Genomic DNA, 144,179 nt, shown 5'->3' on the forward strand with positions numbered 1-144,179 from the left:
ATGGAAATGCACATTTTCATCATAATGCAACGTGCATGTCCTATCATGTATGTCTTAGGTAAAATATGTGTTCCATAATTACCATTTCACTGACTTTTTATATGACATTTGAAATAAATGACAGAGAAAATGCTATATATCAATTACATACTAATTGAGTAATATATAAAATGCAATGTTCACAACAATTTGTTTCTAATTCAGGTAATTAAAGTGAGAAAGCGAGGTAACCAGTGATAGGAATCAATGATGGTTTCCAAGAGAATTGAGTTGATTTTTTTAAAGAATATTTTGTCAAATTAACAGTAAATATGAAACAAATCTTTCTTATAGAAGAATTCCAAATAATAGATGTAGAAATAACCCCCACACCAGGAGGGGGAATTTAATTCTCACTTCCCTTCTTCCCACGTCTGAGGGTGGGCTAGACTTAGTGACTAACTCCCAAAGAATACAATAGAAAAGGACACATTGTAACAACAGGAAAAATATCTGGTCAACACTACCTTAGCCAGGTGATGAAACTTAGCATCACCAGGGCTGTCATGTGGATGCCATGATATAAAGTGTCATATAGATGTCATGATATGATGTAGTACTATCACCTATGTGGTATTCTGTCCAAAAACTTATAATGCCAGTCTAATCATGAAAAACAATTAAACAAACCCAGACTGTGGACATTCTATAGAATACCTGGCCAGGGTACCTCAAGGTCATCACATAAAAAAATAAAGCACTGAGACATTGTGACAGACCAGAGGACACTGGAACACATGCCGACTAAACACGTGTTAACATGTGTTAGCAGGGGTTAAATTCTAGAACAAAAAATAAGACATCAATGGAAAGTTGTTAAAATCCAAATAAACCCAGGAATACTTAGTAATAGTGTAGCAAAATCAGTTTCTTAGTTTTGTTAACTGCCATAGTAATTGTAAGTTAATAATAGAGGAAAATACGTGAGGGGTATACATGAAGTCTGTACTATCTTTGCAAAGTGTTCTATAAATCTCGATATATTCCAAAATAAAAAAGTTAATTTATAAACAAAATGAAACAAAAATAGTATTTTGGGACATTAGATTGTATAACTCATACATTCAGTGGAAGTTCTTTTAACCACAACATACTCATTGAGTCCTATATGTAAATACACATAATTACTACATCATTTCTGAGCTTAAATTGTTCTGCAAACTGAGTGAATATTTTGTAAAGACACAAGCAATGTAAACTGCCTAAATTTTGCTCTCATATTAATATAACACTGTAACTTTATCCACTGGAGACAATTTTTTTTTAAAATTTAAGTATATCAACCCATATTACTTCACAGTTTCTTTAAGTTCCTGTTACCCTTTAAAGAAAACGAAAAGTATAGAGGTCATATATCAGTTGAGATGCAGCAAATGTAATCTCTAAGTAGAGAATTTGAATTTCGTCTAAGTAAGGTCAAATTTTGTGTTTGCCACTTTCTAGCTATGTAATCATAAAGTAGTTACTAACCTTTTCTATGCCTCAGTATCCTCACCAATTAAATTATGGAAGCTGGAGTTCTTGTGAAAATTAAATCTGTTAATATATGCACACTTAGTAATACATAAAAAGGATGTCCATTGATTTACTCTAGAAAGGCAAAGTTAATTTAGCACTCAATAGTCAACGTACACATTGAATTAAGTCAAAATAGAGAAAAAATATATGACTGTCCCAATAGATGCAGAATAAGTATTTGATAAAATTCAATGTCGTTTCTGACTTTAGAAAAAGTCTTTGTAATCTATAGTATTCACAAAACATGGAGTATTTGACCTATCAAACATTATAACTGAAAGAAAGAAAGAAAGAAGAAAGAAAGAAAGAAAGAAACAAAGAAAGAAAGAAAGAAAGAAAGAAAGAAAGAAAGAAAGAAAGAAAGAAAGAAAGAAAGAAAGAAAGAAAGGAAGAAAGAAAGAAAGAAAGAAAAGAAAAGAAAGAAGGAAAGAAAGAAAGAAAGAAAGAAAGAAAGAAAGAAAGAAAGAAAGAAAGAAAGAAAGAAAGAAAGAAAGAAAGAAAGAGATAAAACAAATATATTCTCCTGAGATTGGGAATGACATAAAGGTGCTTGCTATTATTACTTCCGTTCAAAATTATACTGGGGATCTTTACTTGATTTGGAATAAAGCTATAAATAAATTTCAAAAACAAGCAAATAAAATAAAGCAAACATGTAATAATAAACAAAACTGTCGTTGTGCAGACTAAATAACTGCAAATATAGACAATCTAAACACTACAAGCAAATCTATAAATGAACTTATAAATGAATTTAGAAAGAACACTGGATACAAGGTAAATACACACAAAAATCAATTGTGTTCCTTTATACTAGCCACAAACAAATATATAATAACATTTTAAGCTGTTTAACATATCACAAAATATCTAGACTTCTATCTTTAGAGAAACATGTGCAAGACCTCTACCACCACATAATTTTAAAGAAAAATTAAAAAGACAACTAAATGGAGAAATACACAATGGTTATGGTTTGAAGAATTCAACATTGTAAAGACACCAGATTAAACATAATAATGATCAAAATCTCAGTGGGACAAAATCAGTTAAGCTTATTTTGAAGAGAAAAGGATTTGCACCATCAGACACTAAGACAGTGTCGGTTTAAGGACAGTCAAGTGACGAGTGACTTAGAGAAACAGATGCACATACTTGTAGTCAGCTGACTTATAAGAAAGATGACACTACACTGCAGTCGGGAAAAGATGGAACGTTAAAGATATGTTATTGGCTCTGGTGTGTGCTATTGTACGTTCACATGAAAAAGAATGTTTTATCTGCATCCCTATTTTACTCCTTGGCATGCGTGCGCACGTGTACACACACACACACACACACACACACACACACACACACACATTTTAGGTGGATTGCTGATCTAAATATGAAAACAATAAGTAAAACCATGGGAGAATATGTTTGTGAAATTAGAGTGGACAAGCTTTCTTAAATGGACCTAAAATATACTAATGAGAAAAGAAAAAATGATAATTTGTACTATATTAAACTATATTAAGATAAAAATGTCTATAACTATTAACAGAATGAAAAGACATCCAACAGAGTGAGAGAAGATATTTTGTTTCCAACAAAAGACTTACTTTAAAAAAAGACAACCCAATAAAAATGGAAAGAATTTCAACTCCATTGATGAGGGTATGCAAAAATATCAATAAATATGTAAAAGATCCTAAAATTAATTAATTTAAAAGAAATGCAAATCCACAATGCAATACAACTTCTCATCCACCAGAATGGTTGAAATGAAAAACATAAAAAATACCAAATTTTGATTCTGTGGAAAGACTAGAGCTCTCATGCACTGTTTTTGGGGGTGTAAACTGTTGCAAATACTTTGAAAAATTATTTGGCAGTATCTAACCACAGCAAGCAAATCCATTGTCCCAGCAATTCCACTCTTAGGATTTCACCAACAGAACTGTATGCATATAATCACCTATAGATATATGCTATGCTACAAAAATAAAGTTATTTTCAAAGGTACATACTATAATGTTTAAAGCAGCACAATTTGTAATGTCCTCTAACTAGAAATCACCCAAATGTCCATCAGTTGAAGAATTATAAATATATGGACCTATATTCACATAAAGGAATACTATACAGCAATTGATATGTAATTACACAACATGGTATCAATGAATTTTGTGATTCAATGTTGAGTAAAAATTAAACCCAAGGAGCACATTATGTGATTATTAATATCAAGCACAAAAAAAGGCAAAAATAATTGATGAACTAGGAAGTTAGGATAGTGTTTACTTTTGGGGTGGCAGTAACTGGAAGGTAACAAAAGGGAGCTTTTATGTGTTCCTACATTGATATTCCTTGATCCAATTACTGATTACATGAATGCATTCCAGTTCTGAAAATTCACTGAGCAGTACGCAAGGCAATATGTGATATTATTGATGTATTTGACACTTCTGTAAACATTTACTTATAAGGAAATAAAATAAATTACAGGGATTTAACCTACCAGTGGTGCAGGAGCCTTTCACCTTCGTTGCATGCTTTACAAAGGGAAGACTGCCAGGTCTGTGAGAACACCCTACCATGGAATATGGGGTAAAAATGAGCGGGTGGGAATTTTTGAAGCCACTTCTTTATTCACAATACGCTTGCAAATATAACTTTTGTTCTATCATTGTTTGTGGTACAGTCTTCAAGAATTCAAATAAGCAGTCTGACCATTAAGTCATCCTAGAAAATATATTGCAGCGAGTAGTCATAGGACAAATATGGTACCTATTGAGAGGGGAGAAAAGAATCTTGGGCATCCTAATCCTGATGAAACCTGTAAGAGTAGTCAGAAGATGACCTGGAGAGGGCTTTTCCCCTCCCTCTCAAGAAGAGTTCTATCAAGGAAAAGAAGAACAACTAAATCTTATTATAATCATATAAGCTCCTATTTTATAGATGTCCAAATGGATTGCTGCTATGATGAGCATCAGAAAAAAGAAATAATGGTGAACATTCTTTGATTTGATGTTCTTGTTTATATGTCCTCCTTTGTTTCCATATTACCATGCATCAAATATCTTAGAACTCTTTAGATATATTCTAAGTAACCCAACTTCAGCTCCAACACACCAAAACACACACACACACACACACACACACACACACACACATTTTTTATTATAGTTTTCATTTTCTCTGTTATTAATTTGTTTTATTATCTTTTTATTATCATCATCTAAAAGGCATGTTTTATACATTTAAAGGTGAAACATGTGAGATGATGAATGGCGACAGATGGAAAGAAAGGAAACCAGAGGAACTAGTCAGTGTGACTAAAAATAGGGTCATTTGAATAACGATAAGGCAGAAAGAAAACCTAAGTAGTACTTCATGCCTGGCCAGGTAGTTCTGGCTTTCTAGATTAGGGAGTAGAGTGTGAACAAGGAAGGCAATTAATTACCTCTGGGTATCGGAGTTTAGACAATTACTTATTACTCATTATAAGTTTGCACAAATAGATACAACTCTCAGGGACTAGGACATCTGTCCAATAATATACCCAGCAGTTGCTCAGTCAACTAGGGAGTCCATTAGTAATGTTTTTCAATTAATACATTCTTAAATATATTCTTAAAGCTAAGGCAGGACCTTTTAAAAAATTACTTGACTTTTTAAAGTTCTCATTTAATATATTTGAGAAATAATTATGTCAGATTGTTGTGATCTGGAAACTCTAGTATTTTTGCACAGAATTCTAATATCATTTCATTCATTGCAAAAAAAAAAAAGAAAAAGAATTAAAATTTAGAGATATCTGCTTAAAAAAAAAAAAAAAGTGACAAACATTTCCAGTGAATCAAACATGATTTTTTTAGTAATAGATTTCCTCTATGCTTCATTTAAATATCTGATAATTATGATATTATATTAAAAATATATCCTCAAATAGTTTCCTGAATATTTTATTTACAATTTATTAGTTGTAATAACCTATTTTTCAGGATGTATGTATATGACCCTTAAGATTATTCTGTTAAGAGAAGCTAATTAATTAATTGTTCGTTAAATATTGTATGTAGGCAGCAGAAAGCTGAGTCAAGAATATCAAATCACTTTTTTTCTTTTTCTTTTTTAATTTTAATTTTATTAAATTTATTGGGGTGACAATTGTTAGTAAAATTACATAGATTTCAGGTGTACAATTCTGTATTACATCATCTATAAATCCCATTGTGTGTTCATCACCCAGAGTCAGTTCTCCTTCCAACACCATATATTCGATCCCCCTTACCCTCATCTCCCACCCCCCACCCCCCGGAGCCATATACATGATAGACTAAATAATTTTCTTTTAAAAATATACATAAAGGTTATGAATTGAATATAAACATATACTAAAATATATAGGTGTGCATATGTGTACATACACATGTATGCAATCATATATGTATATGTATGTGTGTAGGTTTGTTTCATTTCTGGCTCTTCTTGCATTTTCAAAGATCTCCTGATACTTTCTTATATATTCACGCTTGTCAAATTCTTTCTCCCTACCTGTTACTGACATGGATCAGAGTCCTTATTTCTGAATTTAGGATTCTCTCAATACCTGTATGTCATACTTAAAATTTGCTTTGAAGCAAGAAGTTTCTTACCCATAGTATTCTTAAAGAAATTTATGTCATGCTTTATAAATGACAACTGCTAATTATCTATCACTTTTGGAACAGCAGCTCTCTCTAGTTTCTTTAAACTCTAAATCTCTAGCACTTTCTGTCTTTGCGAATGGAAGATTTATCAAGAAAGAGATGTAGTGTTGTGTACTCAAAAAATAACATTTGCTGAAGGCTTTCAATGTGCCAAGTACTATTCTTTATTTTCCTTTAAATGTTTTTTTTTTTTTTTTTTTTTTTTTAACATTTCAGTTACAGGTGACATTCAATATTATATATTATATTAGTTTCAGCTGTACAAAATAGTAGTTAATACATTTATATAACTTACAAAATGATCACCCAATAAGTCTAGTATCCATCTGGCACCATACTTAGTTATTGCAGTATTATTGACTATATGCTTTATGCTACTTTACATGCCCATGCTATTTTGTAACTGCCAATTTGCACTTCTTAATACTTCAGCTTTTTCACCCACTCTCCCCAACTGCCTCCTAACTATTATAGCAGACATCAGATTGTTGTCTGTATCTGAGTCCATTTTGGTTTTGTTTGTTTATTTTGTTCTATTTATCTTTCTCAGTCTGACTTATTTCATTTACCATAATACCCTCTAGGTCCATCCGTGTTGTTACAAATGGTAAGATCTTATTCTTTTTTATGGCAGAGAAATACTCCATTGTATAAATGTGCCACCCCTTCTCTATCCAATAGTCTATTGATGGACATCTCGGTTGTTTCCATATCTTGGCTTTTGTGAATAGCTTTGCAGCAAACCTAAGGGTGCATATGTCTTTCTGAATTGGTGTTTTGGATTTCTTTGGATAAATACCCAGAAAAGGAGTTGCTGGGTTTAAGGGAGTCATATGTTTAATTTTTTGAGAAACCTCCATACTGTTTTCTATAGTGACTGCACCAATTTGCAATCCTGCCAACCATGCATGAGGGTTCCCTTTTCTCTGCATCCTCACCAACACTTGTTTGTTGATTTATTGATGATAGCCATTCTGACAGGTGAGAGGTGCTATCTCATTAAGGTTTTAATTTGTATTCCTCTGATTATTAGTGATTTTGAGCATCTTTTTATAGGTATGTCTATTGGCCATCTTTGTCCTCTTTGGAAATGTTTATTCAGGTTTTCTGCCATTTTTAAATCAGAATTTGTTTGTTTTTGGTGTTATGTTGTATGAGTTCTTTATATAGCTTGAATATAACCCCTTATCAGATGTATCATTGGCAAATATCTTCTCCCATTTAGGAGGATGCATTTTCGTTGTGTTAATGGTTTCCTATTGTGTGTAAAACTTTTTAGTTTGATATAGTCCCATCTGTTTACTTTTTTGTTGTTGTTTCCTTTGACCAAGGACATATATAAAATATATATTCGTTATATGTATGTATGTAATATATAATATGTATGTAATATACATATATGTATGTATGTAATTATATATGATATATATATGTGTATATATATATATATATATATATATATATATATATATATATATATATATGTATATATAAAATACATGAGAGCAATGTCAAAGAGATTACCACCTATGTTTTTTTCTAGGAGTATTATGGTTTGAGGTCTTACATTTAAATCTTTAATCCATTTTTAGTTTATTCTTGTCTATGGCTTAAGAAAGTGGTCTAGTTTCATTTCTTCACATGTATTTGTCCAGTTTTCCCAACACCATTGAACAAACTGTCTTTATCCTGTTGTATATTCTTACAACACTTGTCTTAGATTAATTGATCAAATAGGCACGGATTAATTTCTGAACTCTATTCTGTTCCATTGGGCTGTGTCTATTTTCATGCCAGTACCATTCTGTTTTGATTATTATAGCTTTGTAGTATAGTTTGATATCAGGTAGCGCGACAACTCTAACTTGTTTCTTCTTTCTCAAGATTGTTGTGGCTTTTTTTTGTGTGTGGTTCCATATAAATTTTAGGATGATTTCTTCAAGTTCTGTGAAAAATGCCATTGGTATTTTGATAAGGACTACATTGAATCTATAGATTTCTTTGGGAAGTATTTTAATAATCTTAATTCTTTCTATCCATGAGCACGGTATAGGCTTCCATTTATTCCTCTTCAATTTCTCTCTTCAGTGTAATATCATTTTTTCAGTATAATCTTGCACCACTTTGGTTAAATTTATTCCTAGGCATTTTTTATGCAATTATTAATGATCATTTTCTTAATTTCTCTTTCTGATAGTTTGTTATTGGTGTTAAAACGCAACTGATTTCTGAATATTAATTTTGTTTCTTGCTACTTTACTGAATTCATTTATCAGTTCTAATTATTTTTTTGGTGGAATCTTTAGGGGTCTCCATGTATATTATCATGTCATTTGCAAATAATGTTTTATTTTTTCATTTCCAATTTGGATGCCTTTTATTTCTTTTCTTCTCTGATTGCTGTGGATAGGACTGCCAGTACTATCTTGAATGAAAGTGTTGAAAGTGGTCATTCTTGTCTTGTTCCTGATGTTAGCAGTGTGACTGTCATATATGGCCTTTATTACGTTGAGGTATGCTCCTTGTATTCCCACTTTGTTGAGAGTTTTTATCATAAATGGATGATAGATTTTGTTGAATGTTTTGTTCTGCATCTATTGATAGATCCTATGATTTTTATCCTTAATTTTGTTAATGTGGTGTATCATGTTAATTTACAAGCAGATATTGAACCAACTTTGCATCCCAGGAATAAATCCACTTGATCATGGTGTATGATCTTTTTAAAGTACTGCTGAATTTGGATTATTAATATTTTGTTGAGGATTTTTGCAACTATGTTCATCAGGGACACTGGCTTAATATGTCATTTTTTGTAATGCCTTTGTCTTGTTTTGGAATCAGGGTAATGTTGACCTTGTAAAATGACCTTTATATCTTTCCATCCCTGATCAATTTTTCAGAATACTTTGAGCAGGATAGGTGTTAATTCTTCTTTAAATATTTAGTAAAATACATCTGTGATGCCATCTGGCCCATGACTTTTGTTCGTTGGGAATTTTTGATTAATTATTCAATTTTGTTAGTTGTTATCGGTCTGTTCAGAACTTCTTTTCCTCTTTTTTACTTTGTCTTGATGGTTGTATCCTTCTAGGAATGTATCTATTTCTTCTAGGTTGTTGGATGGAATCCCTGCTGATTTTCAAAGCCAGATATTGTGGGGATTCCTCTTCTTGCTACTGATGCTCTGGGCTGGGGAGCCCCGTATGGAACTAGGATGCCTCACTCCTTAAGGGGAACTTCCACAGCCAAGATATCCCTCCCAATTCTCAACTACCACACATGGGTGTGGGACCAGCCATTTCGCATCTCTACCCCGCCTACCAGTCTCGACATAGTTTCTTCTTTATATACTTATTTATAGGAGTTCCATTCAGCTGGACTTCAGATGGTTCTCTGGAGAGATTGTTCTATAATTTAGATGTAATTGTGATGTGGTTGTGGGAGGAAGTAAGCACAGTATTTACCTACTCCATTGTACTGTTCTAAGTGCTTAATAAATATTTTCTTATTAAATCTTCAAGACAACCAAATGATTAGTTATCATCATTATTTCAATTTTACCATTAAGAAATTGAGGTAAAACAATATGTCTGAGGCTGGCTGAGAATGCAGCAGCCTACCTCAGGAGTCTAGGCTCTAGTGCTAGAAGTGCTATGCAGCTTTAGATTGCTCCCTAATTGGGATTCCTAACCAATTACCTAGACCCACTCATTATGAAGTATCTTCATTTTCCCCCCTCCTGGAATTTTTCCACTGAAAAACTCCTTGTGAATTTTGGGCATAAAATCAAACAAAAGCCCTGTCTCTACTGCATGTTCCACCACCTCATAAGAGGTTTATGAGTTTACTGTATGGTCTTGTATCATTATTTATGCTTCCCATTTACTCTACAAACTTTAAATCAGACTCTTGAATACTCAGTCCATGCCACACTATTTTTTTTTTTAATGCACGTTTTCATATTACCCTTAGGATAAATCCAAACTTTTCAGAAAGAATAATTATCAGGTCCTCCCAACACAAGAATAGTGGAAAAAACTAAATTTAGGTAAATTGCTTTTTTTGATAACACTTCTTCACCTAAAGATATCTTAAGTAAAAATAAAATTTGTCTACAGCCTTACTGTTTGTTTTCTTATAAAATAAAGTTATAAAACTCAATGAGCCTTTGTAAATATTTGGATAGCATCCACTCTGGTTCAGTTCCATTTTGCTTCTTGGTAAAAAATGCATCATTTATTATAAAACACAAAAGAAAGGGACAAAAAAAGTAATAAACAGTTTATTCACTCACATATTTCTCTATTTGTTGGGGGGGATCTGAATAATTCTGTGTCAGTGAAAGCTTTTTAAATGTCTGTGCTCCAAGTGATTATGTAATGATGAAGAATTCTAAACTAAATAATTTCTTGATTAAATTTCTTTCTAAAAGCTACTGCATTTTCTACACTGTTAAAAATAAATAATTTGAGAACTCTTATTAATAATCATGTTCACTTTTATGTTTAACTTTTACTATGTTGCATAGCTTGTATTCCTGGTAAAAGAGACACATAGTGCTCGTACTGACTTGAAGTTTCATTTTCGTTTGAAATATTCTTGAATAAAACTATGAAAATAAATATATTTGGCTCATGTTGTGTTACAGAGGCTACATCCGGTATGGATGTTTTAACAGAAGGAAGGATTTGCTATTTTGCACATATATGGGTATATATTTCAAGTGAAACAAACCTACCATTGTTCAATTGACTCCCACCAACAATAATTTCTTTATAAAGCACATATGATGTAAAATTACAACAAAAATATATCTTAATACATGACTATAAAGGTTTATGAAGTGGCCTACATATTAGACTCTCAAAGATAGTGCTTCATAAGTTTCCCTCTGAGAGCCTAATACATTGCCCACTTCATGAATGTTTATAGCCATGAATTTTTCTCACTCTAGTGCCACTATAATATCTTTTACTTCCCCATATATAAGAGTTAAAACACATATATACACAGATACATAAATATATAGATCTCTCATGTACTTATAACAAGTGCAAGTTATATATTTTTTTATCTCTTGTTCATGGTAAAATGGCAGAAGCTGTATGATTTATCATATTTTATTTCTTCACAGCTAGTAATAGTATATTGGTATTTTCTACTTATAGAAAAGAATATATTTTTATATTGATGATATATTTTTATATTGTATATCATGTTATATGATATATTTTATTACACAAGTTATTTCTTTATCATGCAAATTATTTGCTTTGGTTTATAAAAAATAATATATAATTTTTAAAAGTTTATATATTATTTTTATTAGTGAACTTAAATCTGGCTGAAAACAAAACCAAAATACCACCATAAGTGAAATAGACAAGCTCCAGATGATTAAATCATCAATGGAGATTTTAAGATGAACAAGCAAAAACTCAAGACATATGGGTAAAAAACTCATAATTACAACCCTTCTCAAGGATCTATATGAAGTTAGTTACATAACTCCTACGCTTAATCTAGGAAAGGGAACTTGTTCATCTAAAAATAGTGTAATAAGTATTCCTAACCAAATCTTTTCCACCAGCAGAAAAGTAATAAAAAGAAACAAACTTAATTATGGAACTAATACCATGTTTCCCCAAAAATAAGATCTGGCCGGACAATGAGCTCTAATGCATCTTTTGGAGCAAAAATTAATATAAGACCTGGTATTATATTATATTTTATATTATGTTATGTATTATATTATATGTTATTATATTATTATTATATAAGACTGGGCTTTATATTATAGTAAAATAAGACTGGGTCTTATATTAATTTTTGCTCCAAAAGACGCATTAGAGCTGATTGTCTGGCTAGGTTTTATTTTCAGGGAGACACAGTAACAAAGACCAACCGTTAAATTATTATAGTTTTTTTTTTTTTTTTTTTTTTTAATATTGGGGTTTGTGTGCACAGGTGTGTAATAGTTGTGTTACTACATTATCAAAATAAATTCTCACAGAAACTCTATAAGTTAGATGTCATTATTATTATTATTATCATTATTATTTTACAAATGAGGAAATAGAAGCTCTTCACACTAGGTGATTTCCCAAAGACAGAAACAATAAGACCCATGTTCTTTCAACCATACCATGATGCTTTAACTTCTACCATTTAATTCTAGTCTTCCTTATATTTCTCTTGTGACTCACACACATTAGAAATGGTGAGCATAGCTTAAGAGAGTCCCAGATCACTTAATATAGCAACATTAATTAATACAGTCCATGATAATTGTTAAGGGGAGTCTGTACATGTAAATAGTACATCCTCCCTAGTAGTTTAAATTCTATCAATAAAGTTCAAATCAGTTAATAAGTTGTGTGAATTTAGTTCATACCACTCTTCCTCAAAATGGGTCAAAAGTGAGTACAAGTACTGGGTCTAAGATCACAACTTTCCTAGGTCTTCCAAATCTATCATACGGGGTAAAGAGAATAGGGTTTATATTCCCCAGGCCCTTCTGCTCTATCATCAGGGGTTAAATAGAATCCCTCAAACTCATCACTCCTTATCCTGCATAAATATCTCCCCCCCACCATAATCTGACTGGCAATAATAAAAATATTCTTGTACCCTTCATTGTCATTATAATAATTGTAATCCTTCTTCCATAATCTCAATTTTACATATTCCACTCTCTTTATCACCATCTTTCCATATAAGTCCTTCTGCTGTATTACCTCTTTTCCAATAATTACCCAACCCAGTGGTACCAACAATACACTTCACTCCTTCCAAACTATAATTTCATGGTCAACTCTTACAATTACCCACCTAAACATAAGTTTAACTCATTTATTCCTTCTAGCATCACAATTTCATTTAGCCAAATCACAACCACGGTGGGAAAAGAAAACAAACACACACACACACACACACACACACACACACACACACACACACACAAAACAGAAAGCAAGAACCTTCTCTGCTTCTCCCTTCCTTCTCAGTACAATTAAATCAGACTGAAGAAAAATTTAGCACCCCTTGGATACAGTTTACATTTATAACCATGAAACTTGAGAGGAAGTTTAGTGTGGTTGATCAATTATATTCTTCTATTTTGACTATTCCAGTCTTCTAGAAAATACCTCGTTCTTCAAACACTCCCTCTACCACATTAATACTCAACAATACTTAACTCCTACCCCCTGAGAGAACTGAGCAGTCAAAGAGGATTCTCTAATGTCCACCTCACACCTACCAACTTAGCCCTTGTAGTCTACCTTCGTCTTTGCTTTAATAAATAAAATAGTCATGATCTTATCCATAGTCAAGAGAATCCTTCTGGAAACTCTTTCTCCTCTCCATCAGTATTTTCACTCCCTACTGCTCATATCTGTCAATCAAGCAAGCTATCATTTTTCACATCTTAAATTTAAAAAGAAAAACAATCACTAATGCCATTTCTGGCAATGAATGTTCAATTTCTTTGTCCCCTCCCCACCCCATTCCATTTTCAGCAAAATTCCTCAAAAAAGTTTTCTAAATTCAGTGGCTATAATTCTTCTCCTTTCTTAATCTGCCCGCCAATCAGGATCTTTATCACTCACCATACTAATTTTTTATTAGATCACCAGTGAACTCCAGATTATATAACGTGGTAAGCTGAGTAAAGGTCCAAAGATGTCCATTTATTGATCCTTGAACTAAAAATATTTTACCTAACGTGGTAAAAGGGCCTTTGCAGATGTGATCATGTCTTCAGATAGGGAAATTGTCCTGAAATATCCTTGTGGGTCCAATGTAATCACAAACGTCCTTATATAAGGACAGAAAGCAGGAGTATCTGAGTCAGAAAGAGGAAATATAAGGGTGTAAGCAGTGCCCAGACAGGAGAGAAGACGCTACATTGTAGGTTTTGAAGACAGAAGAAGATAAGCCAAGGAATAAAAGTGGTCTCCGGAAAAGGCAAAGGAAGAGATTTCTCCCTGGTCTCCAGAAGTGGTCTGCAGACACTGTGAGTTTAGTCTTGTGAAATTGCTTTCAGACTGTTGACCTCAGAACTGTAAAGGAAAAAGTTAATGTTGTGTGTTTTTTTAATTAATTTTTTAAATTTATTGGGGTGACAATTGTTAGTAAAATTACACAGATTTCAGGTGTACAATTCTGTATTACATCATCTATAAATCCCATTGTGTGTTCACCACCCAGTGTCAGTTCTCCTTCCATCCCATATATTTGATCCCCCTTACCCTCATCTCCCACCCCCGCCCCCCCTTACCTTCTGGTAACCACTAAACTATTGTCTGTGTCTATGAGTTTCTGTTTCTCATTTGTTTGTCTTGTTCTTTTGTTGTTTTGGGTTTATATACCACATATCAGTGAAATCACATTTGTGACAACATGGATGGATCTTGAGAGTGTAATGCTGAGCAAAATAAGTCAGACAGAAAAAGCAAAGTTAATGTTGTTTTAAGCCAGTAAGTTTGTGGTAATTTGTTACAACCACAATAAGAAATATATAAATATAGGTGATCAGTGCTCACCTGTCAAATGATAGGATAGATGATGATAGTGATAGGAAGATAGATAATCAGCAACACTTAACACTCTGAAAATGCCTTCATCTATCCTATAGTTTCTTTGCTTGCTTTCTGGGGTAACACAGCCCCTATGTCTTTAATCACTGTACTTTGTTTTCAACTAACAGTTCTTTCTCTGGCTTATTCAATTGGCATAAATTTTAAAAAGAAATATGAGGCAGAATTACAAGTAAAATATCCAAGAGAAAAAACAACTTAGAGACAAATATATCCTAGCCGGATCGTAACCTAATATTTCACAAATAATAACTTTTAAAATGGAATGGAAAATTAAATAAAAATGCATTATTGGGTCACAGCTAGTAAGTGAAATATTAATCTTATTATTTAATTCAAATATTAATATGATAATTGAGAAGTAAGTAACAAAAAATAATGACTTTTTACTTAAATGTATAAATTTTATTTTTCCCTAAATCAATTCCACATGTTTGAAATGTAAAGGATTTAGCCAATCATCCAACATCATATATCAAATTAATTACATTTGTTTGAGATGGCTTTGTTGGTAGATAATACTTTCTTTTCAATTGTTATTATATACAAAGTTAATCAGTTGTTTTGTTGTTGATGGTGTTTAGACACAAATTAAATATGATTACACTGTTCAGAGGCTTTTTCTGAAGAAAATTTGAAAGATTCAGACAACCAAGCTATGAGATTGCTAATGGTAAGTTTAAAGTGAAAAACAAATTTGCTTCTTTCTTTTTAAATTAATACAATTCATGAATTAATAACAGGATTTCAACTGAGATACTTTAGCCTCTGTCTCCAGAGACCTTTGCAATGCAAAATCCATTTTTATAAGAGAATCTGATGAACTCAAATTGGTGAGCTTTTTAAAATCTCATTATTAATCTTTACTAATGAAATTAATAAAGTTAAAATGTACCGTTTGATTCTATTTAAAAGCAAAGATTTTTGAATTAATATTGTAGAGTGAGTAAAATCAATTTTAAAATACTACCGCATTATTTTATAAAACCAAAGTAATAAGTTCATGGTACTGGTGCAGGTCAAAAAGACATGTCTACTAGAATACAGAACACAGAGATAACCTGTCTATTAAGACCTGAATGCAAGGAGTAGAACAACAAAGTTAATGGAGAAAAAAAATAAGAGAAAATCTTCATAATGTAGAGACAGAAAGGACCTCAAAACTTCAACAGTATATATTACAAAGTAAATAAAATGGATTTGATCACTTCAAATTAAATTTTACTTGATGAAGGATACAGAAAAATTAAATGAGATAACATATTTGCAGTACCTAAATTAGTTTCTAGAATATTTTAGGATGTCCAACAAAACTATAAGAAAAAGTACCATGGACGGTCATAGGACATGGTGACGCAAGTTAAAGAAATGGAAACTCAAAAGCATAACAACCACAGGGAGAGAAGTTAAAAATCATTAGCAATCAGAGAAATTAAAATCAAAATGATTCTTTTTTTTACATCTATCAAACAGAATTATTAAGCAGTTGCTTACTATTAAGCATGTATAAAATATGAGGATATAGGAATCTTTGTGCATTGCTACAGAAGTTTCTATTTGTGCAAACCTTCTGAAGAGCAACCTAGCCTTACAAAGTAAAAATGAAATTCATAATCTTATTCCTTATGGATCAGAAATTCTATTTTCAGGTACATTGCAAAGAAACTAATTTCCCCGGGGGTGCGGGGTGGAGACAACCTGAGTTTTTAGCATCTACTGGATAGCTAAATGTCACTGATGCAAACTACCATAGAGAGCTACACAGAATTTAAAAGCAAAGGCTAAGCATTAGATATAGTAACATGGATATGAGCTGAAAACAATGCTGTTCCAAAAATACGAAATAAGCATATAAAGGGGGTTCCAGCACCATATATTCTATGTAAAGATAAACTGTACATACACAAAATAAGAGTACAGAAATTTCAAGAACACATACAAATAAAGAGATAAATGCATTAAAATAGTTACCCATGGGGTAGAGGGAAATAGGACATGGGTTGAGGAATACAAAGAGAATGAATGACTTAATGAACAAATGAATGAATCAATTTAAAACATTCTTAGCAAAACTGGTAATGCATCACACACACACACTACAAATATAAAATAAGACATTAGACACTTGTCACTACAATACATGAATTTCTAAGACTAGGACCTTATAATTCCGGGAACTCTAATCACTATAATATTCTATATGCATCAGCGGTTCAGTGTAAAATGCCTTTTACCTTCATTTTACCGTTTTATTAAATTCTCCCAATTTAGTCAGTCACAAGAGAAATACCTTGTTAAACGGAAAACATAAAAAGGACTGAGAATACTGATGGAGAATTTGCATTTTTCAAAGATTTGCTGTTACAGGTTTGTTGCTGTTGTTGTTTTTATCCTTTTCCCCTGTAGGACTCAACATGATTTTACTGCATTTTTTAATATTATCTTCCAAAATGGTTTCCACGCACAGTTACTCAGCACACAAAGGAATACTCTGCAGGCACTCTCCTTTCTGTGAGCTAACAATTAATTTTGCTGAAACTCGGTCTAAATATGCAACAGCCATCTAGGTAACATTTAGCAACCAGTTGTAAATTCTCCAAGTGGAAATTAATCCTTGGGAGTCTGGTAAACGCTGGCACACTTGGCAAGGACACCAAGCCCCAAATTATCATTTCCCCAAAAATAGTTCAGTGTTCCGTTTATAAATAAAAAGACAAACATGCTTTTATGGTTTAATATATATTGGTATCCTACAGCAACTCCAAGACACTGAGAGACAAAACCTGCATCGAAATTATGACTCTTTTCTGTTCACGTTAAACAATATAATGAAAGAAAAGTAATTCAGCTTTTGGTCCCTTACCTCATCTACTACCCCTCTGCTTGAAAATAGAGGCTTCACAGCTATCAAACTCTGGCCTCAAGAAATGATCAGCGTCAGTCATTTCTGTTCCAGCTTGAGCATGTCACTGTGTTTAATCTCCCAAGAATACTGTCATTTTAAATCTTATTTTCATTTATTAAATGATTTTCCCTAATCAAAATTGTACAAAATATTAAGTTAATATAAAAAAGCACTATAGAGATTTTTTTTGGTATTTTAATTGTTTATTTACCAGCAGACATTAAGGAAACTATAAAATTATTAGAAGAGTATCCTCATTTCTAGCTTAAAACAGTCAGATTCAAATAGATTTCAGTTCATGTATCTTATTAAAGTAAATATCCTTTTTCTAAAATTTATTAATTTTTTATAGCATACATTAAATTACATTGATCACTATTTACTGTCTAAACATCTTGATTGTTGAAGTATAATGTATTTGCCGAGGAATAAGAAAGTTGTTTTTACATTTTTAGTACTAAAAATGATACTAGTTCACAGTAGAATATTGATAAATAATGACTTGAGTATCTTTTGATATGCTCCAACAGTTAAATAACTTCCCTTCTATGATATCCTAAAAATAATTGAATTCTATGCTAAAAAAATATAAAGACATTTAACAAGACACACTATAGTTTGATGACTGTATACTTTCAACACATAACTGTGAAATTGCCCTTTAGCTATGTCTGCAAAAAGACTACATTTTTGGAAAAAAATAAATAAAAAACTCTGAATACTATCGGTCTGAAAACCAAGAAAAAAATATTCCTCTGGCATTTGCAAATATCACATTAATAAAAAGTTTAATCAAGACTATAGAAAGGAAAGCAGCCCAGTAACACTGTGTTAGCAAGCCATTCTAGTCTCTATACTACCTGGAGAGGAAGGATTGAAGGAGACTATTCTGGGTCACTTATAAAAGTAATCAGTTTGTTCATCTAGGTCCAGAACTTTGAAACACCATCAAATTTACACAATTGGATATACTGTGAATATACATATACAGACAGGTACACACACACACTCACATATACCCATACTTGTATATGGTCTGTGAATATTCATATGTATCTATGATTAGAAATACATACAGATATATGAACATAGAATGTATATATATACAGTCTTTGAATATACTCGTACATATATGCATGTGCACATGAGTGTGTGTATGAGAGAGTGTGTGTATCCAACCAGACAATTTAAAATGTAGATAAGGGAAACTACTGTTGCCCTAGTGTGTGGGGAGGTGAAAGAAAATGAGGAAGTCGGGGCATTGCTCTATTCTTTCTCCTTTGATAAATATACGACCTCCCAGGTGGGGAGTTAGCACTTGATCATGTCAGGTCTGGTTTTGTGCTCTGCTGAGGAGGCCTATTTGGGATTTGTGCTCAGTCCTAATGGATAGCACGTACTTTAGGAGAGAGGTTGGCATATCCAGTTCACAGACCAAATTCAGTCTATGGCCTGTTTTTGTTTGTATGTTTTGTTACATTTTTAGAATATTTTTTAAATACCCATGTGTCATTAATATATGGTCTGGTAGCTTCCTTTACACTAAAATGGAAAATTTGAGTAGTTACTATAAAGAACACATGGCCATGAAATACTAAAATACAGAGGGCACCCCCAAAAAAATGTATACACATTTTAAGAAAGGAAAAAAAAAACTGTATTAAAATTGTAACACTCAATATATACCGGTAACAAAAGATGAATACAAGTCATGTGTATACATTTTTTTTGGCACTCCTGGTATTTACTAACTAGCCCTTTGCACAGAAACTTTGTCAACCCTCCATTAGGGCAGTCTTTACTCCTAAAGCATAGACTTTCTGTTTTCTCAAATGAGTGCTGAATCTCTCAGAGATCTCTACTCTGAATGGGTTGGAAGTCCAGAGTATCCAGCACTGTGCAATCTTAAGTATATTTACTTAGAACTGAGCCCTCAATTCTATTTTCAGCCTCACATTATCTCACTCTGTTTATACACAGTTCAGCTTTCAGCCAAAAATTAAAGAGTACCATTACACAAACGTTAGGTACCTCTCTTGTTTCCAGTATAACCACCCACAAATGCTAACAAATTCAGCACTTTCCAATTCAATTCTATCTGGTCAGCTCAGCAAGACAGAAATTCTCCACGTGGCCTCCACCCCTGCTCTGCCGTCAGGAAACACTACAGGAGGAAAAGCCAGGTTCATGTGTTTCCCTTCTCAAGAATCTCAGGCCTGTGCTACTTACTCTCCAATGCCCGAAAAATGTCATGGTCTATATATGTCCAGTTTTACAGTTGTTTACAATGAGCGTATGCTGAACACTGTTGCCACGCAGCAGCCTACCCGTCTGTCCCCTCGTACCTACCCCTAAAGAAAGGAGAGTCTGTGAGACGGATCCTTTCAGGGACTTTGCTTCACCTTTGTGCTTACACCTTATGTCTCCCTGTTTGGACCCAAAGGATGGCTGATTAGTCAATGAGGGGTAAGATTCCTTAAGGAAGGAACAACCTAAGACAGCACAGTCGCATAGGGGCCATCAGGAGAACTCACAGGGTTGATAGAGGTGGGCATAGACCCCCACCTCACCCCAGCTAAGGAGAGCTGCCTCTCTGGCTATATTCCTTCCCACAACCTGCTTGGGAAGAGATTAACGATGCGATAACATCAGTTCTCCATCTACTCATATGCACAAAGGTTTTGTCCCTTGGGGAGGTACATACAACAATTACTCAGACATCCTGGGACCTTCAGTTTTAGCTGCCTGCAGGCAAGGGTAATTGGTTTGAATCAGTTTCCTAGTATAATGTATGAAATTCACAGATCTTGAGATTAATAAGCTTTACTTCCTCATTTGTTAATCTATAAATCTATGCGTTGGCCCGATTGGGGCTCAGTCCTTGAGGCTGGAGTCCCTTGGCCCTGCTTGCACTCTATTCTTGGCTACTGTATTTCTTAACCCTGCTCCGCCCTTCTCACTTCCCACAGCTCTTGTTGTGCAGGACTTGACACAACACAATTGCTCCATTGTGTCTAGAAGTGTAATCAGTAATAGCAATTAGAGATTGATTTATAAAGTGAAAATGAAATAAACTTCTCTTAAATTAGTGAGGTTGTGGGTATACTGTAGAAAAAGTGTGTGGCTAGCTACCATTTTTGAAGTTGCTAGACAATCTGTCAATGAAGAGAGAATCAAATGTCTAGTATGGTCTATAACACAGTGGAATTCATAAGCAAAAGTCACTGAAGAGATAACACAAGTATATAAATAAATGCAAAAACTCATTTTGGTTTAATTATATCCAAATATTTTAAACTAAATACACAAAGTAGCATAATAGTTCAGCCATATCTCTTCTAAAGCCTGTTTCGATTACTTAATGTAGAAAGTATGCAGGCATGATTCGTACATTAATTCAAGATGTTAAATTTGACATCTCTAATAAGACATGTTTATATTAATAACTGCTTTCAATATAATGAATGTCAATGCTAACCACTAATAATTGCATATAAAAAAGAAGCATTGTTAATTTGCTGAAGAATTGATAACATGGAAAATTACAGCTAATGGAAGCAGTTGTGCAAATTAATTCCAGATTAAAATGACAGAACAGTTTGTGTTTTTCTTAGGAAGCCCACATTTTCAACAACTGAATAGGATTACTCTTCATTTTGAGATTACAATACTTAGCCACCATTAGCCATGCATCTCAATTACACACATTATATCTATAATTATCTTATTGAATTAGCCTTGATGCTAAGCATTATTATCAACATGTCAAAGTAATAACATCTATATTTTAAGAACTGTTCAGAGTCCTTTAAGTTCCCAGAATTATTAAGTAATAGGTTCCAGACCATACAAGCACCAATTTAAATGTTTGGAAAATTTGCACATTTTTTCCTGAAGAAAAATTTTACCAAATTCACAAAGCCTATTGTAGATAATTAGTGAACTTTGCTTAACCAACTCTGGTAGGAGTTGAACGAAGTTTTCTGTTTGTTTGATTTTTTTTTCCCTGATGTGTTTCTTTGGCTTAGGAAGAGAGAAACTAAACTCTAGATCAGAAGCCAATTATTAATTATGTTGGTAAAGAAGCATAATTATTAATTATGTTGGTAAAGGTAGCATATCTAGAACTGCCTGCTTAGCATAATACAGCCTGCATTTTAGTGTTTACATTTGAGAGTTTTACTTTAATATTTACTTTCTTCTCTCTGATGTCTTCCAACATATCTGGAAGTCATACAAATCTTAACTGTATTTTGTACAGACACACCAAGCGGATCTTCCTATTTGGGTCTAAGAGGTAATTCTAAATTACGTCTGACTAAATTGGTACTGAGGACAAACATGTCAAGGTAAGATAAGTCTAACAGATAAGCACCAGTAGCTTGCAAAAAATCCTGGTCAAATTGAAGAGTACTGTAAAAGAAGAGTACTGTGAAAAAAAGGCACATATATAAAATTTAAATATTTTAAATAAATGCATAAATGAAATTTTATCAGGGAAAATGATTTTTAAATGTGGAGGACAGTTAAAGTGAAAAGACTTTGCCAAAAACCCTTTCAAATTTAAATACATGTACTAGAATATATTTCAAAAAATTTAAAAAGGTCAATTTTCCACAAGGTGCCAGAGCCTCAAAAACTGTCAGGCATCTAGTGGGGAGAAGTTGGAGTTGGGGGCTGGTCAATGTTGAATTCCCCGGCACTACTGGCTCTACGTGTTCCTAAAAACGATGACTTAATCAATCATGTGCCACCAGCACGAGGAGCAGCCTCTTCTTGACTTCTGACAATCTGATCCCATCACTGGGTTCTGGAGAAAGCTGCAGAGGTGGGAGTGCTAGAGCTGTAGACACAGTCATGCATTTCTCATGTGCCAGCCAAGATTTCAGCACTGAGCCCACCATTTAGCAAGACTCATATACCATGGATTTAAAAATAACCACGATCAAAATGGCAGTGTGAGGTGAGTCTCTGTAAAGCTCCCCTGGAATTTACAACTAATCGAACAACAATAACTCCACAAACGACTCCCTGCACAGCAGACAGGCAAGGCGAAGAGGACCACTACTGAATTCACCTAAAGGTGGGCAAATTGCAAGCAGGGGAGGAGGGAAGGGAGAAGTACGGAGACGGAGCCGCGCGGGTGCAGGACACAGACCTACCTCAGTGCTCTGAGCTTGCTGCATCCCGGAACTACCACAGCTGTGGGAAAGGGAGGAACTTGGACTGTTAGGGCTCCGTTTATGGCCCACAGAGCTGGGGGGGGGGCAGCATATAACACGGCTGAACCCAACACTCACAACAGAGACCTCGGAGAAAAGACTGAGGGAAGAAGGCTGAAAACGGTGGTTTAAGCCCTCACTGCTGAGCAGAGAACAGAAGCCTTAGGCACTGAGACTAGCCGCCCCCTCCCTCCCCTCCCAGAGCTCGCCCCGCCCCCACCTGCCCGGTGCTAGAAGCTGAACAGTAACAGTGTCAGATCAAAAGAACAGAATATTTGCTGTTCTGAGAACTGTGGATGGCAGACACAGATTCGCAGCCCAACTAGTTCTGGCAAAGGGGAGGGAGCTGTGGAAGCAGGGCCGGCTGTGGTGGTGGTCCCCGTCATTGCTCTAGGGCCACCTCTCACAATTCACCCTGCCACTGGCCCCACCTATCTGGGCGAATCCCTGCAGGAGTAAACAGAACTACTGAAACATACAGGCTCTGAATCTGGTGCAGGAAGAGTTTTGGAACTTCAAAAACTCTCCGCATACCCACCGGGACACTGCGCCCAGTGACCTAGATGAAGTATTAACAGAGGAGAAGCCCATCTCCCAGGGAATCCCCCCATTGTGTGAGAAGCTGGAATAGTGCAGAGAAAACATAGCACTACCGTGTGGGAGAAGAAAAATAAGCTGCAGTTGGAGAAAAAATAAAACATTCTACCAACAAGTACTGGAAAACAAAAGAAAGACCTCTTCCTATCAACCTGTTACAGAAGCCACTCCTGTAGATGTCTAGGAAGAGAAATAGTAAACCAGTAATCGCCATGAATAACCAAGGCAACAAGATAGCTCAGAAAGAAAGTGAAAAGTCTCCAGAAAAGGAATGTAAAGATATGGATATATGTGACTTAAATGACAGAGAATTCAAAATTGCAGTTCTGAAAAAACTCAAGGAAATGCAAGAAAACACAGAAAGGCAGTTTAATGAACTCAGAAACACAGTCAAAGAACAACATGAGCATTTTATGAAAAAAATTGAAATTTTTAAAAAGAACCAAATAGAATTTCTGGAGATTAAGAACTCAATAGAAGAAATTAAGAATGAAATAACCAGTTTAGGTAGTAGAGTTGACCAGATTGAGGAAAGAATCAGTGACATCGAAGATAGAAACCTGGAAATTACACAGATGGAAGTAGAAAGAGACTTGAGACTTAAAAGAAATGAAAGAACTCTACAGGAACTTTCTGATTCCATCAGAAAGAGCAATATAAGAATAATGGGCATACCAGAAGGAGAAGAAAGAGAGAAGGGAACAGAGAATATATTCAAACAAATTGTTGATGAGAACTTCCCAAACATGTGGACACAACGGGATCCTCGAATCCAAGAAGCAAATAGAACACCTAATTACCTAAATCCCAAAAGGCCTTCTACAAGGCACATTGTATTGAAGCTGTCTAAAATCAACTACAAAGAGAGAATCCTCAAGACAGCCAGGGAAAAGAAGATGGTAACCTACAAAGGAAAGCCCATTAGATTCTCATCAGATTTTTCGCAGAAACTCTACAAGCCAGGAGGGAGTGGAACCAAATATTCAAACTATTAAAAGAGAGAAACTATGAGCCAAGAATAATATATCCAGCAAAGATATCCTTTAGATATGAAGGAGGAATAAACACCTTTCCAGATATACAGAAGCTGAGGAAATTTTCTAATACACGACCTGCACTACAAGAAATACTAAAGGAGGCTATTCAAACACCAACAGGGACAATTTGTGGCAACCAAAACATAAAAAGGGGGAGAGTAAGGCCTGAACCGGAATATGGGAATGGAGAAAGTAAGCGTGCTGAAGAAAATGGAATACTCTAAATATCAAACTTTCTTTTACATAAACTTAAGGGTAACCACTCAAAAAAAATACAGAACTGAAATATGTAGTGTAATAAAAGAAGAAACGGAGGGAAACATCATAGAATACCACCACACAGAAATAATAGACAACAACAAAAAGTCAAAGAAACAAGGGAGACACAGCCTTACCAGAAAACTAAAGATAGAATTACAGGAAATCCTCCCATATCAATAATCACCATAAATGTAAATGGACTGAACTCACCAATAAAAAGGCACAGAATAGCAGATTGGATCAAAAAACTAAACCCCACCATATGCTGTCTCCAAGACACATCTCAGCTACAAGGGCAAGCATAGACTGAAAGTGAAAGGATGGAAATTGACACTCCAAGCAAATGGTACCCAGAGAAAATCAGTTGTAGCCATAATGATATCAGATGAAACAGACTTCAAGGTGAAAAAGATAACAAGAGACAAAGACGAACATTTCATAATGGTAAAGGAGACTATACAGCAAGAAGAAATAACAGTCATCAATGTTTATGCCTGCAATCAGGGACCACCGAAATATACCACGCAACTACTAACAGAACTAAAGGGAGAAATTGACCAAAATACAATTATACTAGGGGACCTAAATACATCATTGACAGCTATGGATAGATCATCCAAACAGAAAATAAATAATGAAATAGCAGCCCTAAATGACACATTAGATGAAATGGACATAATTGACATATATAGAGCACTTCATCCTAAAACATCCGACTATACATTCTTTTCTAGTGTACATGGAACATTCTCAAGGATAGACCATATATTGGGACATAAAATCAGCCTCAGCAAATTTAAGAAGATCGAAACCATACCAAGCATATTCTCTGATCACAAGGCTTTGAAATTGGATACCAACTGCAAAAAGAAAGCAGGAAAAAACACAAATACATGGAGATTAAACAACATATTTTTACAGAACAACTGGGTCAGAGAAGAAATTAGAGGAGAGTTCAAAAGATACATAGAAACAAATGACAATGAAAATACATCCTACCAAAATTTTGGGGATGCAGTGAAAGCAGTTTTAAGAGGGAAATTTATATCATAACAGGCCTATCTCAAGAAACAAGAAAACTCCCTAATAAATAACCTCATGTTACACCTTAAAGAACTAGAAAAAGAAGAACAAGTGAAACCCAAGGTTAGCAGAAGAAAGGAAACAACAAAGATCAGAGCAGAACTAAATGAAATAGAGAACAAAAAGACAATAGAAAAAATTAATGTGACAAAGTGCTGGTTCTTTGAAAAGATTAACAAAATTGACAAACCCTTGGCTAGACTCACTAAGATAAAAAGAGAGAAGACACTAATTAACAAAATCAGAAATGAAAAGGGGGAAGTTATCGTGGACACCACAGAAATACAAAGGATCATCCAAGAATACTATGAAGGACTATATGCCACCAAATTCAATAACCTAGAAGAAATGGACGAGTTCTTAGAAACATATAGCCTTCCAAGGCTGAACCATGAAGAGCTGAAAATCTAAATAGACCGATCACCATTAACGAAATTGAATCAGTCATCCAAAACCTTCCCAAAAGCAAAAGTCCGGGACCAGATGGCTTCACTAGTGAATTCTACCAAAACTTCAAAGAAGATAGAGGATCTAATACCAATCCTGCTCAAACTTCCAAAAAATTGAAGAAGAAACAGTACTCCCTAACTCATTTTATGAGGCCAACATTACCCTGATACCAAAACCTGGTAAGGACAGCACAAAAAAAGAAAACTAAAGACCAATATCTCTGATGAATACAGATGCAAAAATCCTAAACAAAATTATAGCAAATCAAATACAACAACGCATTAAAAAGATTATTCATCACGACCAAGTGGGGTTCATCTCCGGGGCACAAGGATGGTTCAACATCCACAAAGCCATCAATGTGATACATTACATACACAAAATAAAGGACAAAAATCATATGATTATATCAATTGATGCAGAAAAAGCATTTGACAAGATACAACATCCATTTATGATTAAAACACTTGATAAAATGGGTATAGAAGGAAGATACCTTAACATGATAAAGGCCATATATGACAAGCCCTCAGCTAATATCATAATTAATTTTGAAAAACTGAAGCCCTTTGCTCTAAATTCAGGAACATGACAGGGCTATACCCTATCACCTCTGCTTTTCAGCATAGTGTTGGAAGTCCTTGCAAGAACAATCAGGCAAGAGAAAGAAATAAAAGGCATCCAAATTGGGAATGAAGCAGTTGAATTATCACTCTTTGCAGATGACATAATGTTATATATGGAGAACCCTAAAGATTCCACCAAAAAGCTATTAGAAACAATCAACGAATACAGTAAAGTTGCTGGCTACAAAATCAACATACAAAAATCCATTGCATTCCTATATAATAACAATGAAATCTCAGAAAAAAAGAAATACAAAAAGCAGTTCCTTTTGCAATTGCAAGAAAAGAATAAAATCCCTAGGAATAAACTTAACCAAGTATGTGAAGGACCTATATGCTTCAAAACATTTTGGAAAGAAATTGAAGAAGACATAAAGAAATGGAAAAACATTCCGTGCTCATGGATTGGAAGAATCAACATAGTTAAAATGGCCATATTACCCAAAGCAATATACAGATTTAATGCAATCCCCATCAAAATCCCAATGACATTTTTTAAAGAAATAGAAAAAAAAAATCATCAGATTTGTTTGGAACCACAAAAGATGCCGAATAGCCAAAGCAATCTTAAGAAAAAAGAACAATACTGGAGGTGTCACACTCCTTGACTTTAGCTTGTACTACAGGGCTACAATAATCAAAACAGCATGGTATTGGCAGAAAAACAGACACACAGACCAATGGAATAGAATTGAGAACCCAGAAATAAAACCACATAAATATGGACAGATAATTTTTGACAAAGAAGCTAAAGACATACATGGAGGAAAGACAGCCTCTTCAATGAATGGTGCTGGGAGAATTGGATAGCCATGTGCAAAAGAATGAAACTGGACTGCTATCTGTCACCATGTACCAAAATTAATTCAAAATGGATCAATGACTTAAGCATAAGACCTGACACAATAAACTGCATAGAAGAAAACATAGGTACTAAACTTATGGACCTTGGATTCAAAGAGCATTTTATGAATTTGACTCCAAAGGCAATGGAAGTAGAAGCTAAAATAAATGAATGGGACTATATGAAACTTAAAAGCTTCTGCACAGCAAAAGAAACCATCGACAAAATAAAGAGGCAACTAACTGAATGGAAGAAGAGTTCAGCAAACAGTGCCTCCGATAAGGGGCTAATATCCAAAATATACAAGGAACTCATGAAACTCAACAACAAAAAATCAAAGAACCCAATTGAAAAATGGGCAGAGGACCTGAAGAGACATTTCTCCAATGAGGACATACAAATGGCAAATAGACATATGAAAAAATGCTCAACATCACTAATCATCAGAGAAATGCAAATCAAAACCACAATGAGATATCACCTCACCCCAGTCAGAATGGCCATCATCAACAAGACAAATAGTAACAAGTGTTGGAGAGGCTGTGGAGAAAAAGGAACCCTCATCCACTGTTGGTGGGAATGCAGACTGGTGCAGCCGTTATGGAAGGCAGTGTGGAGGTTCCTCAAAAAATTACGAATAGAATTACCATATGACCCAGCAATCCCTCTCCTGGGTATCTACCCAAAAAATCTGAAAACATTTATACATAAAGACACGTGTGCTCCAATGTTCATTGCAGCTTTGTTTACGGTGGCCAAGACATGGAAACAAGCAAAATGTCCTTCGATAGATAAATGGATAAAGAAGTTGTGGTATATATACACAATGGAATACTATTCGGCAGTAAGAAAAGATGATACAGGAACATTTGTGACAACATGGACGGATCTTGAGATTATAATGCTCAGCGAAATAAGTCAGACAGAAAAAGCAGAGAACCTTATGATTTCACTGATTTGTGGTATATAAACCAAAAACAACAAAAGAACAAGACAACCAAATGAGAAACAAAAACTCATAGACACAGACAACAGTTTAGTGGTTACCAGAGGGTAAGGGGGGTGGGGGGTGAGAGATGAGGGTAAGGGGGATCATATATATGGTGATGGAAGGGGAACTGACTCTGGGTTGTGAACACACAATGGGATTTATAGATGATGTAATACAGAATTGTACACCTGAAATCTATGTAATTTTACTAACAATTGTCACCCCAATAAATTAAAAAAAAAAAGAAAATAAAAATAACCACAATAACATAAAATAGTCAAGCAAACAAAAATCCTCAACATTTTCAAGAAAGCAACCCCAAATAAAGCCATTTCATACAAAAGTAGAAGTATGTGATATTATTTATTCAACCAATCAAGTGCTTCACAAGTTAAAGTTATGTCTTTTTTTTTCAATTAGAAAAACTACAATTTACTACTCAACAGAAGATGAATGAGTACAGTGCTTAGAAAATCATTTTTTCTATACACTTGCACCTAGTAATTACAGCTGTGATTTGCACACCTTTTTCCCTTTGTTCAGAAAAGGTACGTTTTATATTGCATCCCACCTGCATTCAACACAGAATAAGTCTCTAGAGTAATTATATAGTTGTATTTAAAAGACAAATAAAGCATATAATTATAACTTTATAAAATAATTTACAGTAGCAGTTGAATTTCAGCTTGAATTCAACAATGCATCAAATAGAAATGGAAGACAATACATTTAACTTGTAGAATGCAATTATCTCTGGGAGAGGGAAGGAAGGTTCTCATAAAACAATGCACTGTCATGGACGCAATTAATGGCTGATGCTATTACAACTAAGAAGGAGAGTTTGCAGCAGCCAACTCCATGGCCTTTCTAGCTAGTAAAATCAATAATAAAATTTATATTTTGTTTAGGATTTAACAAAGAAAAAAGTCAAAGACAACTGTAGATACTGTTAGGGACTTAGAAATCACAGAGAGATTTCTCCTGTTTCAACCAATAAGAAAAACTATGTGAAGAAAGGTCAAAGGAATTTACCAAGTTCACACCGCTAATTGTTTACACTGTTTACAGAATAAAGACTAAACCCCAAACTCTTGATTTGCAATTGAAAATACTCTCAAATTAAAAAAAAAAAAAAATCAATCTAAGAAATGTATTTTTAATTGCAGTATAATTGACATGTAACACTATATTAGTTTCAGGTGTATAACATAATGATTCAAATTGTGATTTGTACATCATTGTGAAATGATAACCACAATAAGTCTAGCTAACATCTATCACATACAGTTACAATTTTTTTTATTGTGATGAGGACTTTTATGATCTACTATATTAAGAAATGCACTCTGATTTAAATACTAATTATAAATAGAGAGAGAAACTGCTATGTTCATTGGGATAAAAATTTTGACAGAACCATATGGATTCTTATTATACAGTCTCAATTTCCTTTTGCTTGATCCAAATCAACAGACCGAAATACTAAAGATTTCTCCCCTTCAGAAAGTCTTAAAGAGCCAAGTCTCTGCCCAGAATAAATTATCTAGGAATCACAGAAAGGTAATCCTCAAGGTTAGAGCTCTCACAGAATTATTACATTGTTATGGGTTGCTGAGGTTTGGTTGTAAAGTTGCTTCAATGTCCCAAATATTTTATTCATGTCTTGGTAACATACAGAATTAGATGAGTTTTTAGATTCCTTACAGCACTGACATTTTAAGAAATCTATTAATATTTTAGTTAATGTTACTTATCATTGATGGTATTATTATAGTACTTTTATTATTTTTAGAACTGTAAAAAGAATAACCTTTCTGAAGAAGACTGAAACTCCACTCGACATTTAAAGTACCCACCAATGTCATCTTACCTGGTACGCTTAGAAAGAAGCAATTGCATCCATCAGCATTATCCTGGATGCTGCCTTCACACTTCTCTGGGGCACTCAGCAGTTCATCCTGTATCATGGTTATTTATTTTCATGTCTCTCCCCTACTAGTTTTTAAAATCCTTGAGGGTAGAGTCTGTATTTTATTCATTTATATGTATCCTTAGCACCACCATGGTGTCACACACATAGGAGGTACACCTTGTCAAATTAATGAATGAATTGCCATTAAAAAGTCTGTGCATCAAAACACAAAGAACACAAATATAAATCAACCTGTCATTTATGTAATTCTCGGATAGCATTTAACTTTTTCTATAAAACTTAAGTTATATGTAATGAATCATGATGTAAACCATCCTTCCTTTGGGGAACATTATTTTATGGCTGGTTCATTTATTCATTAAGCCCTGAATTTTTATAAAAATGAAATTAAACACAACTGCTAAAGTAGCCAAAAAGAAAATACAGACATAGTTTAGAGATCTATAAATATATTCTGGATACACTAAATAGAGACTATTCAATATACAATATTTGTAACTTTTCATTCCAATGTAGGAAAAGTAAAGCTTACAAAATTATGGATAACTAACAATTATTTATATTGTGGCACTCCTGAACAATGTTTCTGGGAGAGTCAGTTGGTATTTGAATGACAATTTAGCAAAACCATAAACACATTTTATAATTTGATTATAATTGATTCCTCCATTTTATATCTAGAAATATATAATAAGAAAGAAGTAATATTTAATAAGCATTTACTATAAAAAATGCAGATCTTTGCAGGATTCTTTATTATAGTAATACAATTTAAAACAATTTATGGATCCCGGAATTGAGAAGCTTTTAAAATTATGGTACACCTATAAAATGCCAGCCTAGATAATTATTTAAAATATTTGTGCAGAATACATACAAAGATGTTCAAAATGTAATGTTTATAGAAAGTAAAATTGTAAAACAGCATGTTAAATATGACCATATATAAATGTAACCATGACAGAAAAGAAAATGCTAACAATGGCAGCCTATGTTAGAGAAATTATGTAATTCTTATTTCCTTATCTATGTAATCTAAATGTTGTATAATATTTCATATATTTTTAGTTTTGAAAATGTTATTTCACTTGATCTGGTGAGAATATAACAATTACCTTGCACTTAATGACCTTCACGTCTATTATGATGTTATTTTTAGTCATCAGTTATAGGACATTGTAATAATTCACAAAGTGTAATTATTAAGTAGAGATGATGAATAATAACTTGTTTTATCAAGCTAAGAACATGAAATTAAATACAATATCCCATCTCTCGTCTGTATTTTATAAATTATCCCTTCTTGTTTCAATGTGACCCCGATTTCTATCCACATCTATGACGATGATATAATCAGGAAGGAACTTGCTTTGGGATTAATGTCTTCTCATATGACCAGCACTCTGGGTTCCATTTTGTAGCAGATATTTATTTAGCCAGGATCTACCATTTACTATGAACAGGGGCTAACTGAGGCTGATGATTTTGGAAGCGTAGGGAACACAAGTAAGAGCTGGTGTCAGGATGAAATCTACCAGAATATCAGCTTGAAGAAAATCTACAAAATTAAGTAGTCCGTTCTGTGTGTGCATGCGTGCGCGCGCGTGTGTGTCTGTGTATTTGGGGGTGACATATCCAGGAAAGGGTGTCCCTTGACATATAAAAGATGCTCATTTCCATTCTCACTATTTGCCCACAAGGCTCCAAAGCCTCCTAGAGCATGAGACTAAAGTGTTCATTCATCACATTTAGAACTTCTAAAGCAGGGTGCTCAGAAAATCCTCACAGCATTCAGCACTGTTCCAAGAGAATTACACCCGTCTGATCCTGGAGATTCTCTTTATTCAGGTTTGATTATCTTGAAATAAAAAACACACTGAAAATCAAAAGCAGAGGCCATTCCCACTCCCGAGTCCAAAAAGTTCGAAAGTGCGTGAGGAGGAGATTATCATTTCTGAATTTACAGACACTAGAACCCATATGACTAATATACCTAGAGGGGTAGAGGGGTCACTTGTCCATGTTTCCCCGGGGATTTCCTGGCTGAGAGTCAAAGTTCCATGTCCTGGAATACTCTTCAGTCCCAAAGAAATTGGTGGAGTTGTGTGCCCTAGTTATACCTGGACCTAAGAGGCATCATGATAAACAAAGTTCCTTGTTGATATTCAGAACCAGTATCATCCCCTGCTGAGACTAAGGAAGCTTTGAAATGAGTTTGCTAGTTATAGATATTTTCACTCCAGCCCAATGTTAGTGTGCTAATGTACTGGGGCAGGGGGTGGGGGGGCAGTTATGCTTATTATAACCCCTGACTACTGGCCACTAATGGTGGATTTGTTCTGTGCACTTTAAAAGTCTCTGTACTCCCAAAGCCTCTGCAATTGTGCAACTGAAAATATATAATACAGAATCATTTTTGTAGCAGACTTAATACAGGAAGGACTCTATGCTACTTTTATTGTACAGTTTAATAGTCTTGACCAGTTGATGAAAAAAGCCAATAGTGTTTAATGCTCCACTGTTCATTATTGTGGCCTAAATAAAGATGTAGACTTTATTGCATCCATAATGCCTAGTATTTTAATAGTGACTATACTCTTAGTACATGGTGTGTGTCCTTTGAAAGTGCTACTTCCTTCTTCTCCACATTTCTCTATACGGAAGTCAAATACAAGGCTGTTTTCAGTAGCAGGGAGTGTAATCTACCTGATCCATCCTGATATGGAGGTATTTCTGTTCCATAGTAATATGTTACCAGTGAGTCAGGTAAATCCTAGTAAAATAGGGACTTCTAGTGTGGTCCAAATACTTCTTTATATTAATGATCCTCTGATAGTGGCTCACATCAAGGAAACTGCTTGTCTTATATGAGGTGTTATCCAATCACAGGTAAGAAAAAAATTGGCAAACCATGAACACAGATAAAATCTCAGGCCCTATTCCCCAGGTGATTATCTTGTCTAAAGAAAATTTTGTGGCCTATTAAAGAAAACAGATTGGCCGCAACTCATCCATTTCTATAATGAAGGAAGCCCGACAATCAACTGTCATTTTTGGATATTAGAGACAACACAATTAACATTTGGACTTGGCTAATTTTCTGTGATGTATGCAGGTAAGCGGACAGATTTGAGAAGAATCGTCTGCGACAGGAAGCCTTGAAAGCAATTCAGTAAGTGATAAAAAAAAAAGCTATTCATTTGAGCCACCCATTTCTTTCATATTTTATAGAATTAAAACTTTCAGTGACCAACATCACAGTTGATGATTGTATTTAATAACAACAATTTTCGGTTGTCAGCTTTCATTGGATTTTTGGACAGGAAGATTTCCAAATGCAACTATACTTGAATTTTGGCAGCACCTCTCAGCCACTTCATAGATGCTAAAGGAAAACTTTATCTCATCAAAGGAAAAGCCAAAATTCTTAGGGATGACATTTCCATTCTGCAAAAACCTCTCTTGAACCAAAGTCCTATAGACTTGGACAAGCCTAAGAAAAACCACAGTGTGAAAAGAATTGGTTTATTAATAAAGTGCTGAACATGTTCTCATGACCTAAGGGTTGATAGAGGTGATACTTGTAAGTCTGGCAACCTGAAATAAGAATTAAAATTCACTAAGAAGAACCTATCAATAGGTGAGCTATTCCAATGGAATAATACAACCACCTCTCATATGAGCAAATTACTTGTCAACTTCATTGATCACTGAGCACATTGATCATTGATCACTGGCCACTCCTCAAGCGACTCTCATCGCCAGAGAGCATTCCACTCCTGAAATGACATAATGATCAATTTACATATTCCCATGGGCTGTAGCTAATGAACTTATGTAGCTGGAGCATCAGGAAATCCAAGGCAAAATGCCTGAGCACCTGGTGTCCCAGCGCTAACATAAACAACTTTCCTTTACTAAACATCGGTCCTCCCAACACTGAAATTTGCATATTTATCAACCTGTTCCATCCAAAAAAAAAGAATAAAATAATCCTAGTCCACTGGACACAGGATATAAGAGAAACTCGAAGATCCTAAAAACACAGTACTTTTCATCTAAGAATTCAGTCTTCGATCATTTTAATACTTTAACATTATAGCCGCCAACTAAGTATAACTTCCATAGCCTGTCTCTGAAACCATCCACTGAGCCACCCAAATGTTCTCATTCAAACTTCTCTTTTATTATTAATGGACCCCGACTTTGTATTCATATTGTATACATTATTTTCCAATAACTTTATCTCTCGTGAATTCAAGGAGATAAAAATTTTCTTCTGAATAGTAAGTTTGAAATCTTTGAAGGTTGTTAAAACATGGCTTTAACACACACACACACACACACACACACACACACACACACCGCCACATAAAATACATTTAATTATTGGGTTTCTCTCTCTTGTAATGATGTATTCTTTTCTATGAATACTAAAGTTTGCCCCTCTATTTTGAAAGTCATTTGTCATCTGCACAGCTCTAAGGCTCTACTGCATTGACACTTGGTTTTGTGTCTTTGGGGTAAACAACAGCTAAATAATAATATTTAGTTCTCATCCTTTCTCATTTCACTGACAATGGGACTTAACAAACAAACAAACTTGGATCAGTGATTATAAAACTTCACTGTGAATCAAAATCAGCTTGGGGACTTAATAAAAATATTGACCTGTCTTCTCTCATCCCACATCCCAAAGATTTTAAATGTCACTTGGCAGATTCTAAACATCTGTATTTTATCAAGACTGCCAGCTGATTCTGAAGCACATAAATCCATATAAGTTTCAGAAATAACTGAATATTTTAACAAATCCATGGTGTGTGACATAGGTTTCTGTGGATTTCAACTTATTTTGCAGAGTCTTTATGGAGATTAAAAATCTGCTATATGAATTTGAGTTCTCATAGGTTTTATTAATGATGGCTACACAATTTAATCTTCACCTTTAAAAGTAATAAAGAAGCCATTGAGTTCATGTTTTCACCTAAAAGTTCTCCTTGCAAAAATTCTCTAAGTAGATTTGATAAGCAAATTCTGGATAATTTATTTCAGCCACAGGGTGCCTGCATCTTGGTAACAGAATCTGTTCTCCAAGTAACTATCTATCTATTAATCAACATCTCTGGAAAATATTTTATTTTTTGTGTTTTTTTTTTTTTTTTTTTTCAAAACTAGTAACTCTGCTGCCATTAAATCTATAGTCTCCATTTTATCAACAAAAATACATTGCTGCCTATGCTCTATACCAATCAGCCAGCACTGTTTTAGGATACAGAGACTATCTAGACTAAAATTTTATCCTCAGGGAGATTAGTGTCTCTAGTCGGAGAGAAATAGTGTGTGTGTGCACGCGTGTGTGTGTATCCTCTCTTTACACAATACAAATAAATCCCTAAGGGGTATTTAAAAAAAGTGAAATAGTTTCCAAGTGGGGTAGATTAGGAAGAGACCTCAAAGGAGAGGGTTTTGTATTTAAAATGTAACTTTAAAAACAAAGGAAATGTGGAGAAGTTATGTGTGGGAAAGCGCAACAGGAAAGTCACAGAAACAGAACAATCTAGAGATCTATACGTGCCCTGCCTCACAGTCAAGATATACACACACAGTATTCCATGCACAGCTCACCTTCTGCCATCGTTCTTAACCATTCTTGCAGCTCAAATATCACGAGCTCACATCTCTTTTGAAAAAAGTTCAACTTTATTACAACTATAATTGCATGCATTTGTACAAAGATATCTGAAAACAAGGATATTTCCCCCCCAAAATTATCTTCCTCATTTCCTCCAGACAATGTTACATTACACTTTGTTTTGTTTGCTCTCATACTCCATAACATGCTGTTGAAATTATTTTCTTAGAATTTTTCTCCAACAAACTACAATATCACTGGAACACTTATTGTATTCAATTTTCTGTATCTCTTGTCAAAAATAATCCTGCTAATAGTGAAGAATGCCCTTGAGTTTTGTCTAGATTCTACTGTATTTTTCTAGTTCAATTCACTTTTTTATTTATGCTACGTAAATTCTCTTGAATTTTATTTTCAAGGATGAAGAATTCAATATAGCACAATTTTATAGTTCAGAATATGAAAGTGACTTTTTTCTCTTTATTGTTTTCATTTATGTAAAAACCTTCAACTATTTAAAACAAGGAAAACAAAATTATTGAAATCATTTTGTTTATTGTATATATAAAGCTGGATGATACAAATGGTATCAAGCAACTTATGTATCTTATGTTTCTCTATGCCCTATAATGAACTTTTAATTTCATCCTGCCATAATTTTAATTGTTCCACAAAAGTTTTGTGTTAGAGACTACTATTTCTACCCCCTTATTTTAACACAGTAACAGAAACTTAACAAGTTTGCTGATATTGACAGAGATGCTTTGGTTTTGTTTCAATTCCTTAATCACGCTAATCACATTGTCTACACTGTGAATGGTTTCTGAGAATTATGGTGTTATTTTATGGATCCTTCAAGCTCTATTTCACTTCTTTTATGTCCTGGGCATAAGAGAAGAAGCTTAGGAATCCGACATCTTTTCAAGAGTTAGCGTCTTTTTAGGGTGAATACCAGGAAAAACGTCAAAGGTATCGATGGAGATAGGCAGGATAGCTGTAAAACCAGCAGGTGTTTGTGTGTTAAGTGTACTTGTAGCTATTTGTGCAAGACACCAAACAACTGAGATCATTGTTAGTGAGGCTTAGTCTTCTCAGTTCATAAAAAGTCTGGAGGAGAGATTTTCCTCTCATAGGCTTAAAGGTTAAGAGTTGTCAGAACACTGGGCCATCTGTTTATATTACCTTAATTTGTTGTTGTAGCATTTATTAATACACTTAACTGCCATTTAGCACTTACTGTGTGCTAGGCGTGTGTGTGTGTGTGTGTGTGTGTTTGTGTGTGTGTATGTATTTACATTTAATCCTCACTGAAAAACTACAAGGTAGGTCTTATTATTTCTCTCTCAGATGACTCCACAGGAAATAAAAATCATTATCAAAATTTTCTAGCGAACCACTTTATTTCTCACTGGCCGACAAGCGACACAACGTATTTCTTTTCTAGGGACTGGACTTGTCTTTTATGAAACCAGAGCATCTCTGTCAATATCAGCAAACTTGTTAAGTTTCTGTTACTGGGTTAAAATAAGGGGGTAGAAATAGTAGTCTCTAACACAAAACTTTTGTGGAACAATTAAAATTATGGCAGGATGAAATTAAAAGTTCATTATAGGGCATAGAGAAACATAAGATACATAAGTTGCTTGATACCATTTGTATCATCCAGCTTTATATATACAATAAACAAAATGATTTCAATAATTTTGTTTTCCTTGTTTTAAATAGTTGAAGGTTTTTACATAAATGAAAACAATAAAGAGAAAAAAGTCACTTTCATATTCTGAACTATGAAATTGTGCTATATTGAATTCTTCATCCTTGAAAATAAAATTCAAGAGAATTTATGTAGCATAAATAAAAAAGTGAATTGAACTAGAAAAATACAGTAGAATCTAGACAAAACTCAAGGGCATTCTTCACTATTAGCAGGATTATTTTTGACAAGAGATACAGAAAATTGAATACAATAAGTGTTCCAGTGATATTGTAGATTGTTGGAGAAAAATTCTAAGAAAATAATTTCAACAGCATGCTATGGAGTATGAGAGCAAACAAAACAAAGTATAATGTAACATTGTCTGGAGGAAACGAGGAAGATAATTTGGGGGGGAAATATCCTTGTTTTCAGATATCTTTGCACAAATGCATGCAATTATAGTTGTAATAAAGTTGAACTTTTTTCAAAAGAGATGTGAGCTCGTGATATTTGAGCTGCAAGAATGGTTAAGAACGATGGCAGAAGGTGAGCTGTGCATGGAATACTGTGTGTGTATATCTTGACTGTGAGGCAGGGCACGTATAGATCTCTAGATTGTTCTGTTTCTGTGACTTTCCTTTTGCTTTTTCCCACACATAACTTCTCCACATTTCCTTTGTTTTTAAAGTTACATTTTAAATACAAAACCCTCTCCTTTGAGGTCTCTTCCTAATCTACCCCACTTGGAAATGATTTCTCTTTTTTTTAAATACCCCTTAGGGATTTATATGTATTGTGTAAAGAGAGCACATACACACACACACACAAAAAAAACAAAAACACAAAAACAAAAACAAAAAAAAACTAAAGGATGTTTCTTTGCAGATGACTTATAACTCAAATACAGCTTTGGCAACACTTGATATTTTACGAAGGAAGATAATAGTAAAGAAAATATAGAATTTAAAATAAGATTAATTTAGACAAAACATAGTATATATATATATATATGTATATATATACACACAATGTACATATAAATTAATATATGTGTATATATACATATTTGTGTGTACACACACATAAAAGTATATACCAATATATTTGCATACCTAGATAAAGTGAATACACTTTTCTAGAAAAATATGAATGTCTAAATTGGCCAAGTAGACATAAACAAGCAGGTCTCCCACTCCCACGCCCTCACATACCCCATGTACACTGTTTATGCCTTTATAAGAGTGCTTTACATGAATATCCTACCAAATTATCAAGGAACTCTCTATCTTATACAAGTTTTAATAGAAAAGCAAAACAGGAGAGAAATGTCTTACTTGTTAAGTAAACTTAATTCCAAAATCAGTAAACATGGTACAATAAAAGTGATTTCTCTTATGATAAAAAATGCCACAATTTTAAATGATTACATTATGTAATTGAGTCCATCTTTGTATTTTAAAAATGTGTATATAAGTTTTGTTCCAGGAATTCAAAAGTGATTTTAGTAAGAGAAACTTTTGTCAAAGTGTCTTACTATTAATAAAGACATAATTTGTAAATTAATGTAGACAAATACTTTGAGAATATTCAACGATAATACTCAGAATTTCAGTAAGTAGAAATTCTCCTTACCTAATAAAGGTCATATACCAACATCATATAGGAAATGCCATAGATAAATGTATGTATGATCCCTATTAAAATCAGGAAAACATTACCATGCTTTGTGTTGTTTGATATGAACAAGATTCACTACAATTGTTCATAATTTCAGAGGAAGAAGAGAGAAGTGGTGAGGCATGGTTCTGAGGAAAATAAAACTATATAGAAAAATCAAGAGTATCAACAGCAACATGTAACAAATAAGAGAGCTCAACAAGGTTGCCAGATACAAGCTTAGCTAACAAAAATCAATAGTATTACCATATGTCAGTAACAATCACCTAGAAAATATAACAGGAAGCAAAATCCTATCCACAATAGTAATATACACTTTGAGGTGTTAAGCATAATTCTCTTAAAGGATATAAGGAAGCACTAGGAGAAATGTCAGGTTAATAGATTAGACTACTTACTATTGGAAAGCTGCCAATTTTTCCCAACCTATTTTAAAAATGTAGTGCAAGTTCAATTGCATTTGTAGAAAGACTTTTAAGGAGCTTGTTGTAATTACACATTGGTCGGTTTCCAGAATTTATATGGATTGGAAAATTGAATATATATCCTTTCTCCTCTTAGAAATCATTTGAAAGCTATACGTATAAGGATAAAAAAGTAAAACTTAAACACATTATTTGATAAAACAGTAATATTGATTGGACTGTCAAAAGGAATAATTTTTATTCAGAGTATTCATATAAGGAAGAGGATAGACATCTCAGATAGATTCCAGGTGCTGAATCCAGCTGCAGCAGATCCCAAAATACACATTCTAAGGAGAAAATACCTGCTACAAACAGAAAGCATGAAGATGTAAGAAAACAGAAAATGAGTTGGATGTTGACAGAAACCATTCCAACCCACTTAATTTCAAAGAAAAAGAGTCAGTAGGATTGCACTAAAATTATAGAAACAAGCCATATTTGCAGGAAGTCGTATGTGTTTGTGGTTACTGAGAAAGAGAAGACTTCCATGTAGTGAATATAAGCTTTCCCGAAATGTTGAAATTACCAATCCTTAACAGCCGGAGAGACCTAGTAAACAACTGGACAAGGAAAAATGAACTCATTCAATAAGAAATAAAAAAGGAAAGAAATAGCACAGTATCTGAAAAAATATACTACAGAGAAGAAGATTAAAATGTTAGCAAAATTAACTGACAAAGAAAAACTATCAGAAAAATGTTGCCATAGTGTGCGTGTGTGTGTGTGTGTGTGTGTGTGTGTGTGTAATTACAGACTAAAGAAATCCAACATATTTGTAATGCAGACACTGTGATGAGCCTTCCCGAACTCCCTTTGGGAATGAAGGACTCATCGCCACCAGCTACTGGTATTACTGCCAGAAGATAACCTTAAGCTGTCAGTCCCTTTTCAGATTGTCTCAGTTGAAAACTGATTCTCTCAAAGCCATGCCATTTCCACAGGAAGCCAATACCCAATAAGTGATCGAGGTAAGAATATAAAGGCACAGCCCCTTTGCCTCGACTCAGGATAACCTTGAACGGCCCATCCAGTTCCAGAGCTCATCATTAGATAATAAGCCTGTCCTTGGTACTGCTTAGTAAAAATTCTCCTGTCCAAACCTGCATCTTCCATCTCCCTTCCACAGGTGTCAATGTTGAAAACTCCCTAATAAAAATATTTTAGATTAATCATTATCTACTTCTGGGACATCCACATTTTGGCATCTGTTTTTAGGTGTGGAATGATTCAAGAAAGCAAATGCTAATATTGGATTTTGTACTTGGATCTTCTTCCCTCCAGCTGGCAGTGGTGCTTCCATCACCTGTGGTAGATGGACCACAGATAGCTTCTGGCATAAGACAGTGGAATGATTTTTCAAGCATTTACCAAGTAAGTGGGATTATAAAATCTTGGAAAGAAATGGACTGGCTGGGAAAGAGCAAGCAGAATTATAATGCAGCACTAGATTTCTAGACAAGGCCATGCCATCTGCAGTTGAGAATTACGCACTTTTTGAAAAATGGTAAAGGACAAGTTCCTGGATAAGCACACGGAACACTAGGGGATAATGTGGGAAGGACTACTTATAATGAACTGGGGTTCCTCAGACTCAGAGTCATAAAATTGGGCAGGCTCAACAATACTAAGATGGGGTGTACATCCGGGGTCAAACATGAACAGGGCTGAAGAACACAGGAAGCTCCGAGATCAGGTGGCCCAGACACCTGGGACGCTCACCAACGCTGCACACAGGCCCTCCCTCCCTCAGCTCAGTTATGGCCCCTGAGGACTTCCCTTAGAACCAGGTGAAGGAACACTTCCACTTGGTTCCTGAGTGAGCACCGTAGGAAAGCTACTCTAAAGCCTCACTCAGGAGTGGCCTTAAAGACGGTAGTAAAAAAAATCTTCCCAGGGAGCAGAGATTTGTACAGCGTCCCTGATTGTCTACTTTGAATGAATGAAGTCTCTGACACTTTTATTATATATTTCCTTATGAACATGAGTCAACTCGTGGCCAGCTAATAAAAGGCCTGGAAGGAGGAGAGGGAGGACTGGAATTGAGGCACGTGGTGGATATGTGGGAGTGAAACATGCTGTGGCGAGCTTCACATTGCATGTTAACACCCACCACAGAACACACAAAGCAACCCGGTACACAGAACTCATCAGCCAACTGATCTCAACCACCCTGATGTTGGTACAATAGGTGCATGAATGAGGTGGTCATGATGGCAGGGACGGAGGCGGTACATGGATAGCGTACCACGTTTCCGAACTGCTACTATCAAATGACTAACTTGCCAGCAATGATAATTGGTGCTGATTTTGACTATTGCACCATTCCTTGAAGACCTGTCTGGCCAACTGGTAGAACATTGACTACACTGGAGCCCTTCCGCCCTGGAAAGCAGCGCAAATCACTTTGCCAGGAAAATACACAGATTCTGGATGTGGGTTTTCCTTTCATGCTCACGGGGCCTCGGCCAGCACTGTGATCAGAGGACTTGTAGAGTTTAATCCACAGACACAGGATGCCTCGTGATACCAGTTTAAATCAATTGACTTACTTTCCAATAAAAGAAGAGCAGGAGATTCATCTCCATAAGATTCACCGTAGGGTCTGCATTGGGTGAATGATACATGATTAGAGTGCCTTCCTCCAGCACTTATATTAAAGACACAGACACACACACACACACACACACACACACACACACACACACACACACTGCATGTATCCAGTAAATCCAGTAACAAAGATAGGGAAGCACATGGCTTACCATCATTCTGACAAACACAATTAGGAAGCTAGTGCCCTCTGATGCCACATCTCCAGCTCACATGTGTTAAGAAGCCCTGGTCTCCAAAAGGGATATACTCTCATATAGGGAAATAGCATCAGGCTGGAAGCCATAGCTGCCATCTGAGTGCTTCAGACTTTTCATGCCAAGGGACTAACACACAAGAAGACAATGAATCATTATCTTGGCAGCAAACATTGTCCCTACTTATTAAGAGAAAGCAAGAGTTTTTGTATACAATGGGTATCCAGGAGATACAATTGGGTACAATCTTGTTGGTAAAATGTCCAAATGCAGTAATCTGAGTCTGAGGAAGGTTTTGAAAGTCTGGGGAGTACCACCAAATAAACCACAGAGATTAGATTTGCTAGCGAGGATGAGGGAAAACCAGAATATAAAGTAGAGGAGGGAGACTAAGAATAGCAAGTATGGCCCCAAAACTAACCACAGCACTGAGAGCTATACTTTATCCCACTAACCATTCTCTTCTAAGATTTCCCCAGGAATCCAGAGAATCTTCTTAGTGAACACACACAAAGAAATGAATCCAAACACCTGAAGGAATGGTCCATAGTGGAAGTTGGGAGGTGCCACCCAAATCTCCTGTCAACAGGCTTATTCCCCTCTAACTGTTGGGAGTGCTACTGGCAGGTGCCTTCCACTCTTAGACCTCTTTGGAGATTGCATTGGCTGAAGAAAACTTCTTAACCTTAAGTTTCACCTTATTCCATGTGTCGCCCATAGCCAGTGACTAAGCAGTAAGGAGGCATGAAGAAGCAGCCTTCCCCCCCCCACCCCCACCCCACCCCCCGCCAATTCTAAACAGATAGTAAGGCTCATTTAGCTCCTGTCCTCACTGAATTGGCAAAGTCCAACCTGGGGAATGAATTGTAGTTGAACATGTTCCTCTTGACCGTCATATTTCTGTCCCCTAATTTTCCAGGCATTTATCCCAAGAACCCACTCCAGCAAATGTCTGGCACACTAATCTCCTCAGAATAGCTTTAGCCAGTTTAAGAATGTACCTGTATATATAATTGAAGGTTTCAAAAAATAAATGACAATGATGCTACAGAAGAAAGATATACATGTAATCAAAGACAATTTCCTAAAATAAGCAAAGATTGAATTTATATATTCAATGCTATTGATCAACATTCATTCATCCAGAATCACCTATATTGAGAAATTATCTAGTAAATTGAGGCTTCAAAGGAAAAGAAAAATTCCTTTGCGTGATCAAGAAAAGTTTTAAAACTCCTATCAAAGTAGGAAAAAAAATCAGGATGGCTTAAGACATTTCCATAGTCATATTCAATTATAAAACAGTGGAGCAACAGGTACAAAATACTTGATATATGAAGTGTTAGGTAAGGATTTTATATCTAGCCAAACTTTCCTTTATGCATAAAGACTTTGTACCATGCTTTTGAATGTGAAAGAACTCAGAATATTTTCAGAAAACTTTGTCAACCAGTTTTTCACTGCAGATAATATGACAAAAGAATTAGCAATGATCACTACATATGTCTGGCATTAGAATTGAGACTAAAGCTAATGTGGGAATTTAAAAGACTGATCTGTTCTAACAACATAGAGATTATAGATACCTATAATTACTAGGGGAAGAAGCAAAACATGGAGCAAAGGTAAAAAGCCTGATTTCATTTATAGTAACTGTAAGGGGATCATTCAAAACACATAAATCGGGTAATCCGACTGTATGCATATTCACTTTACAAAGGTAAACTATTAGGGTGGTGCAAAGGTTAAAAATGATTGCAAAAACCATAATTACTTTTGTACCAACCTAATACCATGTTTCCCTGAAAATGAGACCTAGTTGCAAAATCAGCTCTAATGCATATTTTGGAGTAAAAATTAATATAAGACCTGATCTTATTTTACTATAATATAATATCATATAAGACCGGGTCTCATATTAGTTTTTGCTCCAAAAGATGCATTAGAGCTGATTGTCCAGCTAGGTCTTATTTTCGGGGAAACACTGTAGTTACTAATAGAATTATTAATTAAAACAGTGGTAGAAGTGAAAAAGAAGAGGGGAGGAAAAGGAAAATATATTATTTTTCTCGCTGTTCATAATGTGGAATTATTGAGTATTATCTAAAAAATAAAAAGATAAATATATTACTACCGTTATAAAACTTAAGATGTTCAGTAGAAGAATAAATCAAAATAAAATAGAAAGAAAAGCAAAGAAAACAGAACACATGGTAGAGACATAACAATTATAAATACTTAAAACTCATGGAAGTATATAACAAAATTAAAACAAAGTACATACATTTTATAAATAAGGGATTGTTAAAAATATATGACACCATTAAGCAGAGTAGAACATGAAATAATCAGATAGCTTTAAATAACTCTTAAAAGAAGAGTCACATTGCTCTATAAAATGATACACCTAAGACAAAGTGACTCATAAAGTTTGAAAATAAACTGATGTTAATGACAATATCATTGTCAATGATAAGCAGAGAAATGCAAACAATGACAAAATAATAGGGGTAGAAACTTTAATTGTACAACCAGTTTGGAACATTAGCAATATTTATTAAAGTGGGGCCAATGCAAATCCCATGAACACATAATTGTTCTTCTAAGCAAATAAGAAATATTACCCATTAGAAATATACCGAAAGAGGTATACAAAAAATGCTTTAGCGACATTATTTGCAAAAGCCCCAAACTGGTACAACTTAAATCTATCAACAGTAGAATGGATAAATCAGTCTATAGCCAAACAATAAAATACTCTATAGAACCGAGAGAGACTAAACTACTTCTATATATAACACAACTTTAAGTGAAAGAAAACAAGATACAAAATGGAGCAAACTATATGATTCGATTTATGGAAAGTTCAAAAACAGGCAAACGAGTTTTTGGTGACAGAAGTCAGGACAGTGATTACCTTCTGATGAGTAATGAAAAGGAAGAATGAAGAGAGTGGTTTTTGGAAGCTGACAATATTCCGTATCTTGGTAAGTGTGGGAGTAACAGAGGTGTTTCACTTTGCAAAAATTTGTCCAGCTGCACTCGATCTGTTTCCAGATTCAATATTTTATTAAATTGTACCTGTTTTCTTTGTCTGCTTGGTACCATGCTCATTTTATTGCTATAATTTTGTAGAAATCTGTATTTGAGAAAGCAAACTGTTCCCTTTGCACTGTTTTTACTGAATTGACTTAGCTTCCTTGGAACTGTATGTGTGTATATATATTATACATATAATTTTATTTTAAATGTCTAAAAAAATTCACGAGTCAAACAACAAAAAACATCAAAAAGTATATGGTAATGTTTTTCTCAAGTTACGTTCCTCATCAATGCTGTTGTCATGTCATTCCAAAAGGTAACTACTGCTGTTAAAAAGTGCCAAGAATCAGATTTTTATATCCTTTGTAGGAGACATACTAACACACATATAGCATCATCCTATGGGTAAATTTGTGCACCTTTCTTGTTTCACATAAAAGTACTGGAAATCTTATTAATACATAAAGAACTTCATTCTTTTGTGCAAATGTATGGTTTGTCAATATGTGGATATTAAACTAATTTGTTCCTCTCTTTTTAATTAACAAAAAAGACGCCTTTTAAAGGGCAAGTTAAGGATAACTACGTCACTTACAAATGAGAATAGATGTTTGTATCCCTCTGTTCATCTCCATGGAGACCCACTTAACATCTCAAAATGACCTCCCTGTCCAAACTCAAATAGACCTCAGTTTACAAATATCCAAAAGGTTGAATGAAATCAGAGGACATTTCACCAAACACAGAGAACTTCCCACAAATCCAGCAACATAGAAAAAGGATGAAGTCAAAATGAGAATGAAAGCTGAAGACCAAGATACCAAAAGTACAAAGAAAAAAAAATAAAATAAGTGTTGCCACCAGGCATAATTACATCCCAAACAAATTTGGCTGTTCTATGGAAGAATTTCATGGCAGTAATTTATATAACAATAGCTGTAAGTTGATTCTAGTTCTGACAGAGATGATGATAATCTGATTCCTGGAAAAGTTCACCTTTTCAGTGTTTTCATTCTCAGAAAGGCAGAATGGTCAATGGAGTATTATTCAGTTTTAAAAGAGAAGGAAATCCAGCCATTAACGACAACATGGATGAACCTGGCATACATTAAGCTAACTGAAATAAACCTGTCTCAGAATGACAAATAGGGTTTAATTTTCACTTATATGAGATATTTAAAACACAGTCTCCTAGAAGCTGAGAACAGAATGGTGGTTGTCAGGGGCGGGGAGAGAAGAAAATGGGAACTGTTGTTCAATAATATGGAGTTTCAGTTACAAGATAAATAAGTTCTAGAGATCTGCTGTACAACACAGTGCCTACAGGTAACAAGGCATTGTGCATTCACCATTTGTAAAGAGGGTAGATCTCATGTTAAGCATTCTTACCATCAAAAGGGAGGGGGACACAAAGAAATCTTTGGAGGTGATAAATATGTTTATTACCTTGACTGCGATAATAGCATCATGGATGGATGACAATTACATTGACAAACTCATCCTAGAAAAAGTGCTACATATCTCATTGCTGAATATCACTACGGTCACCTTCGAAGACTCCCCTTGGGAAGCTATGCACCGATGCCAGCACCTCGTCTACCCTTCAAAGCAATTTTGGAACTCTTTTTCTGGAATGACCATCAGAGCTGTTATCATATTACCCTTGAGGTCCTGAATGTCATCAAAATATCTTCCATTCAATATTTCCTCAATTTTCCGATAAAGAAAGAAGCCACTGGGGGCCACATCAGGTGAGTAGGGAAGGTGTTCCAATACAGTTATTTGTTTAGTGGCTAAAAACTCCCTCACAGACAATGCCGTGTGAGCTGGTGCATTGCCGTGACGCAAGAGCCATGCATTGTTGGCGAAAAGTTCAGGTTGTCTAACTTTTTCACGCAGTCTTTTCAGCACTTCCAAATAGTAAACTTGGTTAACTATTTGTCCAGTTGGTAGAAATTCATAATGAATAATCCCTCTGATATCAAAAAAAGTTAGCAAAATTTAAACAAAATTTAAGTCATCTTCCTAAATGGTGTAAGATAATCACTTTTAACCAAACCCCTGTGGTACAAAAATCCCTATTGTTATAACCAATCATTATAAAGGTTAAATAACTTCCTTATTTTCACTTTATAAGCCATCCCGACACATTATGCCTCTGAGTGTCGTACCAGTTTCAGGTTTGAAGTATCACTATTTGTGAACAGTTTGTTTCTTACTCAATAAAATAGTTAAGTAAAGCTGTCTGAATTTTCATTTGATACTTTCTACTGTTATGAGCACAAACATGCTATTATAATCCGTAGGTGAAGCAAGATTACGTTCCTCAGTTCCAGATTCAATTTGCCAGTCATCTATGATCTTGAAGAGATTGCAGCACAGCATTAAAAAAAACCAAGAGATAGCAGGAGAAGAAAATTAGATATGTGTGTGGACACACACAACATACACACACAGGTGTGCCTACAATGGAATATTATTCAGCCATAAAAAAGAAAGTTTTGCCATTTGTGACAACATGGATGCACCAGGATGACATTCTGCTAAGTGACATAATCCAGACATAGTAAGACACATACTGTATGATCTCATTTATTTGTGACATCTAAAGAAGCTGTACTCATAGGAGCAGATAGTAGAATGGTGGTTGCCGGGGCAGAGAGGTAGAGAAAATGGGGAGAGGTTGGTTACAGTGTACAAACTTTCCATTATAAAATGAATAGGTTCCAAGGATCTAATATATGCATAAAGGTGATTAGAATTAATAATATTGTGTTGCATACTTGACATTTGCTAAGAAAATAGATCCTAAGTGTTCTCAACTACAACAAAAAGGTAACTATGTGAGGTGATGGATGTGTTAATTAACTCGACTGTGGAAATTATTATACAATGTAGACACATATTAAGTCATCATGTTGCACCCTAAGAAACTTACCTTGTGTAATGTAAATGAATACACTTTTTAATTGTCAATCATATCTAAAAAACTTGGAAAAAAAGAAAGAGTACATGAAAGTCACAATAAAAGATATGTCATTATTTTTTAAAAGGCAGTTTGGTGCAGACTTTAATTTAAAAAGATAGAACTTTTGTAGTTCTGGCATACAATAATATACATGAAAAGGAAACACATTAAGCGGAATGCATGCCTTCGGAATTCACATAGTTAAATGACAGCTGATTGGAGGGAAAAAAAGATCAAGTCCTTGTGAAAAGAACAGTGGGAGGGGTGTCTGTTCAGGTCCTCTGCCCATTTTTTCATTGGATTGTTTGTTTTTTTGTTGTTGTTGAGTTGTATGCATTCCTTATATATTTTGGATATTAACCCCTTATTGGAGGCGTTGTTTGCAAACATCTCATTCAAACAGTTGGTTGCCTCTTTATTTTTCAATGGTTTATTTTGCTGTGCAGAAGCTTTTTATGTTTGATAAAGTTCCATTCATTTATTTTAGCTTTTACTCCCCTTGCCTTGAAGTCAAATTCATAAAATCCTCTTTGAACCCAAGGTCCATAAGTTTAGTACCTATGTTTTCTTCTATGCAGTTTATTGTTTCCGGTTTTATGTGTAGGTCTTTGAGCTGTTTTGAATTAATTTTGGTACATGGTGACAGATAGCAGTCTAATTTAATTCTTTTTCATGTGGCTTTCCAATTCTTCCAGCAATATTTTTTGAAGAGGCTGTCTTATATCCATTGTATGTTTTTGGCTTCTTTGTCGAAAATTATCTGTCCATATTTATGTGGGTTTATTTCTGGGTTCTCGATTCTATTCCATTGGTCTCTGTGTCTGATTTTCTGCCAATATCATAGTGTTTTGATTATTGTTGCCCTGCAGTACAAGCTAAAGTCAAGGAGTGTGATGCCTCTAGCCTTGTTCTTTTTTCTTAGGATTGCTTTGGCTATGCAGGGACTTTTGTCGTTCCATACAAATCAGACAGAAAAAGTAGAAAACCATATGATTTCACTGATATGTGGCATGTAAAACTGAAAACAAGAACAAAACAAATAACTGAAGAAACAAAAACTGCTAGACATAGACAATAGTTTAGTGGTTACCAGAGGGCTAGAAGGGAGAGGGGTGGTTGATGAGGGTAAAGGGGATCAAATATATGGTGATGGAAGGAGAACTGATTCCGGGTGGTGAATACACAATGTGATATATAGATGATGTATTACAGAATTGTACACCTTAAATCTATGTAACTTTCTTAACAATTGTCACCCCAATAAACTTAAAATAAAAGAACAGTAGGAGGGAATTCATACAGCCACCTTGCAAATTCTTCTTAAATGCGTTGTCTTTGTCTACCTACAGAGACTTAAAATCATTCAGTAAGTTCCTGATATACTGTTCAAAACCTGTGCCACAAGAAGAATAGAATTTCTATAAATGCTTACAAAATACCAAGAGAGTAAGTTTCAATATAAAAATCTCACTTTGTGGCCTCACTGGCTGCATCAAGACAGAGCTGCATAAGTGGAATGAAAATCTGAAATACAATGATCTTTCTTCATATCCACTAGACAAGAGAAGGTATGTGTGTGTTTATTGAGAATGTGTTGAGAATTCAGCACCTTCAAATTGGTAATGCTATCCAACTGCCTCACTCTGAACCAGATACCATGAATGCTTCCTTTTACTGTAAGTAATGACAAAAAGGAACAAAAATTGAAATGTTCAGTTTTCAATTATATAAGTCAATGGTAGCAGAGGTTAATGACTGTGTATATGTGGATAAGACTTGAAACTTCACTCTGAGAAGCCGATGCTAGACAGAGCACAAACGATCTTCTGGGTATATATGGACATGCCCATTGCAGAATCTGGGCAGGTAATACTGGATGGAAATTACAGCAACCAAAACAAGATGTATCATCTCAGACTCTGGGGTCAACTTGGTCTGGTCCCCTATCCACAATCCTAAAAATGGAGGATGAAACGTGCCTAAGGAGAATAGTACTTTGCCTGTAACCAGACACTATATGGATACAAAGATTCTTGAACATGTTAGTATGACATTAGATTTACTTTGAACAGAATGTCTAAGATGTACGAGTATACAATGAGTAAACGTCAACATGAATTGGAAGCTTGCAGTTTCCTAGGAAACAGTATAAAATGTTTTAAATTAAAATTCAATGTTGGAGAAAAAGAAAAACAGCCTAGAATAAAAAATCCATTTCAGAAACATCTGCTTAAAGTAACTTGGTGGCATTACATAGCAGAATTTTAAAACTATTTGATTATCAACTAAAAATGAATGCTATTCGATGGGATGCTACCTCTAGGCCATGGGTGTCCAAACTGCGGCCCACAATCCATTTTTCATTGGCCTGCAGCAAATTCCAAAAATATATTTAGTTTACTTAAATAAACCAGGTGAGGCAATACGTACTTCACCTCGAGTGAGTGGCCTGGCTGTTTGTGTATTTTACCACATATGGCCCTTGGCGAAAAACGTTGAAAAAAGTTTGGACACCCCTGCTCTAGGGTATAGAGGTATCTCGGAAAGTTATGAGGATTTTATTTATTTATTTATTTATTTATTTTGCAGAAAAACAAAAAATTGAATTCACAGAAATGCTCAGTCTTAACACATCACATTGTTAAACTAGTTGTTTGATCCTGATATTTGCTTCAATGCTCCAATGGCAAAAGTTAAAAATATTAGGAGCAACTGTGAGGAAAACTTATATTAGAAAACCTATCAGAGTTCCTCAAACTTTAGTGTGCATCAGAATCCCCTAGAGATGGTCTGGAAAGAGAGGCGACTGGACCCATTGGTCAGACTTTCTCCTTCAGTGGGACTGGGGTAAAGCTTGAATACTTGCTTTCTGGAAAGTTCCCCGGTGATGCTGATGTCGCTGGTCCCAGAACCACACTTTGAGAACTACCGCAGTAATAGGACAGATATGGCTGGACAGAGAAATACTGCAAAGATCCTCACATCTTAGGCCACTCTTAGAATTTAACATCTGCTTCATTTTCTGTATTTTCAGAAAATTAATTACACTGGCTCTTAGTTTTCAGAAGCAATCTTTCAGAGAAAGCAATTTAGGTAGAGAAAATAATGGGTTGGTTACATTAATTTTCATTAACTTAGTGAGTCAGATGTGGAGAATCCTGACACAGTCTGAAAGGATTTTATTTTCCCTGTCTAGCATATTCTGTTTTTTCCTAATGATGTGCATCTTATTAAATTTTATTTCATAGAAAGTCTAAATGATGTGCTAGTATTACTCATGTCCTCATTTCTTTTTAAACTGTCAAAATAAAAAATAACATTTTTTCTGTCCTATTATTAATAATTGCCTGTAGTATTTACATCATTTATACCATTGTGTAATATTTGTCAGGTTCCCATACACCAACATATTTTATATCTCTACCTATCCTATCTATCCATCTACCCATCTATATGTAATCACCCCAGATTTTATACATTTGCCATAATAAAGTTGGCATGCCCGTTATCCCTTTATTGCCTCTCAGCTGCAAATCCATTTTTCATTGCATTTTTGACTGCAAATACTCGTATTTCTCCTTAGCCAGCTGGAACAATATTTAAGCTATGTCAGTAGATGGCGCCAGAGGGACACTGGAGGAGAAAGGCATTTTGCTTGATTCTGGAGGCTTCGGTTTTCCTCTTTCTTCTCCTACCATGTACCAGCCGCATGTGAGGCAGACAGTGCTCGCCGCCCAGAAGAGTCCAGCAGAACCATCCTTACTAGCAGCTCCCCAGTCTGTCTGGCAGGTGCCTCGGGGGCACTCCCGCTTGCCAGCTTTGGTCTGTGGCACCTCCGCAAACATTTCTACCATCCAGGGCCAGAGCTGCACTCCGCAATAAGGCCTGGTTGGCAGCTGGGGGATGGTATCTTTCAAATTTGTTCCTTCCTTGGGGCTATGACTCAGCCTTAAAGTCTGTTGCCTGTATTTCTGTATTCTTTACGTTTTTGTTGTAGTTAATTCCTTCTTTCTACTTAATAATTCTCATTATACGTTTTATTCCAATTACTGTGTAGTTCCTGTCTCCTGAGTGAACCCTGACTAATACAGTTGGTTTCCAGATTTTTTTGCTTAACACCATATGGTATATATTGTATGATTTTTCCATGACATTATGTGTAAGGCATAATTTTGATGAGTACATTATAATTCGATATAAAATCAATATTTTGATTTCCCAATTTCTGTATTTTCAAATATGTGAAATAAATATGTCAAATAATTTTAAACTAGCTATATGATTTACAAAATTTCAGAATTCATAATTTGAGTTAAATCCTTGCCCTTTTTTGTCTATGTAGTTTTGAAAAATGTATGGTTTAGCCAAATATGTCAAATGCTCCATACTATTATCCATTTTGAGTTTAAAAACTTATCTAAAATGATTGAGAAAAGTAAGATAATATCTATGTGATTATAAACACTCAAATTCTGATAACTACTGTGAGTTGTATCTTCTGGAAAAGTAATCACTTTGATGCCCTCAGTTGCATAGCTGCTTTATTGCATAAATTGGACTCAGTAGGATGAAAAGACAACTCCCTTTATGTTCCTAACCAATGACCATTTAGTCTTCTCTCTGGATTCCTCCTTTCCTGTCCCTGGATTAAATGACAGAATGTTTCTGTAATCTTTCTAGTTTTTATTTTAAATCATATAAATACTCATGTAGCAGTAATTAATAGAAGTCAGAGTAATGTCAAAACTTCTAGCTCTTTCCAGTTTAAATCTTCCCTTTCCCACAGCTAGGTATTGTTTGGGAAATCCTAGCACCAGTGTTGGCTGGCCTCTTCTCTCTTCTCATTGTACTTCGTCCTCGCCCACTGACTGCAATTCCTGACTCCTCCAGTGTCTGGGGGAGGGGTGGTAGTGAGGCTGGGGAGGGAAACTTAGACAAAGGATCCAGTCCTGTGTTCACATCTGGTGCCTGTGCCCCTCTTGGTGGGTCATTTTTGGAGACTTCTCTTTGCCATCTCAGCTGAAAATGTCTAAGATTTGGAGCAGACAGACTCTTTGTCCTCTACTCTAGCCATGTAGGATTCTGTTTTGGCCTCCTCCATTCCACTAGGAAACCTTCGTCTGTCCTCTTGGATGAAACCCTGTTAAGGAGCCATGTTGTCTCTGTCTCTCCTTGGCAGAGGCCAGAGCCGAGACACTTGCATCTTGCCCAGTGAATGGAAAGGCCGCTTGCATTCCTTTCGCTCTATCTGCAGGCAGAGGTAGGTCCAGCCACAGCTCGTGGCCCTTTTATAGTTTATATGTGAATGAAACATGAAACCTTTGTTTCTCAAACTCCAGGGTAAACATGTCAAACTCTATGAGTATTTACCTGAAACACCTTTCTGAATTGAGAAGGGAGGAACCATCATCTTGCCCCTTGGAGAAGAATCCACAACATTAACAATTCTCTCCAAAGAACACTCTCTTGGCTTCTTCAACCTTTTATATAAGCTGAAAGCAGCAATTGGCTAATCCTAGAAGAACCAATTTTGTTCATGTCCTTTATATGTCCTTAGCGGAGGGGATGAACTCCCATCTCACTTTATAACATCGAATTCCTTGCAATCTCTCACTTCATTCTCCATTTTGGAGCCTCTGTCAACACTGAGAAAATAGTTAAGAATTATATTTAACAACCTGTTAAATCTACACAATCAAAATGATCCCAATATTCCTGTGACTAAGCTACTAAAACTGAAAATTCTGCACAACAATGTAGATAAAATGGTTATTCAAACCCCGGTTCACTACATGTGTAATTATGCAACCCAGTATATAAACGTATTCTCAGACAACTTTGTAGGACCATGGTGAATTAGTAGAGAATGTGATTTGTAAGTGGCAAAGTTCTATCACTAGATTCCCCAACAGTAAGAATATATTGTTTGATATTCCCTGCCTAATGGGTGAAATTGACCACTGTAAGTGAGCCCAATCCCTAAATATGTCACCCACAAAGCACTTTCTTCAAGTTGTAGGGACAATTTTGCTGGCAACTAATGCTACGAGAACTCAACAGTCTCCTACTTGTTTAAAATGTAAGATAAGGGTATTATTAAGGTCTTTACTTATGTCCCTTTGTGGTTAAAATTGTTATACAGCAAAGAACACTGAACGACAAATCTATCGCCTGAATACTTATAAGACTGCTTTTATTAGTAAAAATATTTCTGAGACACAAACTCATTAGTCTCTTAGTGATTTAGAAATACAATGTAGTTTATTTTATACAACAAAATATATGAGTTTTATTGAATTTTAAATAACATTTATCAATATTTGGTATGCACACGTACAGCTAGTCAATAGTGCACAGTCCACGGGGACAACTGACATAGGAATACATCAACAACAAGCCAGGTCATTAACTATTTCAATAGAGGTGCACATGAAGAGTTACAAATCATAAGAAAGATTATTTCTGTTCATAGGAATTTAGTAAGGCTTCATGAACTGGATTTTGCTGTTGTGTGGTTCTTTAGCGATCTGACTATAAGCTCCATGACAGCAGGGACCAACTCTGTTTCCTCCATCTTTGTACAGACAACACTTGGCATAGTGTATGACACAATGAGTATTTATTGAATTATTCATTGTAATGATGTTGTATTATTTATGAGTGTTTAACAAGTATGTTCTAAAGAGGGGCCACATAAAAGTCTTGTAAATGATTAGGGTTGGAGGTATGAACATAGGAATTAAAACTATTTTTATAGTTTTACATCTCTATCTTATCCTCTTTGAGATAAGTTATTTGACCTAAAATTATCTGACATATATTTTCAAACTATAGGGGATCCATAAATGACAAAACAGAGGACATAAAACAAGGTGGTATATTTTTCTTCTCTTTCAATCATGGAAACACTATCGCTGGAAGGCAGGTGAAATTTCTGGGGGAGCACAGAGATTGCCAAAAGAGCTGTGATATTCATGGAGCTACAGCAGAGAGGTTTCAACATGATGCCTTCTGGATTTGAAAGATAAATGAGAAGACAGTTCCGTGGAACTCTGAAAGTGTATGTTACTGTGCCTGTACATGCTTCTCCATCACAAATATGCCTGTGATACAAAGTCCTGCGTGGAGCCTCAAATAGGTAGGTCCTGTTAACTGAAGATTTACAACTTCAATCCCGAACCTTAATAAACAAAAATATATTACCTCTTACCCTCTCACTTTAAGTCACTTTATGCCATTATTTCAATTTATTCCTATCACCAAATTTCTTGAATGGGTTTCTGCTTTGTTTCATCATTTTATACTTAAGCTTTTACTGTCATAAAATTTTCCTCTTCAGGCTCACCAGTAAAAGTCATTTGACAGAAATTTTGGAATAGTTACTCTGTGCGGAGAATGTTATAATCAATTAATCAACCAGGCTCACCCTTTTTTATCATGCATATTTCAAACCTTGACTTTATTTATGTTTTTCTCATATACAGAAATATTTAATTTTTATTTTAATCAGATTCATCGATATTTTCCTTATTGTTTTGACTTTTTAAGTTAAATTCATTGGGTGGGATTAGTTAAAAAAAATTAAATACAAATGTACAATTCTATATACATTATTTCTATATTGCATTGTGTATTCACCACCCAAAGCCAAATCTCCTTCTGTCGCCATATATTTGACTCCCTTTATCCTCTTCTACCACCCCAGCCCCCCTTACCCTCTGGTAACCACTAAGCTGTTGTCTATGTCTGTACATCTTTGCTTGTTTGCTTGTCTTGTTCATTTGTTGCTTTCAGTTTTATATCCCACATATGACTGAAGTCATATGGTTCTCGACTTTTTCTGTCTGATACACTACAGATTAACTTCACACACATAAATCTGGAGCAGAGAAGTATCTGTATTAATACGTACTGTAATACTTATGGGAAATAATATTTTAAAAGCAGTGTGGAATTCATATGAATCTGCATTCCTTTTTCAGAAAGTATATTCTCAGAGAACATTGATTATTTAACATACATTAATTACACCAAAAGCAATTAATTCCACAGGTAAACAGTTTTCTCTCTGAAAGCAAAGTGACAGAAAATCAAAGCCAACATTTTTATTTAACTTTGCATGTATTATTGCATTGGCAATTAAGACAATTCCACCTATGATCAATAAAATCTAGAAAAGCATTCTTTTAAAATTCTGAATAATTTTGACTTGGTAATATTAAGAATATAAAATGAAGGAGTGACTTCAGGAACATTAAACTTCAGAATATTTGACTTCCAGTTTTGCTTTTAAAAATATATAAATTAATATCTTTGATTTTTGTCAATTTTTAAGTGACCAAAACTAGTTTTCAATGCATTTCCCAAATAAACATTAGACCAAACAAAAAGTACTTGCATATTTGTAATAAAAAAATAGTATCACAGAATTTTATCAAAAGGTTGATATATTTAGGAAATATATTTAACAGACTGAATATTTAACATGCATTTATGAGGAGATATACATAATAAACTCTGGTCTAGTAGAAAAGTGCGATGGAAGTTGGAGTCACTTATACATTGTCGCAACTGTGCCATTTATAAGCTGCTCAATTTAGGAAATTTCCTTATCTGTGGCACAGGATTACTAGAGAGACCACATACATTTGATACATATGAGGTGTGATGAAAAAATACGGTCGATGTTTAAAAAAAATATTACAGTAAAAGACAACATTGCCATTAATCCCCTTCAAAATACTTCTCACTTCAAACACACATCCCATTGTTCGTTCCACTTCCTGAAGCAATTCTGGAAGTCCTCTTTTGTGAGTGTCTTTAGTTGCGCTGCCGTGGCTGCCTCAATGTCCTGAATCATTTTGACTTTGAAGAGCCAGAAGTCGCATGGTGCCAAATGGGTGAATAAGGTGGATGAGGACACACCATAACGCTTTTATTTGACAGAAATTGCCATACGAGAAGCGATGTGTGACATGGAGCCTTTCCACTGTGATCATAAACTACAATAAGTGCTGGTGCCGAGTGTCATCCAATGGAAGGGCAGGGATCTTCAATACAGGAAGCAGCATGGCGAATCTTAGTAACAGTGCGTGACAATTTCAACTTGTTCAGTGCAGTCAGTTGAATATGAGCTATGGTGGAGAGAAAATATGTTTTAACTGTGGCATAAATCATCCTCCATCATGACAATGCGCCATGTCACACATCGCTTCTGGTACAGAAATTTCTGTCAAATAAAAACATTATGGTATGTCTTCATCCACCTTCTTCACCGGATCTGGCACCGTATGACTTCTGGCTCTTTCCCAAAGTCAAAATTATCCAGGACATCAAGGCAGCCACAACATTGCAATTAAAGACACTCAGGAAAGAGGACTTCCAGAACTACTTCAGGAAGTGGCAAGAATGATGGGATAAGTGTGTTCGAAGCGAGGGGAAGTATTTTGAAGAGTTTTAATAATGGCAATGTGTGTTTTACTGTAATAAATGTTTTTATTTAAAAATTCACTGTATTGTTTGATCACACCTCATATATTAAACACAGGGCATAATAACATAAAGAATAAAACCAAGAATCCAGATTGGTGGGTTTCTAATCCAAGCTCTACCACTTAACTACTGTGTAAAAATCATGCAAGTTCTTTATCCTCTCTACATTTACTTTTCCTCTTCTGAGAATCAAGAATAATAATAGTGCCCAAATCATAGGACTATCCTTATACTAAGAGAGTTAACTTAATCTGATTAAGAACAGATTTTGGTATATAATGAGCACTATGTCTGGAACTCCTATTGCAGAATATTAAGAGACTTATAACTAAACACATTCATTTATTTGGTAGATCTTCAGTGATAAGAAAATTAAAAACTATTACACAGAATTCAGTGTTTTGGCATTTAATTGTCCAATATAGTTACAATTTCTGAGTGTGTGTATCATTCTTAAAAAAACACAATTTTTCAGATTTAGTAAACCTTGAATTAAAAATAAAATCACCAACGTAAAAATAAATTCACTACTATAGAAGTCAAGATTCTGGTATCTAGGTAGGAAAAAGCAAGTAAACCAACATTTTACATCCTATCAAGGCTTAATTCTTTTCTAAAAAAAAATATTTATTTTCCAGCTCCATTTAGATGCAATTAACACATAACATTGCAGAAATTTGAGGTATACAACATGATAATTTAACGTATCTATACATTGCAAAATGATTACCATGATAAACTTAATACATCTATCACCTCACATCATGCTTTTTATCCTGATGAGAACATTAATATTTACTTGCTTAGCAATTTTCAAATATACAATATAGTACTGTTAACTACAGTCATCATGCTGTACCTGATATCCCCAGAAGTTAGTCTCATCTTATAACTCATCTTGTACCCTTTGACCACCTTCTCATCCCCCACCCCCTACAGCCAATAATCAACTATCCATTCCTCTGACTTCAATTTATTTTAGATCCCACATATAAGTGAGATCATACAGTATTTATCTTTCTATATGAGTTATTTTACTTAGTATATTCATCTCAATTTTCATCCATATTGTCACACATGGAAAGATTTCCTTCTTTCTGTGGCTAAATAATATTCTAATTTATATACATATGTATATTTACATATCTCATTTAAAAAAAAACATTCATCATTTTATGGACATTTGGGTTGTTTCCATATTTTTTTCTTATTTAATGATGATGGGTAAATAATATTTGCTATGTAACACAAAGCACATGGGTTCATTTAAAATGATAAATAGCAGAAAAATTATTATGCTCAACCTAAGTCCTATATTTTGGTGATTTTTAAACCTAGCTTACATTAGGGTCAATTTGGGCATTCTGTTTTTGTTTGGTTTTCTCTTCTTAAAAAAAATTTAATACCAATACCTGTTCCAGGCCTCCTCCCAATTCAATCAAAATATCTGCAGTAGGTCCAGGTATTGGTAGATTTCAAAAAACTCCTCATGCAATTGTTACTTTTCCCTAAGGTTGAGAACTACTGGTGCCCATGAACACATACGTGCAGCAAAGTCATAGATTAATGGAAGGAAAAAACACTGGAGGAAAAATAAAAAGGACAGTATAGGAAGCCATCTTTTTCTACAACTGCATTTTCCAAATATTGATATTTTAAAAATAATCATAGAACTAGTGGATGGAGCTTATTGAATGTGAGTCTAACAGAGTATTCACTGTATACATTAAAGTGTCCTTTTATTTTATTCGGACATACCTGTCATATACAGATAAAAGCGTAGGTACTTTCCCTGTACGATCAGTAAGAGGTACTCTAAATTCAACTCATCCTTTCCATATTGCATGGTCAATTGAAGAATAAATACTAAATATTACTTATTTGAATTGCATAAAAGCATAGGATTTGAGCCCAATTAGTAATTATTCCTTATATAAAACAAAATCTTAATAATTCTAAGAGCAGTCTAAATTAATTTAATGAAAAGTTAATTTTCTTTCGTACAGGAACCTATAGCAAATAGTCATTATAATCCAGGTGTTAAATAAGAGATTCACTTGGTTTTCACATAGCAAACAACAAATAATCACTTGTAATATTTAGGGCTTATCTGTAGTCAAGATTTGTACTAAATCCTGGAAACAATTTAACATCTTTCATGTACTGCACAAGAATATTGTATCTTTATGCATGTTTCACTTTATTAGTTATTATTTTATTAACAAAACAGTCTGTAAGTGCCAGAAATCACTTGCTAAAGATCCCATTAAGATTTCATAAATTGAAGAGAACCCAAGATGGCAGAGGAGATAAACAATGTGCTTGCCAGTTCCAGTGACCACATTAAAATTACAACTAAATTATAGAACAATCAACCTGGAGAACCATCTGAAATCTAGCTGAAGTTTTATAATTAAGGCGGTAAAGAAGAACCCAGGTAAGGACTGGGCAGAGACCCAGAATGGGCAGCCCCACACTTTTGTGTGCTGGTTGAGAATTGGGAGGCATATCTCAGCCACAAAGGTTTCTCCCAGAAGAGCGAAGGCCCCGAACCCCATATTGGTTTCCCCATCCCCAAGTACCAGTGCTGGGAAGAGGAAGATCTAGCTGTAAAAACCAGCAGGGATTCTGACCATCTGGTGGTACAGATGGCTGTGGAAAACACAGACATCATCTTAAAGGGCCTATACACAAATTCACTCATTTGCAAGCACTCACTCTGGGCTCCGGCAAAGGGACAATGACTCAGGGAGCATCAGAGACATACAGAGAGACATTAAGTTGAGTGGTTTCAGGGCGAGTACTAGAAGGACAGTCATCATTTTTTTCTGTATAGAACACGCCTCCCATGCAGCTGGCACGCAGGCACCAACTTTCCTGTGTTGAGCTTAACCCCACATGACCAAATCTGAATCTATATTGTGACGGGGAATTTTGCTCATTCCAACAATCATTACAATGCTTGCTCTTCCCTGGTAACTCCCTGGGACCCAACCCCACCAAACTCACTCAGCACCTGAGGCACTTTCTCGCCCAATTTGCACTCTTTCTTGGACACTACTCAGAGGGTCCACGGGCTCCAAGCAGGCAGTGCTGGTCTCAGTGTGCTCTGAGGCTTTTCCTGAGTAGCTGCAGGCTCACCACTGGCACCAAATGAAAATGTACATTAACTTGGTAAATACTCTTCCTACCCTGGTGATTCCTTGAGACCCACCTCATCCAGCTCACATACCACAGGAGGCTCTATCAGTGGCCAAGACTTATGGGAACTGGCAGGAGGCAGCAGACCTAGAGATGTCCTGGGACTTTTGTGGAGCAACCCCCAGACCTGGTACTGGCAGCCATCCTCAGTTTTCAGAATGGCCACTTCCACCTGCCTCCAGGTCCAGCACAGGCAGCGACCCACAGCAGATTACTCTGTACCTCCTGCCTGGTAGTCCCCAAATGGGGCCTGCACAGGAGCCCCTCCCAAGAGAACCCAGAACCAACATACCCGAAGGTCAGCATAGACCACAGCAGAACACCACACAATTAGCTCAACAAGTGGCACACACAAAGAGTGGTCTCAGAAGGAAACAGAGCCCACTGGGGTGAATCCCACTCCATGGGGTAAGCACCCCGCACAGTAGCTTGTAAACAGTAGACAAGACCAAACCCCATAGCCAGCCAACCTGAGGATCAAGCCCACCCACTGAAGTGCCAACAGCAATCAAGGCCCAACTATAACAGGAGGGCACACACAAGCCACAAAAGGGAAACTCCTGGAGCACTTGGCACAGGTAACCACTGAGACTGTGAAACTGGGTCCCACAGGGCAAATTGTGCATAAGGCCACCCAGCCACCACTGGGAGAAATAGCAAATCTACCTAACACATAGAAAGAAACACAGAGAGGTAGCCAAAATAGGGAAACAAACAAACAAACAAACAAACAAAAAATGTCCAAAATGAAAGAACAGAAGAAAACTCCAAAAAAAGAACTAAATGAAATAAAGTTAAGTAACCTAACAGATACAGAGTTCAAAACAATGGTTATTATCATGCTCAAGACACTTAGTGAGAATTTCATCAAAGAGATAACAAGCATAGAAAAGGATAAAAAGGAACCAGTGTGAAGAGAAGAATACAAGAACTAAAATGAAGAATGCAATAGAAGTAATAACCAGCAGACTAGATAAAGCAGAGGATCAAATCAGCGAATTGGAAGATAAGGTAGCAGAAAACACCCAGATGGAACAGCAAAAATAAAAATGAATAAATAAAGCATCCAAAAATTGAGCCTAGTTTAAGAGAAGTCTGGGATAATGTCAAGCATAACAACATTTGCATCATAGGGAAGAGAGAGAAGGCAAGGAATTGAGAATCTATTTGAAGAAATGATGACTAAAAATTGTTCCTAACCTGGCAAAGGAAATAGACATATACGTCCAGGAAGCACAGAGAATCCCAAACAAGATGAACCCAAACAGGCCCACACCAAAACACATTAGGGAAATGGCAAAGGTTAAAGACAAAGAGAGATTCCTAAAAGCAGCAAGAGAAAAACAACTAGTTATCTACAAGGGAGTACCCATAGGTTGTCAGCTGATTTCTCAACAGAAACTTTGCTGAAAAGCATGAAGTGGCACAAAATATTCAAAGTTATGAAAAGGACCTACAACTAAGACTACTCTACCCAGCAATGTTATCATTTAAAATCAATGAACAGATAAAGAGCATCCCCGACAAGTAAACGCTAAAGGGGTTCATCATCACCAAACCAGTATTACAAGAAATGTTAAAGGGACTTCTTTAAGAAGAAGAAGAGGGTAAAAATAATAAAGAAAGATGAATAATAAACTGGCAATAACTAAGTATCAATCAATAATTACTGTGAACCCAAATTGATTAAATGTTCCAATCAAAAGACATAGGGTAGCTGAATAGATAAAAAACAAGACCCAGACTCATCTGCCTACAAGACACCTATTTCAGATAGAAAGACACACCCACAGCCTGAAAGTAAAGGGATGAAGAAAGGTATTTCATGTGAATGGAAACAACAAAAAAGCTGGAGTCGAATATATATATATATATCATATATATCAATAGCTATATCAATCATATATATATTATAAACTCTCAGACAAAAGAGAGTTTAACACAAAGGCTATAATAAGAAACAAAGAGGCACATTCTACAACGACAAAAGGATCAATCCAAGAAGAGAATATAACCCTTGTAAACATACATGCATGCAACATAGGAGCACCTAAATATATAAAGCAAATATTGTCCAACATAAAGGGAGAGATCAACAGTAATACAATCATAGTAGGGGACTTTAACACCCCATTGGCACCAGGGACAGATCTGCCACATAGAAAATCAACATAGAAACAGTGACCTTAAATGACACACTAGACCAGATTAATTTCATTAGTACTTTAGAGCATTTCACCCCAAAGCAGCAGAATATACATTCTTTTTAAGTGTACATAGAACATTTTCCAAGATAGACCACATGTTAGGCCACAAAACAAGTCTGAAGAAATTTAAGAAGCTTGAAATTATATCAAGTAGCTTCACAGACAACTCTGTTATGAAAGTAGTAATCAATTATAAGAGGAAAACTGAAAAACACACAAATACATAGAGGTTAAATAACATGCTGCTCAATAATGAATGGGTCAACAACAAAATAAAAAAAGAAATCAAAAGATACCTTGAGACAAATTAAAATGAAAACCCAAGAACCCAGAAACTGGGACACAGTGAATGCAGTCCTAAGAGGGGAATTCATAGCAATATAGGTCTACCTGAAGAAACAAGAAAAATCTCAAATAAACGATCTAAGTTTACACTTAGGGAACTGGGAAAAGAACAGCAAACAAACCCAAAGCGAGTAGAAGAAAGGAAATAATAAAGATCGGAGCAGATATAAATGAAATCGAGTCTAAAAAAAATACAACAAAACAAATCAATGAAACCAAGAGTTGGTTCTTTTTTTTTACTTTTTGAAATAATTTTTAAAACTTTCCAATTACATTTGACAGACGACATTGTATTAGTTTCAGGTGTGCAACAGAGTGATTAGACATTTATATACTTACAAAATGATCACCGCGATAAGTCTAGTACCCATACATAGTTATCACAATTTAATTGACTATATTCCCTATGCTGTATTTTACAGCCCCATGACTGTTTTTATAACTGGAAATGTACCTGCCTTAATCCCTTCTATTTTTTTAACCCATTATCCCACTCCCCTCCCATCTGGCATCTATCAATTTGTTGTCTGTATCTATGAGTTTTTTTCTGTTTTGTTTGTTTATTTTGGTTTTAATATTCCACATATAAGTGAAATCATATGGCATTTGTCTTTCTCTGTCTGAGTTATTTCACTTAACACAGTACCCTCTAGGTCCACCCATGTTGTTGCAGATGGCAAGACTTCATTCTTTTTTATGGCTGAGTAATATTCCACTCTGTATATGTATCATTTTTTCTTTAGCCATTTGTTTGTTGATGTACACATAGGTTGCTTCCATGTTTTGGCTATTGTAAACAATGCTGCAGTGAACATATGGATGTACGTGTGCTTTCAAAGTAGTGTTTTGGGTTTCTTTGGATAAATACCCAGAGTGCAGTCGCTGGGTCCTTCTTCGTCTCTTGGTATAGCCTTTGTTTTTTAAAGTCTATTTTGTCTGATATAAGTATTGCTACTCCACCTTTTTCATTTTCATTTACATGAAACATCCCTTCTCCATCCCCCCACCCTCAGCTCGTGTGTGTCTTTCAATCCGAAGTGAGTCTCCTATAGGCAGCACATGCAAGAGTCCCGCCTTCCTATACATTCAGCCAACCCATGTCCTTGGACCAGAACACTCAATCCATGTACATTTAATTATTGATAGGTATGTAGTTATCACCTATTTATTATTCATATTTTTATATTTTTTCTTCTTTAAGAAGTCCCCCCAACATTTCCTGCCATACCGGTTTAGTGTTGATGAACTCCTCCAGCCCCCTCCTGTTTAGGAAGCTCCCATCTGTTCTTTGACTCCAAATTATAGCCTTGCTAGTTAGAGCAATCTTGGTTGCAAGTCCCTGCTTTTCATCATTTTGAATATTTTGGATTTCCACAAGAGTTGATTCTTATAAAAATTTTAAAAAATACACACACATGCATATACAGATAAACCTTTAACCAGACTCATCAAGAAAAAAAAGAGAGGACACAAATTAATAAAATCAAAAATAAAAGAGAAGTGACAACTGAAACCATTAAAATACAAAAATTATAAGAAAATATTATGAACAATTATATGCCAACAATTGGACAATATTGTTGGAAAAAAAGGATAAATTCTTAGAAACATAACAATCTTCCAACACCGAATAAAGAAGAGAGAAACTGACCAATTACTATTAATGATATTGAACCAGTAATCAAAAAACTCCCAACAAACAAAAGGCCTGGACTACATGGTTTCACAGATGAATTTTACCAAACATTCAAAGAAGAATTAACACAGATTCTTCTCAAACTATTTGAAAAAATATGAGGAGGTAAAGCTCCCAAGCTCATTTTTCGAGGCCATTATTACCCTCATTCCAAAACCAAAGATGTAACAAAACAAAAAAAAAAGAAAGAAAAAAAATTAAAAAAATAAAAGAAAAATATAGACTGATTTCCCTGATCAACATAGATGAAGAAATCCTCAACAACAAATTAGCAAACTGAACTCAGCAATACATTAAAAAGATCATACAACATTATCATGTGACATTTATTCCTAGTATGCAAGGTTGGTTCAATATCCACAGTCAATTAACGTGATTCATCACATAAACAAAATGAAAGATTAAAATTATATGATCATATCAATAAAATCAGGAAAAAAACATTTGACAAAATCCATCATCCATTTACAATTAGAACACTCTAAAAGTGGAACTACAGGGAACACACATTAACATGTTAAAGGCAATATATGACAAAACCACAACTAACATCATACTCAAGGGGGAAAAGCTAAAAGTAATATCCTTAAGGTCAGGAACAAGACAAGGATGACCACTTTCTCCACTTTTATTCAACAAAGTGGAATAAAAATTGCTATCCTAGCCATAGCAATCTGACAATGAGAAGCAATAGAATGCACACAAATTGGAAAGGAAGATGTAAAAGTGTCATTATTTGCAGATGACATGATACTATATATAGAGAAACCCAAAGATTCCACCAAAAAACTATTAGAACTGATAAATGAATTCAGTAAAGTAGCAGCATACAAAGTTAATATATAGTAATTGGTTGCATTTTTGTACACCAATAATGAACTGTTAGAAAGATAAATTAACAAAAACAATCCCATTTACAATTGCATCAAAAAAAGTACAATACCTAAAAATAAATTTAACCAAAGTGGTAAAAGATCTCTATTTGGAAAACTATAAGACACTGAAGAATTAAATTGAAGAAGATACAAATAAATGGAAGCTCCTATACTGCTCATGGATAGGAAGAATTAACATTGTTAAAATACCTGTACTACCCAAAGCAACCTATAGATTCAATGCAATTCCTATCAAAATACCAATAGCATTTTACACAGAACTAGAACAAATAATCTTAAAATTTATATGGAACCACAAAAGACCCTGAATAGCTACAGTAATCATGACAAAGAAGGACAATATTGGAGGTATCACACCGCCTGATATCAAGGCTATAGTAATCCAAACAGCATGGGACTTTTAGGCACACAGATGAATGGAAAGGCACACAGATCAATGGAACAGAATAGAGAGCCCAGAAATAAACGCATGCCTATGTGGTCAATTAATCTATGACAAAGCTGGCAAGAACATAGTGTGGGGTAAAAACAATCTATTCAGTAAATGGTGATGGGACAACTGGACCGATAGATGCCAAAAAAATGAAACTGGTCCACTTTCCTACACCATATACAAGAATAAACTCAAAATTGGTTAAAGACTTCAATGTAAGACACAAACCATAAAATTCCTAGAAGAAAACATAGGCAATAGTAAACTCCATGACATTGCTCTTACTGATTATTTTTCTGATATATCTCCTCAGGTAATGGAAACAAAAGAAAAAATAAACAAGTGGGACTATATTAAACCAAAAAGGTTTTGTACAGGAAACTATCAACAAAACAAAAAGACAGCCTATTGAATGGGATTATATTTGCTAAAGATACATCTAATAAGGGTTCATATCCAAAATTCATAAAGAACTCATACAACTCAACACCAAACAACCCAATTAGAAACAGGGCAGAGGACCTGAATAGACATTTATCCAAAGAGGACATACAGATGACCAATAGACGTATGAAAAAATGCTCAATGTCACTAATCATCAGGAAATGCAAATAAAGGCCGCAAATAGATACCACCTCACACCTGTTAGGATGGCTATCATCAATAAATCAACAAACAACAGGGGTTTGGTGAGGATGTGGAGAATCCAGAAGCCTTGTGAACTTTTGGTGTGATTGTAAATTGGTGCAACCACTATGGGAAACAGTACAGAGGTTCCTTGAAAAATATAAAAATAGAATTCCCTTATGACCTAGCAATTCCACTTCTGGGTGTATATCCAAAGAAATCCGAAGCACCAATTCAAAAGGATATATGCACCCCTATGTTCACTGCAAAGCTATTCACAATAGCCACGATATGGAAACAACAGAAATTCCCGTCAATGAACAATTGTATAAAGAAACTGCAGTACATTTATACAACGGAGTATTACTCTGCCATAAAAAGGAATGAAATCTTACCATTTCTGATAACATGAATGGACCTAGAGGGTATTGTGCTAAGTGAAATAAGTCAGACAGAGAAGACAAATTTCATATAATCTCACTTATTATGTGGAATTTGAACAGAATAAAGAAGCAAACAAAACAGAAATAAACTCGTAGATACAGAGAACAAACTGATGGTTGTCAGAGGGGAAAGGGATTTGGGAGCTGGGTGGAAAAGATGAAGGAATTAAAAAATACAAATTAGAAGTTGCAAAATAGTCGCAGGGATGTCAAGTACAGCATAGAGAAATAATCAATAACGTTGCAACAACTATGTATAGAGCTGGGGTGTACTAGACTAAAATACCTGGAGGGATCACTGCATAAATTACATAAATGTCTAAGCAGTATGCTATACATCTTAAACTAGTAAAAATAATATTGAATGTAAACTGTAACTAAAAGAATACTTTTAAAAAAAAAGACCTTAGAAATTCAAAGTAAAATGGTTACTCTACAATAAATGTATGCTATTTAATTTATTAATAAATGAAATGTGTATATTAAATACACCTAACTTTATGGGACATTTGCTATGATAGAATTTTCTCTGTGTGTTCAATTTAAAAGTCTAACCAATAGGATGCAAATAGCCATTATTAGAGATTTACCAGTTTTTAGTAAATATTCATGGTATTGTTCAATAAACATTTTCATTGACCACTTTAATTTTAAACTTACTCGAGCTTACAATGTCAAAGAAATGTTTGATCTATGATTAAAAAAACCAAAGGTCGAATATTTAGTAAGTTTCAGGTAGGTGCCAATAAAACCAATTTTCCAGATTGCCCTGTGTTTTCAGAGAAGCTAGCATTCTAGCAATGCTAAAGTCTGCAAATGGAAACACAGCTGGAATTTCACTTCCACGTACTCAAAGTGGTCTTTAAAGGAAATTACATTATAGATGGTCCCTACTGCCACTTAGGCACAGAGTCAAGTTCCTTCTCCCGATGCCTCCGTTAGGATGATCTCTCCTGTCAATATACACAAGTTAGCTTTAAAATTCCAGGTACCATCAAGAGGTACTCCAAATGGCTCTTGTAGAACCCTCTTGGGGGAATGTTTATTGTCAGAACTGTACTTGTGTTTGCACTGCGGGCTTCCACCCTGAGAAAAGAATTCTAGAATTCACCAAGTGCCAGCATCATTTCATTTCCCTTGTAGTCTGTAGATAATTCTATCTCACATGCAACAATGGACTGAAAATGCAGATCACTCTGAAAGAGGGTGCTAGTTTGTAATGGTATCTTTCAGAATGTCTCTGCACAAAGTTACTCTCTTCAAGCATTTTCATTCCTTATATAAATTGAACCGAGGAAGAAATTCAGCTTTTGGCAAAAATAACATTATGTGGAAATGCATCCCATCATGCATTGAAGCTGTCTATTAGGGTTCATTAGTAAGAAAGAAAATGAATGTTTCCCAGCCTGGAACATCAGTCTGTTAACTTTAATTTCAAACATATGCCACTGGCTAGCTGCAGTAGATTTAATGCTATGTAATACTGAATTTTATGGGCTGACATAGGCCCCTTTGTCTTGTTTTTCACTCAGCTATACAGCCTATTATTGATAGCTTCCCGTTGTTCAGTTTTAGCTACCGAAATAATTTTGATCCATGGAACTTTTAAAAAAAATAGACCTTAAAAAGCAAGTTATTAGGAATGATTTTTGTCATCACTAAAACTTTCAAGAATTAACAACTGTAGGTAGTGTCAGTCCTTTCCTACTCTTTAAAGATCTTCGGTGCGATTCTGCCTGTTAAGTACAAGCTGAAGTGAACACTTAGTTCATCCTTGAAGAAGCACATTGAGTTTGAAGTTATTTAATGCTATCATATAAATTTCTATTTGAAGGTGTTTCTAGTACCGTCCTGAAGTGTATAAAATAATGGGGCAGAGACAGAAGCATGATTTAATATCTTCCTCCAGATACAACTTTGCCTCTTGCAGAAAAACTACATTTAAAACAAAGAAAAATGGAAAGAAATTGCTACAGCACTTTTGCTCATTGTGAACTCCTAAAGGAAAAAGGTTGATTTTCTAAATAAAACAAAGTCAAGAACAGTAAAACACTGAAATAATTGCACAATAATATCCCCTAGGATGTTTTCTTAATGATACTTTATGCAAAGTATTTGTTTTGACAATAAGACCTGCCAAGTTAACTGTTGTTCCTGATACAGTTTTCTTTTTATTGTTTTACTCTTAATTCACAAGGGCAATTCAGAAGAAATGATTATATACTATACAGGCTTTTTAGAGTCTACTTTGTTTATTTCACTAATAAGCCTGGGCTCCAGACCATTTCATTGTTTTCAGTATTAGGAACACTCTTCAAAACTTGATAGTGGATTTGTCTAAGAAGCTTTCCTAAACTATGTGAAAATCTATATTTCAGCTACTCTTAGTCTCCAGTAAGCTAAATTAGAGTACAAGGAGTTCTAGAAAACCAAGCAAAGGTTTCATGCTACCTTCTCCTACAAGGGAGCATTACAGGTCAAATGTCAATAAATATCAGGAAATGGCATCCAAGAAAAGGACTGAATTAATCTGTATACTGGTATTGGTTGCAAAGTGATCCCTTGAGACAAAATGACAGAACTTAGAAAACCATTCTTTTAGAAATGTGTTTTTAGTACAATAGCGTAAATTGTACTGAATTTTGCAACCCATTCTGATTTCTAATACTTGTATTTATTAGCAATAATGCTGATAAGTTTTATGTTTGGGGCTAAGAAAATAGAAATTAAATAGGATTCAAAAAAGAGCTTCATATGCTTCTTCAAATTGTTCTTGAAACTGTTTCCCTAAATATGTTTGTGTTTATATTCTGGTTTCAATGTCAAAATTATTGCATAGTTTCAGAATATATAAAGGCTATATATAATTCACGTAATCCATTCATACATTCAGCAACTCATCTCATACACCCTTTCCCGTGGGAAAACTATACTATCTCAATCTACTTTTTATAATATATGTTCTCAGATTTGCCCGATGAGTAAAGTTACTCTCCCTGCACACTATTGCATCTGTAAAAAGATATGAAACAAAATGAATCAATATTAGAACATGTTTTCTGGGAAACTTAAACCATTTTTGTTTTGCTTACAAAAACGTAAGCATTTTTGTTTGGGGTTTTGCTTAGTTTTTTTAATCCAAATCATCTTTTTCAACAATTCTGGACTACCAAAGACTTCTCAGTTGTACTCTGCCATTTGACTTTTCTTCATTTTTAAATTGTGGGACAACAAACAACCAGTAAAATGCACAAATATTAAGTATATATCCCAATATTTACACACGTAGGTATGCTTATGAATATGTATACAGAGACAGGAATAGAGGTAGAGATAGTGATAGAGATATGGTATGTGTCTGTGAAAGCATCAGTTGTATCAACATATGGGACATTTCCAAAATCTACCTTACTCACATTCCTTTACAGGTAACTACCATTTGGAGTCCTGTCACCATAAATTAGTTTTGATTGTTCTATATTTCATAAAAATGGCATCATATAGATATGTTTGTCTGGTGATTAAGGATGTGTTACATGTAGCAGTTGCCTTTCTATTCCATATTATTCACATATAATATTATACTGCATTAATATCAAACAATTTTTTCACATATTCTATTGTTGATGGATAATTAGATTATTCCAATATTTGTCACCTAATAAATAAAGCTTCTGTGAACTGTATTGTACATGTCTTTTGGTGGAAATATGCATTTACTGCTCTTGGGCATAAACCCAGGAGTAGCAATGTTTTTAGTAGACATTTGGTTGGGATAAGTTTAATAAATATAAACAGTCTTGCAAAGTGACTATTTCATCTGGCTATTCTTAAGCATATGGTTGAATGGCATCACGTACTCCTCTTACATTAGGATCTTTATAGTATTATGTCTATTGGAAGTGATATCATGTTTATGTTGTATACATTGGAAGTAGAGAAGCTATCACTCTACACTATCCTCTTTCCAGTGAAATAAGTCATAATCCCAAGCTGTAGGCAAGCCTGATGAAACCAAGGGGGAGAGTGCTTTGCAGAGGTAAACAGAAAATGGCTGCTGATTATTTAATGTTCAGACAAGACTACACAGTGTTCTAGAGCAGAGCTCGGGATACACAGTAATATCTTTAGCTCTATGGTCTTTGATATGCTGCTCAGCTTTATTTATAAATTAAATTTCATAAAATTGTCACGTGTCACAAAACATTATCCTACTTTTTACTTTTGTATACCATTAAAAATGTAATAATAAGACATATAGATGATGTATTACAGAACTGTACCCTTGAAATCTATGCAATTTTACTAACCATTGTCACCCCAATAAATTAAGGAATAATATACAAACTGAAAGAAGGAAAGAATATAGTTTAAAAAATTTTTGTTATAAATATGCTTGATAAGGGGAAAGATCAGACACATTCAAGTGATATTTGATATTTTTGGACAACAAAACCCAAGTTTGTTGTAAATGAGATTTAGACACCTTCCACATCAAAGTGGTGTCCTATAAGGAATGGAAAAAGCCCAGTATGTACTAATTTAGTCTTATTAGAAATAAAAAACTGAACTTTTGACCTTAACAGTTTTAAGTCAATATCATTTGTGGGTTTCTAAAAAAGAACTAATATTTAATGAAAATCATGTTGCTTATTGACAAAATATTTTAATTTGCTTTTTAACAACCATTGTATCATCTATATCTTTTCTTTTGGTCTCTGTTGAAGGACCACAAACTGGATAATAAAGAAGTACAATCTCACCTTACTTATAGTCAAATTATTTCAACATATATTTACTAAATTCTTGCCATGTGCAGATAAGTGCTGGAGGAAATAAAAATGACCAAGTTATCAAGTGTCCGTTAACCATTTTACACACATGCACACATGCACGCACACTCTATCATCTACGGTGTTTCCCTGAAAATAAGACCTCACGGGACCATCAGCTCTAATGCATCTTTTGGAGCAAAAAACAATATAAGACCTGGTATTATATTATGTTATATTATATTAATTATATTATATTATACCTGGTCTTATATTATATTAGAATAAGATGGGGTCTTATCTTAATTTTTGCTCCAAAAGACGCATTAGAGCTGATGGTCCAGCGAGGTCTTATTTTCGGGGAAACACGATATCTAATATTACTAAGATATCTCCCCTGTTGCATTTAGTTGTTATATCTCTTTAGTCTCTTCATCCAGAACAATCCTCTCGAATGTTTGGTGTGTTTTTGTTGTTGTTGTTGTTTTGCTTTTTTTTTTTTTGTCATTGCTTATTTTCTTAGTAATATTTTCTTTTAAAAAGACTAAGAGAAGATTATTATAAAATGACACGCATACTGTCTTTTTCCAGATGTCTATTCATGTTTTCCTTTAACTGCTGGCTATAACCTCTATAAACTGAGAGTTAGGATTAGACGCTTGATAAAATTCAGGTTCATTCATGGAAAGAATACTTCATAAGTGATGTTTTGAGCTTTGTATTGATTTACTTTAAAAAGCACACAATTTTAGGTTGACCCATCAATTAACAATGCTATGTTTCATTTATTTATGTATGTATGGATGAATAAAGGTCAATTTTTATAAATCACATTCTTTCTAGGAAATCAATTAAGTTAATTTTAAAAATACATATATAGAGTTATACAAATTTGTCTAATAATTTATTTAAAATATCTCATGCATCACTAGCTAATTTCTCCTTGTCGTGTGTAATTTGGTATTTTTTGGATATTTTCCTTTTTTGTTAATTAGGTTCACATTTATCTGCATAAACGTCTTTTTCAGAAAAAATCATTTAAAATGAATTACTCATACTATTTTCCACTAATTAACTTTTGTTTTATGTCTGCTATATTTTCCTTCTGCTTTCTTTCAGTTTCCTTTGTTGTATATTTCATTTTCATTTTGGAAATTTAATCATATTTCAACTTATATTTCAGATATAAATATTTAGTTTTCTTATCCCTATGATCAGAAGTGTGTCTCTTCCACTCCACCTATTAATTTATTAAATCATTTGCTTATATTAATATAAACACATGGATATTTATTTTATACATTTGGGTATAATATAATACTATTTTGGTATTTTCCTGCTAAATTGTTTAGCTTTGGCCATTGAGAGTGCTTTCAGTTGGCTTCTGTATCTCTTTGACATACATCCATAACAGTAAATTTTTTTTTTCCCTCTACCTTACTTTCTGGTACTAAGGATGCTCCAGGTTCATCTTGTATATTTACTACCCAGAATTAGAATCAGGCATTTTTCAAAGACATTTGTCTTTACCCATAAAGAGTAGGACTTTGTTATATAGAATGCTCTGGGTATATTTCAAAATGATTATATTTTCCTTTCTCTTTCCAAAGCCAGGAGTGACACTTGTATTTTTATCACGAGAACTTGTCAGGGTACCTGGAGGTAAAACCTACAAAATTATGGTGTCGCCATAATACTGAAGCTTCAAGAGTTTCTCAGATATTGTACACTCAGCCTCCAGCAATTCAACACATTTACATGCAAATGTTCCTACTACTTTATGGCTCCAGTAGCTTCTGTTCTAAACAGTATATCTATGTTGTGACTCTAGAGTTTCAAGATTTCTGGGTGGTGGTTTGCCTTGCAAACTGAGTTCTCTGGTGGGTCTGTGAAACATCAGTGATTTTCAGCTTACGTTTTTTCTTGTTTTTATGATGCGAGTGATACCTTCTGAGTTTTTCACATGTCAGATATGAAATAGTGTAGTGAGGTCTTTTAAAATCATTCTTAAATATATTATTTTAATTTAAAAATTATAAACTTTGGAAATAAAATAAATACAAAGAACTTTTCTCTTGAATGTTTGAAAGCAATTTGACAATGTGTTGCCTGGTGAAACCCTTTTAGGGATTGTAATTACTTCTGAGAAAGTGAAAAATGGGCTCCAATTATCCTTACTGTGTACTCGACTATTCCATCACCTCATCCCATCCTCATGGGACAGATGTCCCACATCTGCTACTATATCCTCTCCCATTAGAACACCTACTCTGACTCTATGTATTGTGTCCACACCTTAAATGCCCCCTCACTCTGAGTTACAACACATATTGCCAAGCAATCCTCCATAAGACGTGCTTCACATCCTAACTGGGATTTACCATTCCTGTTCGGCTGGCCCGGGGTGTGGATGCCATGTTGATTGTATGGCCTCTGACACCCCGGGCCAGGCCACTCTTCTCTGGGAACATTCTCTTTCCTCTACTTGTGCCCCTATTCTCCACAACAGGTCACCTCCTCATATTTTGGTTTTTATTGTTAACTGTGTTTTTGTAGAATGTATTAGGAGACTCAGATATATTAACTACTATTACTCTTTCAATGTTATTTGAGAGCAATTCTAAAAGTTAGTATTTAAGAATTATGCTTCAGGTGTGGTTGTGTAGCTCCTATTGTTCCAAATCGTATGCAGATAGCAAATATATACACTAGAGGCATTAGTGAGTGTAGGAAAGTAGACAGCAGAGGGGAGTCAAAACTTTACAGAAAGGAACAACATTAGTTGAATATCTGATTTGTATGGCTTTGACCCTATGGAATGACCCATACTACACCATGCAGATGACTAGATCTCTAATAAACATACTTGCTGGCATAAAGAATCAGAAGACAAGGTCTCAGAAAATCATATCCTCATCTGCTGGAAACTGAGGAGTTAAATCTCAGAAAGAAGAGATCCAAAGAAAGAGAACCCAAATTCTGTATAAACTCTTCCTGACTGTATAGCTGACACCTGAATTATGCAAACACAAGGAAAACATAAATATTCTTCAACTCCGATCTGGAATTCTGCACACCATACTCAGTACAGGTTAACTATAGCCAAGTTATTCTTTGAGAAATGAGAAATCCAACTTCAACTTTGCCAATAAGCAAAAATCATTTACATTTCCAGGGCCCACATCTGCCAGTGAGAATAATTCATGGGGAATAAAGAATAATTATACCAACATATATTATCCCTGCTGAACACTAGCCTCAAAGTAAGAGACAAGATAAGTAATCCATCCTGAAATGCCTTCCCAACTCTTCGATAATGTGGTTTATGCACATTTCATTTCTGCCACCTGTAGCCACATCATTGTGACAATTAGCAGACACCACATAGGATTTAAAGTGAGTTACTTTTTGTAGTAAACTAAATCATGGCTCAGTATTTTTAATAGCATTTTACTATTGTGGGTCAAGGATTTTCTTAAACTAGAACAATTTCACATAGTCTTCTCATTAAAAATTAAAGATAAATTAGAGACTCTTACTGGGTTAAACTAATTTCTTGCAGTACTCCTTAGTACTGATACATGGCATTTCTGCTTCTCCTAGAAGGTCACAAAGTAGGATTTCATTTCACTCTAATAGCTAATGAGATATGAGTATAAATAACATGTAAAAACTCTGGAGTAAAACCTTCAAGAGTCAATGCACACTTTTCTATCTTCCCCTCCACTTCCATAGTCACCAGTGATATTTCAGATTCAGAAGTAGACACTCGTGACCCCTGATAGAGGTAACACAGGGAGAGGGTAAGGAAGGGATAAGAAAAAAAAGACAAAGGAAAGCATGATCTTTATCTTCACACAGACACACACAAGACAAATACTCCCATAAACTAGAACTGGAAGGAAAAACGTAGGTCATGAAGGAAAAGAGTAAGCCACAAAATAAGAAAGAGAAGAGAAATTACATTGGGGGATGATGATTGACTCTAACTAATTAACAGGAATTCTCTCAATTCCCATTCCCTGAGTGTAAACAAAAACATGCTCCGATGGTCTTTAAGAAGATGCCTCTTTAGAGGCTTGTCAGTATAAAAGTGGGTTTCTAGAGCTCTCAAGCATCTATAAGGTGTGAATCATTTACCACTCAAAGCTTGAATGCTCGAAAACACTTTTCAGAATGGCATATTATTTAGATAACATGAGAACTGCAACACGATATTCACAACATGGTCGCAGTAATGTGTACAGAAGAGTTTTATCTGTTATTTTAAAAGGCACTCAATGTTGCCCTCAGCATCTTTATTTTTTAAATTATTCCTTTTTTTCAGTTACAGCTGACATTCAATATTATTGGTTTTAGGTGTCCAGCACAGTGGTTAGACATTGATATAATTTATGCAGTGATCCTTCTGACTAGCCTGGTACCCGCCTGGCAATATACATAGTGATTACCGTATTATTGCCTATATTTCCTATGGTTTACTTTACATCTCCATGACTATTTTGTAACTGCCAATTTGTACTTCTTAACCCCTTCACCTTTTCAACTCAGCTTCCCAACCACTCCCCGCTCTGGAAACCATCAATTTGCTCTCTGTATCTATGAATCTGTTTCTGTTTCTATTGTTCATTTTGTTGTTATTCTTCAGATTCCACATATAAGTGAGATCCTATGGTATTTGTCTTTCGCAGTCTGACTTACTTCACTCAGTATAATACCCTCTAAGTCCATCCATGTTGTTGCAAATACTAAGATTTTATTCTTTTATATGGCCGAGTAATATTCCATTGTGTATATGTACCACAATTTCTTTATCCAATTATCTATTGATGGGCACTTGGGTTGTTTCCATATCTTGGCTATTGTGAATAGTACTGATATTAACATAGAGATGCATATAATATTTTGATTTAGTGCTTTGGATTTCTTTGGATAAATATCCAGGTGTGGATTTGCTGGGTCATAAGTTAGTTCTATTTTAATTTTTTTGAGGAACCACTAAACTGTTTTCCTTAGTGGCTGCACCAATTTGCAGTCCTACCCAACAGTGGACAAGGGCTCCATTTTCTGTGCATCCTCCCCAACACTTGTTGTTTATTGATTTATTGATGATAGCCACTCTAACAGGACTGAGGTGGGATCTCATTGTGGTTTTTATCTGCATTTCTCTGATATTAATGACACTGAGCATATTTTCCTATGTCTGTTGACCATCTGTATGTCCTTTATAGAGAAATGTCTATTCAGGTCCTCTGCCCAGTTTTTAATCAGACTGTTTTTCGTGCTGAGTTGTATAAGATCGTTATAAATTTTGGACATTAATCCCTTATCAGATTTATCATTGGCGAGTATCTTCTCCCATTCAGTAGGCTGTCTTTTCATTTTGTTGATGGTTTTCTTTCCTGAGGAAACCTGTTAGTTTGACATAGTCCCACTTTTTTGTTGTTGTTGTTGTTGTTATTGTTGTTTTTGTTGTTGTTGTTGGGTTTGTTTTTTTTTTCTAGTCCAAGAAAATAGATCAGAAAAAAAACACACACAAAAAAATACGTGTGTGTGTATATACATTACTAAGAGCAATGCCAGAGAGTTTACTGTTTATGCTTTCTGTAGGAGTTTTTTGTAATGTCTTTATCTGGTTTTAGAATCAGGGTCTTACGTTGAAGTTTAAAATCCATTTTGAGTTTATTCTTGTAGGGAGGTGGTTCTGTTTCATTTTTTTGCATGGATTAGTCCAGTTTTCCCAACAACATTTATTAAATAGACCAGTTTTACTCCACTGTATGTTCTTTCCTCCATTGCTACAGATTAATTGACCACATAGGCATGGGTTTATTTCTGGGCTCTTATTCTGTTCCATGTAGTTTGATATCAGGGAGCGTGAAACCTCCAGTTTTGTTTTTTTTCTTCTTCTCCAGATTGCTGTGACTATTCAGGGTCTTTTGTGGTTCCATATAAATTTTAAGATTTGTTCTAGTTTTGTGAAAAATGTCATTAGTTGTTTGATAGGGACTGTATTGAATCTATAGATTGTTTTGGGTGGTATGTACATTTTAATGATGTTAATTCTTACTATCCTTGAGCACAGTACATGCTTCCATTTATTTGTTTCTTCTTCAATTTAATTCTTCAGTGTTTTATAGTTTTCTAAGGATCGGTCTTTTACCTCCATGGTTAAATTTAATCCTACATGTTTCTTTTTTCTTTTTCTTTTTTTTTTTTTTTTCTGATAGTTTGTTATTGGTGTATAAAATTGCAACCGATTTCTGAATATTATTTTTTTATCCTGCTACTTTACTAAATTCCTTTATCAGTCCTAATACATTTTGGTGGCATTCTGGGGGTTTTCTATATAGCGTATCATGTCATCTGTAAATAATGACAGTTTTACTTCTTATTTTCCAATTTGGATGCCCTTTTATTTCTTCTCCTTGTCTGACTGCTGTGGCTAGGAATTCCAGTACTATGTTGAATAAAGTGGTGAAAGTGGTCATCCTTGTTTTGTTCCTGATCTTAAGGAGAAACATTTAGCTTTTCCTGTTAAGTACGATGTTAGCTATGGTTTTATTATATACGGCCTTTAGTATGTTGAGGTATGTTCCCTCTAGTCCCACTTTGCTGAGAGTTTTTATCATAAATGGATGCTGCATTTTGTCAAACCCTTTTTCTGCATCTATTGATGTGATCATACCATTTCTATCTTTCATTTGTTTATGTGGTGTGTCATGTTAACTGTTTTTCAGATATTGAACCAGCTTTGCATTTTAGCAATAAATTCCACATGATCATGGTGTGTGACCTTTTTAATGTATTGCTAATTTGGTTTGGTAATATTTTGTTGGGGATTTCTGCATCTATGTTCATCAGGGTTATCTCCCTACACTTTCCTTTTTTTGCAATGTCTTTCTCTGGTTTTGGAATCAGGGTAACAGTGGCTACATAAAATGAGCCTGGGAGCTTGCCTTCCTCTTACATTTTTGGAATAGTTTGATATGGATCAATGTTAATTCTTCTTTGAATGCTTGGTAAAATTCACATGTGAAGCTATCCAGTTCAGATCTTTTGTTTGTTGGGTTTTTTTGATCATTGTTGCTAGTAATCAGTTGGTTCAGATTTTCTGTTTTTCTTGATTCAGTTTGGAAATATTGCATGTTTCTAAAAATTAATCCATTTCTTCCAGATTGTCCAATTCATTGGGGTATAATTGTTCATATTATTTTCTTATAATCAATTGTATTTCTTTGGTGTCCGTTGTTACTTCTCCTCTTTTATTTCTAATTTTATTTATTTGTGTTCTCTTTTTTTCTTGAGCATTGGGCTAATGGTTTATCAATTTTTTTTATCTTTTCAAAGTCAGTTCTTGGTTTCCTTTTTTTAGACTCTATTTTGTTTATTTCCATTCTGATAATTGTTATGTCCTTCTTCTATTCACTTCAGGTTTTGATTGCTCTTCTTTTTCCAATTCCATTAGGTATCAAGTTAGATTGTTCATTTGAGATTTTTCTTGTTTCTTGATTTAGGCCTACATTGCTATGAATTTCCCTTTAGGACTACTTTCTCTGTGTCCGATAGATTTTGGGTCATTGTGTCTTCATTTTTACTTGTCTCAAAGGTATCTTTTAATTTCTTCTTTGATCCTATTGTTGACCCATTCTTTATTGAGTAGCATGCTATTTAGCCTCCATGTGTTTGTGTGTTTTTCAGTTTTTCTCTTGTAATTGATTTTTAGTTTCATATCACTGTGGTCAGATATGATTTCAATCTTTTTAAATTTCTTGAGATTTGTTTTTTGGCCTAAGATGTGGTCTTGGAAAATGTTCCATGTGCACTAGAAAAGAATGTATGTTCTGTTGCTTTGGAATGAAATGTTCTAAAAGTATCAATTACATATGGCCTAGTGTGTCATTTAAGGCTGCTGTTTCCATGCTGATTTTCTGTCTAGAAGATCTGTCCATTGGTGTCTACTAGGTGTTGAATTTCCCTACTACATTGTACTACTGTTGATCTCTCCCTTTATGTCAAACCATATTTGCTTTATATATTTAGGTGCTCCTTTGTGGGGTGCATAAATATTTACAAGAGTTATGTTGTCTTGTTGGATTGGTTTCTTTATCATTATGCAATGTGCCTTTTTGATTCTTATTATAAACTTTGCCTTACAGTCTATTTTGTCTGATATAAATTTTGCTAACTCAGCCTTTTTTTGGTTTCCATTCATGTGAAATATATTTTTTCAGCCCTTTACATTCAGACTGTATGTGTGTCTTGTTCTCAAATAGGTCTCTTATAGACAGTATATGTATGGGTCTTGTTTCCTTATCCATTCAGCCACCCTATGTCTTTTGTTTGGAGCATTTTATCCATTTATCATAAAGAGATTACTGATAGATACACAGTATTGCCATTTTATTATTCACTTTATGTTCTTTGTGTACCCCCTCCCCCTTCTTATTCCTATAGAAGCCCCTTTAACATTTCTTGTAATACTGGTTTGGTGGTGATGAACTCCTTTAGCTCTTTTTTTGTCTGGGAAGCTCTTTATCTCTTCTTCAATTTTGACTGTGGGTCATAGTTTTTGTTGTTGTTGTTGTTTTGTGTGTTTTTTTTTCTTTCATTTTGAGTATTTCATGGCAATCCCTTTTTGCCTGCAAAGTTTCTGTTGAGAAATCAGCTCACAACCTTATAGGAGCTTCCTATGTGTAACTAGATGCCTTACTCTGACTTGGGGGGGGGGGGGGGAGCTCTCTTTGTCTTTAATCATTGCAATTGAAATTTTACTGTATCTTGGTTTGGGCCTTTTTGGGTTCATCTTGTTTGGGACACTGTATATCCTGGCCTTGTATGTCTATATCCTTAGCCAGGTTAGGAAAGTTTTCAGTCATTATTTCTTCAAATAAGTTTTCAATCCCTTGCTTTCGCTCTGCTCTTTTTGGTACCTCTATGATGTGAATGTTGTTAAGCATAATGTCCCAGAGTTCTCTTAAATTATTGTCGTTTTTTCAATCTTTTCTTTTTCCTTTTTGCTGTTTTGATTGGGTGTTTTCTGCTACCTTGTGTTCCAAATTCCTGATTTGATCCTCTGTTTCTTCTAGACCGCTGGTGATTACTGTTAGTGCATTCTTTATTTGTTATTATAGTCTTTATTTCTGTTTTTTTGTTTTTCTTTTTAATCGTTTCTATGTCCCTTTTTATGAGGTTGAACAATTAAGTTCCCAAAACTCATCCTAGAAAAGGTGCTACACACCTCATTGCTGAATATCACTACAGTCACCTTTGAAGTACTCCCCTTGGGAAGCTATGCACTGACACCAGTGCCTAGTCCACCCTTCAAAGCAATTTTGGAACTCTTTTTCTGGAATGGCTATCAAAGCTGTCGTATCACTGTTGATGTCCTGTATGTCATCAAAATGTCTTCCTTTCAATATTTCCTTATCTTTCGGCAAAGAAAGAAGTCATTGGAGGCCAGATCAGGTGAGTACGGAGGGTGTTCCAATACATTTATTTGTTTACTGGCTAAAAACTCCCTCACAGACAGTGCCATGTGAGCTGGCACATTGTTGTGATGCAAGAACTATCAATCATTGATGAAAAGATCAGGTCGTCTAACTTTTTCATGCAGCCTTTTCAGCACTTCCAAATAGTAAACTTGGTTAACTGTCCAGTTGGTACAAATTCATAATGAATAATTCCTCTGATATAAAAAAAAAGTTAGCAACATTGTTGCAACAAGTTCGCAAACTTAATTGTCAGACCTCATTACTCACTGTCTCTTTGTTCAAGTTCTTGCTGAGTTCATCCGTTTCCCCCTAAGTTCATTGAGCATCCTTACAACCAGTATTTTGAACTCTGTATCTAGTAGGTTGCTTGCCTGCATTTCACTTTTTGAAGCTTTCTCCTGTTCTTTTAATGGGGCATATTTGTTTCCTCATTTTGCCTGCCTTTGTTTGTTTGTTTGTTTGTATTATGTAGATCTGCTATGTCTCCCAGTCTTGGTCAGGTAGCCTTCAGGGGTACAGTCTCCATGGTTACCTGTATCAGGGATTTCAGGAATGTCCTGTGTGTTGGTTGTGTGTGCCCTCCTATTATAGTTAAGCCTAATTGCTTTTGGCACAACAGTGGGTGGCTTTGACCCTCAGGCTTTCTGTGGGGTTTGGACATGTCCACTGTTTACAAGCTGCTGTGTAGGAGGGGTCCTATCCTGCAGAGTGAAATTCACCCCATTAGGCTTTAATGTCTGCTGAGACCTCTCTTTAGGTGTACTGTTTGTGGGGCTAATAGGGTGGTGCTCTGCTGTGGTCTGAAGCTGATCTCCAGGTATGTTGGTTCTGGGGCCTCTTGTGAGGGGCTCCAGTGCAGGCCCAGGTCAGCCATTGCCTATGTCTGGCCAGGGGACTAACTGGTGTGAGTTACAAAGTGATTGCAGTTGGTCTCTGCCTATGCTAGACCAGGAGGCGCATGGGAGAGGTCATGCTGAGAATTGAGGATGGCTTCCACCAGTACCAGTTCTAGAATAGCTCTGCCAAAAGCCCAGGACACTCTGAGGCCTGATGCTACCTGCCAGCTCCCATAGGCTCAGGCAGCTGATAAAGCCTCCTTTGTTATATAAGTCAGGCAGCATCTCGGAGTCACCAGGGTGAGACAAGTGGTGTTCACTAGGTTAGATTCTGATTTGGTGCCAGTGGTGAGCCTAGAGCTACTCGGCAAAAGTGTCAGAGCACACCAAGGTCAATTGTGACCCTCTTGGGGCCCATTGGCCCCCTGTAAGTTGTCCAAGAAAGAGTATAAATCAGGGGGTGTGGGCTGCAAGCTGAGAAATTGCCTCCAATATACAGGAGTTGGGTGGGGCAGGGTCCATGGCAGTTACCAGTGTGGAATCAGAGGAGTTTACCAGGCCAATTGAGATTCAGCTTTGGCCATGTGGGAAAAGATGGTGCCTGCCTTCCAGTTGCATGGAAGGAGGGTTCTACCTAAGAAAATTGGTGACTGTCCCTCCAGTCCACGTCCCACAGTCACACAACTCAGTCTCTCTCCACATGTCTGACGCCTCTGAATCATGGTCCCTCAGAGCCCAGGGTGAGTGACTCTGAGCATGTGAGTCTGCACGAGCCCTTGAAGAGGATGTCTTGCTTTCCCGCAGCCTTCCATCTCACATGGTCGTAATCCCCACTGCTTTCACAGTCAAATGTTGTGAGGGCTCCTCTTCCTGGCACCAATTATCTGGGCTGGGGAGCACAGGGTGAGCCTGGGGTCCCTGGTTCCTCCAGAGGACACCTCCACAACCCAGTTGTCCCTCCTGATTCTTAGCCACCACAGCAGGTGTGGGGCTGGCCCATTCCACGTCTCAACTCCCTTACCAGTCTTGACATGGCTTCTTCTTTATATCCCCAGTTATAAAATTTCTGTTCAGCTAGACTTCAGATGGTTCTCCAGGTTGATTGTTCTATAATGTAGTTGTAATTTTAATGTAGTCTTTCTCTGCTTCTTTACACCCACTCAACACAGCATAAAAAAGACAATTTAGCAGAAATGAATACTTATTTCATTTGACTCTAAAGTATTTCTGACTCTAAAAGTTACAATGCTCTTTTCCTTTTTTTTTTTTGTTAATTGGGTGCTTTTTATGGCTCAGAAAACTTAACCAGTATTTTATTAATATTCTCCTTCTCTCCATAACATGATAGATAATTATTTCCCAAATTCAAAAAACAAAACAAAACAAAATATACATGTGAAAATCACTGATGCTCTCTAAATAATTCAGACCCTCATATGCAAAATAGATTATCAATGTGCTTATACTAGGAAATGAATAATTCTAAATGTAAGAGAGCTCTGATGATGTAAATTGAAGCAATCCTACTTCACCGAATACAGAACTGAGGAAATGTACAAAAATATGAAAAAAGTGAGCAATAAATATACAATGACAAATATGCTCAAAATTTCCCTAATTTTTTCAAATATTCATCTTAGATTTTCATTTTGTGTGTTTGAGGAAAGCAATCTTGAATATAAAATTCCAAAATATCTGAGCCTTTTGTTTTCTTACCTGTTTTACTATTCACGCATATAATGGGATGTGAAAGAAAAGTTATTTTTCTAGAGATAGCTTGGTTGGACATTCACAGAGCATAATTTTCGAAACTCTATGGGCCATCAACAAGAGCTTTACTTATTAAGAACTTTACTTATTAGAATTCTGCAAGAGTACAAGTCTTCACTTCAAGTAAAATGTACTTGCCTTCCTTGCTGCTCTATCAAGTTTAATTATGCAAACACTATTGAATGGAAGTAGACTCCTAGACTCCCTGTATAGCCATATCTGTTACTATAGCCTCTCTAAAAATGTTCTAAAGATTCCTGTGGAAATGTTTAGACAACAATAACATCCTTAAAAAAGGAACTAGAAATAGTTTCTACCTAAGAAGTGTTTATTAAGTCTGCTATTTGCCTATCATTTCAGGTACTATTTGGTATTTAAAAATATTTATGACTTGGACACTTTGCCATCAATTACTTTAAGTATTTATGTAAAAAAAAGTATCCAAAAAATGTGTTCTAGATAATGAACACTAAGAACAGAATACCAAAGTGGAAAGTAATTAGGAAAAATCATTACAAATATGGACTCTCATCATTTGTCAATCACTGCATACATCCTATGATAAAAAACAGTACAATAAATTTAAGAGATACACCAATGCTATTTATAAAGTATAGAGTAACTTGGATTTAAATACATTCTATAATTGAGATACAACTCATGAGCCCTGGGAACACAGATGAAAGCAAGATCAGTGTAAAATTTAAGTTTCTACAAGGCTTTAAGTAAAATATAACTTTACTATTGTGAAACTATGATAGATGCGTATGACTGACTATGGGAAAGAAAATGAAACGACCTGCAGAGACATTAAAATGACATATATTAGAGGGTTAAGATCCAACTAGCTTTTTAAAAACTAAAAACTAACTTTGTAAAAACAATGATCTCTTGAAAAAAACAAATCCCAACAGTTTTCAATTTCATGCAAATCATTGGGGAAATGATTTAGTATGACTAAAATTTAGGGGGATTTATACACGATAAAGTATAGTCAATATAGACCACAGCACTCATTATTGTAGCATACACGAACATTAAGTAATAAACTTGAGTATGCAGACTCATCTTGATAGTGTCGTTTTGATTTATTTTACCAGAAGACTAAAATATGTTTTAGAAAGCCAGATCTGAAAATAGTATCAAAGATAAACTAAACAGGCAAGAGTTGATGAACACCATGTTAATCCGTGTATGTGATGTGCATAGACCATATTCTTACATATAATACTTACTTTAAGGTGTTTAAAGGAACCCTAATTCCTTGATATGTTAAGAAGTGTTATATCAGAAGAAAACAAAATCAGACATAATACAAGGATGTTAAGGAGGGTTATGTAACAAAATAAATAAAAATTGTGTGGTCAAATAAGTTTGGGAACTACTGAGTCACAAAAAAGTTAGCAAACCTCTTCACTAGAAGACATAGAATAAATTAAAGCCTTTTACATTTTTTCAAAATGAGATTATTTTATGCAAAATTCCTAACATGTTTACATTTCTAAACTCATTTTTAGCTGAGCATCTCAAGGGAATCGTATTCTAAGGAACACATCTTGGAAGCACAGATTTTAAATTATTAAACTGTATTACCTAAAACCTCCTATACATGCTTAAGTCAAAAGCAGTGAATCCAATTAAAGAAAAAGTGAAATGGAAAGTATCATATGATGTTTCTGCCCTACCCTTCACCCTACTCGAGCAATGTCACAGGTGGCTATCTTCATTCAGTATTTTAGGAAGCTTCTGCAGTCAACATGCTGCAGAAAGGAAGTGTCAAGAACTCCTTCTCGGAGTCTGAGGAGTCCACATTATTTAGCTAATGCAGTGATTAATCTACAAAACTTAGTACGTGTTGTTACCTACAAAGGTTTTTGAAAGAGACCACAATCACATGACTTTTATTACAGCATAGTTGAAATTGTTCTATTTTATTGTTGCTGCTACTCTCTTGTTATGCCTAATTTACAAATTAAGCTTGATTATAATTATGTTTATATAGGAAAAAAACAGAGTATATAGCGTTTGGTACTATGCATTTGATGGTGGAAGGATCTATCAAGTGGAGCAGAATAGAGAATCCGTTACATTTCTTCTCATGCAAAGAGGGCTTAACATGTCTCTTCCTTATTTTTTTTTCTTTTTCCAATAGCTTTGTTAAGATATAATTGACATTAAACATACTGAACACATTTAATGTGTACAATTTGATGAGTTTAGACATATGCAAATATTCTTGATATCAGTACCACAGTGAAGTTATTAAATATATTCGACATATCCCCAAAATTCATTCTGTCTCTTTGTTTTTTTGCTCTGGTAAGAGCATGTAACAAATTTTGAAGTGCACATACCATATTCTTAATACAGACACCATGTTACACAGCAGACTTCCATAAATTAATTCATCTTTCATAACTGAAACTATACCCACTGAGCAACAATATCCCATTTCTCCGACTCCTATCCCCAGGCAACTGCTATTATATTTTCTGCTTTTTCACTCTGATTATTTTAAGTATCTCATATGAGTGCAATCATACAGTATGTGTCCTTCTGTTACTGGTTTATTTCACTTAACATAATGTCATGAAGCCCATTCATGTTATTACCACTGGCCAAATGGCCAAATTTCCTCCTTTTTTAAGGCTGAGAAGTATCCCATTATGCACCATATTTTGTTTGTCTGTTTGTTTGTTGATGAAAACTTGGTTTGTTTTCAAATCTTGACTATTGTTAAAAATGATGTAATAAACATGGGAGTGCAGATATCTCTTTGAGATCTTGATTTCAAGTCTTTTGGATATATACACGGAAGTGGGGCTCTGGACAAATTGGAACCCTTGTACTTTCGGTGGGAATGTAAAATGATGCAGCACCTATGGAAAACAATACATGGGTTCCTCAAAAAATTAAATACCATACTACCATATGCCCCTCCTTTTTTGAAGAACACTAAATATGGCAAAGGGGACAGAGGAGGGAAAAAATGAAAATCAATAAAATAAAAACAAGGACAAAGGGCATTATAAAAAAAATGGGGTAATGAGATAATTTCTCAGGTCAATATCTAAAGAAAGAGCCAGAATTTAAAGAACATAATGGGTTTGAGTGACAGAGATCATGTATTGAAAGATTACCTTTCTTGTCCTTCCAATGCCCAAAATAGGATTTCCAGGTGGGAATTCCCTCCCGTTCTCAGCAATTTTTTTCGCTTTTCAGTTCCCAAATCCCGAGAAAGTTGGTCAGGAAATCGGGAAAATCGGCTCCTTGAACCCAGGTGGTTGGTAGTATTGGCTGTCACTTTGTGGAAACAATTCATCGTGGAGAACAGAAAGCAGTTCATATCTCAGGATTCCGGAACGGGAAAGTAAAAAAAAAAAAAAAATTCCTGAGAATGGGCAGGAATTCCCACCTGGAAACCCTAGCCCCAAATATGCCATTTCCTTTCCTCTCTTTATCACTGCATGTAGGCCCCTATGCTAAATAAACCTGACCTATCAGGATAAATTCAGGTAAGCACCACCTTTTGTAGAATGCTTTGTCAATGAATATGATTTCTGTTTTTGTGTGCTATAATTTAAACTAGCATAATGAGAATTTGATCAGTTGGATGGGATGACCTAGGTAACCCTTGGATGGGAAAATGTTTTGTGAATGTTCATTGAGCACATAAAAAAGTGCACATAAATCCAAGATACATTTCCTTTGACGTTTCTTCAAAGTCAAGGTTATAACTTGTGAATCAGAGTTGCAAATATTCTACTTAGATTATAAAAAGTATATATAATTTATTTACTTGAAAATGTTTCTTTTATTGTATGTGAGTTTGTGGCTCAACCCTTTTCTTCACATATTCTGAGGAAGGGTTTTATTTTCTAGTCACATGAGCTACATTTGAGGACAGAAAAATGGTCTCCAGTAAGTCACTGCCGAGGGAGGAACTGCGCTCATAATAATTCACCTGCACTGGGTTTTTCACTCTCTAAAGAATTTTAACTGAATGTTAAATTTGAGAAAGTAGAATGACCTAAAAAAGGAGAATTATATAAAAGGCAGGCAGGATTAATTCTTCAGGGATGCACAGGGTATAATATGAAGCAATATGGCATAAATGTCACCGGCAGGGGAGATGGCAGCAGAGTAGGATGGAATGAAGCAATCAGAGGCCGCGTGACTCTGTCGGAAGAAAACACGGTGCCTACGGGGTGGGAAGCAGCATTTCTGGAGACAGAGACAGGCTTTACTGGCAGAGTCTAAAATAACAATTTGTCAAATGGCTCACAAGAAATCAGAACATAAGGGGGAGGTGGCCACTGTATTTTATCATAGTTGTGCATGGGGGCATAATAAGAGCAACCCAAACCATCAGTTGAAGGACAAATACCTATGTACTTGTAATACAAATAAAGTACAGGTTCATATAAAGGTACATTAAATTAACCTGAGCTAGTCCGCTTAATGTTGTTTCTAGATTTTTTATTCTATCTATACCTATATTCGTATAATATGATATACTTCGTGTAATGTTATATGATGTAATCGCAATATAATGTCATTTTGCACTAGATGAATGAAGTTCCAGGGCCATGACTATTTGTGTGGTCTTTGGAAATGTTTAACTAATATTTACTGAATGAGTGAATACTGACTCATTTTAACCCTCACACAATTTTCGTCTACATTCAGGGGTTAGAAGAAAATCAACAACAAATAATTCTTCACATAATTTACTCCCCCAATTACTTTCAACTTACTTTTATACATAAACTAAATAATAATTAAAGAATATATTTGGAATATAATGAGAGGTTAGTTCCCCTCACTTTAAAAAATAAACTAAGAACATCTAGGTGTTATTTTTGTTTATGAACATGATAGAGTATTTTGAGCACTATGCAAATAGTGTTAAGACAAATGCTTCTAGAGGAAACAACCTGAAAACTAGGCAAAATACATGTAAGGTAGAAAAAAAAATTTTTTTTTTTTTTTTGGTCAGTGTTGGAGAGATGCTGAAGCAACTGCACTAGGAGACTCTAGAGTCCTTAGAGAGGGGACATACAGAGATGTTTGTTTACAGTCAACACACAATGTTCCAGGCACAGGGCCAGAGGGTCTGAATCAAGGTTGTCATTTCACAGGGATGCTACTGAAGAACAGAGTTTCTGGTGGACTCATGGGAGTGGAGAGAAGCATTTGGAGACTAAAAGGGCAAGGCACTAACAACTATTTAGAAGCTAAAAGTGAAAACTGAGCTTGACACATTGCTGTTTTTTCCTTCATGGGAAGCCACATAGTTTAGAAAGTTAAAGAAAAAAAATGCAAAAATATTGCAATGAGAAATCAGAGTATTCAACAATCTCACTGTGCTAAAACAAGAGAAAAATATGATATTTCAGGACTCACCAGAAATACCGTAGGATTACATGCCAGAATCTGGAGCAAACAAAATGTTGACAGAATTTTACAGAAAGTTCAACTCAGTCTTAAGTCCCTAGTTAGATTAATATGATTGGTCCCTAGAATATAGTAAACTCTCAAAATTAGAAGATTTTAAAATATTGTACAAAATATTCTGGATCCATGTAAAAATTTCCCAGCATGTCCAGAGGCATGTGTATGTAACAGAAACATAAGAAAAGAGACAGAAGACATAAGCGCCATTAAATTACTAATATTAACATGTTTAACAAAATAGAGGACAAGGTGCAGAACAAAAATGTCAAAAAAACCAGAAAACTTCACCAGAGACTAAAGTTCTTTAAAAGAATCAATTGCTAATGAGCAATTATAAATTGGAAACTGAAATTAAACACTCTATAAATAAATTTAACAACTGAAGACAGAGTAGTAAAAGCTCAGTAGAAAGTCAGATTGTCAGATCAATAGAAATCCAAGCTGACGTACTGAACAAAGAATAATCATCATAGTAAAATGGCGTGATCTGTGGATAACTGGGGCACCAGGAGTTCAGTCAGAGATGCAGTACACAGAGAAACAAGAAAATACTCCTAAATTGATTAAAAAGATTAACACAGAATTTCAAAGGGTTCTGCCATTTTCAGACAAAATAAATATTAAGAAAAGTGACTTCCACATTGGAGAGAGTTCCTTAATATGAAATAAGGCAGGAAGCCATTTAAAGAGCACCTTTAAAGTCCTGAAAAAATAATTCTCAACACAAATGGATGTATTTAGTCAATGAAATCCCAAACACCCGGAAGACATTTTATGAAAATAGATATAAGCTGATTCTAAAATGGGTATGTAATACAAACAACCTAGAATATTCAGGTTCAGTCCAACTTGAAGGAAATAACAAAAAACAGAGGACTTACGTGATGATGACATCAGCTTGGTGCTATAACTGAGACAGCATGATTTGGCACAACAAACAATGAACCAATGGAACATAATAGACCCCAGAAACAGATCCACTATATAATGACCATCGAATTTGAAACCAAGGCCCTATATAACTCAATGGGAAAGGTACAGTATTTTCAATACAGGGACTAGAGAACAGGACTAAAACCCAACAGGAGAATCATATGAAGCTTGATCACTCCTGGAGGAACACAGCTGGATACAGAAGCTACTTCAGGATGCTTCCATCAACCCAGAGGGCAAGGGAACACCATCTAAACAATCTACTTAGATTATTTTCCACGGTCATATTCTCAGATTTGGCATTCCTGCGCTGGTATCACAGACTTGGTAATTTATTTGACCAGGGCACCAAAGACTTCTCCGGTGCAGTGAGGAAGCTTTACAACCTCCAAACACTTAGTAGACTGCTGCCGTCTCTAATTACACACATTACCCATCCAGCATCTACATTTCAAGTCTGAAAAATTTTGAATACCACAATTGGACCACTCTCATCAGATCTCCCTTGGACCAGAAGGGGAGTTTAGGGGAAGAATTACCCCAAGTCACCCACTAACCATTCTTCAAGCCAGCCAGATTAACTAAATACCCACAGATTAAAAAAAATGATGTTGCTATTTGGGCCACATTACATAAAATTAATTCCAATCAAGTAATAGTTACATAGGTGATCTCATTTTGTAAAAATTAATTGACCTGTATGTTTATTATTTGTATACTTCTCTATCTGCATAAATAAAATATCAATCTTAAAATATCGTTGCATATTCCCCTTCCAGTTATTTTACTGTACATATATTTTCATATTTTCTCAGATTATACAAAATATGCCTATAGCATGTAATGATTCTCTGATTATAAAATCATTGCACATTCAGTGTAGAAAATTAATTTCAGTTGATTGATATAACTTTTGTATGCTTAATTATGCAGTTTAATTAAAAGTATTAGGTTGGCACAAAAGTAAGTTGCGGTTTAAAAGGTTAAAAATAGGTCAGGTGGGTGGCTCAGTTGGTTAGAGCGCGAGCTCTGAACAACAGGGTTGTCGGTTAGATTCCCACATAAGCCAGTGAGCTGCACTCTCCACAACTAGATTGAAGACAACGAGCTGCCAAAGAGCTTCCAGAGGGGCGGGCCTCATGGCTCAGTTAGTTAGAGCGTGAGCTCTCAACAACAAGGTTGCCGGTTCAAACTGGACTTGGAGCTGAACTACTCCCTCCACAACTAGATTGAAGGACAACTTGAAGCTGATGGGCCCTGGAGAAACACACTGTTCCCCAATAAAATTTATTAAAAAAGAAAAAAAGGTTAAAAATTATGGCAAAAACGACAATTACTTTTGCACCAACCTAACACAAGCTGGTTTTTAAAGCAGCACTAACACAGTGATAGTTAACGATGCCACGAAGAAAAATTAACTTGTGCTTGGTGACTTTACTATATATATTTGCCACTGTGTTTATTAGTTTACTAATCTTCCCCAAATAGAAACATGATTGAGACATTTAACACTGGTTTCAAAGATGCAAAATATGACTAAATTTTCTTGACAGATGGCAAGAAAAGGGCTATTTTATTATAACTTTGATTTTCATTTTTATTATTGCAATGTTGGTTTCCATTCGACATTCTCTTACCTAATTTTCGGATCTCATTTTATCTCACCTATAGCTTGTTGATATTTTCCTGATTTCCAGCTCTTGTTACAAATGTGAAGTTTTAAAAATGTAAATATTATAGAAGGACATAAAGATTTTTAAAAAACATAATACATGTGAATAAAATAAGCATGGCAATTCATTACAATCATCAAAAATCTCACCCTAGAAGTGAATCCATTACAAAGATTTTATACACACACACACACACACACACATCCGTCCATATGACTGTACTTCTTTTAAATTTAAGTGTACATTGTTTCCCTGAAAATAAGACCTAGCCAGACAATCAGCTCTAATGCGTCCTTTGGAGCAAAAATTAATATAAGACCCTTATTAATATAAGATTTTATTATATAAAATAAGACCGGGTCTTATGTAATATAAGACTGGGTCTTACATAATATAATATAATACAATATAATATAATATAATACCGGGTCTTTATACTATACTATACTATACTATACTATACTATACTATACTATACTATACTATACTATACTGCTGGGTCTTATATTAATTTTTGCTCCAAAAGACACTTTAGATCTGATTGTCTGGTTAGGTCTTATTTTTGGGAAAACACCAAAATTTTTGGGATAATACTCAAACAATAAAATTATCCCTGTTCAAATTTGTACAATTCAGTAGTTATTAGTGTATTTACATAGCTGTGCAACCAACACCACTGTTTAATTTGGAAGATTTCATCACCCCAAAAGAAACCTATTCACAATCACTCCCCACTCAGCCTCCGCAGACTCTGGGAAACACAAATCTGTATATATTTGCCTCTTCTGGAGATTTTATATAAACGGGATTATTCAGTATGTGGCCTTTTAAATGTCTCTAGTTTCTTTCCCTTAGCATAAAGTTTTCAATGTTCATCCAGGCTATAGCATGTATTCCTCTTTATTGCTAAATTATATTGAATTATATGACTATACCATATTTGTTTATCCATTCATCAGTGGAGGGGCATTTGGATCGTTTCCAAGTTTTTATTAATAAGAATAATGTTTCTAGGAAAATTCCTGTACAAGTTTTTCTGTGCCCATATGTTTTTAACTCTCTTGAATATTTGTCTATATGTAACATTTTGTGAAACTATCAAACGGATTTCCAACATGTCTGCACCGTTTTACAATGTCACCACCCGTGAGCAGGGTTCTCATTTACACAAATTCTTGTTAAAGCTTGTGTGTGTGTGTTTTTAATTTTAGCCATTCTAGTGAGTGTGATGTGGTATCCACTGTGGGCTTGATCTGATTTTACCTAATAACTAATGGTGTTAATGTCCTTATTTTCATGTCCCTATTGACCATTACATATTTTATTTACATAAATGTCTATTAAAATCATTTGCACAGTTTTAACTGAGTTATTTATCCTCTTATTGTTGAATTGGAAGTATTCTTTATATGTTCTGGATACAAATCTGTTATCAGATATATGATTTTAAAATTTTGCTCTAAGGACACATGCTGGATTGTCCTCTTTTGGTGATGTCCTTTGAGACACAAAGCGTTTTAAATTTTATGAAACCAATCAATTATTTCCTTTCTTGCTTGTGATTTTGATGCCATATCTAAGAAACCATTACATATAGGGACTTACTCCTGTATTTTTTATGAGTTTTAAAGTTTTACCTCTGACATTTATGTTTGTATCATTTTGAGTTTATTTTTGTAAATGGATGTAAGACAGGGCTCAACTATCATTCTTTTACATGTGGATATCCAGTTGTTTCAGCGCCATTGTTTTAAATATTATTCTTTCCCTCAAGTATCCGGGAAGCCTTGTCTAAAATCAGTTGATCATAATTTTCAGAGGTTTTTTTTTTTTTATACTTTCAGTTATATTGTATTTATCTACATGTTGATGCTCATGCAATACCACACTGTCTTGACTCCTGCAGTTTTATACTAATTGCAGAAATCTGGAAGGGTGAAGCCTCCGACTTTGTTTGCACAAGCCTGTGTTGGCTCATCTGGGCCCCTTGCATTTCCATATGGCTAAAGGATCAGCTTGTCAATTTATACAAAAAGGCAGCTGGGATTTTTATAGGGATTGCATGAGTTAATACATCATTTTAAGGATTACATCCATTTCAAAAAGAATGTCGTACAATCCATAAGCACTGGATATCTTTCTATTTATTTAGGCCTTTTTTATTGTCTTTCAACAATGTTTTATAATTGCTTGTGTACAAGTCGCGCTTATTTGTTAAGTTTATCCTGAAGTATTTTCTGTTTTACATGCTACTGTAAATAAAATTTTTTTTTAATTTTCAGGTTGTTCATTGGGGTTGTATAGAAATGCAACACATTTTATATTGATCTTGTATTCTGCAAAGTTGCTAAACACGTTAATTAGTTCAAAATTTTTTTTGTTTTTCTTGGGGGTGTGTAAATTCTCTATATAGTCATTTCATGGGTGAATAGAGATAGCTTTTCTTCTCTCCCAGGGTTTTATTTCTTTTTCTTGCATATTTTCCCTGGCTAGAACAGTATAATATTGAATAGAATTAGTGAGAACAGAAATTCTTGTCTTGCTCCTTTTCTCAGGGAAAAAGTATTCAGTCTTTCATCATTAAGTATAATAGAAAAAGCAGGGTTTTTTCATACAGTGTTTTATCAGGCTGTAAATGTTCCTTTGTAATCCTAGTTTATTGTGTAATGTGTGTGTCTGTATGTGTGTGACTTTATCATGAATTGTTGCATCATTTCAACTACTTTTTCTGCAACTATTTTCTGCAACTATTATTTTTTATATGATGTATTACATTGATCCCACTTAATATGTTGCTGAGTTCAGTTTTCTATTATTTTGTTGAGGATTATTGAGTCAATATTTATGGGAGATATTGATCCATAATTTTCTTTTCATGTGATGTCTTTATCTGATTGTGGCTTTGGGATATTTCTGACCTGATAGAATGAGTTGGGAAATGAACTTCTAATTTTTGAGAGAGGTTTGAAGGGTTGATGTTAATTCTGCTTTAACCATTTCATAGAATTCATCAGGTTCACTGGTGCTCAACTTTTCCTTTTGAGGAATTTTTTTCATTATTAATTTAATATACGACCTGTTATACAAATGTTTTACCATGTACAATACTGAGTCATCCACATTAACACTGTGTGTTAGACAGAATACATCTCCTCAAGGTAGCCAGGTCTTTGCAGTTGTGATTAATTTTAGGATCTTGAGCTGAAGAGTTAGATTATTTAGGTGGGCCCACATGCACTAAATCACAAGTGTCTTTAAGAGATGCAAAGGGAGATCTGATGCAGATGAAAGAAGGCATACAGACAAAAGAGGAGGCATATATGACATGGAGAAAGTTCATTATGCTGGTCTTGAAAATCAGACTGATGCAGCCACATGCCAAAGAATCCTGGTATCCACCAGAGCCTGAAAGAGGTAAGAATGGATTCTCCTCTAGAGTCTGTGGAAGAAATGCAGTCTTGCTGACTCTTTTACTTTGATCCAGTGATATTAATTTTGTACTTCTGGCCTCCAGAACTGTGAGGGAAGAAATTTCTGTTGTTTTAAGCTTCCAAGTCTATGATATTCTTTTATAGTAGTCACAGAAAACTAATTAAAGATCTATTCAGAGTTTCTACTTTGAGTAACTTGTAGTTTGTAACTTTCTAGATATTCATCCATTTCCTGTAGTTTAAATAATTATTTGGAATTATAATTATAGTACCTTCTTACAATCATTTTATTTATGTATGATTGGTATTAACTGTACCTATTTTATATACGTTTCCCAAAGGATATGAACAAGAATGTTCACAAAACATTAGTTGTAATGGCCATTTAACAGTTAATTTTATGTGTTAACTCCACTAGACTACAACACCCAGTTATTTAATCAAACGCTAATCTAGCTTTGCTGTGAAGGTACTTTGCATATGTGATTAACATCTATAATCAATTAATTGTAAGTATAGGATATTACTATTAATAATGAAGATTAATTCATTCAATCAGTGGAATACCTTAAAAGTAAAAACTGAAGTTTCCCAAGAAAAAAGAATTAGGCTTTAACAACGCAGCATCAAATCCTGCCTGAAAAACGTGAAGGCATTAAGAAGTACAGACTGGTAGATATGAAGCAGTCATGGGCTGTAAAGTACAGCACAGGGAATATAGTCAATAATATGGCAATAACTATGTATAGTGCCAACTGAGTTCTACACTTATTGGAGAAATCACTTCATAAATTATATAAATGTCAAACCACTATGCTGTATTCTATAAACTAATATAAAATAATGTTGAATGTCAACTGTAGTTGGAAAAACAAAAACAAAACAAAAATAAAACCTCCCTGAGTTTCTAGCCTGCTAGCCTGCCTTACACATTTTGGACTTGCCAGCCCCGCAAACTGTGTGAGCCAATTCCTTACAATGTGAAAAACAAAGAATAGTTTAAGAAACCATTGAAGGCTATCTTTGAAGGGAAGCATCATGACAGGAACTTTCTAAGATGGCCAGGCCCCGTTACTTGGTCTGGATGGTTGTTAACACCAGTGAATTCACTTTGTGAATATTCATTAAGTTGAGACCTTATAATGTGCTCATTCGTGTTTTTTCTTTCTCTGTCTCCCTTCCCCTTTTGTTGGGTATATAGTGGTATCACATTGATTACACTGTAATATTAATTTCAATTTCCATGATAACTAATAAATTTGTGAAACAGAGAGAACCTATTTCTTTGTTTCTGCAGAGTTGGGGATCACTGAATAAATAGTGCTGAAAACAGCATGCTGGGCTAAGCATATCTTTGGGGAAATAATTTACAATTGTAGTATAGTAAGAGAACTCCAGAAAGTTCTTTGTTGGTATCTGTGTACATTTTAAGGGAGAATGAGGTCAAAGGTCCTAGAGATCACTTTAGATTCCCAAATCTGGAGACATAAGAGTTCCTCTAGTCCTTAAAGAGATGCAACGTCAAAGGCTGGCGTGAGAACCCAGATGAAATGGGATGGAACCCTTTCCATCCCATTTCCAAATAGTGAACTTTTTGTCTCTCCTTTCAGGAGGAGGGAGCAGCTGCCACTTCTTCCTGTATAAGAGTATTAGCAGAGAAAACCCACTTTTCATCCCTTGTCTATGAAAGGTCTGGCCACTCTACTAAACTCTTCCTTCCAGCTTTCCTTATATTAGCCAGGGGTAAGCACTGAGGGAAAGGAAGCCAGCACAGTATTTGGTAAATAATAACTAATCTGTCTTTCATAAAAAACAAAAAACAGAAACAAGAAACTTCATATGCACATTGCAGATAAAATTAATAAAGATTAGCATTAAAAACTATACAATTTGGGTATTTTTCAATACACTTATTAACCACCCACATCTTCATTTTGAAGTGCTGGTGAAAGATTTTGACCATTTTTTCTATTGGGTTCATGTCAATTTCAACTATAGGTTTTCGTTGCAGGGGTAGCTTCTGAACAACAGGAGAGGAATTCATCGGAAAGGGAACAAAGGGAACAATGAAAGACACAAAAATGGTAGGAAAGGAACACTAAGGGAATAATTCCCATGTGAATCAACTCAAAAAGTTCTAGATTTATTTAAAAAATATGTCAATAACAGTCAGTGACCCTTTCTTGTTTGTGAGTTTGGGAAAAGAATCGTGATTTCAAAGTTGAAACCCATTAGTTGCAAGTTCTGTTATAAAACACCAATAAATAGAAAAATAGAGAATTGATTTCTTTTTTTGATTATCAATGAATAGATGAGAGTCATAAAAAGCAGCAAACGAGGAATATTTCTGTGATGCTAGACATTTCTATGTAGTTTGTTTCTTCTATAGCTTCACTATTTACCTTCAGGATACATTTAATCCCAGGATGAATTAAATAAATAAAATTAATCACGGTCTTAAATATGTTTTAAATCTGTTGTTTGTGGTAGAAAGTCTTAAAACACTTTTTAAAACACAATTGCTTTTGTTATTTGAGATTCACTGTGCTGTTGCAATTTCATCTTTCTGAGGAAAAACAAAACAAAACAGTCCTGCTGCTATACAGGACAGAGACTGCAAATAAACTGAATGAATGGTAATTCCCCAGGGCAAGTATTTCAATAGTAAACTCTAACAGCATGATTGAAAAAGAGTGAACTAGTCCATTAAATTTGTTTTATTACTGTAAAATCTTTCATTCCAAACAGAAACAGTTGCCATCATTCCCCACAGAGTGATGTGGTCTCATCTAAGTAATTCCCTCCCCCTCACTGGGCAGAATCATGAACCCCACTTTGATTACATCGACTGACTTAGAGAAAACTCAGTTGAGCGACTGACATTCTTTACGTAATGTTTCTGATAATCCTTTCTCTGCTGTGAAATACACGATCCTCCTCTATGAACTACATTCAACTAAAGGTGTTTTTATTTTATTTTGGAATTTTTGAAATTTTCAAATAATCCTACTGTTTTTCCCATTTGTAAGACTGGACTGTTATTTTACAATTAATTTGAACTTTCTTTTTTATATTCAGGACATGAGTACTTTAGATACATTTAGTGCAAGTATCTTCCTTATTGTTTGCTTTTTTGTCTCTTGATAGTGTTTACTTAATGAACAGAAATTCTTAATTTTAATGAAGTCTAATTTATTAATATTTTCTTATACGGTAATCACTTTTTGCATCATCTATAAGACCTCTTTTCCTACCCTAAATAATGGACTATCCCCTGGAAGGTCTGGTGTTTTTTTTTTTCTTTTCTGTCTGTCACATTTAAGAAAATTGCTCAAAAAAGTTTTGTGTTTGGTGTGAGGTTGAATTCAAGTTTGTTTGTTTACCTGTTCTTTGCTATTCATGTTGTTTTTCTTATGTGGTTATTTTTCTCACTCAACTGATCCAGGACCTTTCTTTTGAAGTCTACCACTGCCCTTTGATCTCTTTAGCTATCTCTTTACAACACTCTCTGGAAGAAATAAAAAGATAAGTGACTTAATAAGATATGAAATCTTATGATGAACCCTCTTAAATTAAGGCAGATATTGGAGTGTTGGTATAATTCTATTGCTTGTGTTGGGTTAGAGTTACATGGTTGTCAACACTGTAATAATTAATTAAGCTGTATACTGTGTTTTATGTATTTTCAGATACTGTATGTTGCCGTATATAATGTGCCCCCACATTTTTGGCCCAAACTTTCAGGGGAAAATAATATTTCATTTAATTTTTTAATTTGAAACTTATTTGTTTACATTTAGGTACTTTTTTTGTATTATAAAGGAATTTTAGCATTTATTTTTAACATATTATAGTATGATAAATTTTATGTACTGATAACAAATTTACCATATTTATGCATCATATAGAAGGCCAAGAAGTCTTGTTGTTTCAAGTTAATCAGATGTTCAACAGAACCGATTATTGTATTCCAGGGTATTATTTTGCATACATATATCATTATTGATTTCTAGAGTTAAACTTTTAACTTATAAGCATAAACAAAAGAATTAAAAACACTTATGCAGACACGGAATTAGTACTAGCACATCCTTATTTTTCCCTTACAAATTTGGGCAAAAAAGTGTGCATTATACATAGCAAAATATGGTATTAATACCCCAAAGGGAAATAAGTGTAAAAAGAAACAATAATCTTCACATTGAAAGAAATTAGCATCATGTTGTTAACAGACAGTTAACAAAACAATTACAACAATCAAATGATTTGGACAATATAGTTATTTAGCCACAAATTTAAGACTTAAAACATCAAAAACTGATGGTTCATCTATTTTTCAAGAGAATACCGTTATTACAACTGAAGCATGATTGAGTGGAAAGTTTAGTGTAGCACATGAAGAATCCATAGTTGAGTTCTGCCAATTCTAATAATTTCACACATTGTACTGGAAGCAAGGCAGTGCTTTTTAATGGGTCAAAACATTTCATTTCTTGAACCAAAATATTTAAACTTTCAATACATTGCTAATTAGGAACAGGTCAGTTTATGCTATTCTGCTTAACTGGTTTTCTAATGTATGGCCAGAATGCCATCAGAGAACAAGGGCGCATTCAGAAAAGCCTCACCCACATAGTGTTCTTAGGTTCTTTCATTCTGCAGTATCACAAGGATCTCGCTTACTCATCCATTTCTTCAGTCAGCTAGTATTGAGCACCTACTATGTGCCAGGGACACTTCTAATTCAATGTTTAAAATCCTTAATAAATTATTGAACCCCAAACAATTTTCATGCTAAATAATAATTAATACTACTAATAACTTGTTATCCTCCTCCCCTCCTCCTCTTCATTTTATATATATATATATATATATATATATATATATATATATATATATATATATATAGTGTGTGTTTTTTGGGGGGTTGTTTTGTGTTTTGAAATAAGGGTTATATCCAAAGGACCTTTTCAGGAAACACCAACTACCTCATCAAAACCACACAAGAGACCCTATTTACATATGTGAAGATTGAGAATCAGGAAACTTTAGGAATTTGACCAAGAAACTGTAGCCAGTGAGTTGGAATAATAAACCTAGTTTATTTGCCTATAATATACCTCATTTCCATCTTTCAAAAGACTTGAATAAAGGAATGAAGACATGACTTACTTTTGTGAGTCTTGTGTGAGTTTAAGTGTGCCCATAATAAGTAGATAATTCCGTGTAGTAAAATATCATTTTCTTCGGCATATTTAGCCTTCTCTCCTTGTCCATATTTTTCACAGTATAGTCTACTTCTAAACAGCATAGCCATATCTCAATGAAGAACTGCACCACACCAAACTGCTGAGTAACGTGCAGTCTCAGCTGTTACATGTGTATAACAAATATGCAAAGATTTGAAATGAAAAGGATGTCCTTTCCAATGGGCCCCATTTTTTAATTCCCAACTTTATAAAGAGAACATTTTAGAAACATTCATTTATGCAGAAAGTCTAAGGTGGAGAATATAAACTCTGAAAATTATTGACATTCTATTTGAAAAGTAAAGGTCTGTTAAAGTGTCTTTAAGGAGGGACTCATTTCAAATGTTGCCATTGACAAATACACGTAGTAATACATGAGGCAATTTTTCTACTGCCATTTTTGGAAATTGAAATAAACATTACAGAAGCTGAACGTCAGTCATGAAAAAGAGAGATGAGATATACATCCCAAAGTGTTTGGACTTTGGAGCAGATTTAATAAAATTTAAGCAAAGAATTGACAAGCATGTATCATATTCCCAACAATTACACATGTATCCATCTAACTATTCTGGTTAATTTCATGCTCCTTAAAAGACAAATAAAGAAGACATATTGTATTAATTAGAAGATTGAGGCTAATATTAGCAAATTAAAGTGTATTGCCATAAACCAATAGGAGAAGAATTCTGAATCACATAAGTAGAAGCATTAACAAAATACCTGCTAGGACACCAAAAGCATAATTTGCTAACCACTCTATAGTGAAGTAAAGATGTGGTTCTCTATGTTTCAGTGTATCTACCACATCATCCGAGTAAAAACAAACAAACAAACAAACAAACAAAAACACATGTTTGTTCTCTTTTCAGAGAACGCATTTTTATCCCTGACAAGAATCTTATTGTGACACATGTATAAATAGCACTACTTTCAACAGAGCATGATTAAGTAAATGTAAATTACTCAAGTAATTTACAAGAAAAACAAACCAAAACAAAACAAAACAATATTTAGATTCAGTGTAAATATAGGCAAAGAGAACACTGCTCAAACCATCTTGCTAACAGAGGTATAATTTGGAACTGATCAAAGAAAGTACCTTCATAAAGAAAATTGCTTATCTTTTCTGAGGTAAATCATACTGAACCCAGACAGAAGGTAACTCAAAGCGATCTTCTCCTCTCAGACAATCATAACTTCCATAGAAATAAATATGTTCAGTCATGCAGCATAGCGTTAGAGATAACAATTAGATTAATCGGCTTATTTCACCATTCCCATTATCAATCCCATAATGACGATATTAGTTGATATTTTAAAATTACACAGCACCCACACACTTTCAAGACCTAGCTTTAACATAACTAACATCATCTGAAAATCTTCAGTGCATATGGACCACACAGCTATGTAGCAGAGAAGATCTTTTTACCCACTAATATTTTACGAAGAATATGCGCTAGAGACAATTTCTATATTCATACAAAGATGGAAATATCATTAGCAAAAACTCAATAAAAAGTGGTGCTTATCACATAATATCTACTGAATTAAAGATAAACAACATTTATTTTACTTAATTATTCTTCCTCGTCTTAATGGAAAGAAAATGAGAGGGTTGTGAAAGTGGGCGTAGCCAGAGGAGCGGGTATCTTTGGACATTACAGGTAGCCCATCAACTCCCAAATCTATAATGAACTTCGTACAAACCAAATGAAACTGATGAACAATGGCCATGTTGGTTTCCAGAATTCAGAGCAGATCAGCAGTTCCACAAGTGGAAGCACCGGCTGGCACACTTATCTAAATATACCGATTTGCCCATCACTCAATCCAAAGAAGGATTTTAACACATGGCCACTGAACATCCTTCAGGATATAAAAGATAACTTCCATAGTTCATTAAACATATTGGACTTTAGAAATCTGAAATTACTATAGCCCTAGAAAAAGGAAGTTCCCTCCCTCTTGAGTGTTATAAGCTACAAAATATCCCCTGGAATTACGTGAGAATCTGTTTGAAGGATGTTATTTGACTTTGATTTTGAAGATATTACGAAAAACTCTACAGACCGAGACTCACCCATCATGGTGAAATGTAAAAATGAGTAGGAAAAATTAATTGACTTTTTTTTACCCCTGGTATAAGGCAGTAGTGATGATTAGGACAGAATGTCAGCTTTCAAAAGAGAGAGGAATAAACTGCTCCTTTTTTCTACAGGGATCATTTGCGTTTCCATGTGGATCTGCATTTAAGTGCAAGTTTTTAAATATAATGGACATTTGGTAGTACATCTACCTACTCAACTGTCCTTTTTATAATTAAAAAAATATTATGACCAAGTAGGTCTCATCTACTTCAATTTAATTCATAAACCAATGAAAAAGAGAATTTCAATATATAAGAAAAGCTTTACAACAAACACCAACAAAAATGGTAGCTTTTAAAATACACAGCATAAAACATTTTTTTTTTTTTAAATACTAGGGATGGAGAGTCCTTAGTCTAATTTCATGCCTTTCTATCCAGCTGTGTGGGTTTGACTGAGTCACTTACTATTATCTGGGATCAGGTCTGTCATCTGTACAATGAAGAACTAAAACTTAAAGTTTCATTCTAGCTTTGTTTTTCTTTACAATATTTCTCAATGTATGTAAGAATACTAGCCTTTCAAGGTATTCTTCCTCAAAAACAGTTTCCTGATCAACTCCATTTGGGAACTTCTACATCTCATTCATTCAGTGTACACTTACATAACCTTTATCATGGTGTGACTTAAGACACCTCAAGAAGTCCCAGGCTATGCCTTGTAGTAGATACAGGTATTAATGTAACATAAATGCGTAAAATAGCAGCTTTTGTATATATCATGCAATGAATGGTATTTTATAGTATGAGATTTGAATAGGAGACTCTGACCTAATCTGAAAAGTCTACAAAGTCTTTCTTTAGGAAGTGGCAACTGAATTAAGATTTGATAAAAGTGTAGGAGTTAGCTAGAAAGGAGAAGGCAATGAAAAACACAAGTAAATGTCTGAAAGTGGCAGAAAGGTAACAATGTATGAGAATGTGAAAGAAGTCCCCCAGATAAGACAATCACGCAAGATCAGGCTGTGCGAAGCCTTACAGGCCAATCAAAAATGCACCTTTAGCTAAGAGAGGAAGTCATTTGGGGGATTATGAAATGAAAAAACTTGTGTTTCGAAAATACACCGGGAACACCAAGAGTAAACCCTAATGTAAACTAAAAACTTTGAGTGATAATTCCGTGTCAATGTATGTTGAATTGTAACAAACGTACCATTCTGGTGGGGGCTGCTGAAAATGGAAGAGGCTGTGCATGTGTGAAGGCAGAGATACATGGAAAATGTATGTACCTTCCTCTTAATATTTTTATTAACCTAAATCTGATCTAAAAATAAGGTCTATTAAAAAAGTACAGTGAGTGCTAAGGAAATATTGGAAGAAACCCAGAACTTACATCGATAAACCAGTTGGAAGAGAACTACGGAGATCATAATAACAATTGTCATTAGACTCTCTCAGAGGAATACTGGTAAAAATTGAGTAGAGGAGACTCCTTTGTTGGATACTCAGATGATGGATTAAATATAGAGAGTAGGGTAAGAAAGTGACAACATCTAAGGTGCTTGGTTTCCAGGTTTGAACAGAAACGGTGAGCTGCACTGCAATAGATCTGGGAAAGGAATATCTGCAAGCAAAGGGGAAGATTATGAGGTCAGTTTTGGATATACTGAGTTTAAACTCACTTGGAATTTCCAAAAGGATTTATATATATATCTCAGAACTGAAGGAGAATACTGGATTGCTGTTAAAATTGGTAAGTATTCTTCCCTGGAAGTAATGGGTAAAGCTATTTGCAAAGATGATTTTGTATTATTTTTATTCATAATAGGCATTTAATAAATATTGTCTAAAGTAATATAAGATGAACATATTAGTATAAACATGATTATAAAAGAATTCACTAGTACAAAAATGTAAACCCTTAATAAACACATACATATACACACACATACACACACGCACGCACACACCCCTCCACATCCTGAATAGTTAAAAAAAACAAAAAACCACAACAACATGTTTTAATGCCAGTGACCTTAAACAACACAGACCATATATTCAAACACGAAGGATCCCCAATAATATAATAGGGTGATAGGTACAATCCACATCTTCTGACCTTAACACATTACTAGATATTAGTCATAATATCAGAAAACAAAAGCATTTTCCCACCTGGAAATTCAAAAACTAATTTTCAAAAACTCCTGGGACAAACAAAATGCACATAAAACCTTTAGGTTATATAGAAAACAATGTAAAAGGAAATATTTTATTTTAAACTTATATAATATGGGTAAATCATTGTTGTTAGGAAAATTTATAGTTAAAAATGCTTTTGTTAATTAAAAATAAATGGTTAAAACATTCATCTCAGAAAGTTACCTTAAGAGAAAGTATCTTGAAAAAAAGGAGATAGAACAAATTGATTACTATAAACGAAGGCATTAACAAATAAGAAATATTTAAAAAATAGATTTAATAAATATTTCTAATTATATATTGAAAAATATGTTAACAATAGGTAAATTGGGACCCACAACAACCACTGAATAAAGAGAATGTACAAATGCTTAAAATGTTAAGAGAAGAGAAATAACTATGGAAAAGATAAAACAAAAAAATATTTTCTGAATTATTTACAAATATTTTTAAGTTTCATGAAGAGGATAATATTCAGAAAAATATAATTTACCAAAATTGGCTCCTGAAGAAATATGCAATCTAATCACTTGATTCCCAAACCGGTAATATAGAAATTATATCAAAAACTACCTTCCAGAAAAGCACCAGAGCCAAGCGTTTTCACAGGAAAATTCAACCAAATCTTTAGGGTAGATAATTCTAATACTGTTTATTTCAGAATTTAATTTAATTATCCAAATTTTTGTGAATTAAATATGTAACATTATTAGCAACATATAGCCAAAGTTATATAACAAAATAAAACTACAAAGAAACTTCACTTAAAGCTTTCAGTTAAAATATCCTAAATTAAATATTAACATCGTCATGCATAAAGCACATTAAGAAAGGAATACACAATGAGAAAGAGGGGTGTAAATCAGAGAAAGGACTGGAAATATACTTTTACAATTTGATAATTCATCTTGGCCAGTCTGGGTAGAAACAAGCATTCTCTTACTAATGCTTGGCATAACCCCTACCAATGTGGTAATATCTATCAAAATTACAAATGCAATACTTTGGTATTCGGCAGTATTACTTGGGAAAATCAACCCGATATATACTACACATGTGAAATAATGTATGAAACAAGGTTGATGCATTTTTATAGTATTAACATACTGAAAACAACTTAAATGTCTATGTCTGTAAGAAAGAACAAAAATTCTATCAGTGTACTAACATGAAAAGAACTTGGATATATTCTGAAAAGTTAAAAATTAAGGTATTAAATACTATGAAAATGTTAATATTTATGTTAAAAGGAAAATATGTATGTACATATCTGTGTGTGGGTGTGCGGACATGTGTGTGTGTGTGTGTATGTGTGTGTGTGTGCATGTTTGTCAACATATGAAGAGACAATATTTAATGACCATATTTAACTTGCCATTATGCACTTACATTTGTAAGTAAATACCTGGGGAAGGGACAGAGTATGGAGAAGCGTAAGTAAATTATTTGCTTTATAAATTTTTATATTTTGACATTTGAAATATACAGCTGTATTAGTCTTCAATATTTGGATAACAAACTTGAATTTTTTAAAAATAGCATGAGTAGTCAACGATGCCAAATACTGCTGAAAAGGAATGTAAACTGAGAAATGAGAAACTTGAAATATTTTTATTGTCATTGATGCATTAGTGAGATTTGCTATTGCATATTTCAGACTTTTAGATGTTCTGCAGTATTGAAACCCATATAAAAGAGTTCAACTCATACTTTTCCAAATTTACTTGATCATTTGTATCTTCTTCAAACAGCACATATTAAGAAACCATAGAATTAGTGCTCTATGGAATACATTTTTTGGAATACATAAAATTATTCCATGAAATTAATGGGAAAAATCTTAGTACATTATTAGGCACTGACAAGCACTGCCTTAAACATTCCATAATCTGGTGGACATGGAAAGCATGTGTTTCTAACAATTCATGATATATAATTTCATAAAAATGATATATAAAATTATGAGAAGTGGTTTGTGAGAAGTGGTTTGCGACAGAGTAAGATAAAGACTTGGATATGAGTGAGCTTGAAATCATGTCACATTGAAGTAGCACCATTAGTCCTTCGAATGACCTACATTTTTAATTTGGCATGAAACCATTTCAAGCTCTGTAGTGAAACTAATGAGGCTGCTACAACTGTGCAAAGCAATAATCAACACTGCTTTATTGTGGAGAGTTTATTAAGTCCATGCATGAGATGAACTAAGACAGCTTTTCTTTAAGAAAGGAGACATGTGTTTATACTGTTTGACTGAATAAAAATAAATATCCCAAATGTGTATGATGCCTGGAAGAAGTCCAACATCATTAGTTATTTTCGAACAAATGTGCCGCTCTGAAAATCACTCAATGCAATGATTACAGAGACAGTTCTAGTGTTTCTTGGAATGTTTCTTCAACTATTAAAGAAACAATGACACTGTAAGAAAACTAATGATGTTAAAAGACAAGAGCAGCTACTCTAGTTTTAGACTGGGAATAAACACACACACATATACAAACTAAGCACATATCTCCAACCAAAAGTCTTCTTAACAAAACGGTGCATTTCTTCTGCAACAATCTTGATCAACAACGGCAAATCTAAGTATTTTACCCTAAAAGATCTAATAGCAAAAATGAGCTCAAGTTTATCCAAGTGCTATATAGCATGACAAAAAAAACAAAAACAAACAAAAAACAACAACAAACCAAACTGCTGAATCTCATATCAATAATGTGTTGTTCTTTCTTTTCTTGACTTGAATGTAAGCAAAATCATATACTGTGGTTTCTTGGACACACAAAAAAATACACTTCTGTAATAATTAAGTTGGAATACATTTTCACTTTAAGACCTCTGGTTTTTCCTGTCATTTCATTTGAATCTGAATATCTCTTATATAGCACGGTGATGAGATTAAGTTTAGGTAAAGAAAAGCATACGGTGTGGGCATTCATTTATTTAACATTTACTCACCCATTCACTGATTTCTCCAATAAATACAGAACGCAATGTGGTCTCAGACTGAGAGTGCGCATACAGCTAAGCCAGAACTCATGCCTTCAAGGGGCTCACAGCCTGGCTGAGGACAAGGGTTATTCATGCTATGAAGCACTGTGACATTGGGAGCTCTAAGGGGAGTGGAGTATCCAACTCAAGTCAGGCATCAGGGAAGACTCCGTGTAGTGCTGATACAAGAAAATCTTGAAGGTTGACTAGGAGTCAGTCAAGAGAAGAAGTCCGTTAAAGCCATCCATGGTCATGTGCAAAGGCACCAAAGACATACGAGGTCTAAGAATTACTGGCAGCACTGTACAAAGAGCTCAGTAAGGTCTCATAACCTTGGTATAGCACTGTCTCACAGCTGTGTTTGTGCTGACATGTGGTGGTGTCTTGCTGAGTGGCGCTCATTATTGTTGCATAGTTTCATGTGCCGTCGCGAGAATGTCAGAGCTTGAATTAGAGCAATGAACAAACATTAAATTTCTTGGTAAACTTGGCAAGAGTGGAAGTGAAATCAGGGACATGTTAGTCCATTATGGGGATAATGCCATGAAGAAAATGGCAGTGTACAAATAAATGGTCTTTCTGAGGGGAGAGAACGCATCACTGATGAAGAGAGATCAAGGCGGTCGGTAACAAGCAGAACTGATGAAAATACAGCAAAATTTTGTCAAATTGTGCGTCAAAATCATCAGCTGACTGTGAGAAGCATAGCAGACCAAGTAAACATTGATAGAGAAATGGGAAAGAAATCTTAATTGAAAATCTTAGTATAAGAAAGGTGTGTGCAAAAAATGGTTCTGAAGGAGCTCACCAGTGAACAAAAAGAAAGGAGAGCCAAGATCTTTTGGAGAGGCAAGATGATGTTTTGGGGCATGTTATCACTGGTGATGAAACATGGGTATACCAATTCAACCCTGAAACAAAGCCTCAAAGTGCACAATAAAAGTCAGCCAATTCTCCACAACCAAAAAACTTCCATCAGTCTAAATCAAGAATCTAAACAATGTTACTAACCTTTTTTGATATCAGAGGGATTATTCATTATGAACTTGTACCAACTGGACAGATAGTTAACCAAGTTTAATATTTGGAAGTGCTGAAAAGGCTGCATGAAAAAATTAGATGACATGAACTTTTCACCAACAATTCATGGCTCTCGCATTACAACAATGCACCAGCTCACACAGCACTGTCTGTGAGGAAGTTTTTAGCTAGTAAACAAACAAATGGGTTGGAACACCCTCCCTACTAACCTGCTATGGACCCCAATGACTTCTTTCTTTACCCAAAGATAAAGGAAATAATGAAAGGAAGACATTTTGATGACATTCCGAACATACGATGACAGCTCTGATGGCCATTCCAGAAAAAGAGTTCCAAAATTGCTTTGAAGGGTGGACTAGGCACTGGCATCAGTGCATAGCTTCCCAAGATGAGTACTTCGAAGGTGACCATAGTGATATTCAGCAATGAGCTATGCAGCACTTTTTCTAGGATGAATTTGCAAACTTAATTGTCGTAAATAAGTACATACAGGGAATGAGAATGTGCCCACTGTTAAGATTAAGGGTCGATCAGGACACGAAGGTGAGAGGGTAGAGAGAGATCAATAAAATATACATTTGAATTTGAGGGTTTTAGAAATAACTGTGAACATACAGAGATCCTCAAAGTAAAAGACATGAAAAGTAGCAGAAGTCCCCTCCTCCCAAAAAAAGTCTTAAAAACAGCATTTGAAGCACTTTGTGTTATGCTTCATGTTTAAATTTGCATATAACTATTGTCTCAACCATTGAAAGCATAGTGCCCCTTGCTCCTTTTAAGTTAGACTTCAGAAAAAAAAATTAAACCATGAACAAAATGCTATTGCCTAACAGAAATAATTGTTGTACCTTGTGTGGCCAAGGCAGACCTGGATAATGAGCTTTGAAAGGGGAAAGTCACACTACGCGTTACAGATTGTTTCCCTTATTTAGTTTTGCATAATGGGCATACATTTATTTTATCAGTCATTTCAATCATGTAGAAATAATAATCTTTGACTAAAGAGTGTTAGAACAGTATAATGCTCAATTTTATTAATTGCCATAGATATACTTTTCTTGATCATATACTGTATATTTCAGAAGTTTTCTAACCTTTTCATTTACTGTTGAAGTATGTGTGTTTGTGTGTCTGTGCACAAGTGCATGCCTTATCCTCAAGTGCTGGCATTTATAAGTCATCTGATTTTATTAAATCCCAAACCAATAATATTTCAAGTGTTAAATGACTTGATTACACAATATTCAACAAAATAGCTTGGTGATGTTGTCTAAATATATACAGAAATACAGGGTATGTTTACCCAATCCATTCTCTAAGGACAACTATATACAAGCTGTGTACCAACATTAAAGATTTAGTTAGAATCACTACAAGAAAAACAGAAATGTAAAACAGCAAAAAAACAACAACAAAAAAAGTTCTTAGGAATCAAATAGTCTGTAGGAAGTCAGTAAGTCACTAAAGATAACACGTAGGCAAGCTACAACAAAATTAATCAACCAGATTGGTGAGGTACTCTAAGTACTTCTTAGATTGTTCACTTTCTTTTTGCTAACTATTACCTAAGATTGCTAAGACTTCCTAATTAAAAGGATGGCCCTGTATCTGTGAAATCTATATCCTCTATTATTTTCTCTATTACAAAGTCTATCTCTCTTAAACACGGCTCTGAACTTTGTTTTAGAATGATAGTAATTTTTATTGTGGAAATTCCAAAAATCTAGTGTACTACAAGAACACTTGTTACAATAAATCAAATTACCATCTGAAAGAAGATACTCTTCTGCGTGTGGAACCACAGTGCCATTGTTCACCAATGAAATGTGATCAGTTAGAAATAGAAAAGATGGTTATTGAACTTTACAATGAATGGCATCTATTGTTGACCTCAGCAAGAGACAGCTTTAACTTTCCTGGATTATATGCTTCAATTTCTCTACATTTACGTGCTTTTGTAGGGTTACACTTGTGAATTTTCAATCAAGTGATTTATCAGTAACAGTTGACAATTAAGGACACACAGAAGAGCTACACTGTTTGATGGAGAGCCATTAAAACATATGTAGCTTTGAGCACATGTAGAGTTAGTCTGATTAGAGATATTGAAGTCAAGGGTTCTTATGACTTTGATTAAATTTAGCTTTAAATCCTAGATGTCAAAATCATATCCTTCCCGCCCCATACCCACCAGAGACCTAGCCTCTTCCCCCCACCCCCCTGGGTAGTCAGCAACCTGAAAAGCAGCAGAAGACAGTAACCAGTACACGACTAATGGTCACATGATCTGGACTTCTTCACCAAAGTTATGATTCAGCTCCTGAGCCCGAGTGTAGAACTACCACCCTCTGGCTACTTTCCCATGAGACTGAAAACAGGGATGCCAGAAAGCACCCCAGAACTGTCCTCAACACCTGAAGTAGTGATTTGTTACCCTTACCTCACCTCCAACCAATCAGCTCCCAACACGACTTCGAACCCCCTAACTCATGGTGTCTTGTGATTCTGCCCTTACAATCTGTAACCTACACACCATAGGGGAGTTTGGGCTTTTGAGTATTAGCTCCCTATTCTCCTGGATGGCACCATTCAGAATGAATTAGCCAATCTTTCTCATTGCAATTCTCGGTGTTTAGTATTTGGCTCTGCTAGTGGCGGGTGGACAAACTCTTTCTGTTTGATAACAATGTCCTATAAGTATAAAATATACACTGGATGTCAAAGCTTAGTAAGAAAAGAAGTGGGCAATGTCTCAATAATTATATATTGAACACATGGTTACAGAATAATATTTTGACATATTGCTTTAAATAAACTATATTATTTAAAGTAATATGTTTATTTTTACTGTTTCAATGTGTCTACTAGAAAATTTTAAATTACATATGTGGTTCACTTTTGTGTCTTGTATTATATTTCTATTGAACAATGCTGGTCTACAGATCCATGGGAAGACAGTGAATTTTAGTAAAATCACAGTCAGGTTTTAGTGGTTTGCAATGGTGCTCAGAATTCACGTGCTCTTTGTGAGGTAGGTAAAACACACATGGAAAACGTTTTCCACATCAAGGATATGCAAACTATTTAATTTCAAATGCTCTTTTCAAATGAAATGTTGATTATTTTCATCAAAATTTTCATCTAATTTATATAATTCTCAAGGTGTAATATATATGCAAAGCTAGTCTTGTTTATGTAGGCTTTAAAGAAGTGTATTTTTTCCATAGAAAACATTAACATTTTATACTTTTAAAGTCAGTGAGCGTTTCCATCTTCATCTTTAGATTTTTTTTGAAAAAATGAAGTTTAAAGGAAAACAAATTAATCTCTCTTTGGAGTAGTCTGTCTTTATCTCCCAGGGAAAACTCTGAAAGTTGCTGCTACAGTAATACCCACACACACAACCATGCAGATATTTTTCAGGGGCATTTTCCACAAAAGTTTTGTTTTCATTTTAATTTTGTCTTTGAAATTTTCATAAAGAGCAGAATTTCTATAATCTTCTTTTTTAAGATGAAAAATGTTGTTACCTATACTATCATCCCTAAGATTATAACCAAACATGTTTACTTTGAACGAACGCATCCTTAGAACATAATTTTAAAATGGACACCCCATGGTAAAAACTGGGGAAAGGGGTTTTGCAGCAGGTATATGGATTTGAATAAAATTGAATACCCTTAGAAACTAGTGAGAAAATTCACTGAGAGCAAAATATTGCATGTGTTTTAAGGGGGAAATGTTGGTTGAGTATGAAGTTACTGGGTGGAGATGGGGAAGGAGTTTGCAATTAAACCCCAAAACTAAGCTTTAGGAACAGATCAATAGATGGTCTCTACAATGCTTTTCATTTCGTTTTACAGAAGTGTTAGTTGCTGGGCCTTTGTCAGGTTTGAAGGAGGGTGAGGTCACAGTGCATAGCTCTTTAAGGGATTCACCAGGTGAGTGAGAGAGAGAGGGGAGCTGCCAAAGACATGAGCAGCAAGGCAGTGGAGGAGGTCTCAAGGGCTGTGCAGAGGGGTGTAGGAGACGCACTAAATGTGTTTAGAACTCGGGAAGAGCTCTTCCTCAACTGCTGGTTCTCAGAGTGTTAAATTTTCAAATAAGTCATTAAAATGAAACATTAACAAAAGCAAATTCAAAATAAAAGCAAATTACATAAACTGAAAGAACATAAATTGAAACCACCGTAATGCAATAGCATAAAACTCTGGAACACGTCTGTCTCCTATTTTTTCCATTTCCACTGTATTACTTTTAATTTTATTCTTCTTTAAGATGTAAATCTCTTTCAGGCACATCTTCAAGCTTGTCCAGTTTGCAAACAAGTGTGTTTATCTTGGCCTTGTTCATTAACTATCTACATGAGCACATATTATAACAGATAGGAATTTACAGCCAAGGAAGAACATGGAAAATGCTATTGGAACTATTAATTCGGAGTGCCAAAGTGAGGACTGGGGAAAATTTGCAGCACCTCAGAAGAGCTTTAAAAAATCCAATGAAAATGTTAATGTTCTTTACTGAGTTTCACTGATAACTAAGTACATAAACTAAATAGCCCAGTTCTAGAGCTATTTAACTTTAATTACCAAAATCTTAATACTAATAATGATGAATTAACCATATATTTTTCCGTTGGTAATTGCCTATGCATAATGCATTGCCATAATATTTAAGATACAAAAATTTGAAATTAAATACATTAGAAAGCCATTTTGATAAGGCATACAATTTCTGATGGCATAGTTGTATCTGGCATTCCTAGCAGTATGTAAATGAGGTATGCATTATGTATAAAACTCATAAATTTATTATTCTTTAAAGTAGCATGATGACTCATCAATTGGTTGAAATATACTCATAGCTGCCACAATCCATTCTTAAAAGACACTGTCAGATTTTTGCATCTGGATAAAAGTAACTGAATGTTTATCCATTACACCAATTCCCATGCAGACTGACCTGACTGTGTTATTTTTAATATACAAGAGCCCGTAAGACTGTGCTTGGAGCAGTATATACGTTATAATACTCATACGTATATAACAACGTATATAACACTCATACATTGGTTAAAATCATTTCACTGCTTTATTTCTCTAGTTAGTCCCACAGGTGAGACTGCAGCTTGCTACAGTACTGACCAATCTTTCTGTCTCACTCAGCCGTTCTTTAATGCTTTCAAGGTTGCATTGATGATTCCTAGTCTTATCAGTGATGACTAAATGTAGTCATCACACCCTTTTGTTTAATTTCCTCTCTAAAATCCCTGCTGCTCTATTCTGAGGTCCAAAAGATATAGACAATAATAGTTGTCGAATTACCTCAATAATAGGTTATTACTCCTGCAATTCTGGTAGGCAGCATTTTACTCAGCACAGATGCAAATATTCAAATACTTACATGTTTTATATTTAAATAAGTTTTAATATTTGAGAGCATTGGCCTAAAACCTGGTAAGAACATTAGGTTTCTTTTTAAAAACTGTAATAAAAACTGGTTTGATATTTTCAGTTCTTTCATGTCAACCACTTGGATTCTGTCCCGAAAGACCGACGATACAGGAAAACAGAACTCTAACCTACAACCTCTACAGCTATTGGCCCAGGAAGCCACACCAAAACCTCTGCAGTAATTGGCCCAGAACCATCAGGATTTGGTCAATGACTGCCAGCTTCCCTAATTTTTGCCTCTGCTTCCAACTCAGGACCAGCTAGAGAAAGACAATTAAATATGCTCTCTAAATCAATTACGTAAGATGTAGTGGTTCTCGTCTGCCCTCCTCCTACTTCCCTATGTCAATATCTTTCAATCAGAATGTAACTGAAACCTTCCATTTTTTTTCACTGTAAAGCTTTTCCACTCCCTGGCTGGCTCTGCGTCTCTGACAAATACGAGTGATGGCTGCTGACACCCATGCTATATAGCAAGCTCTGAATAAATAGCCTGTGTTCTCTTTAGTGTTGTTTTCATTCAGACAGCCCTACAACTGTTCTGTTTTCAGGGTCCCAAGGCAAACTCAGAATTAAGATCAATAACTGGTTATTGTTTTTACAAGGTGAGGATTATCAAACAGGTTTCTTGTCCCCTTTAATTTACTGTTTTAATTCTTCCCATTACTATACTATTTTTTAAGTAAAAATGTAATGCTACAATATGAGAATCACTGTTTCAGTAATTGATTTAATATGCATAGCACTATTATGAAACAAAATGTTATTGGTATTCAGGCATTCTAAACAAGAGGACAACTACAAGAAGCAAAATTTTCTCCAATTACACCTGATCCACAAAAAGTATATAATAAAACTTTTGCAAAATCTTTCATAAATAATAGAACAGAAGAGGAAATACACTGGATCAAAATCTGAGTTAAATCACTTTCCTTAAAATTAGTAACTTTGGTAATTATCAAGTACCTATATTCCGTATCTGATTGAGTTTACAGAGACACAAGTGAAAGAAAATGCAGACATTGGAAATGTGAGACTAATTTCTATTTAAAACTATTAATGAACTTAAATCCCATGTGACTGTCTGCTTTTTAATGCAGTTTGGACAGTAGAACAAGTAGGAGAGAAACTCAGCTCAATTAAGGAAATTTTCCTTCTGCTTCAAGTTTCACCTTAATTTTCTGTGTTACATTCCTCCTTCCTTACCACTGGAACAGGAGTGAAATGTCTCTCAGGACATAGCTGAAGATTACCACAAAGTTCAATGAAAATATGAAGCAATTAAAATGCATTTATTTAGAAATAATGGCAGATGTATTTGATAAAATAACACAGGAAAGAAACATAAAACTGGCTAAAATGGGATTCTCAAATTTTAACAGGCGTCCAAATCACCCGAGGGATCTTGTTAAAATGCAGATTCTGCATCAGTAGGTCTTTGAGACTGCTGGAGGGTCTGCGTTCCTAACAAGCTCCCAGGTGAGGCCCACGCTACAGACAGCATTTTAAGTATCAAGGTGGGGAGTGACATGCAGTTATGCCTTACAGATGCTTTAGAAGGACTAAGTGAAAACTCTAGTCTTAGTCTCCTTCTCCATATATGTGGAAATTCTTCTTATTACTCATAGGTTTGATTGTAAAACTTACACAATTATTTTAAAGCGCCTGAATCAGTAGCAGGTGCACACTAAGTATGATGAATGTCGGTTATTATCGGGACCCCGCTTTTGAATTGAATTTTAATAAGATAGCTAACATTAAGTTCAAGTTCACTATGTGTTAGGCACTGTTCTACATTTTACAAGTACATACATTATTTCAAAATACAAACTATTACTAATCTCCATTTTATGGGTAGGAGAGTTAGTCATTGAGAAGTTAGGGATCTTGCCTGAAGCCCACAGGTAAAAACTGAGGGGACAGGGATTCAAATCCAGGCAATCCCACACCAGAAACAAAAATCTTGAACTGATACAAGACACCAAACTGTCACATCAGATTCCCATGGATCAGAGATTTAATCAGAGTGGAGTTTTACTAAATAATGGGAAGGACACAGGCAAGGAAAGGATTCATACAAAGTAGAGACGTGACGAACTGCTCCCAAGTTTCTTCTCCTGTTGGATAAGCCTCTCTGGCCCAGAATACACAAAGTTTCTAAGTGAGGTTCCCAGGATCACCTTGCAGAAGGACAGAGTATAAAACATCTCCTTTTTATACCCCAGAGAGTTGTATCACCCCTGTGACCTTCTCCCGGGAGGCATGCTGGTAAGTCCTGAGCAATCTTTCAGGGGCGCCCTGCTTAGGGACACCTGTTATCATTTCAGATACAAAGTATCTTCCTCCTGGGCAAATACCATCAGTTTGTTTGCCAAAAGGTTAAATTAACAAGAAGATGAGTACAGGAGACATGTTTATTCCCCACCCATGGCCTCCCTCAACTCCAGTCTCCACCCAACAATGAAATGAGAAGAACGGATCAGAGGCCAGATGCTTTCAAATGTTTTTCACACCTTTAAGCAATAGGCAATAGAGCCAATCAGAGTAGACAGCATTTGGGTATACTTTGAGAAACTGGCTCCTTCATAAATAGTGATGATAATACAATTAGAAAAATGCAGTAGCAGTTCGGAGACTGTTTATTGATCTGAGGGCTCTCACTGACAGAGAAAGTCAGAAATCAGGCAGATGAACAGCAAAACCCATGGGGGCAATCCCCAGAGTGCAGAGCCGGGCATGTGGTCCACTGTCAGAGTGGGGACCCATCAACCACAAAATGGGGGTTGGAAAGCACAAGGCAGCAATCAACAGCCAAAATGGGGCACAGGATGAAAAGAGACCCATCAGAGCAGAGTCACTAAGCCCAGACACACAGTAACACTAGCCCGCGGTGGCTGGTTAACCCGGGCCCAGGCTTTCTAAATGACTTTTGATTAATGCAGTGGCGAATTCCAGTGGGCCTGGCCTGGGTCTTGCAGGTGAAGGGAGCTATTCAGTACCTGCTGTCAAAAAACAAGGTGCCCACATTGTGGAAAGCACAGCTCCAGGCCAGACATTAGACCCATGAGATCTGAGAGAAACATAAACTGGGGCCATTCCTGAGATGAATCAACATTGCCTAATTTTCAAAGAAAAATTGTATAAATTCATTTGTATCACCATATAAATATATAATTCCATTAGATAAATCCACTGCTTCATTTATACATTCTAATATTGTCTCAAATTTTGGCTGAAATAGTAAATCCTGTGTCATCATCACTTCATTTTTCCCAAAGTGTATACATTAATGCTCATTTGCTGGAGTAGAAGTGTGTGTTCATCCAGGATAAAACCCTTGAGTTGAAGAACACAGAATGCCAGGAAATTGCTCTTATATACAGTGATTAATTTAAATTTCAGTCTTTTGATTATCTCGGCATATTTTAAACCATAATCTGTAATCCCAAAGGTGCACAGCATTTCTGTGCCTCTTATTTGTTCTCAGATGATGAGAAATGAGTGACATGGGACTGATTTTAAAGGCTAAGTGCATCTGGGAATTTGTCAGGAACCAACATCAGACGAGATATATTGTCTTTTTGACACTGAAGAAGAGTGAAACTCAGCATTTCCAAGAATTGCACAGATACATTTTTTTCAATGTGTAGGTTAATAAAATATATTTAAAATGGTGACAGTTTTCTTTCAAAAGAACTCATAAAATCCAGCAGCAAGTCTCATAATAAAATGCACAGAATGCTGTTGCCTTCATCAAATCAACTGTCACCTCTAATGTCAGTGGGTGATGGATGGGGGAAAAAAAGCATATTTGCTATTGATTTAGGACAATGAGATGCCTTCCAGATCATTCGCCATTTTGTGATAAATGGTACCTACCAGCTCTCCTGAGTTGCTGGTTTGTTTGTTTGTTTTCTGAGGCCATCACCTAGCAGACATTTGAAGAATTTCTACTTTCATGAATGTGATCACACTTAATTGCTTCAAACTGAGTCTTCCTTGCAGATCATTTCTCTTCCCAAGAAAAGTGTGCAAGCCACTTTTCTGAGTGTCAGTTCCCTATGCTCTAGAGCAGGGGTGTCCAAACTGTGGCCCACGGGCCAACTGCGGCCCATGATCCATTGTTAATTGGCCCGCAGCAAATTCCAAAAATATATTATTTTACTTAAATAAACCAGGTGAGGCAATACATACTTCACCTCCAGTGAATGGCCCGGCTGTTTGTGTATTTTACTGCATATGGCCCTTGGTGAAAAACGTTGAAAAAAATTTGGACACTCCTGCTCTAGAGGATGCCACTATTTCTTGTCCTGCAAATCTCACAAATGACTGCAAAAATAGTATCTAAAAAGTGGTATGAGCATTCAACTACAGGCACTCCTCATTTCATTGTACTTTGCTGCACTGCACAGATATTGCACATTTTTACAAATTGAAGTCCAGACCCCCAACAGCATAAAGCTTACGACTCGCTTTACTGTGATACTCGCTTTAGTGAGGTGGTCTGGAACCAAACCCGCAACTTCTCCAAGGTGTACCTGTATTATAATTATAAAAACTCTGTTTGGTCCATGATTATTTTTTATCTTATTTAGACATTTGTACCAATGACATCCTTCACTACCTTCACTCAGCCTAGCTTTCTATGACACTAAGAGAACATAATCAGTGCTTCATAGCAACTAGAGACTTCCGGTCATACAAAAACAGCAGGAAACAAACCTGAGAGTCTATATTTTCTTCCGATCTGATCTCTCTGTATTGTCACTGCTCAAAGATTTAATGGCAGTGCTTATGCAGGCCAGCACATACTTCTTTCACTGGCAGTGCTGATGGATAGCAAATTCTTATGTATCCCCAGAAAGCTTACATCTCACTTTTCACTTAAGGTTTAAAATTTTAATAACGAATTCTGTGGTAGACAATAAGACCTTTCTCATGGGATGTAAACAGACACCATGACAACAGATGCAAAGGTTTTCCCAGACTTTTGGCTTCACATTCATTACTGGCCCATGCAGAGAGGGCTGTGCTGGCATTTTCACTAAGAAAACAATCTTTTTTTGCTGAATTGCTAACACCTACGTACACTATATCCAGTGTCTGAACTAGGTACCATAATCAATGGAGGAAAATAAAAAGGCATTTTTTATTTACTTCAAGGAAGTACCATGCACCAAGAAAACACTACACAGATGCTGCATAATTATGTAGAAAAAAGAAGAATGTTGCATGTATGATACCTGACATAGGATGGAGAAAGACTCAAGAATCCTTGGATGGGGAAAGGGAGCAGTGCCTCCGAATCCTGGCTCCACATAGAGTCTCCAGAGATGCTTGTTAAACAGTAGTTTCCCGCAAACCTTCCTCCTTCTCCCACTGAATCGGGAATTCAGAGAGGAGACCAAGAAGCTCTATATTAAAACTGGCTCTAATGCAGCTGCTCTATAGCCAGGCAATTAGAGATGAGTGCCAAACCATACAGTCCAAACTCTTTATATTAATGGATGATATTAATGCTCAAAGATGAACAAAGCTTCTTAGATCCATCCTCAGCACACCCTAGCTAACAGAAACCCAGTTTCCTAACCGCAATTCTTTCCTTTCCATGGGCTATTTCCATATGATCAAGATGCTTATGGAGATACCATTTTTACCAACATACACCGACCTTTCCTTGGAAAAAATCAAAATAACAAGCAGGTTTAACTCATCCTTCATTTCTGTGCTGATTCCAACAATTCATTCTTTATCAAGGACACTTAGCTCTTATTTCTGGTCTTTGAAAGTAAACAAACAAGTCTTCCCTCAATAAAGGACCTGGGACATGTATGCTACTACAGACAACTGGCTATAGTAATGTGAAAAGGCTGACTAATCCTGTTCCTAAATGAAAGGACAAAATTGTTCCAAATTGTCACTACCACCATTTTGGGGGGGCTCTAGAAATCAATCAAAGAAAAACTATAGATGGAGAAGCATTTATTCATAAAAACGGATACAGCTTTACATATTAAAAGTGAAAATATGGGTGTTTTTTTGTTTTTTGTTTTTGTTTGTTTTTTTGCCACATTGCCATCCTCCCAGCTCTGTTGGTGTGAACAGATTTTACTTGAATGTACCCATGCAGAGAAGGATAGAAAAACTAGCAAAATTTTTGCCAAAGGCTGTGGACTTGGTTTTACCCAAGGAGTGTAAATCAGTGGACACACTGTTAGTAAACATTAACAAACTGAGTAGGAAACAATTGGGGAAACCTTCATATTTCTTAGACTGACCTTTCAATCCAGGACAGAACAGTCAGTGATCTGTGAAAATAAATTTAGCATGAGGATTCTTGAAAGAGAGAGCCAGAGAGCCAAGGAGAAGCTCTCCATACTTTGCTGGCTGACTGGGAAGTATTGTATGTCAACTTGGAGGGAGACATAGCTATCTCAGCTGAAAGCAAAAACAAAAGAAAGCTTGACAATTGGCTGAACTTTCAATGTGTTTGAGTGGAAGGTATAAGTTGTTACAAATTGTGGAAAGGAAAGAGGGGAGGGAGGCAGATTCCAAAGTCTAAGTCCATGCCTGCTACAAAAAAAGAAAAAGAAAAAAAAAGTGAGTGTGTGTGTATGTGTGTGTGTGTGTGTGTGTGACAGAGAGAGAGAGAGACAGAGACAGAGAGACAGAGAGAGAGAGAGAGAGAGAGAGAGAGAGAGAGAGAGAGAGAGAGAGAGGCAGGAGAGGGACAGAAGGAGAAGAGAAATAGAAAAAATAAAAGACTCAAGAAAATTCAATGTTGCTACAGTATTGTTACCTATAATTTACAATTTCAATAAACAAATTGTAAACATGCAAAGAAATAGGAGAGTTTAAACTATATTCAGGAACAAAGCAGTTAATAGACACTGTGATTGGGACAAGATACTGGATACAGAGGGTGCCAAAAAAAGGTATACTCATTTTAAGAAAGGAAAAAACTGTATTAAAACTGTAATACTCAATATATACCGATAACAAAAGATGAATATAAGTCATGTGTATACATTATTTTGGCACCCCTGGTATACACACACACACACGCACACACACACACACACAATGGAGATACATCAATAGAGATTATAACATCTGAAGAAAAAAAATTCAAGAAAACATGCAGAATCTCAGCTATTGTGGGACTACTTCAGGTATATCAACATAATTATAATGGAGAGACCCAGAAGGAAAATAAAAAGAACAAAGAGAAGAAAAGTATTTGAAGAAATAATGTTTAAAATCTTATGAAATTGGCATAAAACATTAATCCACCTATTCAAGAAACTCAATGTAACTCGAAGTAGAATCACACAAAGAGATCAATATCTACACAGAAAATGCTCTAACTGCTCAAAGACAAGAGAAAATCTTCAAATCAAAGAGAGAGAGAGTGGTCCATTGGAATATATGAGAGTAAGAAGCTACAGGAATTAGTCCTACCACCAAAAAAAACCTAATAATAACTGTATAAATAAATAATGTCTAGAAAGTTCAAAAATTTGTTGGAAGACATAAATCTACACATTCAAGAATCTCAACAAATTCCAAGCAAATTCATTCAAACAAATGCACACAGAAACCCATTAAATCAATAGAGAAATCAATTAAAAGCTGTGGTATACATACAATGGAATATTATTCATCTATAAAAAGATAAAAGGCACTGAAACACATGACTACTTGGATAACCGTGAAAAAGTCATGCTAATCAAAAGAAGCCAGATATGAAAGGTCATATATTATATAATTTGTCTTATATGATATGTTCAGAATATATAAATTTGTAGAGACAGAAATCAGATCAAGACTACCATGGGGTAGAGGCAAGGTGAGTGGGAGTGAGTACATAATGATACAATGCGTTTTGTTGGGTGATAACTTTATTGCACAACTTTATTGCACAACTTTGTAAACAGACTAAATATCACGTAAGATTTAATCAAGCAATATTTATAGGTCACAATCTCATTCCTTTATATGTCTCAAAATTTTGGTTGCAAATTGAGCAATAACTATAAAATAATAACTATAATTTATGTAATATTATGACAATAATTGGATATCATTACAGTTAATTTGAGCAAATGTGGTATATTTTATCAGAATTAAGTCAGCATTAATTTGAAATAAATTGTGATAAATTAAAGATGTATATTTTAATCCCTAAAGTAACCAGTAAGTAAATAACTAAAAAATATAATTATGTATCAATTAAGAGTTAAAAAGGTGTATTGAGATAATTGTGTGCCACAAAAATATTAAATTAGAAATAGAAATAAAAAATATGTACAGAAAATAAATAGCATATTTTCACATGTAAATCCAATCATAACAATATTTATTTTAAATGGAATGGACTAAACACATTAAACAGAAGCCAAACATTTTCAGACTGAATAAAAAGCAAGATCCAATTATATGTGGTCAACAAGAAGCATCTTTTATATTCAATAAAGCAAAAGGTTGAAATTAAAAAGATTTAAAAGATGCATGATACACACATTAACTATAAGAAAATTGGAGTGGCTAAACTAATACCAGACAAAAGATTTCAAAGCATGCAAAAAAATACAGAGAAATATACAAAAACTTTCATGAATATAAAAGGGGCAATATAAGAGAAAGATATAAATGTTATATGTATAATTGCTAACAATAGTGCCTTAAACTATGAAACATAATAAATCACAAAAATAAAGAAGTACACTATTAAAAAAATAGATTCGTATATAACAATATCCTTGTCTCAGTAACTGACAGACAAAAATAGATAAAATTTCAGTAGGGATAAAGAATGACACTGTTTACCAAACTGGTGTGTGTGTGTGTGTGTGTGTGTGTGTGTGTGTGTGTGTGTATGTGTATGTCTACAAATAATCCTTTTTAAATTTTTATTATTTTACTAAAAAGAAAAAAAATGTAAAATCCCAAATCAAAGCATCTATCTCAAGAGGTCAAATTAAACCTAAAGGAGAGAAATGAGAAAAAAAAGTGAAAATCAATGAAGTAGAAAACACCAATGGAGTAGAAAAATCAAAGAAACCTAAAGTTACTTCTTTGAAAGTAGCACCAGAGTTGATATAACTTTTTTTAGAGTGGCTGAGAGAGAGAGAGAAAGAGAAAGAGAAAGACAGAGAGAGAGAAAGAGAGAGAGAGACACAAGAGAGCCATGTAATAAAAATCAGGACTACATCACCCCAGGTATTACAGAAATTAAAAATTATAAGCAAATATGATAAAATACTTTATACCAACAAATTACACAATTTTGTTGAAATAGATATAGTCCTAGAAAACCACAAAATGCCATAAATGACTCAAGAAGAGACAGAAAACCTTAATAGAGCTACAACTAAGAAATGAATTAAATTATCAATGAAAACAATTTCACAAATAAAATCCCAGGCCCAGATGTCTTCACTGATGAATTCCATTAGATATTCAAGGAAGAATTATACCACTGCTAGATGAATAACTCTACAAAATACAGGGTGAGAAAACACCACCTGACTCATCTAATTAACCCATTAAGTCAGGATTACTCTGATACCAAAGCCAGATGCAAAGAATATAAAAACTCATAAAATGGTATACATTAAATATGTACATTTTCTGTATCAATTATACCTCAATAAAGTTGTTATAAATACATCATAAATAAATAAAATCACATTGCTGTCTCCAAAGCCATAAATAAATAAAATAAAAAGTTAAAAAGTACAGATCAATGCCCTTCATGAACTTAGACACAAAAATCAATGACATTAAGAAACCAACTTCAACAACACATAATTCATACACAATGACCAAATAGATTTTATCTCAGGAATGCAAAATTAGTTTAATATTCAAAAATCAATTAACATAATATATCATATTAACTGAAAAAAGGATAACTAGGTAAGTATCTCAGTAAATACTGAAAAAAATCTAAAATCTCAATAAAAATTCTTAACAGACTAGTAATACAAGTGTATTTCTTCAACCTGAGAAGGGCATCTACAAAACACTTCAGCTAACAACAGATTTACAAAGAAGGAAGAGAGTCCTGGTCAAGATGGCTGAGTAGGTAAATACTGTGCTTACCTTCTCTCATGATCACAACAAAATGATAACTAAACCACAGAACAAACACCACTGAGAATCACCTGAGGTCTAGCTGAACCGAAGTCCTATAACTACAGGCACATAGAAGCCATCTCGAGACTGGTAGTGGGGGCAAAGATGAGGAACAGACTGGTTCCACAACCACGAGTGACTATTAAAAATTGGGAGGGACATCTCAGATATGGAAGTCCCCCCTACCCACCCACTAGGGAGAAGCAAAGGGTCCCAGCCCCTCCCCTGCCCAGAGTTCCAGTGCCAGGGATAGAAGTCCCCATAACGTCTGGCTGTGGAACCCAGTGGAGATTGTAGCTGAGACATGGACAGCTGTCCTCTCAGGTGCTCCTCTTCAAGAGACTGTGCACGGACTTACTCGTTGGCTGACTCACTGGCTCTGAGCTCCAGTGCTTGGGCAGAAGCTGGAGAGGTGGCAGGAACGTACAGTGGGGAACTGGGTTGTCTGGCTTTAGGATGGGGGTTGGTGGTGAAGCCTTCTCCCAGATATAGGAGCTGACAGAAGCCATGTTTCATTACTGAGCCCTCCCCCTTCCCAGCAAGCAGACGCAAGGTGTGCTAAGTCTCCATCAATTGGCTGACACCATTCATTCACCATGCCCAGGTAATTATGTGACCCAGCCTATCCCAACATTCGAGCATAACCAAGGCACTTCCAAAGGCTATTTTGTACAAACTGCCTGCCTTTGCTTATGCTGCTGACTTTCCTAGGGTCTCTCAAAGGTTTGCAGAACCCAAACCACCAGCACCTGGTTTGAGCATGTCCTATACCTCTGTCTGAGCAGCCCTAAGTTGGCACTAGCAGTAGCCAAGGCTTGGCCTCTCCAGGCACTTTCAAGCATGGCAAGGGCAGTGGCCATCTGTGGATTGTTTGTGGCTCCTGCTGGGTATCCCCTGGTGTGGGGGAGGTTGCATGGCCTGCAGCTGAACTTCACCTGCAGCAGGTGGCCCCTGGGGCTCGCATGCCTAGTCGCCAGTTTCAAAACAAGCTAGAGCATCACCCAGTCGCCTTCGAGGATGACACACCCAAGAAGTGTACTAGGCAGGCATCAGACACCTGTTGACGCAGATCCTGCTCTGTAGGGTCAGCCCATGCACTGAAACTCCTCCATTGTAGTCACGGCCAGTCCTTAAAACCAATGAGCCTGAAAGTCAATCCCTCCCATTGACACACAAACAGAAATCTAGGCTCAGCTACAAAAGGAGGGCACACACAACACATATGGAGTACACAGCTCAGTTGACCAGAAAGACTGCTACATTGAGCCCCACAGCACACCTACTACATAAGACCACTCTGCTGAGATTGGGAGACATAGCAGCCCTCCCTAATACATAGAAAGAAACACAGGGAAGAAGTCGAATGGGACGATAAAGAAAAACATCCCAAATTAATAAATAAATAAATAAATAAATAAATAAATAAATAAATAAATAAAACAAAACTCCAGAAAAAGAACTAAACAAATTGGAGATAAGCAATCTACCAGATGCACCGTTCCAAACCCTGGTTATAAGGATGCTCAACAATCTCAGTGAGAACTTCAACAAAGAGATAAGAAACATAAAAATGGAGATAGAAAACGTAAAAAAGAACCAGTCAGAAATAAAGAATACAATAACAGAAATGAAGAATACATTACAAGGAGTCAATAGTAGATTAGATGAAGCAAAGCATAGAATCAGCGATTTAGAAGATAAGGTAGCAGAAAACACCTAATCAGAACAGCAACAAGAAAAAATAATCAAAAAAAAAAAAAAAATGAGGAGAATTTAAGGGGCCTCTGGGACAACATCAAACATACCAACATTCTCATTACAAGGGTACCAGAAGAAAAAGAGAAAGAGCAGGGAACTGAAAACCTCTTTGAAGAAATAATGACTGAAAACTTCCCTAACCTGGCAAAGAAAACAGATATACAAGCCCCGGAAACACAGAGAGTCCCAAACAAGATGAACCCACACCAAAACACATCATAATTAAAATGCCAAAGGTTAAAGACAAAGAGAAAATCTTAAAAGCAGCAAGAGAAAAGGAGTTAGTTACCTACAAGGTAGCGCCCATAAGATTATCAGCTGATTTCTCAACAGAAACTTTGCAGGCCACAAGGGACTGGTAGGAAATTCAATGTGATGAAAAGTAAGGATCTACAATGAAGATTACTCTACCCAGCAAAGCTATCACTTAGAATCGAAGGACAAAGAGCTTCCCAGACAAGGAAAAGCTAAAGGAATTCATCACCACCAAACCAGTATTACAAGGAATGTTAGAGGGACTTCTTTAAGAAAAAAAAAAAAAAATCAAAAAGATGACTAATAAAATGGGAATACTACACATATATGAACAATTACTTTCAATGTAAATGGATTAAATGTTCCAATCTAAGGATGGGGAGGGATGGCTGAATGGATAAGCAAACAAGACTCTTACATATACTGCCTAAAAGAGACCCATGTCAGACCTTAAGGTACACACAGACTGAATGAAAGTAAAGGGATGGGAAAAAATATTTCATGAAAATGGAAACACACAAACGAAAATCTGGAGGAGCAATACTTACACCAAACAAAATAGACTTTAGAACAAAGACTATAACAATACGTAAAGAAGGACCCAGTAATCCCACCTCAGGGTATTTATCTGAAGAAACCAAAAATGCTACTTTGAGGGGACCTGCTCATCCATGTTTATTGCAGTATTATTTACGATGGCCAGGATGTGAGGGCAACCTGGGTGTCCCTAGATGGATGAATGGATAAAGAAAAGATGGTACATATATGCAGTGGGATATTGTGCAGCTGTAGGAAGGGGTGGAATCTTGCCATCTGCGACGGCATGGATGGACCTGGATGATATAGTGCTGAGTGTGGTGGGTCAGACAGTGAAAGACGAATGTCATATGATTTCACTTGTGGGTGGAATCTAAAGAACAAAATTAACAAGCAAACAAAACAGAGGCAGACTCACAGATGCAGAGAACATTTTGATGGTTGCCAGATGGGAAGGGATTTGGGGATGAGTGCAAAAGGGGAAGGGATTAAGAAGTGCAAACTGATTGTTACACAGTCGTCATGCAGATGCAGGGTATAGCATGAAGAATATAGTCAATAATATTGTACTATGTATGATGTCAGAGGGGTACTAGATTTATCAGGGTGATTGATGGGAGGGGCGTTGGGGGACAGGGTGAAAAAGGTGAAGGGATTAAGAAATACAAATTGGAAGTTACAAAATACTCATGGGGATGTAAAGTACAGCATAGGGAATAAAGTCAATAATATGGCAATAACTATGCAACTAGTGCTAGTTGGGCAGTAGTCAGGCAGATGACTTCATAAATTATATAAACGTCTAACCTTTATGCTGTACACCTGAAACTAATATAAAATAATATTGAATGTCAACTCTAATTGAAAAATTAAAAATGGGGGGAAACATAAAGATTAGTAAGAGGTTCAAAGTTCCAGGTATAAAACAAATGATTATTGGGGATGTAATGTACAGCATAGGAAACATAGTCAATAATATTGCGATAGCATGGTACGGTGTCAGATGGTTGCTGGACTTATCATGGTGATCACTAGGTTAGCATAGGGAATATAATCAATAATACGGTAATAACTATGCATAGTGTCGGGTACTATGGAATAACTATGATGTACACCCAAAACTAATATAATACTGTATGCTTGCTATAGTTTAATAAAAATCTTTTTTAAAAGAAAAAAAAGGAAGAAAGCAATGCAAGAAAAAATCAAGGGAGGAGACTTCCGGAAAAATGGCGGCCTGAGGTGAGCCTCTGTAAAGCTCCCCTGGAATTTACAACGAATCGAACAACAAAAACTCCACAAAGGACTCCCTGCACAGCACACAGGCAACACGAAGAGGTCCACTACCGACTGAAATCACCTACAGGTGGGAGATTCGCGCGAGTGGAGGGAGGAGGAAAGGGAGGAGAAGTGCGCGGAGACGGAGACGCGCGGGCGGAGGACGCAGACCTAGCTCAGTGCGCCGAGCTCACTGCTTCCCGTAAATACCGCAGCTGCGGGAGAGGGAAGAACTCGGACTGCTAGGGCTCCGCCAGGGCTCCACAGGGCTGAGGGGACAGCATATAACACGGCTGAACCCAACGCTCACGGCAGAGACCTCGGAGAAAAGACTGAGGGAAAAAGGCTGAAAACGGTGGTTTAAGCCCGCACTGCCGAGCAGAGAACAGAGCCTTAGGCACTGAGACTAGCCGCCCCCTCCCTCCCCTCCCAGAGCTCGCCCCGTCCCCACCTGCCCGGTGCTAAAAGCGAAACAGTAGCAGTGTCAGATCAAAACAACAGAAAATTTGCTGTTTTGAGATCTGTGGACTGCAAACACAATTTCACAGCCCAACTAGTTCCAGCAAAGGGGAGAGAGCTGTGGAAGCAGGACCGGCTGTGGTGGTGGTTGCCGCCATTGCTCTGGGCCACCTCTCACAACTCACCCCGCCTCTGACCCCACCTATCTGGGCGGATCCCTGCAGGAGTAAACAGAACTGCTGAAACCTACGGGCTCTGAATCAGGAGCTGGAAGAGCTTTGGAACATCAAAAGCTCTCCGCATACCCACCGGGACACTGCACCCTGTGACCTAGACGAACTATTAACAGAGAAGAAGCCCGTCTCCCAGGGAATCCCCCCATTGTGTGAGAAGTTGGAATAGTGCAGAGAAAACATAGCACTACTGTGTGGGAGAAGGAAAATAAGTTGCAGTTGGAGAAATAATAAAACATTCTACCAACAAGTACTGGCAAACAAAAGAAAGACCGCTTTCTATCAACCTGTTGCAGAAGCCACTCCTGTAGATGTCTAGGAAGAGAAATAGTAAACCAGTAATCGCCATGAATAACCAAGGCAACAAGATAACTCAGAAAGAAAGTGAAAAATCTCCAGAGAAGGCACTTAAAGATACAGAAATATGTGACTTAAATGACAGAGAATTCAAGATTGCAGTTCTGAAAAAACTCAACGAGATACAAGAAAACACAGATAGGCAGTTAAAGGAACTCAGAAACTCAATCAAAGAACAGCATGAGCATTTTACGAAAGAGATTGAAATCTTAAAAAAGAACCAAATAGAATTTCTGGAGATTAAGAACTCAATAGAAGAAATTAAGAATGAAATAACCAGCTTAGGTAGTAGAGTTGACCAGATGGAGGAAAGAGTCAGTGACATCGAAGATAGAAACCTGGAAATGACACAGAGAGAAGAAGAAAGAGACTTGAGACTTAAAAGAAATGAAAGAACTCTACAAGAACTTTCTGACTCCATCAGAAACAGCAATATAAGAATAATGGGCATACCAGAAGGAGAAGAAAGAGAGAAGGGAACAGAGAATATATTCAAACAAATTGTCGATGAGAACTTCCCAAATTTGTGGACAGAACTGGACCCTCGAATCCAAGAAGCAAATAGAACACCTAGTTACCTCAATCCCAACAGGCCTTCTCCAAGGCACATTGTATTGAAGCTGTCTAAAATCAACGACAAAGAAAGAATCCTCAAGGCAGCCAGGGAAAAGAAGACGGTAACATACAAAGGAAAGCCCATTAGATTATCATCAGATTTTTCAGCAGAAACTCTACAAGCCAGGAGGGAGTGGAACCAAATATTCAAACTATTAAAAGAGAGAAATCATGAGCCAAGAATAATATATCCAGCAAAGATATCCTTTAGATATGAAGGAGGAATAAAGACCTTTCCAGACATACAGAAGCTGAGGGAATTTTCTAATACACGACCTGCACTACAATAAATACTAAAGGAGGCTATTCGACCACCATCAACAGGGACAATTTGTGGCAACCAAAACTCAAAAAGGGGGAGAGTAAAGGCCTGAACCGGAATATGGGAATGGAGAAAGTAAGCGTGCTGAAGAAAATGGAATACTCTAAATATCAAACTTTCTTTTACATAAATTTAAGGGTAACCACTCAAAATAAATCCAGAATTGAAATATATACTGAAATAAAAGAAGAAACAGAGGGAAACATCATAGAATACCACCACACAGAAATAATAGACAACAACAAAAAAGCAAAGAAACAATGGAGACACAGCCTTACCAGAAAACTAAAGATAGAATGACAGGAAATCCTCACATATCAATAATCTCCCTAAATGTAAATGGACTGAACTCACCAATAAAAAGGCACAGAGTAGCAGATTGGATCAAAAAACTTAACCCAACCATATGCTGTCTACAAGAGACACATCTCAGCTACAAGGACAAGCATAGACTCAAAGTGAAAGGGTGGAAATTGACACTCCAAGCAAATGGTACCCAGAGAAAATCAGGTGTAGCCATAATGATATCAGATGAAACAGACTTCAAGGTGAAAAAGATAACAAGAGATAAAGATGGACATTTCATAATGGTGAAGGGGACTCTACAACAAGAAGACATAACAGTCATCAATATTTATGCCCCCAATCAGGGAGCACCGAAATACACCAAGCAACTACTAACAGAACTAAAGGGAGAAATTGACCAAAACACAATTATACTAGGGGACTTAAATACATCATTGACAGCTATGGATAGATCATCCAAACAGAAAATAAATAACGAAATAGTAGCCCTAAATGACACATTAGATGAAATGGACATAATTGACATTTATAGAGCACTTCATCCTAAAACATCAGACTATACATTCTTTTCTGGTGTACACGGAACATTCTCAAGGATAGACCATATATTGGGACATAAAATCAGTCTCAACAAATTTAAGAAGATTGAAATCATACCATGTATATTCTCTGATCACAAGGCTTTGAAATTGGATATCAACTGTAAAAAGAAAGTGGGAAAAAACACAAATACATGGAGATTAAACAACATACTTTTAAAGAAGGACTGGGTCAAAGAAGAAATTAGAGGAGAGATCAAAAGATACATAGAAACAAATGACAATGAAAATACATCCTACCAAAATTTCTGGGATGCAGCGAAAGCAGTTTTAAGAGGGAAATTTATCTCATTACAGGCCTATCTCAAGAAACAAGAAAACTCCCAAATAAATAACCTCATGTTACACCTTAAAGAACTAGAAAAAGAAGAACAAGTAAAACCCAAGGTCAGCAGAAGAAAGGAAATAATAAAAATTAAAGCAGAAATAAATGAAATAGAGAACAAAAAGACAATAGAAAAAATTAATGTGACAAAGAGCTGGTTCTTTGAAAAGATTAACAAAATTGACAAACCCTTGGCTAGACTTACTAAGATAAAAAGAGAGAAGACACTGATTAACAAAATCAGAAACGTAAAAGGGGAAGTTATCACGGACACCACAGAAATACAAAGGATCATCCAAGAATACTATGAAGGACTATATGCCACCAAATTCAACAACCTAGAAGAAATGGACAAGTTCTTAGAAACATATAGCCTTCCAAGGCTGAACCATGAAGAACTGGAAAATCTAAACAGACCGATCACCAGTAACGAAATTGAATCAGTCATCCAAAACCTTCCCAAAAGCAAAAGTCCGGGACCAGATGGCTTCACTAGTGAATTCTACCAAACCTTCAAAGAGGATCTAATACCAATTCTGCACAAACTCTTCCAAAAAATTGAAGAAGAGACAGTACTCCCTAACTCATTTTATGAGGCCAACATTACCCTGATACCAAAACCTGGTAAGGACAGCACAAAAAAAGAAAACTACAGACCAATATCTCTAATGAATACCGATGCAAAAATCCTAAATAAAATTCTAGCAAATCGAATACAACAATGCATTAAAAAGATTATTCATCACGACCAAGTGGGGTTCATCCCCGGGGCACAAGGATGGTTCAACATACGCAAATCCATCAATGTGATACATCACATAAACAAAATAAAGGACAAAAATCATATGATTATATCAATTGATGCAGAAAAAGCATTTGACAAGATACAACATCCATTTATGATTAAAACACTTAATAAAATGGGTATAGAAGGAAAATACCTTAACATGATAAAGGCCATATATGACAAACCCTCTGCTAATCTCATAATTAATGGAGAAAAACTGAAGCCCTTTGCTCTACGTTCAGGAACACGACAGGGATGTCCCCTATCACCTCTGCTTTTCAACATAGTGTTGGAAGTCCTTGCCAGAGCAATCAGGCAAGAGAAAGAAATAAAAGGCATCCAAATTGGGAATGAAGAAGTTAAATTATCACTCTTTGCAGATGACATGATGCTATATATAGAAAACCCTAAAGACTCCACCAAAAAGCTATTAGAAACAATCAACGAATACAGTAAAGTTGCCGGCTACAAAATCAACGCACAAAAGTCCATTGCCTTCCTATATACTAACAATGAAATCTCAGAAAAAGAAATACAAAAAACAATTCCTTTTGCAATTGCAGCAAAAAGAATAAAATACCTAGGAATAAACTTAACCAAGGATGTGAAAGACCTATATGCTGAAAACTATAAGACATTTTTTAAAGAAATTGAAGAAGACACAAAGAAATAGAAAGACATTCCGTGCTCATGGATTGGAAGAATCAACATAGTTAAAATGGCCATATTACCCAAAGCAATATACAGATTCAATGCAATCCCCATCAAAATCCCAATGGCATATTTTAAAGAAATAGAACAAAAAATCATCAGATTTGTTTGGAACCACAAAAGACCCCGAATAGCCAAAACAATCTTAAGAAAAAAGAACTATAATGGAGGTATCACACTTCCTGACTTTGGCCTGTACTACAGGGCCACAATAATCAAAACAGCATGGTATTGGCAGAAAAACAGACACATAGACCAATGGAATAGAATTGAGAACCCAGAAATAAAACCACATAAATATGGACAGATAATTTTTGACAAAGAAGCTAAAAACATACAATGGAGCAAAGACAGCCTCTTCAATAAATGGTGCTGGGAGAATTGGATAGCCACGTGCTAAAGAATGAAACTGGACTGCTATTTGTCACCATGTACCAAAGTTAATTCAAAATGGATCAAAGACTTAAGCATAAGACCTGACACAATAAACTGCATAGAAGAAAACATAGGTACTAAACTTATGGACCTTGGGTTCAAAGAGCATTTTATGAACTTGACTCCAAAGGCAATGGAAGTAAAAGCTAAAATAAACGAATGGGACTATATGAAACTTAAAAGCTTCTGCACAGCAAAAGAAACCATTGACAAAATAAAGAGGCCACCAACTGAATGGGAGAAGATTTTTGCTAACAGTGCCTCCGATAAGGGGCTAGTATCCAGAATATACAAGGAACTCATGCAACTCAACAACAAAAAAACAAACAACCCAATTGAAAAATGGGCAGAGGACTTGAAGAGACATTTCTCCAAAGAGGACATACAAATGGCAAATAAACATATGAAAAAATGCTCAACATCACTAATCATCAGAGAAATGCAAATCAAAACCACAATGAGATATCACCTCACCCCAGTCAGAATGGCCATCATCAACAAGACAAATAGTAACAAATGTTGGAGAGGTTGTGGAGAAAAAGGAACCCTCATACACTGTTGGTGGGAATGCAGACTGGTGCAGCCGTTATGGAAGGCAGTGTGGAGGTTCCTCAAAGAATTACGAATAGAATTGCCGTATGACCCAGCAATCCCTCTCCTGGGTATATACCCAAAAAATCTGAAAACATTTAGAGATAAAGACACGTGTGCTCCAATGTTCATTGCAGCTTTGTTTACGGTGGCCAAGACATGGAAACAACCAAAATGTCCTTCGATAGATGAATGGATAAAGAAGTTGTGGTACATATACACAATGGAATACTATTCGGCAGTGAGAAAAGATGATATAGGAACATTTGTGACAACATGGATGGATCTTGAGAGAGTAATGCTGAGCGAAACAAGTCAGACAGAAAAAGCAGAGAACCATGTGATTTCACTGATATGTGGTATATAAACCAAAAACAACAAAAGAACAAGACAAACAAATGAGAAACAGAAACTCATAGACACGGACAATAGTTTAGTGGTTGCCAGAGGGTAAGGGGGGTGGGGGGGGAGGTGAGGGTAAGGGGGATCGAATATATGGTGATGGAAGAACTGACTCTGGGTGATGAACATACAATGGGATTTATAGATGATGTAATACAGAATTGTACACCTGAAATCTATGTAATTTTACTAACAATTGTCACCCCAATAAATTTAATTAAAAAAAAAAGAAAAAAAAAAGAAAAAATCAAGGGATAAAATAATGGATGAAGAAATTAATGAAACAACAGCCTGAAATCCATTGCAACTACAGTTTAAAATCTTGTTTTGCCTTTGCTTACCCCCTCTATCAAAACATAAATTTTCTTACTCTGAGAAAATTTATCAATAATAACAATAATAATTGTATTTCCATTATCTATAAGAAACAAAGAGATCAGGGGGTTATTTAGGGTTATTAGTTCTTTTCAGTTTTGATTATATCTGAATATCACCATGTTGATTTTGTGATTCAGAAAAACATATGAGTAATTCTTCTCGTCTATCATTAATTCAATCATTTGTTTACCCTAATGTTTCATTGAATGAAAACCATATTTCAGCCACTGTGCTACTATGCTTAGTGTTGGTGATACAAAGGTAAATATAATAATTCTTCAAGTTTTGTTGTTCACAAACAATTGGTAAAGAAATAAGTAAGCGTGGAAGGGAAGTGAAATAAGGGAAATAAACATAGAGGAATAAAAAGAAAATAAGACAAAAGTTTATCAACAACTTATTACCTTTTACATTCTATGCTCTGTATATTAACATGCTTTAATTCATTTATTTTGAATTATTTAAACCCCACTACCTTCATATACATTGCTGTATTAACATTTCTCTAATTTTAGAGTTGAAAAAGGAGGCTCAGAGATATTATGAGATAAAGCCATGTCATCTAGGAGATTAATGAAAAATGTCATCACTCTTCAAGATGAGAGGCTGATTTTTCCAGACACAAATGGTACTCTAGGTGTAATGCAAAGAGAGGAATTACCAAATACTTTATTTATTAATACAAATTCTATGGATCATAATGCTGTGTGGATACAGAGGACAGAGCCACTAACTGCACAGGGACACAGTAGCGGTAGGTCCTGTGAGCATTTACACAAGGACGTCCTGATTACCAGGAGCGAAGAGAATCAATCTCAGTTCTTCTAGCCCACTGGTCATTCAACAAACCCTTATTACATAGTTACTGGGTAAAGGTACTGTGTTAGGTGCTGAGAATAGAATGGAAAAGACATGCACAGTCCTTGACCTCATAAAGTTTAGAGCTTATAGTTTATAGCTATGATAACTGCTACAAAAGGAAAAAAGAAAAAAAATGTAAGATACTGTTGAAGTATGGGGCCCTAACCTAATTCAAGGGGATCAGGAAAACGTTTTAACAGAAGCAAAGCCTTACTCAGTCTTAAAGATTTGTAAGAATTTGCTAAGGTGAGGGAAACTGGAAGGCTGATCAAGAAGGATATTCCAGGCCAAGGGAGGGCAAGTAAAAAGTCAAGGAAGTGACAGAGAGCAAAATATAATAAACAGTTGAATGAAACCCAGATTGACTATATTTTTTGCAAATATAAACATTTCAATCATAATACTCCACAAGAATGTATGCCATATAGTATCGTAGTTACTTTATAATCACCCACTCTTACCATCACCCTTTGAAGAAGATATATTAGTATTTGTGATCCTGAGACATTCAAATTATCTTTCGCATTTTCCAGGGCTCAGTGTCACATTTGATGAAGCTTTCCTACATATCAAGAGGAAAAAAATAATCAACAAATTGGGTAAAGACAGAGAGGCAACACTGACAGTAACAAATTAAAATTATAATTTGGTTCTTCTACCAAAATTAAGTCATCATGGGAAACTTAATTTTTATTAAGAATCATTATTCACTGAAAAACATCCAATACTTGGAGGCAGGACATCTAGTGTCTCACCCTTAACTCTGCCATTTAGCTAAACCTCAGTACATCGATTGTTTTCTGTTGTGATTGTTTGTTTTTAATCGATTTAATGAGTATTGGATTCACTTATCTCAAAAAGGTTATTCTGTGTGAAATACAAGGTTCTCTTTCTGCTTCCATTTTCCTACTTTCGTTGTCATCATTCCAAATCTGGAGAGGTACAATGGCCTCCAATGTTCTCAAATTCCACATCCTTCTAATCCAAACTATGGCATTACAACAACCTCCTAAATATTTATTTTACCAACTTATTTAGTATTTCTAAATGCTGCAATGGATTCTCATTGCCATTAGAGTTATACAACTCTGTCCATATTTGCGCCTTTTTCTCCATATCCAACACACCATTATTCCCACATAACAGGACTTCCCTGCATGGGCCAGAGTTCCATCACACAGCTGAGAACTTCTCATCAATGTGGTGACTCTCATGAGGACATCAATTATCTTCTTTGTCCTTGACATGTACATAACCCCTACCCATTCTTCAATATCCAACACCAGGAAACCTTCTGCCAACCTTCATGACTTTTTTTTGAAACTACTGCAATTTACATTAATTTGTACTTTCTCTGGAGGCTAAGAAAACTGATTACCTAATACACTTGATTAAGTTAATTTAAATAACGAGGTCTAGTAATTTCTTGGACTGTACCCCCAGTAAATTTTAAGCATAAGGGCAGATTCATGTCATGTATTCTTCTAAATCATTTACAACTGCAAGTGCTGACCACATATAAAATCAATAAATTCTGAGATAATTATATTAGGCAAAATTGTTTTATGTTAGAATAAGTCAGGAGGCATGCTCCAATGACCTTCCCTCCAGAACAGGTCACACCATTCCTGTAAACCCACAGCAACAGACATGAATAACTCACAGACCACGGTAATGTTTTTCAATGGCTAAAAGTATTGTCCTAATCCTCTAGGCTATTAGTGTTCAGGGTAAACTAAAATAATTTCAATAGTTTGCGGATTTTTAAAACAACATACAATCTTTGATCAAGAGCAGCAAAGGATATTTTATAAACACTTATTTTCTCAAGTTGAACAGCTACAAACAAGAAAGGTGGAAATGTTTCCACTCATTTTACCCTTTCCATACAAGCTCAAGCTTTTCAAATGGGCAGAATGTTGTTTTCCTCTTCATGAACAGCAGTATGCTGACCACTGTCTGCGATAGGAGAGTCCAAGGTCAGACTCTTCCCTGACATAAAAAATGAAAGAAGTTTGCTTATTGCTACAGTCTGATCTGTAGGAGTTTAATCAAATACTTGAAACTCACTGTTATGATATTTTAAATATTGCCATCCAAAAGAACCTGAATAAATGTGAAATTTAATCAATCACTAATTTATGTACTAGCAATTATTAAATTTTGATAAACCAGTGTGGCAAATTAAAAATAATATGAATTTTGTTATGCATATATTGAAATTCTAACTTATCGAAGTTTATGGCTAACATTCTAGAATACAAGAACCATCAGTTAACTTTATCTTATTTAATCTTTCTAAGGAACCTGGTAGGTAAACATTATTAGTTCTATTTTTAGATTATTAACAGCAATCAAATTTGATATAAAACTTGTCCAAAATCATGATATTAGAAAGAAGCCAGATTCAAACTCAGGTCATCTACCCCAAGAATAGTCTTTGATTTTATGAGTTAACAATGTGTGAATAATTATTGTTATTAGTAAAATGATATTATTTTAATATATTTATTATAAATTGATAACTTTCAATACCATATTAAACTTAACAACTACACACATCTTAAACTTACTGAATCTGGGATAGCACCTTTGAAACTAGTGAAAGCTAGATAGCATTTCTTCTTCTCCGACATTCTTGATTTTCTTTTTGTTGTTGTTGTTGTTGTTGTTGTGTTTTAATTAAAGTTTATTGGGGTGACAATTGTTAGTAAAGCTACATAGATTTCAGGTGTACAATTCTGTATTACATCATCTATAAATCACATTGTGTGTTCACAACCCAGAGTCAGTTCTCCTTCCATCACCATATATTTGATCCCCTTTACCCTTATCTACCACCCCTCTCCCCCCTTATCTTCTGGTAACCACTAAATTATTGTCTGTGTCTATGAGTTTTTCTCATTTGTTTCTCTTGTTCTTTTGTTGTTTTTGGTTTATATACCACATAACAGTGAAATCATATGGTTCCCTGCTTTTTCTGTCTGACTTATTTCGCTTAGCATTATAATCTCAAGATCCATCCATGTTGTCACAAATGCTCCTATTTCATCTTTTCTTACTGCCAAATAGTATTACATTGTGTATATATACCATAGCTTCTTTATCTGTTCATCTGTCGAAGGACATTTTGGTTGTTTCCATGTCTTGGCCACCATAAATAAAGCTGCAATGAACATTGGAGCACACTTGTCTTTATGGATAAATGTTTTCAGATTTTTTGGGTAGATATCCAAGAGAGGGATTGCTGGGTCATATGGTAATTCTATTCGTAATTTTTTGAGGAACCTCCACACTGCCTTCCATAATGGCTGCACCAGTATGTATTCCCACCAACAGTGTATGAGGGTTCCTTTTTCTCCACAGCCTCTCCAACACTTGTTACTATTTGTCTTGTTGATGATAGCCATTCTGACTGGGGTGAGGTGACATCTCATTGTGGTTTTGATTTGCATTTCTCTGATGATTAGTGATGTTGAGCATTTTTTCATATGTCTATTTGCCATTTGTATGTCCTCTTTGGAGAAATGTTTCTTCAGGTCCTCTGCCCATTTTTCAATTGGGTTGTTTGTTTTTTTGTTGTTGAGTTGCATGAGTTCTTTGTATATTTTAAATATTAGCCTCTTATGGGAGGCACTGTTTGCAAAAATCTTCTCCCATTCAGTTGGTTGCTTCTTTATATTGCCGATGGTTTATTTTGCTGTGCAGAAACTTTTAAATTTGATATAGTCCCATTCATTTATTTTAGCTTTTACTTCCCTTGCCTTTGGAGTAAAATTCATAAAATGCTCTTTGAACCCAAGGTCCATAAGTTTAGTACCTATGTTTTCTTCTATGCAGTTTATTGTGTCAGGTCTTATGCTTAAGTCTTTGATCCATTTTGAATTAATTTTGGTTCATGATGACTGATAGCAGTCCAGTTTCATTCTTGTGCACTTGGCTTTCCAATTCTCCCAGCACCATTTATTGAAGAGGCTGTCTTTTCTCCATTGTATGTTTTTGCTTCTTTGTCAAAAAATTCATTAAAATTGTGTCACGCAATGTACTGGTCACAAAACACTTCAGCATATTCGAGACACATATGTTCGGTATATATAGTGTGGGATTTCTTTTCCTTTATGGTAATAGAAATTTAATCAGTATTCCTGTAACTCACCAATGTATAATGTAAAAATATCAGAAGTTTGCAAGAGAAAGGATTTGAAAAATCTGTAGGGTCTCTAACAATTTTTAAAATCTGACTACAAATCATAAATGGGTTTCTTTATTTCCTAAATTAAAAAACCCAGTGACTCATGTATAGACTAGGTAGGAGAAGACATGCGATTTGTTTTAGCAAGGAATTGAAGCCCACTCTCCTATGATTAATGTTCAGTTGTCTCCTTGGTGTTTTGAGCTATTTTTTAGGTTAAGATAGTTTTGATTTTCAAACTGAGTTCACAACCTTTGTAGAGCTGAGTCTTCCAACTCTGTCAATTATAGATAAAGTACAAATCACTGAATCTAATGCATTTTTGTACTTGCATGTTCCACAAAAATACTCAGCACTCAATCATATCCTTACTTCTTCTGAGAATCAGTAGATGGATTGATGCTACATGAGGGAATTTCCGACTTGTATGCATCCAGGTTCCTATCGAGACTTAACAATAATTAGAACACTATGAATACAGTTAGTTTATGAGTCTGGGTGCCAAAATAAGTGAAATGTACAAAATTTGGTGCTTCTCTTTTGAAGGAGCATGTGGTAAGAAAATCAAATAGTTAAATAAATGTAGTAAGTTGAATGGCGACCTCAAATAAAGATATGCTCCCTGGAACCTTTGCACATGACCTTATTCAGAAAAAACAAACAACCCAAAATCTTTGCATATGTAATTAATGTCCTCAAGATGAGATCATCCTGGATTAAGGTGGGCCAAAGAGGGACTAATAAACATCCCTCTAAGAGAAGAGGAGAGACAGACATAGAGGAAAAGGTCATGTGAAAATAGAAGCAATGATTAGAACTGTGCTACCACAAGCCAGGAATTCACTGGGTCGCCAGAAATACAAGAGGCGAAGAAAGATTTTCCCCTTGAGTCTTCAGAGGGAGAGTGATTCTGCTATCATCCTATTTTTGCATTTATTACCTCCAGAAATTTGAAAGAATAAATATCTGTTATTTTATTCCCCCAAATGTGTGGCAATTTGTTAGGGTAGCTCTGTATAATAAACACAGAAGTGACAGATTATTCAACTATTGTTTACAAATTTATGGTGTTTTATATTCATTTCTGATTTAATGCATTTGTTAGACTAAGTAACCTCAAAGCATTATTTATTAAACAGTAAAACAAATGTTTAATTCAATGATTGAAATACTAAAATAACCTTGATATTAGAATTTTCTAGTTTTTTTTTTTTTTTTTTCCTAATGGGTATTCATGAATAAGTAGAGAAAGAAAAATAATCTTTGGTGATTGCAAAACTAGACTATCTTAAGAGATGGATAATTAAGTATACAGATGTAGGAAAATAATTAAGATTAGATAGACAGATAAACTGACAGATAGATGATAGATAAAATAATTGTTTTATGTTGAATGGTGGGAACAACCACACCTCAGTAGAGATTATACCAATGTGGGTGAAATGCTTACTCTTTGATTACTTACTGTGGTGCATAATAATTCTTACACTCATTTAAGTGGATATCAGATTAATATCATTTAAAAAGGTAAAATTTATGCATACATGTGCTCGGAGGCATCACATATTATTCCTATAGAACAAACACTGAATTTAGAGGAGAGTCTGCTCTCAACTTAAAATCATCTGAACTTCAAAGAAACATCCGCACTCCTACACTCATTACAGCATTATTCACAATAGCCAAGATGTGGAAACAATCGAAGTGTTCACTGGTGGATAAATAAAGAAATTGTCATATATATATATACACACACACACACACACACACACACACACACACACACATATATATATACACACATATATATACATACATATATATGTATATATATATATGAATTATATGTTACATATAAAGGTAATATATATAACATTATATATATATATAATGATATATAGAGATACAGATATACATATAGTTATTCAGCCTTAAAAAAGGAAGAAATCCTGCCATTTAGAGTAACATGGATAAACCTGGAGTACATTATACTAAGTAATATAAGGCAGAGACAGAAATTTAAAAACTGCATGACCTCACTTATATGTAGACTCTAAAAAAGGCCAGTCTAATACACAGAAGCAGAGAGTAGATCGCTGGTTACCAGGCGCAGGGAGATGGGGAAAATGGGGAGATGTTGTTCAAAGTACGCAAAGTTGCACTTATACCGGATTAATGATTCTGTAGACTAATGATTCCTATAGTAATAGTACTGTACTGAATATCAAAAAGTTGCTGAGAGGAAACTTCACATGCTTTCACCACACATACAAAAATAGCAACTGTGACATACTATTATGTTAATTAGCTTGACTGTGGTAATCATTTCACTATGTAAATATACATATCAAATCATCACTTGTACACCTTAAACATACACAATTTTTTTAAATTAAAGTTTATTGTGGTGACAATTGTTAGTAAAGTTACATAGATTTCAGGTTTTTTATTACACACGTTTTTTATTTAAAAATAAAATTTTAAAAAGCCCCAAATCCAAAAAGCAAAATAGCAGAAATACTGCGTGAGCCCAAATTCTTAAAAGATTAAGACTCACATGCTGTAATATTATATCAGTAGTAAAAGAAAAGAGGTAAATTGTTTGTTTGTTGATTTAATTTCAGAGAAAAACTGCTACAAGTAGAAAGTATGCTCAAATGAATCATCTCAAATTATCTGGAACTTGGATTCTAATAATGTAACCTACAGACATTGTTCAAAGAGTGTACTCTAATTTTACCTGGAACAAAATTCACATTGAAATATTTTATCCAAATGAAAGAACACTTTATCCACCTCA

The sequence above is a fragment of the Rhinolophus sinicus genome, chromosome 8 (genome assembly GCF_057876585.1).
Source record: "Rhinolophus sinicus isolate RSI-liver-muscle chromosome 8, RSI-T2T, whole genome shotgun sequence".
Taxonomy (NCBI): Eukaryota; Metazoa; Chordata; class Mammalia; order Chiroptera; family Rhinolophidae; genus Rhinolophus; species Rhinolophus sinicus.